Source organism: Pongo abelii, chromosome 10, assembly GCF_028885655.2.
Source record: "Pongo abelii isolate AG06213 chromosome 10, NHGRI_mPonAbe1-v2.0_pri, whole genome shotgun sequence".
Classification (NCBI taxonomy): domain Eukaryota; kingdom Metazoa; phylum Chordata; class Mammalia; order Primates; family Hominidae; genus Pongo; species Pongo abelii.
In genome coordinates this window covers 76,440,679-76,584,857 of record NC_071995.2, presented here as the reverse complement: position 1 = coordinate 76,584,857, position 144,179 = coordinate 76,440,679, and the positions used below count along the sequence as shown (strand labels likewise).

The following is a 144,179-nucleotide window of genomic DNA, read 5'->3' as shown; positions in this document are numbered from 1 at the left end:
TACTCAGTATTATAAGTAATCTAGAGGTGATTTAAAGTGTGCAAGAGGATGTGCATAGATTATATGTAAATGCTACGTCATTTTATATAAGAGGCTTGAGCATCTGTGAATTTTGGTATCCACAAGAAGTGCTGGGACCAATCCTACATGGACACTGAGGGACAATTGCATATATAATCAGTTTTTCAAGCGCTCAGATGGCAGTATCTCAGCATACAGTGGAGGACACAAAATTCTACCAATTTGGCCAGTAAAGGCTTCATAACATGCAACACATAGAGAAATGTAGAAACAACCTAAACGTATAATGCTAACAGATAAGACAGGTAGAGTAGTCAGGGAGCTAATCCAGTAGTCTAGGAGAAAGATAAAGACCTGAATGAATCAGGGACAGTAAGAATGGATAGAAAGTGGTAAAACCAAGAGATGTTAATGAGAAAACACATATAAGCTCTATCTCTGTCTGGCAAATAGAAATTGCTAGATATGTTTTGGCTATATTTATTGTTTAATTCATTGTGTACAAACAGATTACTTTGAATAAAGTAGTGAGCTCAGGAAAAGCCCTTGATTGTTTAAGGAATGAGTGAGGATTCTTCTATTTCCAGTAATATAACAGCAATAATGGCACTAGGCCTAAGCATGAGGGTCCCCATGCATGAGCCCTGCACACCGGAGGGCCTGAAATGGTCCTTCCCATCTTCCATTCATCTTCACAGGTAAAAAACATGTGTTCATGGAGACCTGATTGTCAGAGTCTCTGTCTCTCTTCTAGAGCATGTTCCTGGGACACAGGAACCAAAATTCCGTGCCCATATGACTTCAGCCTGTTCCACAGCATACTTAGGTCTCCTCCCTGCATTGGTCATCTTAAAGGCAGCCTGAGCCACTGCTGTTCACATCTCTCAGCTGGAAGGGTAGCTAAGGAATAGCTGTTTATTGGGGCGGGGATGGGGCCTACATGAATGAAAATGAATGTGGTATCTACATGCAAATGGGGAAATCCCCTATAGTATGGGATAGACACAATGGTGGTAGAGAAGGGGAAGTAGATTGCAGGCTATAATCCAGGGGCTTTGGGGATAGGGGCTGGTTTTCTTTGTGCAACTACATTCCAGCACAAATATGTGAAAAGTACAATTCTAAATTCGAGCCTTACCTTCCATGTCATTATGAAGGTTTAATAGTGAAGACTGGAATGGAGAAGATATTTAATGACTTAATTTATGATGTTTAAATATGTAGACATAAGATATCTAGGCCTCTATTTATAGACTTGTCCTGAGCCCTGCAAAGCCCTGCAAAGATTAATAAAAATTTATGGAGAATAATTTTCTTGAAAAACTTTAGCAAACAAAATTCTTACATTAGATTAAATTCAACAAATACAAAATGCAGAGCTGATTTCCCAAGAAGGTAAAGAATAATTCCAAAGTCACAGAAAAACAGATGGAAAATATGAAAAAGATTAAGAGTCATGAGGGATACAATGAGATATGCCTTCCAGTTCAAAGAGGAGAATTAAAAAGGAGAGAAGCAAAATTTTTAAATAAATAATATCTGAGAACTTCTAGAACTAATAAGAGATCTGATTCTTCAGGTTCTGGGATGCTCAACAAATCCAAAGCTGGATAAATAAAAACTAACCGCAATCTAAACTCTTAACAATAAAAATTCAGAAACAAGAATGAGGAGGGAGATTTTCAAAGCAATTATGGGAAAAGCTGTAATATGCACATAGAAACAAAGATGGGACTGACAATACTTCCCACAGCAACAAAGGAAGCCAAAAGACAGGAGAACAGTGTCTTCAAACTTCTGAAAGTAAGTAACTGTCAACCTAGACTTGAGTACATAGATAAACTATCATTGAAGAGCTAGGGCAAAATGACGACATTTTCAGATAAAGGTGGGTGGTTTATCACAAATAGAACCTCACTAAAAGAACTTGTTTTGAGAAGTAATCAAATCCAAAAAGAAATATTTCAGAATCTAACATTTTAGAGCAAAGAATATGATAAATATGGGTAAAGTAAAACAAACATCAAGAATAAAAAATATGTAATTGTCGTAATAATAATATCTAACTTTGGGAGTATTATTAGTCGAATTGTGCCTCCCCTGATTCATATGCTGAAGTCCTAACCCTTCTGTGTACCTTATTTGGAGATAAGATCATTACAGAAATAATCAAGTTAAAATGAGGTCAGCAGGGTGGGCCCCAATCCAATATGACTGGAATCTTTATTAAAAAGGGTAATTTAGACCTAGAGATACACACAAAGGGAAGAGGATGCAAAGAAACAGAGCCATCTACAAGCCAAGGAGAAAGGACTGGAACAGAGGCCGTCCTTGGAAGAAACCAATCCTGCTGACACCTTGATTCTGGACTCCAAAACTCTAAAAAGACAATACATTTCTGTTATTTAAGCCACCTAGGTGAGGTTAAAAAAAAAAAAAAAATTAGAATGACAATTTGAAATTAATGACATGTAGGACTGGGAGGTTATAACATTTTCTAAGGTCCTTTTATTGTTCCAGAATACATAAATTGATTAATATCATATTTTAACTTAAGCAGGCATGTAAAAATTCTGACCAATGAATGATGAGAATAAGGAGTGTACTTTTAAATCAATTGAGGGGAAAAATAAAATTTATACCTAAAACAAATTGAAAAACATGCAAAAAAATGAGGAGGAAACACCTAAGATAAACAGACAAAATGTACACAGTGAAATGGTAGAAATAAATGCAAATAATAACATGTTATTTATTTTAAAAAGTAAATGAACTAAATTCAACTGTTGAAATGAAAAGATACATTGAATAATAAAATCTGGCAAAAGATACATCTAAAATATAAGGGCATATTCACATAAAACTAGAGATCTACAATGCCTGACAAGCAGTTTGGAAAAATAATTATGAGAAAATTATAGAAGTAGAGCCAAGTGTTCTGGATCATCTGTGTAATCCCAGCACTTCGGGAGGCCAAGATGGGAGGACTGCTTGAGGCCAAAGCTTCAAGACCAGCCTGGGCAACACAGCAACACCCCTGTTCCCACAAAAAAATTAATAAGTTAGCCAGGCATGGTTGCCCATACTTGTAGTCCCAGCTCCTCCAGAGGCTGAGAGGCAGGAGGATCACATAAGCTCAGGGGTTCAAGGTTACAATGAGCCATGTCGTGTCACTGCACTCTAGCCTGGGCAACAGAGTCTCTTAAAAAAATTATAAGAGAAGTTATGAGTAAAATATCTTTTGGGTATGTCTTTCAAATGCCATTGCATATTTTTATAAATTATTTTTGTAAATCTTTTAAGATTTTAAAAGATTCCAGAGTCCCTGTGCCAGTAAATGGTATTTTTATAACAAGGAGAATGTTTATTCTGATATTTATAATTAGGAAAAAAATATTAGTTATTTTTTCTTTTAATATTTAAAAACACTGGATTTACTTTTCTTAATAAAAAACACTGATGTTTCACAGAGACAAAAATCTACTTTCTTAAGAGTTCATTTTCTGCTATAAGAATAAGTGAATATTATACTGTAGTTACAACAGGAGATAACTTTTCAGGCAACTTGGATATTAATCAAATTATTGTTATCATACTTGCCTAGAGACTTAAAAATAAAAAAAGTCAACTAGGAATATCTAATATACATATTTTCACATTTTTTGATAACCCCTGTTCTAGGTCAGCTGAAAATTAATATAGCAAATACCTATAACTTTGACAGATAGAAAAATTACTATTTATAACTCATTTCACTAGCAAAGAATTAGTCACTTTAAATGAGTGAAAATATATAATTTTTAAAGGAGAAAATAACATTTTTAGATTAGCTAGAAAAGCATTCACTTTGACTGATCTTTTTAGGAATATAGTGTAACTATCCCAAAAACTTAATTAAAACTGAAAAGACATAATTTTTCTATATTTTTATATATAATGTATACCATGTAAATAGAAGTGCTAAAATAAATGAAATTGTGGGAATGTTTGACTGTCTCATATTTATTTTTTCAAATTAGACTTCACTATGTTATACTAAAAAGAAAATATTAAGGTAAGGATTAATAATATCTGAATAACAGAACATCCATTTTTCTTGTTATGTGATTTAATTCAGGATTTGGCAAGATAGACACTTTAAACCACATAATTCTAGGTTGTGTTTGGGGAAGGAGGAAGGTTTGGCTGTGTCTCCACCCAAATCTTGTCTTGAATTATAGCTTTCATAACTCCCCCCATACTGTGGGAGGAATCCAGTGGGAGATAATTGAATCATGGGGATGGTTTCCCTGATACTGTTCTTGTGGTAGTGAATAAGTCTCATGAAATCTGATGGTTTTATAAGAAGAAACCCCTGTCACTTGGCTCTCATTCTCTCTTCCATGCCACTATGTAAGATGTGCCTTTTGCTTTCTGCCATGATTGTAAGGCCCCCCAAGCCACGTGGAACTGTGTCCATTAAACCTCTTTTTCTTTATAAATTACCCAGCCTCAGGTATGTCTCTATCAGCAGCATGAAAATGGACTAATACAATAAATTGGTACTGGTAGAGTGGGGTGATGCTGTGAAGATACCCAAAAACGTGGAAGCAACTTTGGAACTAAGTAACAGGCAGAGGTTGGAACAGTTTGGAGGGGTCAGAAAACGACAGGAAAATGTAGGAAAGTTTGGAACTTCCTAGAGACTTGTTAAATGGCTTTGACCAAAATGCTGATAATGATATGGACAATGAAATCCAGGCTGAGATAGTCTCAGATGGAGATAAAAAACTTATTGGGAAGTGGAGTAAAGGTGACTCTTGCTATGTTTTAGCAAAGAGACTGGCAGCATTTTGCCCCTGTCCTAGAGATTTGTGGAACTTTGAACTTATGGGTGATGATTTAGGGTTTCTGGTAAAAGAAATCTCTAAGCAGCAAAGCCTTCAAAATGTGACTTGGGTGCTGTTAAAAGCATTCAGTTTTAATGGGAGGACAGAGCATAAAAGTTTGGAAAACTTGCATCTGGACTGCATGATAGAAAAGAAAAACCCATTTCTTAATTTTTCTGAGGAGAAATTCAAGCTGGCTGTAGAAATTTGCGTAAGTAATGAGGAACCAAATGTTAATCACCAAGACAATGGGGAAAATGTCTCCAGGGCATGTCAGAGACCTTTATGGCAGCCCCTCCCATCACAGGCCTGGAGGCCTAAGAGGAAAAAATGGTTTTGTGGGCTGGGTCCAGGGCCCCCTTGCTGTGCGTAGCCTAGGGACTTGGTGCCCTGCATCCCAGCTGCTCTAGCCATGGCTAAAAGTGACCAAGGTACAGCTCAGCCTGTGGCTTCAGAGGGTGCAAGCCCCAAGCCTTGGCAGCTTCCACGTGATGTTGAGCCTGTAGGTGCATAGAAGTCAAGAACTGAGGTTTGGGAACCTCCAACTAGATTTAAGGTGATGTATGGAAATGCCTCAAAAGCAGAAGATCTCTGCAGGGGTTGTGCCCTGTTAGAACCTCAATTAAAACCTGCCTTAACAGAACCTCTGTTAGGGCAGTGCTAAAGGGAAATGTGGGGTTGAAGTCCCCACACAAAGTCCCCATTGGGGCACTGCCTAGTGGAGCTGTGAGAAGAGGGTCACCGTCCTTGAGACCCCAGAATGGTAGATCCACCAATAGCTTGCGCCGTGCACCTGGAAAAGCCACAGACATTCAATACTAGCCCATGAAAGCAGCCAGGAAAGGGGCTATACCCTGCAAAGCCACAGAGGAAGAGCTGCACACCATCATGGAAATTCGCCTCCTACATCAGTGTGACCTGGAGGTGAGACATGGAGTCAAATGAGATCATTTTGGAGTTTTAAGATTTGACTTCCCCACTGGATTTTGGACTTGCATGGTGCCTTTAGCCCCTTTGTTTTGGCCAATTTTTCCCATTTGGAATGGGGGTATTTATCCAATGCCTGTATCCCCATGGTATCTAGGAAGTAACTAACTTGCTTTTGATTTTACAGGCTCCTAGGTGGAAGGGGCTTGCCTTGTCTTAAATGAGACTTCGGACTGTGGACTTTTGAGTTAATGCTGAAATGAGTTAAGACTTTAGGGGACTGTTGGGAAGGCATGATTGGTTTTGAAATGTGAGGACATTTCAAAATGTCCTCATTTTGGGTTTTGGGATTTGGGATTTGGGAGGGGCCGGAGCACAATGATATGGTTTGGCTCTGTCCCCACCCAAATGCTATCTTGAATTGTAGCTCCCATAATTCCCACGTGTTGTGGGAGGGACCTGGTGGGAGATAATTGAATCATGGGGGTGGTTTCCTCCATACTGTTCTCCTGATAGTGAATAAGTCTCATGAGATCTGACGGTTTTATAAGGGGAAACCCCTTTCACTTGGCTCTAATTTTCTCTTCCTTGCCACCATGTAAGATGTGACTTTCACCTTCTACCATGATTGTGAGGCCTCCGCAGCCATCTGGAACTGTGAGTCTATTAAACCTCTTTTTCTTTATAAATTACCCAGTCTTGGGTATGTCTTTATCAGCAGCATGAAAATGAAGTAATATAATCTACTAGATGCCAAAAATACCTCCTCTTCCAACCCCATATCCTTCAAATTGTGATAATCGAAAATATCTATAGACATTGCCAAATGTCCCTTCTGGGGCAAAATCACACTTGGTTGAGAATCACTGACATAATTTTAGTGTTTCTTGCTAATTTTTTTTTCTTAGTGACACTTCTCCAATAGTATGTTTTATTTATTTTAGATTATACATATGTCCAGCATATAGCACAGAAAACTTGGTCTAAGACAATCATGGACATGTGAATGGAAGCAGTGATGCCTATATAAAGCATGTCTTTTACAAGATATTTTTAAAGTAGATTAAAACATTTTCAGTTCTTTAATATTTCTTCTAAAAAAGCTCATTGGCATTCTTTTTGGTTGGCTATATGTATTAATTAGAGATTTTGATTGCAAAGATAATCTTCGTGCAAGTTTAATTTAAAGAAAGAGCAGTTTGAGGATATCTCATGTAACCTAAGGGCAAGATAGCAGCTGGGCTATGTTGATAAGCTAGGATATTGTGAGGACCAGAAATAGTCTCTTATTTCTGTTTACATGTTTGCCTTATTCTCTTAAAGTTTTTATTATGAAAAATTTCAATTACACACAAAATTGAAAGCAATAGTTTACAGATAACTTAGCCTCATCAATTACAACATTCTGCCATTCTTTCTTCACCTCTTACTCTTACTTCTTTCCATATTATACTCTACTTCATGCTGTGGAGGCAGTAAAAGAAAAATCTAGACATTGTAACCATATTTTTTTTTTTTTTTTTTTTTGGAGACAGAGATTTGCTCTTGTTGCCCATGCTGGAGTGCAGTGGTGCCATCTCGGCTCACTGCAACCTCTGCTTCCTGGGTTCAAGTGATTCTCCTGCCTCAGCCTCCCAAGGAGCTAGGACTACAGGCCCGCGCCACCATGCCCAGATAATTTTTTTTGTTGGTCAGGCTGGTCTCGAACTCCTGATCTCAGGTGATCCACCTGCCTTGGCCTCCCAAAATGCTGGGATTATAACATTTTATTAGTAAATATTTCTGTAGCTACTGCTAAAAGATACATGCCCTTTTGTAACATAATCATAAAACCATTGTTAAATGTAAATTCAAAATAAAAATAATTAAGATTATCAACTACGCCATCGGTGTTCAACTATCCTTGACTGTCTCATAAACGTCTTTTAATAGTTTTATTTAGAGTACAAGCAAGTTCAACACTTAATGTTTTGTTGATGTGTCACTTGAATCTGTTTTAATCTATTAAAATTCTCTCATTTTTTTCTAGTCCCTTTGCTTTGTTAAAATAAGGTTATTCTCTAAATTTATAAATTATAGATTTGACTGACTGTATTATCTTATCATTTGATGTTCCTCTCTCCTTTGTATATCTTTTACTTTGGGATTTAGATCTAGAAGCTAATCAGACACATGTTCAAGTTTTTGGCAAGAATATGTCATCTGTTGCACTGCATAGTTCTTATTGCATCACATCAGAAGGTTTAAAAAAATGCTAGACATTCCCTCTTTTGTGAAGTTAAACTAAGTCTTCCCATCTACTCTATTCTTTATTAAATGTCCAATTGTCCCAAATTATATATTTAGCACTACATAGGTTTTATGTGTGCAAGTATACCATATTGACAACTAGTTTTCATTAAAATCACAGTATATTCAGTGAACCCTTTATCAATGTTTCTTTTTGAAAAAAATATTTTTATTTGTATTTTTAATTTGTGTGGGTGCAGAGTAGGTAGATATATTTATGGGGTAACTAAGCTGTTTTTATATAGGCAATGCAATGTAAAATAAGCACATTGTGGGGAAGGAGGTATCCATCTCCTCATGCATTTATCTATTGAGTTACAAACAATACAATTATACTCTTTATGTTAAAATATATAGTTAAGTTATTATTGACTATAGTCATCTATTGTGCTATCAAATAGTAGGTCTTATTCATTCTATTTTTTTCTTTCTCTATTTTTTGAATGGATTTGAAACCATGTTAGAGCAAATCAGAATCACTGGACTTAGTGGATAACTTCCCAAATATTATTTGAAGAAGCAAAAATGCATTCAGATGTTTAATTGCTAGTAAATTTGTTTAAAACAAAAATGTCATGGCCTTATAATCACACTGTCAATCCAGTGACAAAACTAATAATAACTAATCTCTGGATGTGACTAGAGCTTTAGACCGTACTAAGAAGTTTTACATCCATAATTTCATTCAGTTCTCAAGGCAGATGAGAAGTGATGCTGGCAACGTGGCTTGTGCATCCAGGATGGATGTGGAGCAGTGCTCCTACCTGAGAATCCATCTGTTGTTGTCCAGAGAAAAAGAGTTTATGGTTAATAACATGATTATTTCTTTCATGGATGCAGTGTTACTATCACAGATTGCTTACTCAATTTTAATACTCACTTTAAAATATAAGAATAGAAGTGGCAAAATTAGACTGAGTCTTCACAGATGATATTAAATAGGCAAAAAAATATTAGAAGGCACAGGTTGGAAATGACTGCAGGAAGCATACACATCATATCATGGAGGAGGAAACTCAGACCAAAAATAAGAAACATAACAAAGAGACCACCATCTGAGGGTGTTATTTTGATTTGTATTGATTTATAAATAAAATTCTAATTTTCTAAAATAACTCTAATTCCAATTCATAATTCTAATTTATAAATAAGATTCTTGTTATTTGTACATGAAAATTTAGCTTTACTCAATACTGTACTAAACTGAGAAATTAAAAATTCAAAATTAGATCTCTGTGAGAAAATGTTGACAGAAGGCCTGTCACTAAGATGTATGCACTAATGCCTCACCAGGCTGTTTCAAAGACAGGAAAGAAGTTAAAAAAAAAAAAAAAATCAAATATATGGATGTCATGAACAGAGGAAAGATTATTTAACTTCATCATATTAAATTTAACTATATCAACCCTGGTTTGATAAATATTTAAGGGTTTTGCTCATTCGAGGGTCTAAACTTGTACTGCAGAAGGGACAGCTATGAATTAGAAGAAATCATTGGTTAAGCATGTTCGTTAACAAGAAATGTCATAAACAGTTGTTAAAAATATTAGTTGAGAGGCAATTAGGCTGAGGCAGCCCCAGTGCCCTGGGCTCCTAGTAAGCAAACAGAAATACAACTCAGTATAAAAGGCACAACAAAACTTAACCTTAACAATCAGGAATAACCAACTAACTTCTAACTAGGGACTTTCCACTGGAATGATCTAAATAAGGCTACTTGCAACACTTTCATTAATCAAATACTTTCTTTACCTTGCTTCAGTGTTCCTCTTATAAAAACCTTCCAACTCCTTCCGTACCCTGCCTCCTTGCTAGAGCCCCAAACTGCCTGTGGTCTTTAGGCTGCCCTATTTACAAATCGATGTCTGCTCAGATCTACTCTTTACAACTTTATGGTATCTAAATTTATCTTTCAACACAATGGAAATAAACAATGGGGATAAAATAATAAATGTTGTAAGTGTTGTTAAAATGTTATAGAAAATTAATTCCAACCCCAGGTAGTTAGAAAGACTTCATGAAAGACGTAGCAATTTTAAAGGAAGAATAGGACTCAGACATTCTAGGCTGAGAAAACAGCAGGGACATAGCACAGAGATTTTTGAAAAAAGTTTAGGTCATCGAGAGAGAAAAATGAATAACCTGGTTTGAGGAAACAGTAACACAGAGGGATAATAGTACCAAGAGATAAAAGCTCAGTGGGGTGAAGTCAGGGAAGCTTTGAATTTCATGCTAGGAAATGGGGCTTTATTTGATTGAAAATGGTGCATTATCAAATAATTTTTAGCAGAGACATGCATGTTTACTACAGTGATGTAGAATGATTTTTCTAGGAGCTGTATTAAAGATACATTGAAAGGGAAAGACAGTGGAGACATTCACAGAGAGAACCAGCCAACCTCTAAATTAGGAAACAAAAGTAGTGGCATACAGACATACAGGAGAGTTGAGGAAATGAATAGCTAAGCCATGGCTCCATAATGGCTGATACTGCTAGTTACGTCAATTTGCTGTTTCCTCTTTTCAGCTAATCAATTTTTTTGCTTAAATTTCAATTTAGATTTCTAAATAATGTAATTTTAAAATGCCAAAAATTATATCAATTGAATAATAACATAGATGTATACTGTTTTTTGTTTTGTTTTGCTTCCTGCCATAAAGTGGTGGCAAGTGATGCCTGGCAAACATAAGTATTTAATTTTTTTAAAGGTCAAGTGTAGACCGCAAACACCATATAAACAAAGGGGATAGTGGCACTTACTTGCCTTTGTTTTAGGTTTTAGTGACCAGCTGAGAAACAGTGGAAGACCACAACCATCAAAAAGCCTATCTGCATATTCATCCATAGAAACACTCAGTGTTCATATGTAAAATATACGGTTAGAGATAACCTATGAAAATATATATCTTTTGAGGCCAGTATAAGTTATCAAGACCAGAAAAGATTTCTTACATGAGAAAGGAGGAGAATAATCAAATATTAAATTTTATATCTGAGTGAAACATTGACAAAATTTGCTAACATCTATAAAGAATACAAGTACAACTGTATATAAATCAATGTATAAATATTTGAAAGAAAAGATCAGTATAGTTTATGTGTCTCCATATGACAGAGAGGCAGGCACTCTTGATGAGAGAAAAGTGAAGCCCTTAATAGATCATGTAGTCTCAGAACTTCAATCAGGCTTTTGTTGTCACCATACGTAATATTTCTGTACACAATTAGAATGCTTGTTAACTGGTATTGTCTCCATGTCATCTGGGTCCCATGGGGTCCTACTGGACACTGTTGCCACTCTATCAGGCAGTGCAGGGTAGTCCCAGAGTGACTGTCTCTCTTTTGTATTATTCTTTTTTGCTATTAATTATTCCTTTATAAGGGGAATCATAGGAATCATATACTTTTATATGTAAATGGGATTCTTTCTTTCACATTTAGATATATTCAAATCCCTCCCAAATCAGATTGAAGCATGTGTCTCTATGGGCAAGGCAGGATTGTTACAATAGTAACAAATATTAACCTTTAATTTCTGATCACCTTGTGCATTGCCCCTGGACCAACATGGCAGTGGTCAAATTAATTCATTCCTTCATTCATTCACTCAATCAATAAATGTTTCTTAGATGCTGATTTTATTTCAAATACTATCCTAAGCCCTGGAGATATATTGTGAATTATTATTTTATCCTTGTAGAGCTTATGTCTTAATTATTTTTCTAGAAACGCAAATAGATAATATTTCAGGTGGTGGTAAATTCTTTTTTTTTTTTTTTTTTTTTTTTGAGACACAGTCTCGCTCTGTCATCCAGGCTGGGGTGCAATGGTGTGATCTCAGCTCACTGCAACCTCTGCCTCCCGGGTTAAAGGGATTCTCCTGCCTCAGCTTCTCGAGTAGCTAGGATTACAGGTGCCTGCCACCACGCCCAGCTATTTTTGTATTTTTACTAGAGATGGGGTTTCACCATGCTGGTCAGCTGGTCTCAAACTCCCGACCTCAGGCAATCCACCCGCCTCAGCCTCCCAAAAAGTGCTGGGATTACAGGTGTGAGCCATTCCACCTCACCCAGGTGGTAGTAAATTCTATGGGAAAACAAAGCAAACTAAGGAGACCAGAGTGTCAACAAAGGGTGAGGGGAGGTGAAGGGAAAGTGCTGTTATTAAACTGGCCCATGCAGTGACACCTCATCTCTACCAAAAAAAAAAAAAAAAAAGCTAGCTGTGGTGGCATGTGCTTGTATTTCCATTTAGTCAAGAAGCTGAGGCAGGAAGATTGCTTGAGCCCAGGAGTTGAGGCTGCAGTGAGCTATGATGGCGCCACTGCACTCTAGCCTGGGTAATAGCGTGAGACCTGTTTAATAAATAAATATTAACTACATAAATAAATAAAAATGATAGTCAGTGAATACCTTGATCAGATGGCATTTGAGCAAGTCCTGAAGAAAACAAAGGCTTGAACCACGCAAATAACCGTAGGAAAAGAATTCCAGGCAAAGAAAAAAGCTAGGCAAATGTTCTGAGATAACATGCTTGGGTCATTTGAGAAACAGTAAAGAGATCAACCAGTGAGGCTGGACAGGAAAGAGAGGAACAGGGATATTTGTGCTTGGATCTTAATTTTTCTAGGTTACCAAGTGACAAAACAGAAAGGCTAATATTTAAAAAAAAAAAATTACAGTTCCGGAGAGAAGGGAGCATAACCTGCCAGACAGGGCCACAAAGGGAAGCACCAGGTTTAATCAGGAGGCAGAAGCAGGAACAAGGGGAAGGCACTGGCCAGAGTTTTACTGGGATTTCCATGATAAAGGCAAGGCAGGGTGGGGTAAAAAGCTTAGGACCCGCTAGTTTGAATAGTTGTAGTGGGATTTCGGGCATAGAGCTGTCCTTAGTTGTGTGGTATCTGACTCTGGGTTGGTTTAGTGCAGAAGAAATACTAGCTCGATGTGTGACAGATAAGGAGGTGGTTGGGGGTACAGACTTGGGATTGGTTATAGGGTTGGTGATATGATTTTCATGCACTGTGAAAGCTGGATCACAAGAAAGATATAAACAAATTTGAGTGTTAATTTGGCCTTGTGATGAATGACCACAAAATAGACAAGACAGAATTGAAAAAAACAGTTAAAACACAGTGATAGGGCCGGGCATGGTGGCTCACGCCTGTAATCCCAGCACTTTGGGAGGCCGAGGCAGGCAGATCACGAGGTCAGGAGATCGAGGCCATCCTGGCTAACATGGTGAAACCTGGTCTGTACTAAAAATACAAAAAATTAGCCGGGCGAGGTGGTGGGTGCCTGTGGTCCCAGCTGCTCAGGAGGCTGAGGCAGGAGAATGGCGTGAACCCGGGAGGCGGAGCTTGTGGTGAGCTGAGATGGCGCCACTGCCCTCTAGCCTGGGTGACACAGTGAGACTCTGTCTCAAAAAAAAAAAGAAAAAACCACAGTGATAGGCAATAAAACCAGAAAAGGAAAAGGGAGCAGATGATTGATATGAATATCTGTAAGTCATTGTAGGTGTTTTAAATTTTACTCTAGGTGAAACAGGAAAGCAGTTGAAGACTTTTGAGCAGAGGAATGGCATAATCTGACATATTTTAAAGGGATCTCGGCTGGGCATAGGGGCTCACACCTGTAATCCCAGCACTTTGGGTGGCCAAGGCAGGTGGATCACCTGATGTCAGGAGATCAAGACCACCCTGACCAACATGGTGAAACCCCATGTTTACTAAAAACACAAAAATTAGCCAGGTGTGGTGGTAGGTGCCTGTAATCCCAGCTACCTGGGAAGCTGAGTCAGGAGAATCACTTGAACCCAGGAGGCAGAGGTTTCACTGAGTCAAGATCATGCCACTGCGCTCCAGCCTGGGCAACAGAGCGAGACTACATCTCAATCAATCTCTATGGTTCCTGGGCTGCTATGGTGGAAATAGTTTGGAGAAATAAGAATTTCAGTAGTTTGATTTTTAAGTTTGAACTGTCCAAAAAAAAAAAAAAAGGTGGAGATGTCAAAAAGTAGGTTAGTATATAACTATTCCCGAGTAGAGATTTGGAAATCTTTGTTGTATTTTAGATAGTGTTTAAAGCTGTGAGATTAGATGAGATCCCTCTAGTGTAGGCTAGCTGGAGAACTGGAATGACCAAGTTCTGTGGAACTGCAGCACTGAGAGATTAGGGTAAGGAGAAGAAACCAATAACTGACTGAGGATTAGTCAGTGTGGAGAGAATGAAACCCTAAATAGTGCTATGGAAGCTATGTGAAAAACATGTTTTGAGAAGAAGGGATTAAGTGTCAAATGCTGATGATGGTCTTTTTTTGGGTGGGGAGTGGGTAGGGATGGAGTTACGTTCTTGTTGCTCAGGTTGGAGTGCAGTGGGGCGATCCTGGCTCACCACAACCTCTGCCTCCCAGGTTCAAGCGATTCTCCTGCCTCAGCCTCCCGAGTGGCTGGGATTACAGGTATGCACCACCATGCCGGGCTAATTTTTTGTAGATTTAGTAGAGACAGGGTTTCTCCGTATTGGTCAGGCTGTTCTCGAACTCCTGACCTCAGGTGATCTGCCTTCCTCAGCCTCCCAAAGTGCTGGGATGACAGGTGTGAGCCAGGTGATGGTCTTAATAAGATGAGATCTGCTAATTGAATGGATTTAGCATTATTGAAAGCCTTTGGTGACATTGATAAGACCTGTTTTAGTGGAGTAGCATTGGTGAAAGACTCTTTGGAGAGGATTCGAGAGAAAATGGGAGGAGAGAAATTTGAGACAGGAGTATAGCCAAACTTTTTGAAGAATTTTGTTATACAGGTGAGCAGAGAATTATAGAGCATATGGAGATAAATATCGGGTCAAGAAAGTTGTTTCATTTTTAATATGGTTGATATTACAATGTGTTTTTATGTCTGTGGGGTTGACCCAGTATACTGGAAAATAATACACTGAAATTAAGAGGGGGAAATTAATGAAGAATTGTTCTAAAGTAAAAAGGGATAAAATCAAGTGACCAAATAGGAGGGTTAGTCTTAGATAAGAACAGCAGGGACTGCAGAGTATAGGAATATAAATACAGATATATAATGACGGGCATGATAGAAGTTATTTCCTGATTGTTTTCTATTTTCTTTAGTGTAATAGGAAGCTGAGACTGGAGAAGGGAAGAGATACGATTTTTTCCCTTCCCACACTGAGGCATAAACCATCCTTCCATCACTGGCAGACAATAACACACCTAGAACAGTGTCTACCTCCACTGGAACACATCTCTGGAGGAAGATGCATTAGAATTCGCAACCGTAGGGGGTAGCTACACTCCATGTAACTCAGACACGCCTCTTCGGAGAAGGGTTGCCACCCAAACTCCACTGGGAATCTATTATCTAAATGAGTTTTCTCCAAAGATACTCTACTGCTTGCAAATATGTTTTTACTGGACTTGTCTTTATTGTTTACCAGACATGCCTGGGCTTTTATGATTTTTAGAAATAGATTCAGCACTGGTTCCAGCTAATATTAAATGAATAAGTCACAAATATGTAATCACAATTCTGATAAGTGCTATGAAAAGGAGAGATGAAATTTGAGCAGAGATCTGAAGGAGACATGAGATAAGCTAAAATGAAGAGAAGAACATGTACAAAGTCATTGAAGTAGCTATTGAAGACAATGAACCCAGTGAGGCAAGAGCACAGAAAATGAAGGAGAAACAGGTGATAGAGATGGACAGTGATAAAGTTGGGGAGATAGAACAGGGCTAAATAGTTCAGAGCCTTGTAGGTAACTTTCTGAATTTTTGTTTTTATCATAAAATCAATGGAAATCTATTGAGGTCATTTAAATAAATGTGCGACATGATCAGATTTACAATGTAAGAGCAGTCCAGAACTAAGCAGCTGGAAGTTCTCACCTTGAAGCTCACTGCACAAAGAGGAGAGGAAGGAAATTCCTCTTCAAGTGTACATACGGTGGTTTAAAGGAGCCATGGAGAATCAGACATGTAGGATCAAAGTGCTATCGATATTTAAAGACCAAAAGAGTGAATATATAAAAGGAAGCTGGAGAGGTAATATACAATTAGTCCATCATTTAATTCTTCTACCTTGCAATTTTGTATTCCACAGACTCGATATCTCAAATATTTGTCTTACCAATAGTTTCCATTCCTGATTTTCCATTTGTCTTTCCTGAACCCAGTAGTGGTTTCTTCTACTTTCTCACTGAATCATAAATACTCTCTTTTCTTCAGTGTTCCCAAAGTTTTTAGAAGGTCAGAACTTAAAGTCCTTTTGCATAGCACAACCTTCCCTCCACCATACTTGCTCCTGAATTTCTACCACCATACCTACATTAAGGTAAGTAAGTCATAATATATAGCCTGTTAACTAGAGTTTTTCTCTCCTTTTATTTCCCTGTAGAAAATGCTCAAATGAGGGCAGGATTCAGGGACCAACTGAAAGCACTACCCCAAAGCCAAGCAATTATTTACTTAAAGGAAATCAGGCAGAATTATTTTGGCTGATAATTTGATCAATGTAGTACTTTTTATTAAAATAACAATGTACTGAATGATTACTATTACACTAGATAATGGTTTTCAGCTGTGAATCATCGGCAAATATTTAGCTTGAACCAAAATTTTACTGTATAGCTGAAAACCTCAGCTTTAGAGGAGGGAGAGTTAGATAGTTTTCCTTTTAATATGAGCAAAAGTTACTATGATGAGTTTTAATCAAGTTGTTAGGATGCCATAAGCAGTAATGAGAAGGAAAGAAAGTGTTAAAATTTTATTTTAAAAATGATAATCTAACTGAATAATTTTTATAGATGTCCTGCTTAGGTTAAAATTCATGTTACTATTCCAAAGCATAGCAACTTTGTGAGTTTAAAGTATTTTTCGTTTAATTTGTTCAATAATGAAAATAATGCTACCTAGACTTTGTTTGCTTTTCACATGTAAATAGGGTTATATACACTATGTCATCATGATTGTTAAATTATAGACCACCTCATAGTGATGGTGAATACTAATGGGAACCACAGAATAGCACTATCCCAAAACTTTATCCAAATCATCTCTGGGACTTACTTTCCAGCTGAGCTGAAAGATTAATTTGATTTAGGCATACCCTGAGTTAATGAATGATTTCTCGTGTGTAACTCTCAATATTCTCCAGACAATGGCATTTTATCAATGTAATTTTATCAAACATCAGTATAGGAGATTAAGTCTGGGCTAAGAAGAACTTGTGCAGAGTTGTAGAAAAGACAATAGTCTTGCTCTTTATATCTGCATTAGAAATAAAATTTATACGGTGCAGAGAATACTTTTCATTGCTTAAGCAATAGCTGCTCCATCCTCTGCCCTATTATTCTTTCCTGGTAGATTCTACTTTCCACACTACAGAGGTAGAAAACACCAGATAGTCAATCTTTCCCAAGTAGACCATGGGCATGTGACAACCTATGTCAATGGGACCCAAGATTAAGTTTGCTGATAAACTTCTGGGAAAGATTTTCATTTTCCATAAAAAGTGGATGTGATACCTGGAGCTGCAGTAAGCTTCTATTGACCATGAGAAAATAAACCTAAGCATTAAAGCCAGCACATTGAAATTGTAGAGAGGAAGGAGAGAAAGTGCTTGGGTCCATGGTGCTACAATAGAGACTCTAAACCAACCTTAGAACTAGTTTACATCTAAGCTCCATGTTATATGGTCTATCATATTTTCTCCTAATGTAAGCCATCTTTACTTGAGAAAAATGACCTAATTCTCTAAACACAGTATAGTATATAGTATATAGTGTATAGTATAGTATATGACTATAACAGTAGTCATAAGTGGAAAAATAATGGACAGTTATTATCTCTGGATGCTTTTAAAATAATTTATCTTGATTATTTATGTTGTTAATGGTAAACAAACCTGGAATTCACAGATTTATGAAGCATGGCTTGCTACAAAATGCCATGTCCACTGCATAATTAACAGAGTATAAAATGAACTTGATGACCATAACAGCTCTGTGTCAGCAATGCCACACAGGTATCACTCAGATTTCACAAATTAAATCTGAGGCAGGATGGATGCTAATGTGCAGGGCAAGATGTAGACAGCTGTGTCATCAGTCCCAGACTTTGCTGTGTTTCACCTTTGTTTCTTTTGAATTCTTAGTCAAGTTTAATATTGGCCTAGTTCTCTAGATTTTGTGAATATGATTTGATAATTCAACCCTTAATGATATCTCACTGACACTCCTTTTAACTTTCATTTTCTAATGTGAAATACAAAATGACAACTCAAGCAGGAAAATATTTTCAGAAGAAGCCTAAGGGATAAATATATTAGAAATAAATTTTGCTGTAAAGAAATACCTGAGACTGCGTAATTTATAAAGAAAAGAAGTTGAATTGGCTCACAGTTCTGTAGGCTTTACAGGAAGCATGATGCTAGCATCTGCTTGGCTTCTGGTGAAGCCTCAGGGAGCTTTCAGTCATGGAAGAAGGTGAAACAGGAGCAGGCACTTCACATGGTAAAGCAGGAGCAAACAAGAAAGAGTGTTGAGGGGGGAGGTGCCATACTTTTAAATGAGCAGATCTTGGTAGAACTCACTATCATGAAGACAGCACCGAGCCATGAGGGATCCGCCCCCATGATCCAAACACTTTTCACCAGGTCCCACCTCCAGCATTGGAGATTACAATTCAACATGAGATTTTGGGCAGAAACTAATGTCCACACTATAATCAGTACAACTTGATGTCTTCTAATTTGCTCTATATGAGTTACTTCTAACAAAAAGCCATACTTTGAGGCTGGCCACAAATAACTTTTCTAAAACTGTGGTTTGAGTTCTGAAGAAGACCATATATTTTCCATAAATCTTGGATTTTTAGCTGGTTATGGTAAATAGTCATCTGGTTTGAGGAGGAGGAGAGCACGCTTAAAGTAGATGTAAGAGTATGTGCCTGGATATTTGAGTGTCTTATTGTAGAGACTAGTATTTTCCCTCTCAAAGGCATATTTTCTCTCTTACATAGTAATAAGATTTTTGGATACACACAGAGATGCTCAACTTAAGACAACAATTCTCAACTTCTCTTCAAACTAGGTAAGAGAGTGTGATGAAGTTCTAGCCAATGAATGTGAATGGGCCTACCATGTGCAATTTCCAAATCATGGCTATAAAGAAGAGAAATGTGTCCTCTATTTTCTGTTTTTATTTTCTTTTCCTCTGACTGGCAAAACCCATATTGTGTCATTAGATGGATGCTGTTATTAAAGATAAAAGGCAACAAAATAAAGGGAATCTAGATATTTGATCATTACAGATTTAGCATGCTAGCCTCAACCAAACTCTTATGCTTTCACATAAAAGGGCAAAAGGTCCTTTTGATCAAGCCACTATAATCTCTGCTCTCTACTATTGGGCTAAACCGGGATTCCAACTAATATATTCACCCAACTCCATAATGATTTGGTATTTATCTTCTTTATATACATTATATTTGGTCCTATCAAATATTAAGTTTGCATGCATTTTCTCCCTATTCCCTCTTTAAAACTCAGTATCTTCAACTAAAAGTTCAACTTATTACTTTGCAAAAAAGGGAGAGTAGATATTGGGGAACATCTAGCAGTCTGTCATACTGAATTATTTTGATAAATGAACAAAATAAAATTTTGGTAGATACAGTGGCTTAAAATGTTCCTTTTAATGTTTATTTGAGATGGAGTCTTGCTCTGTTGCCAGGCTGGAGTGCAGGGGTATGATCTCGCTCACTGCAACCTCCACCTCCAGCATTCAAGCGATTCTCATACCCTCAGTCTCCGAACAGCTGGAATTACAGGTGTACACCACCATGCCCAGCTAAACTTTGTATTTTTAGTAGACACGGGGTTTTGCCTTGTGGGCCAGGCTGGTCTCGAACTTCTGGGCTCAAATGATCCACTTGCCTCGGCCTTCCAAAGGGCTGGGATTATAGGCGTGAGCCACCGCATCAGTCTTAAAATATTATTTAACAAATTGTATTTCTCAATTATCACCATCCACAGATTTTCCTCACCTGTCATTTTAAGAAAATGTTATAATAGCATTTGCCTGAAATTCTTAATATAAGCTATTTTTTGGACCATAAGCCTTCTTCAAATAATCAGGTAGTTTTAAATTTTTCCTAAAAAATCATTTTTGTTGGAAGGATGTCAATACAAAAGTTCCCACATTTATACACTTTTAAGTGAGGAATTATTATGCATGTAATAAAGTTGTGCTCTAGGGCAAAAGCACTTTAACTCTCATCTTTTTACCAGCATTCGGAAGAAGGGTAGTAAAAGGTCATTTTATTTTACTGCACATCATTTTCTATCTTTTTTTTTTCTACTGTTGCTGATTTTGATGTATTATATTAACTTTTGTTCACCATTACCTAAAAAAGCACAAAAGCAGTGAGAATGAGAAAAATGCCTGGAAAAGAAAATTTCTGATTTGAAATAAAAGTAACAATAAAAATTAAGCAATATGTGAGAAAATAATGTTGCATGGGAAATAATTATAGGAAGTATCATCTTAAAAGAAAGTAAATCATGCAATGTGTGGTAACAGCTATGTGCCTTTGCAATATAAAATAACAACGTGATAAGAAAAAATTAGTGACAAATGGGAAAACCGGATCTGTGACTGGATCCAGAGTTCACAAGCTTTGCTAGATGTTGGAATTACTGAGAGGACAAAAAAAAAAAAAAAAAAAAAAAATACTGATGACTGCTTGCCATTCCTTAAAGATCCTACTCTAGTTGGTCTTTAATATAGCATATAGCATGTGGCCTAGATATCTAGATTTTTAAAAAATCTTTCCACTGATTCTATTGTGCAGCCAAGGTTGAGAATCACTGGCCTAAGATAACAGCATTAATGTCAGATGTCAATTAGGTTAATATTAATGCAGAAGAAGGTTGGGAATTCATCTAAAATCTTAAATTTAAAATTAGAGAGGGGTCTGATTGTAAAAATATCTTCAGCCACACAGGGTCAGTGCCTGTTACCCCATCAGTAATGTAGTAGCTTCTACAATTCTGTAAGATAAAACTAGCCAACAGAATTTTCTTCAACGATGGAAATGTTCTAATCTGCGTTGTCCCATATAATAACCACTTGCCACATGTGACTGTGACTGACTATTGAGGATTTGAAATATGGCTAATGCAACTGAGGTACTAAATTGCTAACAGTATTTACTTAGTGAAAAATATTATTTTAAATTAAAAATATGATCAAATTTTATTTAAATGTAAATAAACATCAGTGGCAAGTGGCTATCTTATTGGATGTTGCAGTCCCAAAATAAACTCAGAGGACATTAAGTTGAAGCATTACCTGATTCTACAGATTTTCAGTGTTGAAAAGTAGGTAGCCTATTTTAGATAAAAATTCCAGATACAACATACATTTGCAAGATGAACATACATGAATCTTTTACTTACAGAAATAACTGAAGCTTTAATTACTCTTTGCAAGTCTTGGAACGCTGAAAAAATAGGTATATAAACAGACTTTCAGAAAAAAAAATCTGGTTGTAAATATGAGTTTATATTCTGTTTTTATTTTAGTGATTTTAATTAAATCAACCACTTAATTTTTTAATATAAAAGTATGGCAGTAAGCTTCATGTCTAAAATAAATTCCTATGAAGAGACACATATAGAGGTATAAATTAGGATTCTGTGCCAATAAAATAAGCACGTGTTTCTTTTTCTGTCTTTATACTAATAAACTGGACTTGTGTGCTTACATACTAGACAATGGGTTAACAGCTTTTTATGCACATTCTTATTTTATCTTCACAACCATCTTTTGAGGTAGGTACTGTTACACACATTAAACATGCAGAAACTGAAGCTCAGAGCAGTTAATTTCTTCAAATTCACCCAGCTTATGAATGTTAAAGCTGAATGCTGCATTCTACCTTTATTAGTAGTAATAACTGGCACACCTCCTTATAACTATGTAGGAATAGTTAGTAGTGTTATTTTTATTGCTAGCCGACATTTCGATACCACTGCTAAAATAAATGCTCTATCAACAGAAAACAATTGGCCACTGTCTGAACAGGTGTTACTTATTTGTGTACTTGTGAATGTATGTTTATTTCATTAATATCACTTACATTTCTATAGCTCTAGCTCTCCAACAGTAGTTTGAATAAAGCCAAATTCTAGAAGCCACAGTAAAAAAATATTTATTACTATTCAGAGATTAGAACAATTCATTGCTTTTCATTGTCTCCTGTAGTTTTGCCAAGGTAGCATGAACAAAAATAGGAACGTGATTATTACGCATGCCTTTTGTTTAAGAGCTATTTGTTAAGTACAGATAATTTAGCCAAAATGCACTTCAGAAAGAACATGCTGATTTGCACATTTCTTCACCAAATGACAATGGCATTGAAAATCTAAATTTATAGTAAAGAGTTATCACAGGAGTTTGAAGAAGCAAAGCCATTTCTAGCTGCTGAAGTGCAAGAATGAAGAGACAGAATAATAAAACCTTGGGGACATGTCTAAAAATGTGACACTATACACCGAACATCCATCTCAAGGTGTCTCTAGAAAACCTTGATGTACACTTAAAATGCAGGATACTGCCACAGCAGGGCCTTTTTCAAAATGTATCACTTGATTTGTATATTTCACCCTAGATTCCACTAGAAAGATGTAGGACTAGCCAAATTATGGTCACCAGCCATCGAGTTCTTTCAAGGTTATTTTCTGGATACGTTGAAGATGAGTATCTCCCGGGCCTCATCTCATAGACCAAAGTTGCTATTTTCAATCAGTGTAATGAGACAACACATTTGAAAATTCATATTAGCTTATGCTTCAAAGCTTCCTTTATTTCTGGTTAACATAAATGGTTATATTCCTAATCATATTTCAATCTTCAAAAAAATTATGAAATCACATGAAATAAAATCCAACTTCAATAACTGAAACGTTATTAATTGAATTTCACCATACGCCAGCCACTTTGCTTAGCACTTTATCTAATGTAATCCTTTACACTTTATGAAGAAAAAATTATTTTCCATAGTCTGCCTATAAACTGAGGCTGAAAGTTAAATGACTTCCCAAAAGTAACGTAGCCAGTAGGAAGAGGTGCCTGGTAGCAAAGCCCATGTTCTCAATTTTTCTCTTCTATGCTAAAGTGAGAAAATACCTGGATGGGGCTAATATTTTCTAGTCTTTTCCTGTCTGAAAGTAGACTATTATGCCTTTCACCAAAAAAAAAAAAAAAAAAGGCTGCCTTGAAGAAACCAAGGACACTAGTCATATAATCTACTCTTCCAAAAATTTTTGTACTTCCTCATAAATTATCCAAAAATTCAACAAGAAATTATCCTTCATTTTCATAACATGTTGAAGCCTTATTTTACCAAAGAAAAAATTGAAAATAATAAATTGATGAACTCAGATGTATATTATTTTTATTCTATACTATGTATTTACTCTTTTCTCACTGAGATCCCAAATTTAGTCAGCACAGGACTGTCACATTGTTACAGACAATAGGACAGGTGGTAATTAGGTTTGAAAGAGAAAACAAGACCATATAAATACTAGAAGAAAATAAAAGGTCATATCTTTATAATGTTGGAGGAGAGAAGGCCTTTCAAATTATGACCTCAAATCCAGAATTCATTAAAAGTTTTATAAATTCATCTTCATCAACAGATATAGACAAGACATACAAAACTTTGTATTATTAAAAACACTATAATCCAAAGCAAATTACAAAACTCTCAAATCATGTACATCACAGAGAATATATGGAAGCTCCTTAAAACTAAGTAGTAGAAAAGCGGCACCCAACAGAAAAATGGACAAATATGAACCTGATGTTTATAGGTTAAAAGAAAAAAAACAGATGTCCCTTAAATATATGAAAGCATAGTCAATGTCTCTCAGAATAAATCTGATTTGGGGATCAGAACAAAGGAATAACAAACCCAAAACTACACCAAGATATAATTTTTAACCTATAATATACATGACAAGAACCTAAAATTTAAAACTTTGTTGGCAAGTTTGTGAAAAAAAATAACTTCTCTAATATGTTGCTATTGGGTGTAAAATAGTGAGACCCTGTGGAGGCAACTTGAGAATGACTATTAAAATAAAAATGCCTTCACTGTTGATTTGTTAGTCTCTACTTCTGAGAATTTATTCTGCTAATTTACATGCATGTATACAGTATGATATATGTAAATGGTAATTCATTACAATACTTTTTTTATAATAGCAATAGACTGAGAAAACAACAACAAACATCTAGCATTAGGGGCATATTATATAATTTACTATCTTCCTATTGATAAATTTGTTTTCTGTTATCACTTTTTTCTCAACATAATATGCCCCAGCCTTGTTCTAGAAGGCAAATGACATAAACTGGCCTGTGAACACATGGAATTCTGGGAATAAGACCTAGATAGAGTCACAAATGGTTGCCTGGAAAATACCAGAACAGAACTCACATAAGCTCCCTGCTCTCAGAAGAATCTGGCACAGCACCATCACCAACTCAGAGGAAGGGAAGCAACCTGGAGTCAGCTCCCAGGCAGTAATGAGTGTTCAAGGGAGATATAACTCTAAGGAAAAGGATTGAGGTCATGGAATTAGAAGAAACAGATGGAAGAATCATTTGAACCATATCCAGGTCTTTTGAAAATGATGAGACAGAAGAGAAAGAGAAAATTGCATCAGACAGTTTTGCTGAGAAATTGGTATCAGATAAATTTTGGAGTAAGGTCAGAGACCTAAGATAAGAAAACCCCTAGGCAGAGGTGGGGAAAAAATAGAAAAAAGAAAACGAAAAGAGCAAATACATTCTTCCTTCCTATCTTCAACTTGCCAGAGTAGCTTTACTAAGATGCTGCCTGATCGTTTCTCTCCAGACACTTTTGCCAATGATATTAATACTATAAAGGAGCATTTCTGGACTTGATTCATTAATGATTAGAAAGCTCGTAACAGATTAGATGACCAGGCTACAGTCTCACCTGCCAGGCAGTGCAGCTGCAGATCTTGGCTGACCATCATGTCAGGTGAGAAAGACACTAATACAAAATAAATGCTTTTATAAATTGCAAGTTAATCTTATGCTGATTGATATTCCTGAGTAGAATTACTAATATAGATTTGGGGAAGAAAAAAAGAAGGAAAGACAAAGATAGGCATTTATTATATTTTTGTATGTGTCAGGCAAAATGTCAGCATGTTACTTGTGCTTTCTGTTAATAGTCTCATAAATATTAAAAGTTAGGCATTATCCTCCATTTTGCAGATGAGAAAATTGGGACTTAGAAAAGTTTTTAGACTTATCTATGATTACATAGAGGCAGAGATCAAATTTGAATGTGAAATGGTCTGATTCTAAAGTTTCTGTTCCTTCTAAACACATTCTATTGTCTCTATTTCAAAAACTTGGGTTTTACCCTATTGGCAACCTAACAGGTTAGTCTGCCATGGATGCTGGCAGAACCATGAGACTCCTGGGTCAGGGACAAATGACAGTTTATTACTTACAAAATAGCAATAGCTAGTATGTATCATTTTTCTTATATGAGTTCCTCAGGCCCCAAATACCATAGGTGACATGAAAAGAGGGCAGATGACACCTGCACATGCTATGGGCTGTGTTACAGGAGAAGAACACTGAATTTAAGGAATCTAATTGTTTTACAATGTGCAATGGGCATAACTGCCGTTTGCCCTGGAGAAACACATTTTTGCCCTATAAACAGTAAAAAGACCATATCTATCTTCCAAGACTGTTATAAAAATATCCTTGAAAATATTATCTAGAACAAAGACCATCATTGTTTCTGTTCACAAGGTGTACAGAAGTAAAACAGACCTGTGGAGCATCGTCTCCCAATACCAATCCAATAATCATATTATAGTATTGCTTAGCACAGACTTTATAACAATTTCTCATACTTTCTGAAGGGTATTTGTGCTCTTCCTTTCCAAAATGGTGGTGGAGAAGCAAGCTTGCTTCACTCCCCAAAACAGAAAATCAAAAACAAATAATATATCACCAAGATTATTACCAGTAATATCCCACAACTCATATGTAAGAATGAGTAAGTTCCTGGGGACGCAGAGAGGTGAACAAATTCAAAAATGTAGAAATCATACCCAGTGTCTTTATAGACCATATAAAATGAAACTACTAATCATTAATAAGAGGAACCTCATAAACTAGAAAAACAGATGGAAATTAAACAACATGCTCCTGAATAACCTATAGGTCAATGAAGAAATTAAGAAGGAAATTTTAAAATATTGAAACAAATCAAAATCAAAACACAACCTACCAAAATCTAAAAGATAAAGTAAAATCAGTACTAAGAGTGAATTCTATAGCAATAAATGCCTACATTACAAAGTTGAAATATTTCAAATAAACAACCTAATGATGCAACTCTAGGAACCAGAAAAGCAAAAACAAACCAAAACCAAGTTAGTACAAGGCAAGAAATAAAGATCAGAGCAATAATAAATGAAATCAAGATTATAAAATACAGAAGAGAGGTGACACAACAAAAGCTTTTTTTTTTTTTTGGAGGGTAAAGATAAACAAAACTGAAACTTTTTGTTATACTAAGAAAAAAAAAAAAAAAACACTCAGAAGACCCAAATAAAGAAAAGCACAAAAAAAGGAAATATAACCACAGGAATACAAAGAATCATTAGATATTATTGTGGACAACTTTATGACAACAAATTGTAATTGCTTTATTCTATGTTTATGTTTTAGGATTTTAGAACATGTATAGTTTGAGCTCTTTACATAACATTAACTACTTGTACGTGGTGTAAATGTTTTCCCATTTTATGTTATTTTTATTTAATTATGTATCATTAAAGAGCATAGAATTTTTGGAAACATAGAACACTCTATCAACAGGTTTTCATGATTTCTTCTACTGCATCAAAATAAGCAAGTTATCACATAGCTTGATAAATATTAAATTGTAATTTCAGCTGTTTTCTCATAAAATTTACATTTATGTTAAATGGCTTCTATATCAATCTGGAGTTTCTCATTCCTGTGAGAATAAAGGAATGATTCTTTTCAGCTTCCTCCTCAAATCTCCTCTCGTATAGCATTAACATACCTGGTGCCTTGAATCTTTCCTTGTATAAGTCACTGTACCATGTACTTTGCTGTAAGCTTCAACATTTGAAATAAAAACTTCAGTCATGAACTCCCAATGAAAGTAGAGTATGATCATGTTTCATCTCAGTTTGAGATATTGTACTACCATTAATTTAGAAAATGTTCATTTACATTTTAAAGTCTTTTATTGTCAATTGTTGGTTCTGAACAATATCCATATTGGAGTGATGTTGGGGAAAAGTTGAAGTCTTAGCAACTGCTTTATTGGATTCAGCATGAGGACAAATCTCTGATTTTTTTTTTTTATCTTGCCCAAATTCCTATCTAAGGGGTCTGACGAGTCATAAATTCTCACGAACCATAAATTCTCATCACAATGGGTTTTATTTAACCCTGTATATCATGACTTAGTTTCCAATCCGGCTCTGGCATAACAAGGAAAAACACATTTCTCTGCCATATCTTGAAATGGCCCTGCAAAGCTGAGCTTTGTGGGGGAACTCACATCTGTAAAGAATCTCTACTGACATAGCTAGGTCTTTTTCTTCCAGGCCCTCCCAATCCTGAAGAGATTAACTAAGAGATTAAGTCTAGCACATTTTAAAGATCTAAACAGGACCGGGCGTGGTGGCTCAGGCCTGTAATCCCAGCACTTTGGGAGGCTGAGGTGGGTGGGGCTCATAAGGTCAGAAGTTTGAGACCAGCCTGGCCAACATGGTGAAACCCCATCTTTACTAAAAATAGAAAAATTAGCCGGGTGTAGTGGTGCACTCCTGTAATCCCAGCTACTCAGGAGGCTGAGGCAAGAGAATTGACCGAGCAAGATTCTGTCTCAAAAAAAAAAAAAAAAAAAAAAAAAAATCTAAATAAGAAACATTGGTCATCTGTTGTCTCTAAGGGCAGCCACAATAAGACTTCAAAAGGACCTTGGTCTCTTGGTCTCCACAATCTTTTATCTTAACCTGAACATTTCCTTGAGATAGAGTCTCACTCTGTTACCCAGGCTGGTGTGCAGTGGTGCGATCTTGGCTCATTACAACCTCTGCGTCCTGAGTTCAAGCAATTCTCCTGTCTCAGCCTCCCAAAGTAGCTGGGGCTACAGATTCACGCCATCATGCCAGGCTAATTTTTGTATTGTTAGTAGAGATGGGGTTTCACTATGTTGGTCAGGCTGATCTCAAACTCCTGACCTCAGGTGATCCGCCTGCTTCGGCCTCCCAAATTGCTGGGATTACAGACGTGAGCCACCATGCCCGGCCTGAACATTTCCTTTCTATCGATCCCAGGTCTTCAGACAAACCCAACCAATTGTCAGCCAGAAAATGCTTAAATTTACCTACAGTCTGGAAGCCCCTGCTTTGCATTGTCCCACCTTTCTGAACCAAACCAATGTATTTCTTAAATGTATTTGATTGATGTCTCATGCCTCCTTAAAATATATAAAACCAAGCTGTACTCCAACCACCTTGGGCACATGATCTCAGAACCTCCAGAGGGCTGTGTCACGGGCCATGATCACTCACATTTGGCTCAGAATAAATCTCTAAAAATATTTTACAGAACTTGACACTTTTTGTCAACAAGCACAAAGGACGTTGAAGGTATTTTGACATCTTCGTATGAAAATATAGTGCATTTTAAAATTCACATCCTTTATCAAGAAGTTTGTTAGTATGCCTATAAAGTCTCCATAGGTAGAAACAATATTGGATAGGGTAGACCTCTCTAGTTCCTGACTAAATACTTACTTTCTTACTAGCAATGGTTATAATTATTTTTAATCATTTATAAACTTATCTTAATTTTGCTGATATTCAAAGCTTAAACTTGAGGTTTTTATGGTAAGTATTCTTAAAAGTCTTGCTATGCTTCAGATGTACTGTTTTCCATATTTCCATTTACTAAAGTATCAGAAATGTAAAAATGCAGTTACTTATAGAGTTGGCATTGAAACCTAGAGTTAATTATTCCAATCATATTGGTATTAATCTAGGCAATTGTCAATAAATCAAAAAGATGGGGAAAATGAGTGGCAGTCAGATATTCTGGATATTGTAGAGACAGACCTGAGTCAATTATTTGGAAATTTGTTATAGCTATATTAAAAATAACCAAATAAATTTGCAAAGAATCACTTAAATTGTGCATAAAGAAGCAAACTGAATTTTTCTGTATGTATAATTTTAGTTATGTATCCAGAATATTACATTTTATTTTCTGTGATTATTTAAAATAGTCTTACAAGTGTTAAGGCTGTAATTTCTGAATATATAAAGTTTCAGGATACCATATTTTAGCCACAGATATCTGACTGACTATTTTGTACTACATAATTTGAGTCTCAATATATTAAGACTGTAAAAGAAATGATTTTATTAGATGGAAGTTAGTAGAACTGGGACTCTAGGAGACATGGGCTTTAACTAACATGAAATCAATATGAATACCTTGGGTCAAATGACTAATCAATCAGTCAATCAGGACAAAAAGCAGTCAAATTAATTTTGTTTGAATTTACTAGACTATTTTTATTTAAAAAAGATTAGTCAAATTAATTGACCATTTGATGCAAAAGAGTCTATTGTGTGAATAAAATTGCTTTTGAAAATCTCTATGTTTTACAGATAGATAAAATGAAATTTAATCACTCAATATAATAGATCTAATAAGTATTTGTTCGTTTATTTAATCTAATAACAAATATTTATGATGTTTCAAAGAATTTCTATTTCCAATTGTTATGAGATACAGTCAGTTAAAGGACATGTATATTAATGTGCAAAATATAACAACACTTACAGGATGATGCAGGATGTGATCTATTATTTCAAATTATGTCTACTCATGAATAAATTACAATTTCATTAGGACTCTGGAAAGCCTGGATTTTTGGACTCATTATTATTATTTTTTGAGACGGAGTTTCACTCTCCTTGCCCAGGCTGGAGTACAAAGGCGCGATCTTGGCTCACCGCAACCTCTGCTTCCCAGGTTCAAGCGATTCACCTGCCTCAGCCTTCCCAAGTAGCTGGGATTACAGGCATGCGCCACCATGCCCGGCTAATTTTGTGTTTTTAGTAGAGACGGGGTTTCTCCATGTTGGTCAGGCTGGTCCTGAACTCCCGACCTCAGGTGATCTGCCCGCCTCAGCCTCCCAAAGTGCTGGGATTACAGGCATGAGCCACCACGCCCAGCCTGGACTGATTATTTTAATAGTCTTGCAATATACTATAAAGTTATTACAATGCTTTATGGAACTTGAACTGTAAGAACTGAACTAAATTCATCCTGAGCCAGGCAATGTTATTAAATCATGTAAGACCTTGCCAGCGCACTGCGTACAATGTCAGGATCAGACAGGATATTGTAGAAAAGATTAATTTAAACTAAATACAAAAAATATGTAGATGAAAAATAACTATTATAGGGAGATTTCGATAAAATCTTATGCTGGAGCTTAATTAGATGATAAAAATACGGTGACTCAAGTGCTTTGTCTATGAGAAGAGATGAACAGAATCACAACTTGAACTTTTCAATGGTTAGGGGAAAAGGCTTCCCCAGGACCAGAAGCCTCATAGCAAATGGGTGAAGATAGAGGCCCAAGACCAACTTCCTTCTTTGATTTTATGCTGCACTTACAAAATTTCAAAAATGTCAGATTGTCTATACATCTGCACAGACAGAAACCCTCAGGGACTAAAAGGTTTTAAAAACGAGTAGTCAGAAATGACTAAAATACAACTCCAATGCTTATATATATACCATAGTATATGCGAGATCTAGAGAGTTGACTCTTCTCGCCCTTCTGATTTTAGAAAATGTATAACTTAATTATCTAGCGGCAGTGTTAGTTGCTCTCCAGATAATTTTTAAGAATGAAAATACCGATATGCTAATATTTCATATCTGTGGAAAATTGTTAGTTGTTTCCCAACATTTTTCTTTTTTCTTTTTTTTTTTTTTTTGAGACGGAGTCTTCCTCTGTCGCCCAGGCTGGAGGGCAGTGGTGTGATCTCGGCTCACTGCAAGCTCCGCCTTCCGGGTTCACGCCATTCTCCTGCCTCAGCCTCCAGAGTAGCTGGGACTACAGACGCCCGCCACCATGCCCGGCTAATTTTTTTGTATTTTTAGTAGAGACGGGGTTTCACCATGTTAGCCAGGATGGTCTCGATCTCCTGATCTCGTGATCCGCCCGCCTCGGCCTCCCAAAGTGCTGGGATTACAGGTGTGAGCCACCGCGCCCGGCCTCATTTTTCTGTCTTCCATAATAAAATGATTGTATCTGAACATATGACTGCTCAGCTAGAGGCAATATTTCCCAACCCTCCTTGCAGCTGGGCATGCTAATATGACTAAATTCAGAACAACGGAATGTTGAGCTTAATGGTAACTTACTCTTCACTTACTTAAAATGAAATCGATGCTATCCATTTGGTGTCTTCCTCTTCTTTCATGGGTGAACAGACATGCACACTACCTTTCAAGGGTGGAGAAACGTGGAGGGAGGACTGGGCCTTCACACCTTCTACAGCAGGTCTACTTCACCAGCTCTGACTGACTGGACTATTAATTGAAAAAAAAAAAAAATCCAGTTTTATAATACTAAATTTGTAACAGCAATTTAGCCTTTATTCTAAGGAATTCAACCATCCTCACCGTGTATCAAGTCTGTGAAATTCTTAAAGGAAAGAACTATGATTTATTTACCTGGTCCAGGGCCTGGTTCATAGTAGCTTTCAAAAACTACACGTTTGTATTGAATAGGTGAGAGTCCTCTGAAAGGTTACTCGGTTGTTTTTTGTTTTTTCAGTCTACCTCAGTATCACATCAAGAAAAAAAAAAGGACTTAACATACAATTTGAGGGTAGTAATCATTTTGCTCCTTTCCAGGCTAAATGCCAATTATTTTAACCTTTTTTGTAAGACTTACTTTTCAGCCCTTTAATCATTATGTCGCTGTCACTTTCTCTGGATGCTGTCTAATTTCTCAGCATTTCTTTAAAATGTAATGATCAGATATGCACATACACTGTATAAGAAGTGTTTAAGTAATGCAAATTAGGATGGAAGAATTATGTTCCAACCCCTACATGTAATACTAAGGCATATTTAACTTAATAGCCTGGTTAATATGGTTAGCTGTTAACCCCAGAACCACAGTAATGATCATGTTTACCTAATGATTTACAAAAATGCTCTACTGTAGTTATTTCTTTGCTACTATAAATTACCAACTTTATTATTAAGACTTATTTGTTGATATTTCTACTCCTTTTGAATCCATTATGTTTTTATGGGACTGTATAATTTTTATTATTTACAAATAAAATTATTACATTTTGATTAATTTAATTAGGTCATCAATAAAAATATCAAATAAAATAGACAAGAGTTCTGTGAACTATCACCTGAATTGTCACTCAGGTTGACCTAGAATCACTGATAATGACCGATACCTGATCTTGCTGAGTATCAATATGTAAATCACTTCAGGGATTGAATGTAACTTCATATAGTAAAACTTTCTTTAATCAAATTGGGTTTATTTTTTTCACCCAATAAAATGTCTAGGAAGGGAATAAGGGAATAAATCAAGACTGGAGTATCCCCTTCACAAGGCCAGACTCCTGTCTGTTTTTGTTTTTCTTTGTCATCCTTATTGTGGGTCTGTCATCCTAATGGTTTTTAGATAGCTGCCATGAACACACAAAAGGGTAAAAGGGACATGCCAGTATGACTACCATTTTTAATTGAGATAACGGAGATTTTTCCCATAAGCCCCATCCCCCCAGTAGATGTCTGCCACTCATGCTATCCATGTCACATGGCTACCCCATCACTAAAAAGGAGTCCCAGAAGGCAAATACTTCAACTGGGCATAGGGCCACCTAGAACAAATTTGGAATAGGTTAGTAAAAAAGAGGGAGCCATTAACTGTGAGTGGACAGTTTACCATATCTGCTATGTCTTATGCTGGCAGAATCCAGATTATAATTCCTACATTATGGACACGTATTTGCTGATGGGTAGAAAAAAACGAAATCAATAATTATCTCTTCTTTCTCGTTATTTGGCATATGTTTTCACTAATCACACTATAACACTGATCTAGGTTGTAGTATGATAAATGTTTGCTGATATATTGAATATTTACATAGAGCTAAAAATTCTGAAATTTCTGGTTTTATTCCTTATGAAAAACGACAGTATTTTCCCTTAACCAACCCTCTGGGGATATGAGGAGCTTGATGCCAAGAAACATTGAGAAACACAAATGATTTTAAACTGTTAAGGTCTCCACTCCAAAAAAAGATTTTTTCAAGGTCCACATCCCTCTCCTCAAAGGGAAATTGTTGAGAAGAGGATGGATGTAGATTTGTTTTCAGCCAGTTGTGTCTATTTAGATAAGCTAGAAATGCCAATTTTGATGCCGAGCACTTTCAGCATGTGAGGCTATTAGAGATTATATATATATATATATATATATATATATATATATATATATATATGAATGAATGAATGAATGAATGAGAAAGGGGGAGAGAGACAGAACAGATAGGTACCACACAGGAATCTTTGAAGAGAGAACAATACAATTTTATGGTGAATATTTTCTATCTTTTGGTGTTGCTATTCAAACTGCTCTGTAATCTAGTGGTTTAAGAGGCAATTTCAATACCTCCTGCATAGTTTTGATTCAGGAGTCCTTTGACAATTTAATAATACCTAAGAAGCATAAGAACATTCTGGCCATATGGCAGGTATAGTGGGAAAAATCCTTGCTTTGCGATTGGACATGCCTGGAATTGAATTCTGTATTGCCTATTATTAGATGACACTCACTAAGTCATTAAATCACCCAGACTCTGCTTCCTTTTCTGGGAAGTGGAGTTTTGATATTCCTTTACAGGTTAGGAATTACAATGGTCCTTCTCCATTATTTTCAAACCTCACACTCTACCAGAATGATTTATCAGAACTATGATTTAATAGCAATTATTTCCAACTTTAGCAAAACTTTACTGCAAATAATTTAGTAAAAGACATCCTTGACATGCTTTGCACCCCTGAAAATTGACAATCTTTAGGAATGGTACATAAAAGCTATTATTTTCCATGGTGCTCATCTCTAGAATTATAGATCTGTAGGTACATAGTGGCTTTTGTCATTTTTGAAAGTGTATTGAACATTTTGCTAAATATGGTGTACTAAATGTTGAAACGCTGACAGCTGAAAAGATACAAATTGTGATTTCACCTACTCATTGTACTTTCATTGTAAACTCTTTGCCTCACTGATTTGTTTCTGTCTTCTATTTTGCTGCTTTGTTTACCATGTACTTTCAGCTCTTAACTGCCTCTGGTTTTATTATATAAGTTTGAACACTACAGTATTTGCAAAGTTTAATGATTAAGTTATTTCAAAATTCTGCAAAGTTTCTATTGTAAGGATGGCATCTTTTATTCACGTTATCTGGTGGATATTTTTTAAGGTTTTCAGTTCATATTTCACCACAAAAATGTTGATGTCATCATTAAAAATACAACTGCCCAATAGTATTCCTCAGTTTGTATGAATCATACAAACAGGTGTATATTTAATATACACCTGCACTGAAACCCTAGGATGTACCTTAGATGCCTATTTCTTTCATTTTTTATTGATATATAATTGATGTGTTTTGGGGTGCATGTGATAACTCGATACATTCAAATATGTGCAAAGATAAAATCAGGGTGATTGGGATATTCATCACCTTAAATATTTATCTTTTCTTTATGCTAGGAATATTCAAATTGTTCCCTCCTATTTTTAAAATGTAGAATAGATATTATTAACTAGAGTCACCCTACTTATCTGTCAAATACTAGGTCTTGTTTCTTTACATAGACTCATTAATCAACCTCTATTTATCCCCTCATCTACCCTTCCTGTTCTCTGGTAACCAAAATCTACTTTCTATCTTCATGAGATCCACTCTTTTAGCCAACAGATAAAATGAGAACATGCTATGTTTGGCTATGATAATTTAGCATAAATAACCTCTAGTTCTATCCATGTTGCTGTAAGTGACATAATTTTATTCTTTTTTAGTTGCCGAGTAATATTCTATTCTCATTCTGTGTGTGTGTGTGTGTGTGTGTGTGTGTGTAATATTTGCTTTGTCCATTTATCCATTGGTGGCCATCTAGGTTGATTCCCTAGCCTGGCTATTGTGAATAAGGCTGTCATAAACACAGGAGTTCAGCTATCTCTTTGATGTATTGATTTCCTTTCTTTTGGTCGCATACCCTGTAGTGGAATTGCTGGATCATGTGGTAGTCCTATTTTTCGTTTTGTAAGGAAATTCCATACTGTTTTTCATGGTGGCTGTATTTACTTACATTCCCACCAACAATGTAGTACGGGTTCTCCTTTCTCAACAACCTTGCCAGCATGTGCTATTCCCTTTTTGATAAAAGTCATTCTAAGTGGAGTGAGCTATCTCACATTGTGATTTTAATTTGTATTTCTCTGATAATTAGTAATGTTGAGCATCTTATTATATATCTATTAGCCATTTGTATGTCTTTTTTTAAAAAAACGCCTTTTTACATATTTTGCTCAGTTAAAAATCAGTTTGTTTCTTGGCTATTTAGTTGTTTGTGCTTCTTATACATCCTCATAAATTTGTATATATTGTATATATTTATCTCATAAATTATAATATATACAAATTTTTTTTCTCCCATTCTGTGGGTTGTCTCTTCTTTCTGTTAACTGTTTCCTCTTCTGTGCAGAGGGTTTTTTGCTTGATGCAATCCCTTTTTTTTTATTTTTGCATTTGTTGCCTATGCTTTTATGGTCTTACACAGAAAACATCTTTGCCCAGACCAATGTCTTGGAGCATTTCCCCAAAGTTTTCTTCAAGTAATTATATAGTTTCAGGTGTGAGATTTAAGTCTCTAATCAATTTTGATTTGATTTTTGCATTTAGTGAGAGATAAGTGTCTATTTTCATTTTTTTCTACAGATGATTAGACATGTTTCTCAGCATCATTTATTGAAGAGACTTTCTCCATTGTTTGTCTTTGCTGCCTTTGTAAAAAAATGAATTGAAAAAAATAAATGTGTGGATTTATATCTGGGTCCTGTATTTTGTTCCATTGATCTATGTGTCTGTTTTAATGTCAATACCATGCTGATTTGGTTACTATAGCTTTGTAAGTTGCTTTGAAGTCAGGTAATGTGATATTTTGTTCTTTTTGCTCAGGGTTGCTTTGACTATTTGGGATCTTTTGTGGTTCCTATAAATTTTTTTTAAAAATTTCTATTTCTGTAAAGAATATCATTGGTATTTTGGCAGGAATTGCATTGCATCTATAACTTGCTTTGGATGGTACCGTAATTTTAACAATATTAATTATTCTAATCCATGAGCATGGAACTTTCCATTTTCCTGTGTCCTCTTCAATTTTTTTCATCTATCTTTTATAGTTTTTCTTATATAGATCTTTCACATCTTTGGTCAAACTGATTTGAAGTAATTTTTACTCCTTTTAGCTACTGTAAATGAGATTGCTTTCTTGACTTCTTTTCCAGATTATAAATCTAAAAAAAGTGTAAAAATGTTACAATTTTTGTATATTAATTCTGTATCCTGCAGTTTTACTGAATTTGTTCATCAGTTTTACCAGTTTTTGATGGAGCATTTACATTTTTAAAAAATATAATATTTCATCTGCATACAAGCCTAATTTGACTTTTTCCTTTCTAATTTGTATACCTTTTCTTTCTCTTGCCTAATTACTCTAGCCAGGACTTTCAGTATCACATTGAATAAAAGTGATGAAAATGGCACCCTTGTTTTACAGGAAAGGCGTTCAATTTTACTCACTCAGTAGGATGTTGGCTGTTTCTTTTATACCAGGCTTTTCAAGGTTTTTATCATAAAGGGATGTTGAATTTTATCAGACGCCTTTTCCACATATATTGAAATGATGTTTATTTCTTTGTTCTGTTAATATGATGTATCATATTCAATGAGTTGCATGTATTGAACCATCTTTGTCTCCCTGAGATTAATTCACTTGATTATGGTGAATTATCTTTTTAATGTATTATTGAATTCATTTTGCTAGTATTTTTGTTGAGGATTTTTGCATCTATGTTCACCAGTAACATTGGCTTTCAGTTTTCATTTATTGTTGTGTCCTTGTCTGGTTTTGATATCAGGATGATGTTGGCCTCATAGAGTGAGTTTGAAAGTATTCCCTCTTCTTCAATTTTTGTGAAGAGTTTGATTAATATTGGTAAAATATTTGATAGAATTCAACAGCAAAGCTATCAGGTCCTGGGCTTGTCTTTGATGGGAGACTTTTTATTAAGGCTTAAATGTCATTACTAATTATTGGCTTGTTGAGGTTTTCTATTTCTGCATGATTCAATCTTGATAGGTTGTATGTGTCCAGGAATTTATCCATTTCTTCTAGGTTTTCCAATTCACTGATATATCCTTGTTCATAATAGTCTAATAATTTTTATTTCTTTTTGTCTGATTTTGAGTCCCTTTTTTGTTAGTCTAAAGCTTTGTCAATTTTATCTTTACAAAAAAAACTTTTTTGTGTGTTGATCTGTATTTTTGATAGTCTCAATTTTATTTATTTTTGATTTATTCTTTATTATTTGATTTCTACTAATTTTGAACAGTTTTCTTTTTGCTTTTGTAGTTTCTTGAGGTGTATAATTCAGTTATTTGAAGTATTTTTTAACTTTTGTAATGTAGGCATTTATTGTTTTCGACTTCCTTCTATTACTTTTGCTTTATCCCATAGATTTTGGTATGTTGTATTTAAATTTTCATTTGTTTCAATAAATGTTTAATATTCCTATTTTCTTCATTGATATATTGGTAATTTGGCAGTATATTGTTTAATTTTTATGTGTTTGTATAGTTTGTGAGGTTCAACTTGTTATTGCTTTTTGGTTTTATTCCATTGTGGTCACAAAAGATACTTGATATGATTTCTACTTTTAAAAAAATTGAGGCTCATTTTATGGCCTAATACTCGGTCTACTCTTGAGAATGTTCCATGTGGTGATACAAAAAAATGTGTTTTCCGCAGCAATTGGGTGAAATGTTCTGTAAATGTCAGGTAGGCCTATTTAGCCTAGTATACTGTTTAACTCTGATGTTTCTTTGCCGATTTCCTGACTGAATGACCTGTCCATTACTGAGAGTAGAGTGTTGAAGTTCCTGATTACTGTAGTACAGCCTATCCCTTCCTTAGATCTATTAATGTTTACTTTATATACATGGGAACTCTAGTATTATGTGCATAGATACTTATAATTGTATCTTCTTGCTGAATTGACCCCTTTATCACTATATAGCAATCTTTCTATTTTTTTAATAGTCTTTGACTTGTAATCAATTTTATCTTATATAAGTATAGCAACTCCCACTCTTTTCTGGTTTCCACTTGCATCAGGTATCTTTTTGCATCCCTTGAGTTTGTCTATATGTGTCTCTAAAGTGAGATAGGTTTCTTATAGGCAGCATGTAGCTGAGACTTGTTTATCCATTCAGCCACCCTATGTTGTTTAGTTGGATATTTGAGCCTGTTTACATTCAGTTTCATTACTGACAGGTAAGGACTTACTACTGCCATTTTGTTGCTTGTTTTCTGATCATTTTGTAAATTCTCTTTCTTCCTTTCTTGCCATCTTCCTTTGCGGTTAGGTAATTTTTCCTGGTAGTATGTTTTATTTTGTTGCTTTTTACATTTTTAGTCTATCAATTATTGTTTTTTCATTGTTTTAGCCAAAAAGCTTACAAAAGTCATTTTACAGTTATAAAAAGTTATTTTAAAAAGATAACTTATCTTAGATCACAAAAATGGAAACAAAGAAAAAAACAAAAATAAAATGGTACGTTTTAGTTTTATACCCCTTACATTTTTTATCAATTTACATATTTTTATATTTCCTATTTTTAATAGGCTGCTATAACTAATATTTTTATAGATTTATCTTTTAGGCTTTATACTAGAGTCATGAGTGCCTTGCCTACCACAATTACAGTATTGAAATATTCTCACATTATCTTTTACTTAATTTTACCAGTTTTATACCTTCAAATGTATTCTTTTTCCATATTAATTTTTGTTTTCTCTCAGATTGAAAAAATACCTTTATCATTTCTTGTAAGACAGGTCTGGTGGTGGTGAATTCACTCAGCATTTCTTTATCTGGAAAAGACTATCACTGCTTTATATTTTAAATAGCTTTGCTGGATACAGAATTCTTGAATGGTACCTTTTTTCTTTCAGCACTTTGAAAATATCATCCTACTTTCTCCTGGACTGTATGGTTTCCCTTGAGATGTCTGTTGCCAGATGAATTGGAGCTCATTTCTACGCTATGTAGTTCTTTTCTCTTGCTGCGTTCTTAGAATCTTCTCTTTGTTTGACCTTTGAGAGTTTGATTATTATATACCTTGTGGTAGTCTTATTTGGGTCAAATCTGTTTGGTATTCTCTGACTTTCCTGTACCTGGGTATTTATATCACACTCAAGTTTTGAAAGGTTTTTAATTATTATTTCTTTGAATAAGTTTTCTTCCTCATCTGTCTCTTAAATGCCAATAATTTTTTAGATTTTGTCTTTTGAGGTAATTTTCTCTTTTTTTAGGTGGTCTTTGTTCTTTTTCATTTTTTTTTTTTTTCTCTCTTTGACGGTATTTTCGAATAGTCTGTTTTCAAGCTCACTTTTTTTCCTCTGTTTGATTCAACTAGCTGATGAGAGACTCCAATAAATTTTTCAGTTCAGCAAATGTATTTATCAGTCTCAAAATTTCTGTTTTATTATTTCAATTTATTTGTTAAATATCTTTGGTAAATTTTTGAACTGCTTTTGTGTGTTATCGTGGATATAGCTTTGTCCCTTAAAACTGTTATTTTGAATTCTTGTACAGGAGCTAACATATCATTGTCTCATTAGAATCAGTCACTGGTTCCTAGTTTTGTCCATTTGGGGAGGCCATGGTTCCCCACTGTTGTTTCTTGTGGATATACATCTATGTATTTGTATGAAAGGATTAGTCATTTCCTCCAGTCTTCTCTCTGTGGCTTGTTTTTTTACTGTTATGTTTGCTTAGAGATTCTCTGTAATTTACCCGTTGAATTTCTCCCCCCACCCCCCACTACTAGGGAACTGCTTCTTTTTTTGGCACCAGACAGCATCCAAGCCCAGGTTTGCCTCCATTGCTGCCTGTCCTGAATGAAGGTGGTCACAAAGAGAATAGTCCATCAGTGTGGGAAGGCCGGCTAGGGGATTGTACTCATAGGACCGTAGGACATACCTCTTATATTGTTCTCCCACTGAACCAACACTCTGATCTGGTGTCTCCTTTAGCCAAGCTACATATAGTAATTTCTAGATCTTGGAATGATAGTCCTACCTCCCCTCTTTGTCTCTGATTGTTTTCAGGAATATGTCTCCCTTTGTGATGCTTCCTATGGATTGAGGCAGAGACAGGTCTTCCGCCTTGTAACCCAAGATGGTGAGCAAGCTGATTCTCCACCTCAATCTCACATTTTCCAGTGTAGAAATCATGAGTCAGGTGTCAATTATCTATTTGCTTGGTGCTGGACAGATTGGAAGAAGGTACATCGTGGCTATGAAGTCTGATTCTCTTACCATTTGTTCAGAATATTTTCACTTCTTTGCAGCTCCAGGAACTGACTAATCCTTATATGCGAGTTCTAGAATATCACTGGTGATAATCTTGGCATTGTGTATTTTTCTGTTTTCCATGTTGGGGAATGAGACCAGTTTGCTTTTACACCGCCATTTTGGAATCAAATTCTCTATAGCTATTTCATAATTAAAAGCACAGTTTAAAGAATTAACAACCCTTGCAATATTTTCTTCTTAACTCATGTAAAATAACAGAGCCCCAGAGATGAAAACCTATGATCTTTCCAGTGAGAAACAGAAGGATTTACTCAAATTTTATCTGAAAGCTAAGGAATGAGGTTGCATCCTGAATATTTCTAGCCATATTGGGAAGCCATAATGGCTCACATAATTTGGGAAATGTGGCTCTCTAGAATGTCTCTGAAGACAGCAACAATGCTATACTCCTCTAATATGCCCTCAGGTTTCCTGTATTAGTTTGCTCAGGCTGCCATAACTGAATACGACAGACTTTGTGGCCTAAATAACATACTTTTCCCCACAGTGAAAAAATTCCATAATCAAGTTGCTGGCAGATTTGGTGGTATCTTTGAAGCTTCTCTTCTTGGCTTGCATGTGACTGTCTGCTGGCCCATGACCTCTCATGGCTTTTGTTCTATGTACCCACATCTCTAGTGTCTCTTCTTCTTCTTATAGAGACAACAGTTAAATTGAATTAGGGCCTTACCGTTATAACCACACTTAACCTTAATTATCTCTTTAAAGGTCCTATCTCCAAAAATAGTTACGTTGGGGGATAGGGATTCAACATATGAATTAGGAGTGACACAATTTAGTTCATGATAATGTCTGTGCTAGCCATAGTACAGGGAAATATGTCTCCTTTGTAGTTCCCAACTCCAACACCTCAACATGAAGGATCAAAACTGTCTATCTCTACGGTGGCTATTAATGCATATTGCATGGAAGGGGATGTACAGTAACGGTGCAACTGGTCCCTCGTATGTGCTTAACTGGAAAAACCTCTTTTCCAATTAGGGTTTCCACAGATACTTTCATTCTGAATTATAAATAATTCTACTATTATACTACTTTATGTTATTATTCTATTTTATTACTTTATTTTTGGCCATAGAAAGAAAGATCAGTCGGGCACAGGACACATATTTGCATGCAGCAAATGTGTTTTGAATGCCATTGCTATGTGCTAGCTACAGCAGACACAGTCATAATTAAATGACATTCAATCCATGTATTCAAGACCCTTACATTCTAATAGCTCTTAAATATCTATTACTATTTTTAAGGAGAAGAGAAAAGGTAATTTTTTTAATTTGAAAAAAGAGACTAAAGGGAGAGAGGAGAATGGGAGTTGATAAATAATTGGTTCAAGGTTTCCTTGGAGAAGGATGAAAGTTCTGTAATTAAATAGTGGTGATGGTTTCACACTTCTGTGAAATAAAACATTGAATTGTATACTTTGAAGGAGTTAATCTTTCCGCATCTATATTCCATTTCAATAACTGTTATTGAAACAGAGAGAGACTAAAGAGATCCCCTATCTTGGTCTTCTCTTCAGGGATGGTTTAAGCACTTCCAAACCACTACTACAGGAATTTCTGTTTCCTCTGAATTTCATTACACTGATAGTTGCTGAAGTTTATGAAAATACACTTGAAATAGTGATGGTGCACTGGGGATTTATTCTATAGCTATTGGGGGCAATATTGTATAATGGTTAACTTAAATTTAAGAATTAGGATGTCATGTTCAAATTCTGGCTTTACCATTTGCTGGTTGTATAATACATGACAAGTTATTTAACCTCACACATTTATGCACAAAAATTTTAGGCTAAGTATACTTATTAGCCTCATTTCACATATGAAGAATCAGGCTTGATCAAGGTCACAAGGCAACCACCAAAAATGTTGACAACGGAAAGAAATAAAATATAGTCAGTAAGAGAGAATACTCTGCAATGAAATAAAATATGACTTCAAATCTTCAAATTTCAGTTCTATGACTTACTCTGTGACTTTTGGCAGGTTACTTAATGTCTTTAGTCCTCTGCTTTCTTAACTATAAGATGGTGTTTCAGGTACCTGTTGCTACATAATGAACCATCCCAAAACTTGAAGGCTTAAAATGGGTTGTCTTTCCTGCCTCTGCAGGATGAGTGGGCACAGCTGGGCAGTTTTCTTTTGGGGTCTCTTATGCTACTGCAAGTAGGTGCTGGCTGGGGCTGCAGTCATCTGAAGACTCACCTAGGCTGGATTTCAAAGATAGCTGGCAGCTGCTGGCTGTAGGCAGGAGAGTCAGCTAGAACTGTCAACTATGGCCACCATGTGTGGCTTAGGTTCTTGAAGCATTATGACTGGGTTCCAAGAGGGAACTTCTCAAACAGGAGTGTTCCCAGAGGCCCAGATGGAAGCAATAATGTTTCTTATAAACTAACTTTGGAAGTCCCTGAATGTTACTTCTGCTGTGTTTTATTACCCAAGCAGGTTACTCAGGGTAATCTAGATTTAATGGAAGGGTACATGGATGTGCTTTGGTCAAGGAAGAGGATGAGGCGGATATCCAGGCCTACATGACTCAGTGAATTTGGCGTGCAGATGCACACCTCCATTTGTTATATTACCTGTTTGTGTAAGTTCATACTTGGCTCTGAGCCACTATGGTCTATAAAAGGTATAACTGCCCTGTTGACGCTGTGCACAAGAGACATGGCTCTTGGGGCTCAGCTCAGCTCAACATGGCTCTTGTGCAGGTGCTGGTATCCAGAGAGAGCATCAAAGAGAGCCAAAGAGGAGGGGCCCAGGACACAGTTTAGCTTCCTCGTGCCCAGAGAAAGAGTTAAGCTGCTGACCCTGAAGGCAGGGGAGAGCCAGCCATGCAACTGCAGGCACAGGGGCAGCAGGAGCCGCAGAGCCAGAGCAAATAGCCAAGATAAATGTGGACAGTGTAAGAAAAGTTGCTCATAAGAGAGCTAGAGTAAGATAACTGTTAATGAGAGCTGCTGCTGAATACAACTATCTTTCACCTGCCTACGCCACCACCCTCACCCTCACCCCCCTGCCCCCAAGTGTTCTTTCTGATCATCCACCCACCCCACTCCCCTCAGACTTCAGCGTGGGCTGGACATGGACCCCAAGATCTGACAGGAATTAAATCCCATTTCTTCAGGTAGTAATTTGCATGCACATACAAATGGAGAAGGACTTAGTAGTTACCATTTTGCAAATTAATAACCATAGCCTGCCCTTTCACTGGCCGCTGTAATCACATTCTCCCCATGGGCAAAATATACTCACCCTCTTTCCAAGAGCCTCAAAATCTCATCACATAATGGCATTGGCTTGAAATCCAGAACCTCTCCGCTAAATCAGCCCCTCATACAGATGGGGCTCCTCAGGTGAAATTCCACAGTGCAGTTCCACAAATGCAGTTTGACTGAATCTGAAGACACACAAACCAAAAGGTTTTCTTTAGTTATCTGCCCCCTACACACCCAATATACAAAGGTGAGGTAAGCATAGAGTAATGGCAAAATAACTCACTTCCAAAAAGAGGATGAAAAGAAAGCACCGAATCGTCACTGGTCCACAGTAGTTGTTAACACCCTCCAAGGTTGACTTTGGTGACCAACTCACATGCTTACGTAGCACCATAGGCTTTTTTTTTAATCTTAAACATAATCAAATTACATACAATTGCTTCTTCTCTTATCTAACCTGTCCAACATATGGCAAGAGTTTGAAGAGCAAAGACTATTTTCTTGATCATTGTTCACCTAGTGCCTAGCACTTAACGGATGCTTAATCAGTATTAGCTGAGTTAATTAAGGCCTGAAATATGAACTTGTATTCTGTTAATGTATGATCTCATTTCTGTCATTTAATTTCTTCATTGTTACATTTCCTCATCTGAAAAGTAAAAAGTTCAGATTAGACTCAAGAGCTCTGGTTTGCTCTTGATTCTTCTGTCACTTCTGCTTTGACATCCTGTGAACTCCAACACCAAAACTACATTCTTCTCAGATGCCCCAACTAGTCAGCATTTATTCCAAAGAGCTCCGCTCCCTGATGGGTGCTGACTGAAGAAAATAGAAACATGTGAACAACATTTTCACAGTGATGGGAAATTAGGCTCGGGTGCATGCTGGATTGGGCCTAGTAGCCAAGGGCCAGCAGAAGACAATGACACCCAAGTAATCTTTGCATTGCTCCTCAAGCATCTTACAAATTCATCCTGGGGCTAGAGGAAGGGTCTGAGGAACATAATCCAGATACATCACAAGGCAGATGGCAGAAGTGCGTGCTTACACTCACCATTGTCACAATTCTCTGAAGTATCTCAGATTTCTGTACTTGGTTATCCTGTATTAGGATGGAATATGTGGGCACAGTGTCTCCTTTGAATTTCTCTGAGTTTTTATTGTTGATTTATTTATTTATTATTTTTTGTGAGCTTTGCCTCTGAGTTTCTCTGCAATGGATTGCTAAAAAGACAAGTGCCTACCTTTGGAGCCCTGATTGTATTTATAATTCATTTCCTAACTTTTTTTTTTTTTGAGACAGTTTCACTCTGGTATGCAGTGGCACAATCTCTGCTCACTGCAACCTCTGTCTCCCAGATTCAAGCAATCCTCCTGCCTCAGCCTGTGAGTAGCTAGGACTACAGGCATGCCACCATGCCAGCTAATTTTTGTGTTTTTAGTAGAGATAGGGTTTCACCATGTTGGCCAGGCTGGTCTGGAACTCCTGACCTCCAGTGATCTGCCTGCCTTGGCCTCCCAAAGTTCTGGGATTACAGGCACGAGCCACTGCAACTGGCCTCTTAACTATATATATTTTTTAATTAGCTTTCTCTATGTTTTATATCACTGTTTCACTTTCTTTCTTGGGACAATTAACTCCCACAATAGAATCTGTAGGCTGTTCCCTCTTTCATTCGTTTTATTTATTCTTTGTCTATAAACTCCAGGGACATGGTTCTCAAATTTCAACTTACATCAGAACCACTTGGAAGGTTTATTAAAGTACAGATTGCTGGGACGCATCCCCAGAGTTTCCAGTTCTAGAGGTGGGTCTGATAATTTGCATTTCTAAATATCCCCAAGTGATGCTGTTGCTGCTTGCACAGGGACCACACTTCAGGAACGCAGTGCTTTAGGGTATGCACCAAAACCCAAGTTTAAAAGTGTTATTCTTTTACTTGTGGAACTGGGTTGTCTTTTTGATTTTTGTTTTTTTGAGACAGAGTCTTGCTCTGTGGCCCAGTCTTGGCTCACTACAACCTCCATGTCCCGAGTTCACACCATTCTCCTGCCTCAGCCTCCCAAGTAGCTGGTACTACAGGTGCCCACGACCACACCCAGCTATTTTTTTTTTAATTTTATTTTTGTATTTTTAGTAGAGACAGGGTTTCACCGTGTTAGCCAGGATGGTCTTGATCTCCTGACCTCGTGATCTGCCCGTCTCTGCCTCCCAAAGTGCTGGAATTACAGGTGTGAGCCACCGCGCCCCGCCAGAACTGAGTTCTTAACCTGTGGGGTGTGCACTAACCCCAGGTAGCTAATGCTCAACTTTTGAAAAAAAAAATATTATTAGGGATATATAATAATTGCACGTGTTTGTGAGGTACATGTGGTATTTTGATACAAACATACAATGTGTACTAATAAAATCAGAGTAATTGAGGTAGCTCTATCACTTCAAGCATTTAGATTTCTTTGTGCTAAGAACATTCTAATTTCACTCTTAGTTATTTTGAAATATGCAATCAATTTTTTTAAGCTATATTCACTTCACTGTGCTTCCTAACACTAGATCTTATGCTATATAATTTTATTTTTGTACCCATTTACCACTTCCTCTTTATTTCTCCACCCCTACTACCCTCCCAGACTTGGATAACCATAATTCTACTCTCTATCTCCATTAGTTCAATTTTTGAGGGGTCCCACATATTAGTGAGAACAAGTAATATTTATCTTAATGAGCCTGGCTTATTTTACTTAACACTATATTCTCCATTTTCATCTATCTCTTTGTAAATGACAGGATTATGTTCTTTTTTATGGCTGAATAATAGTCCGTTGTGTATAAGTACATTTCCTTTATCCATTCATCCATTGGTGAGCACTTAGGTTGATTACATATTTTGGCTATTGTGAATAGTCCTGCAATAAACAATAAAAATGGGAGTGCAGATATATCTTCAATATACTGATTTCCTTTCTTTTGGATCTATCCCCAGAAGTGGGATTGCTAGATCATATGTAGCTCCATTTTCAGCGTTTTGAAGAACCTCTGTACTGTTCTCCATCGTGCCTGTACTAATTTACATTCCCACCAACAGTGTATAAGGGTTTGCTTTTCTCCATAACCTTGCCAGCATTTGCTATTGCCTGTTTTCTGGATGAAAGTCATTTTAACTGGGATGAGATGATATCTCATTGTACTTTAATTTACACTTTTCTGATGATTGCTGATGTTGAGCATTTTTTTCATATACCTGTTGACCATTTCTATGTCTTCTTTTGAGAAAAGACTATTCGGATCTTTGGCCCATTTTTAAAATTGGATTATTTGTTTTGTTTAGTTGTCTTCTGTTGAGCTGTATGTATTTCAGTTATTAATCACTTGTCTGATGGGTAGTTTGCAAGTATTTTCTCTTTTTCTGTGAGTTTTCTTTTCACTTTGTTTATTGTTTCCTTTGCTACACAGAAGATTTTAGCACTATGTGATCCTCCTTTGTCCATTTTTGCTTTGATTGTCTGTGTTTCTGAGATCTTACTCAAGAAATCCTTGCCCAGACCAGTGTCCTGGAGTATTTCCTCAATGCTTTCTTCTGGTAGTTTTATAGTTTTGGCCCATAGATTTAAGCTTTTAATCCATTTTTATGTGATTTTTGTATATAATGATATATATCTTTTTAATGGCAAACTATTTTATTGCCTCTCAAATATAATTTTTGCTAAGAGCACAGATTTTTTAAAGCCTCTTTTGATTTCTCACTCTGTGTGAAAAGTCAACCTGTTAGCCTAATTGCTGAAATTCTTGAATTATACAAAGTAACAGGATAGCTGAACTAACATCCGAGATTAGCCGTGGTGAAGTAAAGTTCCATCCACTTTGAGTTGTTTCCTAGAAACTTTACTCCAAGGGTGGGAAAACAGTTACTTCTCATTTTTTTTGCCTCCCTGTATAAGCATATACTCTGTTTTTCTTTCCCATAACACCATCTAGAACATTTATAAACACATTAAGATAACTAAATTTAGGGCACAAAAGAAAAAGAAAGGTTCATTCTACCAGCTGAAACTGTTTCCCAGCGTTTCTATTCATCGATTATCATCACTTCAATCTTAGAATTTGGTAAAGTAAACAACCATTTTTTTAACCACTTAAAATTTAAGGATATTGGACACTTTATTTAACCTCACTGAGCTTCAATTTATTCACTCATTAAGTGAGAGTATTGGTACTTACCTTCTAGTATTTTTATGAGAACTTAATCTATATATACTATCTTCATTCCCCCATTGAGACCTGAAATTCTGTTGATTGCCATTTTTTTCTTTCTTCCTCCTTTGATCTGATTTTAATATTCTATAAAAATAAAAACAAAAATATGGAAAAAGGTGGTCATGCTTTACTATATTTAATGTTTTATATTGGAGTAGAGCATAATTTTTATAAATTCGGGGCCTCTGTTGATTCAACACTTTTTCATGCTCTTAGTTTCCTGAGTTGACTTTAACTCATTCTCTAATTTTATTTATTAGCATTTAAATTAGGCGTGACTCCATGAAAAAAGAAATCCTGTTTTCCTTTGTGTCTCAATCAATTCCTTTTTCAGTGTGTGTGGCTTTTCTCGATTGTTGACAAGAACTTGAGAGCAGGGCAGATTATGCTTAACTGATACCAATTTACATGTTCCATTTTATCTTCTCTTGTCCTGTGCTAAAAAGTATAGTTCAGGATTTCCAGGGCTTTGATGTAGAGAAATAGCAATAAAACACATTTATTGAGCACTCTTAAGACAATGATACTGTGGTAGGCATCACCTCCTTCGGTTTTTCACAACTGTTTGAGGTAGGTATATATTATCATTCTAGTGATGATGTAGAAAGTGAGGCACAAATAAATAAGTCAGATGACACACAGCCATATATTCCAGAGCCAGAATTTTTAATCCTGTCTGATCCCAAAGATCATAAGCTTATTACAAAGATTGCTCTTTAAACTTAGAAAAGCTTGAGACTATTAATACAATTTCCAACTATTATGTAAGAGAGCAGTTCCAGAAGAATTGCATCATAGATAAGTGGGATTTTTACCAAGTGCTTCAAAAAATAGTATTGAAATATCTTATTAATATTTGATATTTTAACTATTTTATTCTGTCAATTTTTGTCCACTCTTAGCTAATAGGCTCCATGTTCTATATACAGTCAAAAATATTGTTAGAACAACTCCGTATTATCACCTACCACATATTAAAGTCTAACTTCTGCCACTACATTTCTACATATAAGGAGACCAAGAATGAAGCCATGAGAATTTATATCCTTATATACCTTCTTAAAGCATTGCAATTACAGATATATCTATATCCCCTGATGTGAAAGCAAACATGAGTAAGCAATCCATTTCTTCTAATTATTTCATATAATACTTGAGAAATTATATTTGTTGCTATTAAGACAAACCACAATCTCGCTCCTCTTTTCCATGGCCAGAATTTCTCTTAATTGCCTTTAATCTAAATATTCTAAAAACAAACAAACAAAACAACAACAACAACAACAACAAAAAGCCCACCCGTTACTATTCAATCAGAATGCTATGATTTTCAGGAGGATGATGGCAGGGGCTAGCCATCAAAGGCATTGACAATTACCAGGGGAAAAATACACAGATCACTAAACACAGAAGCAACAGAAGAGATTGCACTGGGCAGCCACCTCTTTCCTATATATTCTATTTGATTGGCATTCTTCTATGATAAGTAAAATCTAAATTTTTGAGAAAAGGACAAAAGTTCCAAGAGGTTTGGCTTTAAAGACTCAGATTTTAGGAAATACAAATAACGTTTTATTGGGAAAAAACTACATTTTTTTGACATAAAACCCTGGGATTGATAGTGAGATCAAAGATAGGGCAGGAGAATGTAAATGCAAAGTGGATGCCACTGATGCTGAAATTTGTGTATTCGGAGCAGGATGATGCATATGAGCCAAAGAAGAGGGTCTTCAAAAGCAAACAGAGATAACACAAAGCCACCCTGATGGCTTCATGAATGTCCAACCAGTTGCTTCTCCCCTGGGGGAGTTATGCTGGTAAAGCAGCAACCACACATTCATTTGAGTCAGGTAGTGTGACTGCTGTAACAAATTATAAACTTGGTTGCACCTAAGGCCCACTTCAAACAACAGAAATTTGCTATCTCAGCTGTGGAGGCCTGAAGCCTGAAATCAAGGTATAGGCAGCACTGTGCTCCCTCCAGAGGCTCTAGATGAGATTCTCTTCTTTGCCTTTTCCAGTTTCTGGTGGCAGTGGGCATTCCTGGACTTGTGGCTGCTTCATCCCAGTGTCCGCATATATGATCATATCTATGATCGTATCACCTTCTGCTTTTTGTCTGTCTCAAAGCTCCCTCTATCTTTTTCTTATATAGACACTTGTAATTGGATTTAGAGCTCACCTAGATAATCCAGGGTGATCTCATCTCAAAACTCATAACTTAATCACATCTGCAAAGACCCTTTTTTCCAAATAAGGTAACATTAATAGGTTCTAGAGATTTGACATGGACATGTTTTGGGGGACCACCATTCAACCAATGGTAACATGATTGCATATTCCTTACAAATAACTGTCTTTGAAGAAGTGAAACCCTCTTTTTCTGGTGATGATTCTATGTCCCTCAAATGAGTCTGAGCTCATTCTTCCCTTAATGCAAGCATGGGGAAGAAAGGGGAGGAGTAGAAAGGAATCCAGCTGTATTTTTAAGACTGGACCTTCACTGCACCCCATCTCAAAATACTGGCTCTTTGAAAACAATGGTATAAGGATATATACTTAATACAATGGTAGTATCAACAGAAATATATGAAAAAAAATTCCATCACCGAAAGCTATCTCCTTACAAGAAGCTGGATATTTAGAGAAACAGTACCCTCTTTCAGGTCATCAGTAATCTACTGAGTGTTTATAATAAATGGTCCCAAGTTTGAGCAACCTAGAAGAAAAATGTATAGTCAAGGACCTTGAGGAAATCATATCCTTGAACATCTGGCTTGATGTGCTATTGAAATGTTTTGTCTTTCTTTCTGCAACAGGCATACTGTATCATCAACAGGAATATTAGAATCTTAGTCAGTTTCCCAACAATAGAAGTGAAGAACTAATTTTTGGTGACCAAAGAGTTGCTTCTCTACTCTTATCTAACACAATACTTCTCATTTGCTTTCCTAAACCATATGGCTAATGACTTTAGGAGTTACAAATACTAATTACAATTAGACTCACAAACTGAGTTTTTAAAAATCAAATTATAAATTATGATATAAAAGTTATGTTTCTTGGTAACCTGATAGTAGATAAATGGGCATAAGTACTCCAAGATTTTAACTCTTGTAATTTACATTATACCTAGGAGGAAGTAGAAAAATATCAAATAAAAATAGTGACAAGACAAAAACACCTAAGGCCCACTTCAAAACCTTACTGAATATCTTGAACCTTATTTTTTTCATCACCCTTGTATGTTTACCCTGAGACAAGTAATCAGCAATAAAAAAAAAAAAGGCATACGGTAAAATTTTGTTCCAGTTTATTTATTTTTTTTTTTTTTTAATCTACAGTTGCCTTTCCCTTTCATTCAGGATTAATATCATCACAGAGTACCTTCTTTATTTTGTATTCACTCCATAACTTTCATCTGTATGCCTCTTTAAAGACAAAACTAACTTTCAAAAGCAATTTGCTTCACTGGATGGAATAATATAGTGCATATTGATGTGTAAGATTTCCATCTTTAACTCTAAGGAGTTAACAATTCAAAGACAACAACAAATGCTCATCTCTTTCCTCCTCCCTCCTCTCTCCCTTCTCTTGTCTCCTCTGCTCCCTCTTATCCACCCTCCTTTTCTCCTCACCCTTTGTGGTTCCTACCTTGCTGGCTCTCTGTTCTCTGCTTCCAAATGAGAACCCAGCTGTCAGCATTGTGCTGCAATGTGAGGGATGTCAAGGACGTTCTGCTAGGCAATGCACAGGACCATTGATCATTGTTTTTCTTCACTGTTTACAGAGAATCTCTTGGCAAAAGAAGTGCCTTTGCCATGCAGAAAGAATTCAGAGTGCTGCAAGGTTTTGGCTTTTTGGAACAACACATTAAGGTTATTAAGTTTTGAATATTCAGCAGGTTAAAATTCCTGTTTTTCATTATTGCCTCCATAAAATAATATCTGTATTTACATCCAAAACAAAAATCCAGAGTCTCACTATAACAAATATAGGGAAGAAAATTTTTCTCCTCACAGTTGTATATATAGAAGCGACACAGTGACAAAACAAAACACTCAGGCATAACAATCTTAGTTTGATAACTGTGTACTTTGGAGACCAAAAAAAAAAAAAAATGTAAAGAACACTCAAATTACCATTAGTGAAATAGCCATGAATTTTAGCATATGGCATGAACCACAGAAGCAATACAACTTGTTCTTTAAAAGCTCTGGATAAGCTTTTAAAGTTATAGATCTGCAACACAAACAAATTTAAACCTAGGAAGACATCCTGTTGCCATGACAATATGGTATACTAGCTCCCTGCCATGATGAGTCCCAGGCTTCAGGAATATGATCACACCCTTGCAATTCAGGGTTCTTTGATAACAATGTGCTGCTTTTAAATCTTATTAGCATGTTACTTAGATATTTGTTTTTAGCTTTAAGTAATAGATATAATATCATAGTAAATAACCTGACAAAAAAGTATTAAATATATTTATTTCAAAATGTTATTATCTGATGTTAGTAATAACTGTGAACTTGCAACCAAGATGTTTAGATTAGAGAGATAAAGGCTATTGTTCAAAATGAAAAAGTATCATTTGTAGGAATCACTCATTTTCAGTGCTTCCATGGAAAAGTAAAGCGGATACTAATTCAAAAGCTTGGAAAAACTCATCGTGATATATTATTCATTACACGATGATGCCTGCAAACGTGCTTTAAAAACAAAATAGAGAAACAGAGGACAGGCCTTAACTTGTCACAAACAACATGAGCTAAAAACAATCTCTTTTGAGGCACAAAACAAACAGGGTGAGAGGTTTCTTTCTCTCAAGGCAGATGGCAGCTTATTATCACCAGTGTCTCACTTTCTTCCCATTTCCCAAGATTGTTCTTGCTTTCTCCTTTCCTTATTATATTGCAGCTGATAAGTAATGAAAGGCTACACTGAGTTACCATTAATTCAGTCTCTCAGTAAACATTTAACAGGCCTTCTCTTAAAAAGGCATGAGAAGAATAAGCTCAGCCTAGCAAGGAGGGCAAATATGAGAAAAATAGACATAATAAAATTCTTAAAGGCCGTATTCCTGGAATATAAAGGATTCCTTAAAATCGCAGATGAGTATAGGCCCCAAAGAGTCCTGACGCACAATTTATGTTTGAGGTGAGCATTTTCCTAGGTAAGGAGGGGTGAAAAGGAGAGGAAATATTTCAAGAAAAGGACATGTACAAAGGCAGAGAATTTTGGAGTTCACTATCTATTTTGGGAAATCCCACCAGGCCTGTATGCCTAGAGTGAGGTGCATATGGGAAAGCAGCATGAAATCAGCTTGCCATAATATGAGGCTTGTACTTTGTCCTGCAAAGTACAGGAACCCATAAAAAATTACAGGCCATGGGAAAAGAAAATCCAAAAATTGTTGTAGAAATATCACCCTAACAGAATGGGAGAGGATACATTGGATTGAGGTGACATTGAACACAGAAAAGTTAAGAAGCTCCTATAATAGTTCAAGTGAGAGAGATCTGAACAAAGACAGTTTATGGAGCGATCTGGGGAATATTAGAGTGGTCCATTTAACAAACCTTAGTAATCTATTCAATGCAGAAGTTAAAGAGGGAATATTTCTGGCATGAGTGATTAGGTGAATGCTGTTATAATTTTCTACAGTGAGGAATATGATTTAGTAGATAGGCATGGTGAAAATAGATTAGTGTATTACAGGAAAATTCCAACAAGTAAAACTATGAGGGAAAAAGAAGATTGAAAATCAAATGATAGTAACAGCTACATTGAAAAGATATACATAGAAAGAGGATACAAGAAAGGAGAAACAAAATAGTTAGAAATTGGAAGGCTTTCTTTCAACAAAAGCATTTCAAGAGAGCCCTCCATATTGAAATGCATTTGAATGTTTCTAGTGTGATAAAGGCATCCATTAATATGAAAAAAACTGTATATATTTAACAGTTCATCCTTGCACCATGTAGAAGCATCATTTGATATTTACCACAAATCTGTGTGCCTAGATTAGGTATTATTATCCATCTTATTATTTATAAGAAGAGATTCTCATATCAGAGATCTCATATCTCTTCTTATAAATAAGAAGGAGGATAATATTTACCACAAATCTGTGTGCCTAGACTAGGTATTATTATCCCTCTTCTTATTTGTGGAAGAGAATGCTGAAGGTCAGAGAGGTTGGCTAACTCCCTCAAGGTTACACAGCTGGTAATCCAGGACTGCTGACTCTATTTTCTCAAGATATTTAAATATATTATCTAGTTATTCCTGAACCATATACAGGGATTTATTTTGTTGAAAGAAATACAAAATCATTCAGTCAATTAAAGCTATTTCACATCTTCTGTGGCTTAGGGATGATTTAAATATCTAAATAAATATTTTGGGATAACTGTCCTAGACATGACTAGAAGCTCATTTTTACCCTGAATTTGTGGAACTGAGATATGACAGTCATAAAGGGCAAAAGGAAGAGTAGAAAAAGTTTTCACAAACATATTGTGAACAAGATATTCTTACTCAAGTCAGAGAATCAATGTAATTTTTCCTCTCAAGTGAGTACTGCCAGACTCAAGGTGATATTACCCATTACCTGTTTCAGATACATAACCAGGATACTCAATTTTAGACTCAACAAGTAACATAGCAATCTCTTAAATGAGCCAAAGAATATGATGAAAAGAAAGGGTAAAATTATTCCAAATATTTCCTTAAAACAATAAAAATCACACGCATAAATTTCTTGCATAGATCCATAAAGGGTAAATGGTAAAACGCTTGGGAAACCTATCTGTTGCCAAAAAGCTTATATAAAAAATGATAAAAACATCAGATTAAGAACTGAAACCAAAGCCACATTTGCACAAATGTCTCTTAGAGTTGTGATAAATCCCTCCAGAGCCACATAGAAATCAGCAGGTGTCATAAGAATCACTTCCATTTCAGTGTGGTCATGGAGAATATCTCACTCTTACTAATACTTTGCAGTAACAAAAATTATTATTTTAGAGCATAACTTGCATTCCACTAATAGATTCTTTACAATTTAAAATTTTTAATTTTAGTCTATGAAACTTCTTTGTGATCGGTAAATAGATATTGTTTCCACCATTTAAAGATAAAGAATGGTGGCTCAAAAAGATCAATATTTGCTGAGTTTTATCAGAAGGAAAAGGCAGAAAGCCAGAATGTAAATTTATGTGTTTTGACTCTAAATCTTTTATGTAAGATCACTATAACACTCTATACTACATTTCATAACTTTCAACTTTAATATTCTCATGATCAGGTCCAGGAAATAATCTTTTACAGGATAGCAAAAATCAAATCACATTGAGATATTAGTTGTCTCATAGCAATTATGCTTTATTATGTGATTACTCATCTGATACATAAAAAGCTAATTTCTTTTTATTCTGTAAACATAAAGTATGTTCACAAATAGCCAAGAGTGGGTCTGAGGTTGCTTGAAGCCCACTAGCGTGTTACTACAGGACTCAGAGACTCCACATTTTAATTACATGCCACGATTTCATAACTCAGTCCCATGGCAAATCATTATAATAAACACATCAAAAGAAGCCTCATCTCTTTATGCATAATGCAAGCATCAAATACAATGACCTTTCTCATATTTGCACATAAGTAATTTTACTTTTGCAAGGATAATGAATTCCTTTGCTTCTCAATTTATTCTTTGTTTTTGTGAAATATTAATCATCTGGTATTCAGAGTCCTTCTTTAAAGTCAAATTTTGAAGTTTCTTTGCTACATCCAAAAATATAAACACAGAATTCTCAGATAATAATTATGGATTGCCTAAGCTTCTTAACAGTATCTCGAGTAGTCCAGCAAGAACATGCCCGCGAACAGCAAAGAATATTCACCATTCCCTATTCCCTATCCCTAGGACATTCTTAAGTAGTGAAGCAGTTTTTAAAAGTGTTGGGCCTTTTTGGAGAGTCAAATGAATTTGTGCATAGAGTCTTCAATATAAGACTTGCAGAATGAGGTGAATATTTACATTATTGTTTAAATTAGATTTGGAATCTGTCTGTGAGGTATGTATGTGTATGTGCTTCTGCCTTTTGTGAGATGTGTATGTAAATATGTTTCTGACAGTAAGTCTCCCAGAATTGATGAGACCTGAGTTTAAACACCATCAACAGGTATATTGAACAAATGGGTACTGATCCACATACGATGATTATAATTATACTTATATAACTATTATAATTACTGTTATTTTGTCTTTCAACAAATTTTAAGCATTTTCAACAAATTTTAAGCTACTATGTGCCAGTCACTGGGTCAGGAGTTGGAAATATGAGGAAGACCGTAACTCTCATAATGAGAATACAAGGAAGGCCATCTCTCAAGAAAGAAACATCATAAAACATGTTTACTGTCAAGTCCTTGTCATTATCAAAAATATCTTCAGATTGATGTCATTCTGAGAAAAGTGATTTCATATTGAAAAAAATTCTACAAAAATAGTAAAACTTTTCTTCTCAATTTTCAGAACTTGGATGAGGTTGGGGGCAGGTGTTTTCATCTATTTTCATCCTTGTCCTGGTAGAAATTATTTGCTTGATTAATATTTTGGTGGGGAAGGTCAGTCTCTAAGGCTACAGATGAGAAGATCAGTTACTGGATGGGTTCCTAACTTCAATGTCAGATCCAAGAGCCTGAAAATAAAGGATGGAAAGAAAGGGAAACAAAAATTATCAGACAATGTTAAGACATTTTATGGAGAGGAAGAAAGAGTGAGTGAGCACAGGAAAAATCACAAAGCAGTATATGAAGAAAAGAAAGAGATAACAGTTATTAGTAAGTAAAGAGATAATTAAGAGATAATTAAGAGATAATCTTTTCAGTGGCACGAACACCGTAGTTTGTCACATCACTGGTCATTAATGATTTGTGAGAAGCAGTGTCTCAACTATATGTTTCTGTTACATTAATTATACCCGAAATAAAATCTTTGCACACCTATTGTTCCACATAGTTATTCCTATATCATTTCATGAAAAAGTTAATAATGAATACTTATTGAATGCTTAGTAGGTTCATTCAATATGCTAAATGCTTTATTTACATTAACTATTTTTAATATGCAAACTCCACAAGATATATACTACTATTAGGCCAATTTATAGATACCAAAATTGTATACCACAGGACTTAATCACATTTCTTTTCATCTGTCCCCCTTCTCCTCCCTCGATAGAAGCTTGACATTAGTCTGAAGTTAAGGTACAGACAGTTTGCTGCATAATTTTAATAATTCTCTAAGCCTTCATTCTTCATCCACAAAATAGATAGGACAAAATAGAGTATATGACAGCATCATTGTGAGGATTAAATGAAATAATTCACATAAAATCATTATATTTATAGCTGAAACAACATAACAATAAGTGAATTAAAAGAATTGTTATTATTATTTTAGGTGGCTGATTAGAAAACAATATTAAGCATCAGAATTTTTTTTTTTTTTTTGAGACAGAGTCTCGCTTTGTTGCCCAGGCTAGAGTTCAGTGGTGTGATCTTGGCTCACTGCAACCTCCTCCTCCAGGGTTTCAAGTGATTCTCTTGCCTCAGCCTCCTGAGTAGCTGGGATTACAGGCACACACCACCATGCCTGGCTAATTTTTTTTTTTTGTATTTTTAGTAGAGATGGGGTTTCACCATGTTAGTCAGGCCTGTTTCGAACTCCTGACCTCGTGATCCGCCCACCTCAGCCTCCCAAAGTGCTGGGATTACAGGCATGAGCCACCGCACCCAGCCTAAACATCAGAATCTTAAGAGTGCCACTCATGGTTAACTGGCAAATATTTTATAAAACATCAGGGTAGATGCTGGCTTAAAAATGAAATGCTAGAGTTCCAGATCAGATTATGGATTTCTGAAAAAGCTTCTTTAAAAGCATCTCAAATATTAGCCCAGAGCAAATAGCACAGGATTTAATATAATTAAATAGACACCCATAAATACTGCAATGTTTGGCATCACTGTAAATGCCCATACGCCTCTCTGCACTGCTGCATATGCTACTCATGCCTATGGGTTCTGAGAAGAGTTATAAGTGACACAGCAGCATCACACCTTCTGCTATAGTATAAGAGACCAATATAATATTACATATATTAGATATATATATATAATAATGGTTTTCATGTATGTATAAGTAATGAATTATTTTTGATATATTAAACAATCTTCCCCTTGTAAATTCCCTCTTTTCCCTCTGCTCAGCTTCTGCTCTTTCCTGACAAACTTCCTCCCCTACTTCATGTCATTGTGGTGTTCAGTACTCAGACAGTGGAAAGGAAAGCAAAATGGAAGCCATTTAGCCTTTGATTTGTAAAAGCACAGAAGCCATTTATAGAAAGGGGGAGAATTTTAAGCGTAAAGCAAACATTTGAGAGAGGTAGGTTGAAGAGACTCAGGATGTTGCCGGATTAGGAATCACAAACAAAAAAATAGACGACTGCTGGATCAGGGCTCACCTGGCCAGGTAGATGGAATAAGGCATGTTTTTTAACAGAGACCTGTGTCGACAAAACAACTAGTCAACTTAATGATCGCCAGCACACTTAAGCAACATGGAAGATCACATGCCTTCCCTCTACAGAGGTAGTATATAAGCTCCCAGAATTTACCCAGCAATCTAGTGAAGGTCCAAATTGTTAGTACATTTCTATCATGTGAATAGAATGAATGCTCAGATTACAAATTAAATTTGCATGTGAAATACAATGTGATTTTCTCACACACCCATGTCAGGTTCATATCCACACATCCTGACTGTATTATGCGTGTGCATATTTATGTGTGTGTGTGTGTGTGTGTGTAAAACACATATAAAGACATATCATTGTGGCCATAAAGTTACGCATTTAATTTCTAGGAAATTCTACAGAGTAGATACTGCATAAAAATGTCTCCTGGGAACATATAATGTCTCAAAGGCAGGAATTCTGTTTTATTCATTTTTATATTAGCAGAGCCTGGCACAGCTCCTGAACTGAATAAGTATTTATAATATCTGTTAAACTAGTAGTCAGTGTGCATGTGTAAGAAAGCAGCATGATGAGAAAATGTACTTTGAAGGACATTAATTTGGAAACCATGAGTAAGACAGCCTGGGTGGTTGAGCTAGGAGGCTATTGAAACGTCAAGGAAAGGGTATGAGGTTCTGAACTAGGCTGGTAGCCTTGGGAACAGGAAGGAGGGCATGAATGAGATCACTAAGTGGCAATTGATGGATTGTGGCAACAGTTTTCTATTATAGAACTAGAGTTCTTTTGGGGTTGAGCCTAGAATGGTTTCTATCCCTTGGCCAAAAGCTTAAGGGTATAAAGTAAATATTAGCTATCAGTGACAATAGGAACTTGTAGAAACAGCTTTTTAGAAAGAATAGTATTCAAGAAGCTCATCCATTAAAATTGATTGCATTTAAATAGTCTATCTAGTGAAAACGCAAAATACAACCATTAAAACTTTGAAAATACCTTTTTTATGTTCAAAATCAGGTCATTAATATTGTTCTAAGTACTCATCTTTAAAACAGCAATAATAGTAAAGTCAGTTATTATCTATGTTCGGTAAACAATCATATGAGTAAACACATACATGATACAGCTTGCATTTTAAGAAAGATTATATATATATTCATTTCAAGCTGGAATTGTAACAGTTGCCAGTTCCACACTTAAAGAAATAGGTCAGTAAGTGCAGATATGCTGAAATGCCTGGGGTCCTTATTATCTTTGAGCTTCAGTGAAATAGAATCTAAAAGGAGAAATAAAGAGATTCATGTCTCCATAGACAGATCAAGATGAAAAGTAAACATTTATCATTAGCTCCCCTTTGCCTTCTGCCATGAGTGGAAGTTTCCTGAGGCCCTCACCAGAAGCAGATGCGGGTGCCATACTTCTGGTACAACCTGAAGAACCATGAGCTAAATAAACCTCTTTTCTTTACAAATAACCCAGTCTCAGGTATTCCTTCATGGCAACACAAACGGACTAAGACAAGAGAGAATGTCACCATCCCCGTAAAAAAAAATAATAATAAATAAATAAAAATTGGCAATGCCATTCTAAAAAGGTGATTATATGTATGTATAAGATTTAACAATCCTGATGAAGGCAAAAAATAATTTCTGATTCCCATTCAAAGCATATGTAATGAGTAGAGGAGTCACCCCTCAGAATAAAGATCATTTAAACTATTCAAAATACAAAAAGGGCGTAACTCCCTGTGTATCAGAAGTTGATAATGTAGATCATGCAACTGTTTTCCCCTTCACTGTTATCATGACTCAACACAAAAATTAAAGAGCTTTACTGATCAAGGTCCTGAACTTGGAAGGTCAAAGTTATTACTTTCTCCAAATTTATGCCAGCTTTTTCAATTCCTAGTATTGATATAGTAGACAATATTTGGTGATATCACATCAGTAAATTAATTTGTTCACTTATCAAGAATGGTACAGCTTTCTCACTTTTAACAATCGAAATTTCATACATGAGAATTTGCAGAAGTTTCCACTGAATAGAATCTTAGCACTTTTCCCTCAAAAGGTTTCCAAAAGGAGGAAAAAATCTTCAGGAAATATGTATTATATGAACCAGAGTATTAAATAAACAAATTATCTTTCTTTCTGAATTAATCTCAGACAAAGCAAAATGGCATTTGTGTTGTTTAAAGTAAGACCAGACTTCATAAAATGGAAGACATTCTACCCTGAGATAGAGTTTAAGGAGAATAATTGCTTGTCTGTGGAAACAAAAATTCTACCTGCAAGGAAATATAAACTATTTGAACTCTACATCAAAAGACTTCATAGAGATTTTAGTGTGGTTCTGAGAGCAGTTAAAAAGAGAAACTGTCTTTTTTATTCCTTTTAGATTTTGGTAATCAGAAACTAACTGCAAGAAGAGATTATTTCATGTGGTCCATGAAATAATCAAGTTCAAAGAAAAGAATACCAATATAGGCTTCTAACATGTAAAAATATATGCTATGATCTAACAGACTCAGATTAGTTTAAATACAAAGTAATCTGAAAAATTAAAGCATTACAAGCAAAAGGTCCTACATATTCAGATGACAAAAATATGTTCCAAAATTTTATTAACATACTTCAATAAAAGACAATTATGAGTATTCTTTATCTTTAGTGTATTTTTAAATAAATTGTATTGTTTCAGGTCATACAACATAACATGCTCCTTACAAAATATTAAAAAGCACAAAAAGCTTAAAGCAAGCAAAAGTGAGAATGAATCTAACCATTCAGTGATAACAGCTAACACTTGGCCCACAGACTTTGAGATGACACTCCATGCTTACATACTATTAGAATATTACATAAATTTGATAAAACATTAGACACATTCTCTAATGCATTTGTTAAAAATACATTATGAGCAGCTTTTAATATCCATAACTATCAAAATACTGATAATAGTTAAATAATATTGCCCTGTGAGATTGTATCATAATACATTTAATCTTACACTGATAAAAATATATTTCTATTTTTTTTACTATGAAATTCTGAGAACATCCAATGTATAACTTTTGTGTGTCTGTCTGATATTTTTTATGGTAAATTTTTCAAAGTAGAATTGTAGTTTAAATTTATCAATTTGAAATTTGAACATACAAGCTGAATAAATAATAAAACTAAGACCGAACTATATTCTGCCTACAGGAGAGTCACTTTGCCTATAAGGACTCACATAGACTGAAAGTAAAGAGATAGAAAATAATATCTCATGCAAATGGAAACCAAAAGAGAGCAGGAGTAAGCAATATTTGTGCCGGATAAAACAGACTAACTAAAAAAATGTAAAAAGAGACAAAGATAGTCATTATATAATGATGAAGGGAGGGGTCAATTCAGCAAGAAGATATATCAATTTCAAATACTTATTCATGCAATGCCAGAGCACCCAAATATATAAAGCAAATTTTATTTTATCTAAAGGAAGAGATAGCTTGCAATACAAAATAGTGGGAGACTTCAGCATCCCACGTTTTGCAATGGACAGATCATCCAAACAGAAAATAAACAAAGGAACATTGGATTTAAACCTGCCCTGTGGATCAGATGTACATATCAAACATTTACAGAACATTCTATCTAATAGATGTGGAATCTAGCTGCACATGAAACTTTGTCCAGGATAGATAATATGTTAGGTTCCAAAAGAAGTCTCAACAAATTTTAAAAATTCAAAATCATATCAAGTGTCTTTTCAGACTATAATGTCATGAAACTGGAAATCAATAACAGAAAGAACTTTGGAAACAACACAACTACCTGGAAACTAAACAACACACTCCTGACTAACAAAGGGATCAATGAATACATTAAAAAGGAAATTAAAAGTTTCTTGAGACAAGTGGAAAAGGAAATATAACAGACCAAACCTATGGGATACAATAAAAACAGATCTTAGAGGGATGTTTACAGCTATATCAAATAATTTTTAAAAATCTCATATAAACAACCTAATGTTATACGTTAATATATTAAAAATAAATAAATTCAGAAATAGTAAAAGAAAAAAATAAAAATTAGAGCAGAAATAAAATAGACACTAAAAATACAAAAGATTAACAAAGCAAAGGGCTGTTTTTTTGGCAAGTTAAGTAAAATCAACAAACCTTTAGCTAGACTTAAAAAAAAAAAAAAGGAAAAGATTTGTATTACTTCGTTTTCAAACTGCTGAAAAAGACATACCTGAGACTGGGCAATTTACAAAAGAAAGAGGTTTAATTGGACTTACAGTTCCACATGGCTGGGGAAGCCTCACAATCATGGATGAAAGCAAGGAGGAGCAAGTCCCATCTTACACGGATGGCAGCAGGCAAAGAGAGAATGAGGAAGATGCAAAAGCAGAAGCCCCTGATAAAATCATCAGATCTTTTGAGACTTAATCACTACCATGAGAACAGTATGGGAGAAACCACCCTCATGATTCAATTATCTCCCACTGGGTTCCTCCCACAACACGTGAGAATTATGAGAGTACAATTCAAGGTGAGATTTGGGTGGGGACACAGAACCAAATCATATCAAGATTCAAATAAATAAATCCAGACCTGGAAAAGAAGACATTTCAACTGATATCACAGAAATATGAAAGATCATAAGAGATTATTATTATTGTATACACTCATAAATTGAAAAACCTAGAAGAAATTAATTCCTGGACATATAAACTTACAAAATTTGATTCATAAGGAAGTTGAATATCTGAACAGAGCAATGCGTAACAAGGTTGCACTGATCTACTACATATACAATGCACCCTCTTAAAATACCAAGATTGAATCAGTAACAAAATGTTTCCCATCAAAAAAAAGCCCAGGACCTGATGGCTTCACTGATAAATTCTACCAAACATTTAAAGGACTAATACCAATTATTTACAAACTATTCCAAAAAAAGTTGATGAACAGTAAATTCTTCCAAAATCATGCTACAAGGCTAGCAGCATCCTGATACAAAAATCAAGCAAGGACACAACAAAAAAAAGGAACTACAGGCCATTATCTCTGATAAGCATATACGTAACCATCTTAAACAAAACACTAGCCAACCAAATTCAACAGCACATTCAAAAGCTCATTTACCATGACCAAGTGGGATTCATCGGAGGAATGCTAGGATAGTTCAAAATATGCAAATAAATTCATATGCTACATCATATTGACAGAATCAAGTATAAAAATCACATAATCTTTTTAGTAGATGCATAGAAAGCATTTGATAAAATTCAATACACCTTTTTGATAAAAACTCTCCATAAATTGTGTATAAAAGGAATGTATTGTACCTGAACACAATAAAGACCATGTATGACATACCCAAAGTTAAGATCATACTGACTGAGAAAAAGTTGAAAGCTTTTCCTGAGACCTGGGACAAGACAAAGATGCTCACTTTTACCATGCTTATTTAATATAGTACCAGAAGCCCTAACCAAAACAGACAAGAGAAGGAAATAAAAGGGATCCAAATTGGAAAGGACTTCACACACACACACACACAAAAATTAGAGCTAATAAATGAATTCAGTAAAGTTGTAGGATACAAAATCAACAAACCAACTCAAAAATTAGTAGTATTTCTGTGCACACAATCTGAAAAATCAATCAAGAAAATATTATTTACAATAGCTACAAAAAATTAAGTAATATACCTAGGAATAAATTTAATCTAAAATGATCTCTAACGTTAAAGATCTCTAAAACGAAAATAAAATATTTATGTAATAAATTGAAGAGAATGTAAATAAATAGAAAGATATTTTATGTTCATGGATTGGAAGAATATTGCTAAAATGTTTGTAGTATTCAAAGTGATCTACAGATGCAATCTATAGATTTAATGTAATCTCTCTTAAAATACCAATGACATTTCTCAAAGTAGAAAAAAAAATCCTAAAATTTGTATGGAATTACAAAAGATGCAAAATAGCCAAAGCAACCCTAAGCAAAAAGAACAAAGCTGGGGGCAATCATGGTATCTGACTTTAAAATACACTACAAAATATAGTAAATGAAATAGTATGGTATTGGCATAAAAATAGACCAATGAAACAGAATAGAAAACACAAAATAAATCCATCCACATGCAGAAGAGTGAAAATAGACACCTATCTCTTACCAGACATAAAAATCAAGTCAAAATCAATTAAAGACTTAAATGTAAAACCTGAAACTATAAAACTGCTGGAAGAAAACATCAAAGAAACACTTCATGACACTGGTCTGGGCCAATATTTTTTGGATAAAGAACTCAATAGAATAAGTCACCAAAAATAAAAATAAGATTATATCAAACAAAACAGCTTCTGCACAACAAAACAATCAACAGAGTAACTCTTTACTCTGACTCCCAACCCACAGAATGGGAGACAATGTTTGCAAGCTATGTATGTGACAAGGGGTTAATATCCCGAATATATAAGAAACTCAACTCGGTAGCAAAAAATTAAAAAGTCAAATTTAAAAATGGGCAAGAAACCTGAATAGACCTTTCTCAAAAGATATACAAATGGCCAAAAGGTACATGAAAAAATGTTCACTATCACTAATAATCAGGGAAATGCAAATCAAAACCACAATGAAATATCACCTCCCTCAAATTAGAATGGTAATTATCAAAAAGATAAAAAATAACAAATGCAGCCATGGATGTGGAGAAATGGGAATCCTCACACACTATTGGTGGAAATGTAAATTAGTATAGTCATTATGGAAAATAGTATGGAAATTCCTAAAAAAATTAAAAATAGAACTACCACGTGATCCAGCAATCTCACTACTGAATATTTATCCAAAGAAAATTATGTTGTAGAGACATCTGTACACCCTTGTTTAGTGCAGCAAGGTATGAAATAGCCTACATATGAATTCAACCTAATGTCCACCAATGGATGAATGGATAAAGAAAATGTGATAAATATACACAATATTTACCTACAACACAAACAACCCGGAATGCTGTTCAGCCATAGGAAAAAAAAAATGAAATACAGTCATTTGTGGCAATGTGAATGAACCTACAGGACATTATGTTAATTGAAATAAGCCAGGCACAGAAAGAGAAATAACCCATGATCTCATGCATTTGTGTAATCTAAAAAAGCTGATCTTATAGAAGCATAGAGTAGAATAGCGGTTATCAGGGGTAAGGCACAACGCAGGGCAGGGGGTATGTGGGGAATGGGGAAAAAATTGTTTAATGAGTGTAAGTTAAATAGGAGGAATACATTCTGGTGTTTTATTGCACAGGAGGGGACTCCAGTTAACAATATTGTATGTTTCAAAATAACTGGAAGAGAGAATTTGAAATGTTCTCACCACAGGGAAATGATCTATATTTGAAGTAATGGATATGCTAAATACCATGACTTGATTATCATACAATGTATACTTATATTGAAACATCACACCATACCCCATAAATATGTACAATTATTATGTCCCAATTAAAAATAAAATACAACAACAACAAAAATAAATGCATAATGCCAAAACACTCAATCGGAAGCCTGGATATAAATATTCAGGAAAAATTCTTAACCACAGACTACAAATTTCCCAAACTCAGGGATTGCTACTCTCTTGGATTTTATTCTCAGTGTCAGAAGCATGGCTAGCATGCAGTAGACACACAATAAATATTAGTTGAATAAATTAATATTGATTAAATTAGACTTAAAGAGTTTAATTTGCATCTAATTAGTTCTTTAATTGAAACTGAGTGCAAACTTTTTTAGAACCTTCCCTTTAATATAACCATTGAGAAGCTTTTGACTAGGAAATACAGACGGATTGGATTCTCTCTCCTCACACTCTACATGAATTATGCGCCCATAGTGCTCTACCACCACTCTGCATGACCTTAGGCTAATTGATTATTTTTGAGTCTCCCATTTTCCATCTGTAGGATGAGCATAGTAAAAACCCACTTTGCCTGCCTGTCAGGGTTATTCTGAGATTTAAACAATATAATGGGAGGTAAAAGCACTTTGTACACAATAATATTGTCAACAAATAAAAGAGATTAACAATTAAAGACAGGTTTAATGTTTTCGAATGCATTATACACAACTCTTATTAGCCTGAAAAGATTTCTATAAATATGCTAAAGCTCCAGGCTCGGAGGCTACTGTTTCCAATGTCCAAATGCACATGATGTATCATAATGATTTCTTTAAGATTGGAAAATTGCATTTGTTTTCACTTTTATCTGCCATATTTAGCTGAACAATGCTTCCTATTGATTTGTGGCATCAAAGTCACTTCCTTTCTTCAAGCATGACATTTGCTATTATCTCTTTGTAGGCACAGAAATCTAAAAGCAACACCATAAAAAAAAAAAAACCTCACAGCTTAAGTATTGATTTAAAACACACTCTGTTCATTAAAAACACTGCTGGGATTTGAAGCACTTAGAGGTAATCTTTTCTTTTCCTCAGCATTAAAAAATATAGTGATTTATAGATCTTATTGACTCTCAGGAGGAGTTAGTTGTTATTTAAATGTGCATTGGATTAAAAAAAGATGATGAGTTACAATCCAAATTTCCCCATACTCTATTTAGTAGCAATGTATGGCAAAGATAATTTTTCCCTTAATAACACTGACATACGTTGTTAATGTTTCTATAGACTTTTTAATAAGAGGTTTTATGTCATGTATCCTGTACCTGTGTCTCATCCTGGAATTTCTTGGTCCTCCTCCAAAAGGGACAAGGTCAGGAATGCAGGAGGGCTGAGGCAGAGCACTCACTAGCTTCTGTCTTTAGGGATCTTCACAGAGAGGGGAAATCTGTGCTCCTGTCAAAAGGAGATATGTGTCCCAGTTGCAACCAACAACGTGGTGGTGTTCCTCCCGCCAGCCAGGTGTCATGGTGGCGGGAGGGAAGAGTCAGGAGTCACAGGATGACCCAGACCCTTTCCTCTCCTAGAAGGGCATTCAGCTAACACACTACTATAAATAAAGGATAATAAAAGAGCTATCAATTGGAAAGGATTCGTTTTTTTTATTTTATTATTATTACACTTTAAGTTTTAGGGTACATGTGCACAATGTGCAGGTTAGTTACATATGTATACATGTGCCATGCTGGTGTGCTGCACCCATTAACTTGTCGTTTAGCATTAGGTATATCTCCTAATGCTATCCCTCCTGGCTCCCCCCACCCACAACAGTCCCCAGAGTGTGATGTTCCCCTTCCTGTGTCCATGTGTTCTCATTGTTCAATTCCCACCTATGAGTGAGAATATGCGATGTTTGGTTTTTTGTCCTTGCGATAATTTACTGAGAATGATGATTTCCAATTTCATCCATGTCCCTACAAAGGACATGAACTCATCATTTTTTATGGCTGCATAGTATTCCCTGGTGTATATGTGCCACATTTTCTTAATCCAGTCTATCATTGTTGGACATTTGGGTTGGTTCCAAGTCTTTGCTGTTGTGAATAGTGCCGCAATAAACATACGTGTGCATGTGTCTTTATAGCAGCATGATTTATAGTCCTTTGGGTATATACCCAGTAATGGGATGGCTGGGTCAAATGGTATTTCTAGTTCTAGATCCCTGAGGAATCACCACACTGACTTCCACAAGGGTTGAACTAGTGTACAGTCCCACCAACAGTGTAAAAGTGTTCCTATTTCTCCACATCCTCTCCAGCACCTGTTGTTTCCTGACTTTTTAATGATTGCCATTCTAACTGGTGTGAGATGGTATCTCATTGTGGTTTTGATTTGCATTTCTCTGATGGCCAGTGATGGTGAGCATTTTTTCATGTGTTTTTTGGCTGCATAAATGTCTTCTTTTGAGAAGTGTCTGTTCACGTCTTTCACCCACTTTTTGATGGGGTTATTTGTTTTTTTCTTGTAAATTTGTTTGAATTCATTGTAGATTCTGGATATTAGCCCTTTGTCAGATGAGTAGGTTGCGAAAATTTTCTCCCATTGTGTAGGTTTCCTGTTCATTCTGATGGTAGTTTCTTTTGCTGTGCAGAAGCTCTTTAGTTTAATTACATCCCATTTGTCAATTTTGGCTTTTGTTGCCATTGCTTTTGGTGTTTTAGACATGAAGTCTTTGCCCATGCCTATATCCTGAATGGTAATGCCTAGGTTTTCTTCTAGGGTTTTTATGGTTTTAGGTGTAACATTTAAGTCTTTAATCCATCTTGAATTAATTTTTGTATAAGGTGTAAGGAAGGGATCCAGTTTCAGCTTTCTACATATGGCTAGCCAGTTTTCCCAGCACCATTTATTAAACAGGGAATCCTTTCCCCATTGCTTGTTTTTCTCAGGTTTGTCAAAGATCACATAGTTGTAGATATGTGGCATTATTTCTGAGGGCTCTGTTCTACTCCATTGATCTATATCTCTGTTTTGGTACCAGTACCATGCTGTTTTGGTTACTGTAGCCTTGTAGTATAGTTTGAAGTCAGGTAGCGTGATGCCTCCAGCTTTGTTCTTTTGGCTTAGGATTGACTTGGCGATGCGGGCTCTTTTTTGGTTCCATATGAACTTTAAAGTCGTTTTTTCCAATTCTGTGAAGAAAGTCATTGGTAGCTTGATGGAGATGGCATTGAATCTATAAATTACCTTGGGCAGTTATGGCCATTTTCATGATATTGTTTCTTCCTACCCATGAGCATGGAACGTTCTTCCATTTCTTTGTATCCTCTTTTATTTCACTGAGCAGTGGTTTGTAGTTCTCCTTGAAGAAGTCCTTCACATCCCTTGTAGGTTGGATTCCTAAGTATTTTATTCTCTTTTAAGCAATTGTGAATGGGAGTTCACTCATGATTTGGCTTTCTGTCTGTTATTGGTGTATAAGAATGCTTGTGATTTTTGAATATTGATTTTGTATCCTGAGACTGCTGAAGTTGCTTATCAGCTTAAGGAGATTTTGGGCTGAGACAATGGGGTTTTCTAGATATACAATCATATCGTCTGCAAACAGGGACAATTTGACTTCCTCTTTTCCTAATTGAATACCCTTTATTTCCTTCTCCTGCCTCATTGCCTTGGCCAGAACTTCCAACACTATGTTGAATAGGAGTGGTGAGAGAGGGCATCCCTGTCTTGTGCCAGTTTTCAAAGGGAATGTTTCCAGTTTTTGCCCATTCAGCATGATATTGGCTGTGGGTTTGTCATAGAGAGCTCTTATTATTTTGAGATACATCCCATCAATACCTAATTTATTGAGAGTTTTTAGCATGAAGGGTTGTTGAATTTTGTCAAAGGCCTCTTCTGCATCTATTGAGATAATCATGTGGTTTTTGTCTTTGGTTCTGTTTATATGCTGGATTACATTTATTGATTTGCGTATATTGAACCAGCCTTGCATCCCAGGGATAAAGCCCACTTGATCACAGTGGATAAGCTTCTTGATGTGCTGCTGGATTTGGTTTGCCAGTATTTTACTGAGGATTTTTGCATCAATGTTCATCAAGGATATTGGTCTAAAATTCTCTTTTTTGGTTGTGTCTTTGCCCGGCTTTGGTATCAGGATGATGCTGGCCTCATAAAATGAGTTAGGGAGGATTCCCTCTTTTTCTATTGATTGGAATAGTTTCACAAGGAATGGTACCAGTTCCTCCTTGTACCTCTGGTAGAATTCGGCTGTGAATCCATCTGGTCCTGGACTCTTTTTGGTTGGTAAGCTATTGATTATTGCCACAATTTCAGAGCCTGTTATTGGTCTATTCAGAGAGTCAACTTCTTCCTGGTTTAGTCTTGGGAGGGTGTATGTGTCGAGGAATTTATCCATTTCTTCTAGATTTTCTAGTTTATTTGCATAGAGGTGTTCGTAGTATTCTCTGATGGTAGTTTGTTTTTCTGTGGGATCAGTGGTGATATCCCTTTTATCATTTTTTATTGCATCTATTTGATTCTTCTCTCTTTTCTTCTTTATTAGTCTTGCTAGTACTCTATCAATTTTTTTGATTCCTTCAAAATACCAGCTCCTGGATTCATTAATGTTTTGAAGGGTTTTTTTGTGTCTCTATTTCCTTCAGTTCTGCTCTGATTTTAGTTATTTCTTGCCTTCTGCTACCTTTTGAATATGTTTGCTCTTGCTTTTCTAGTTCTTTTAATTGTGATGTTAGGGTGTCAATTTTGGATCTTTCCTGCTTTCTCTTGTGAGCATTTAGTGCTACAAATTTCCCTCTATACACTGCTTTGAATGTGTCCCAGAGATTCTGGTATGTTGTGTCTTTGTTCTCATTGGTTTCAAAGAACATCTTTATTTCTGCCTTAATTTCATTATGTACCCAGTAGTCATTCAGGAGCAGGTTGTTCAGTTTCCATGTAGTTGAGCGGTTTTGAGTGAGTTTCTTAATCCTGAGTTCTAGTTTGATTGCACCGTGGTCTGAGAGACAGTTTGTTATAATTTCTGTTCTTTTACATTTGCTGAGGAGAGCTTTACTTCCAACTATGTGGTCAATTTTGGAATAGGTGTGGTGTGGTGCTGAAAAAAATGTGTATTTTGTTGATTTGGGGTGGAGAATTCTGTAGATGTCTATTAGGTCTGCTTGGTGCAGAGCTGAGTTCAATTCCTGGATATCCTTGTTAACTTTCTGTCTCGTTGATCTGTCTAATGTTGACAGTGGGGTGTTAAAGTCTCCCATTATTATTGTGTGGGAGTCTAAGTCTCTTTGTAGGTCACTCAGGACTTGCTTTAAGAATCTGGGTGCTCCTGTATTGGGTGCGTATATATTTAAGATAGTTAGTTCTTCTTGCTGAATTGATCCCTTTACCATTATGTAATGTCCTTCTTTGTCTCTTTTGATCTTTGCCGGTTTAAAGTCTGTTTCATCAGAGACTAGGATTGCAACCCCTGCCTTTTTTTGTTTTCCATTTGCTTGGTAGATCTTCCTCTATCCTTTTATTTTGAGCTAATATGTGTCTCTGCACATGATATGGGTTTCCTGAATACAGCACACTGATGGGTCTTGACTCTTTATCCAATTTGCCAGTCTGTGTCTTTTTAAAACTTTTTAAAATTCTTGCATTCATGTGTTTAGCTCTCTACGATTTGAAAAACTAATTATTGTATACATCAGTGATGTTAATCTTCAGTATTAACATCCATCCATCACAGTTTATTCTATACATCCGTGATGTTAACCTTCAGTATTAACATCCATCCATCACAGTTTATTCTATACATCCGTGATGTTAATCTTCAGTATTAACATCCATCCATCACAGTTTATTCTATACATCCGTGATGTTAATCTTCAGTATTAACATCCATCCATCACAGTTTATTCTATACATCTGTGATGTTAATCTTGAGTATTAACATCCATCCATCAAAGTTTATTCTACACATCAGTGATGTTAACCTTGAGTATTAACATCCATCCATCACAGTTTATTCTATACATCAGTGATGTTAATCTTCAGTATTAACATCCATCCATCACAGTTTATTCTATACATCAGTGATGTTAATCTTCAGTATTAACATCCATCCATCACAGTTTATTCTATACATCAGTGATGTTAATCTTCAGTATTAACATCCATCCATCACAGTTTTGGCCACATGCATGTATCAACTATACTATTATCTTCTTGATTATTTTAATTGACAAATGTATTTACTTAAAATGTATTTTAAAGGAAGTTTCAAATCTAATGTACTTTATCAGTATAAAGCAATTAGAAGTAAAAATGGAACAAAAACCAAACAAAAATTCCTACTCCTACTTTGTTATAATTGCCTGTGCTAAAGCCATTTCTCTATTTCCTTGTATAAAGTGCAATGATAGAAAAGTGTTAAGAGCAATAAACAGTATCAAAAATACTTGATCTTGCTTGATCAGAGGATTGAAAGATTATTTAAAATGGAGTTATGCTTTGTCTTTGATGTGTGACCGCTTGTCCATCTACCACCTTAAATATTTCTCTTATATCCAGTGATATTTTTCTCATCCTCTGGGAAACACAGCAGTGCTATATTTTTTGGTCATGTATCTCTTGAGCTGTATCGCCTCCAATTATGGTGCCACTACTTGAATGGATGAAGCAGAAGCATGACAAACATTTTATGGTGCAGGCAAAATATCCAAAGTGAGTTTTTAAATTTTTATCCACAATTATCGATTTACGTATTAACTGTCCATAACTGAAAAACAACATGTAACAAAGGTTTTATGAACATAAGGCAATTTAGACTTTTAACCCAGAATGAACTCCCCCCCAAAAAAAGCCGTGGGTGCAGAAGCAGTGTGCAGTACTTCTCAAATTTTTATGTGCCTATAAATCACCTGCCAGTGTTGTTAAAATTCAGATCTGAGTGAGACCTAACATGTTTGCATTTCCAGCGTGCTCTAAGATAATGCAGTCACTTATTGTTCATGGGCTGCACTTGAGTGGCAACAACTTAGAACACAGGTTCTCAATTCAGGCTCTGGACTTATCCGTTGAATCTCAGCTTTGCTGTTGTCTACTTGTATGAATAGAAACAACGTATTTCAATGCTTGCAGCCAATTTACTTATCTGTTAAATGGTATAAGAAGTGGTGGAGGCTATTTAACTGGATTGTGGTAGACAACAAATGAGTTCCTACATGTAAAGCACATTGAAGTGTATCTAATACTTATAAAACTCTTAATAAATAAATATCAGTTCTCATGATGAAGCCACAGATGAGGATAACAAATTTTCAGCAGTATTGCATGGTTCTTGGACAAAAAGCTTTGTTACATGGGACAAATTTAATTACCAACAAGTCTCAGAAAACACCTGCAGTATCTCATTGCTATACCTTGGATATTTGATCCTCTAAACCTCATGTTGAAATTTGATCCCCAGTTTTGGAGGTGAGGCCTAATGGGAAGTGTTTGGATTATGGTGATAGATCCCTCATGAATGGCTTGGTGACACCCTCACAGTAATGAATGAGTTCTCTCCCTCTTATCAGTTCCCATGAGAGTTTCCCCAAAAGTTGGCTGTTAAAAAAAAGCCTGCCACCTTCCCCCTCTCTCTCTCACCTCCTCTCTCAATATGTGATCTCTGGATAGTCTTATCATGTTGTTCTTCCCATTATGCTCTGTATCATATATTTTTGAATGAGATATTTACTCTCTTGATTCTCCAATTCTTATGTGTTATACATCTTGAGCTGTATCATCAGTACTGGGGAGAACTGTAATTTAAGTGTTTATCTCACTGCTTCACACAGTGACACTAAATACTTGAATTAATGAAACTCAGAAACTGAAAAGATATATGCATGCTTACAATGTCCTTCTTTTTCATTCCTCTTTCAGAAATATTTTCACTTATCAGTAATATAGTAACATTTAACTATCCAGCACTCAGTATATATTAAAGGACTTCTACTTTGAAGAATTGGTAAAAGGATGCAAAATTTATCCATTACTCACAATTAGTAATTCTCATACAAAATAACTTTACGTATGTCGTGTTAAAAATTTTGTGTACCCTGTTATGTGATATGTCTGTGTTCACATATTTTTAAATAAAAACATTTTATATTAATTATTATGAAATAATTTTTCAAAGTTTCTTATGTCTTCCACTAATTAATGTACTTTTTAATATGCCTGTCAACTGCAGAAATATGACTGGAGAAAAACCTGCATTGTATATCAGATTGTTAGGCAAATTTCCTCCTTTGCCAATATTTTGAGATATCAAGTTTAATCTTAAAAAACTGTTTCTTGCTATTTGAAATTTTATTTTATGTAGTTTTATATTAATATATTGCCATTTTGGAAATCAAGAAGCATTTAAACAGTCTTTGTCACCTTAAAATTATAATTGACAGTATTTTTTCTTTATATTGTGATATAGAACATAGTATTTCTTAAAATTAATGTCACTTTAGACACAGTATAATTTTAGTATATGGGAAAAAAATGGCAAGAGATTTTTACCAGTTGATGAGCAGGTTACTGTGATCACAGAAGAGAAATACTCAGAGTACTGTCAAAAAGGTGGCATAAAACAGATCATCACCAAAGGAAATTTTAGCGTGCATCTTCTTGTTAGACAATGAAGCTGCAAAAAGTTGCTAAGAGTGTCTAGGATTCATTGCTTAGTCACTTTGACTATCTCATGCAAATATTCTCTAAAGGTTTTTTTCAAATGAAGAGGGAAGAGTGCCACTTCTAATTCTGGCTATAATAAACTAGCTTATATCAGTCCAACCCCTTCACCAATAACAATATAAAAAATGTTGAATATATATTAAAAACATCAATTTGAAGGCATGGGAGAGCCATGAAGGTATCCAAACTTATAGCCAATGTCTTAAAGGAAAATGCAGAGGGACAATCTGACTCCTAGTACATCTTTCATCCTTGAAGCATTCATGAGCACATTAGTGATGTATGCGCCACTGAGTAGCTTTTAGCAATTTCAAGGGGCTTGGAAGAAAAATAAAAATAGAGACTATTAATGAGGTAAGGGCATGGGAAAATCTCCAAATTTTCAATTGAGATGCTTGAAAGATTACACCAGAGAATTAATGGAGAGCCAGGAATAGAGAGTCTTTACAATACAAACTCAACCTCAGATTTAATCTATGTTTGGCTTACATAATATCCTCCAAGTCTAACTGCTGCCAGAGGAAAGGGAAATTCCCCACTGGAGAAAGATAACATCTTCAAAATACTCAAATTATGTATATAACCTTTTATACATGATACTCAGCAATCAAACATTGCCTGACACATCAGCCGAAAATACCAAATTACCACAAACAGAAGTAAAAAAGAAAGACACCTACAGGAGATTCCAATATTGGAGATACCAAGCCTGGACTTCAAAATAGCTATGGTTAACATGTTAAAGAAAACTGAGATATATAAGTCAGCATATACCTGGGATCTATGAAGCAGAATTACTGTGAAAACCTTTGAAAGTCCAGAACTGAAGAATACAATAAATGAAATATCAAAAATAAATAACTCACATAAATTTGACAGCATATTAGACATAGCTCAAGGAAGGATTCACTGGAAGATAGGTTAGTATGCTAGATCTAAAGCATAAACCACAAAAAGAAATAAAAATACAGAAAATAAATGTACACACAAAACTATAAAACCTTATTGTGATATATAAGTAATTCATAAATAGTTTAACAGAATTTCATGAATTAGAATGCTCAATAATATTAATTTCTGCCAAAGTGGTATATAATTTCAATTAAATTTCAGTTAATAACTCAGAATATATTTTTCTTTGCATTTGAAAAACTGATTTTTTAAATGATGTGAAGATGCAGAGAGAAAATAGCCAAACAATATTGAAGAAAAATAGTGTATACAATAACCTTAATGTGGGTTACCATTCGCAGTCTTTTTTCATACAAATTTAACCTCTATTTTTCTCAACAAATGAGCCTTTTGAAGAATCAATATATTATTATATATCCCATGTTTTTCTTTACCAACTAATATATTCTATCATTCTGTAAATTTTCACGTTTTCACAGATATCATTGTTAAAATATATCAAAAGAAAACGTAATGGACAAATAATTCATATTAATATTGGTCTTAGCCTATTGATACTACTATAACAAAATGCCATAAACTGTGTAGCTTATAAGCAACTGAAACTTACTTCTCACAGTTCTGGAGACTGGGAAGTCCAAAATAAAGGTCTTGACAAAATCAGTGTTTGCTGAGGGCCCATTTCCTGGTGCATAGAGGGCACCTTCTTGCCTTATGTTCACATGATGGAAGGAGAAAAGCAGCTCTCTGGAGCCTCTTTTATATGGGCACTAATCCTACTCAAAAGGACTCTGCCCTTGTGACTTAATCACCTCCAAAAGACAACGCCTCCTAATACCATCATATTGGTAATTAGGTTTCTACTGTGACTTTTGGGTAGACACAAACCTTGAGACCACAACAATGATATAATCCAACTATAAAATACAGTCAAATTCACCATAGTTTGTCATTTATTTTTACATGAAAGTTTCCCACCACATTCAAATTGTAATTAAATAGCATTATTTTGTAAGAATGTTTTTCAGTTTTGCTGCCTCTTTCTGACCCAAAACAATCTGATCATTTCTATAATAGTTTCATTATATCTGTAGTAATAATGACCTAAGAAAATATGCTCATTTACGAGTCTAGAATGTAACCTCCTTATGCAGTTCTACAGCTAACCTTAAAATAAGGTTTAAGCAATTTTTATTTGCTATTCTGACTGTTGCTATTGTGGTATTGTGCTCTATAAACAATGCTTTTCTCTTTTTTTCTGTAAAATCTTCTGGTGAATTTCATTTAATTGTCCATAATTATCATGCACCTACTACAAAAGACACCTGAGTTCTGAGCATCCCCAGTTTGTAGCCCTGGATTATGTGAGATTTATGATTGATAAGCCCTATAAGTTAACTAAGAAAATAACCCTGACATAATCCCTTCTGGAGACACTCCTAAATTAATTGGAATAAATGAGAAGATTTGTTACTTAGGTAATTGAAGTACATAAAGAAGGAATTTATTGTTCAATTCCCACCTATGAGTGAAAACATGTGGTGTTTGGTTTTTTGTTCTTGCGATAGTTTGCTGAGAATGATGGTTTCCAGCTTCATCCATGTACCTGCACATTGTGCACATGTACCCTAAAACTTAAAGTATAATTAAAAAAAGAAGGAATTTAATGTTTTAAAGTTTATAATTACAGTTTAAAATATTTAAAGTTAACTAACGTTGTAAGTGTATGAAAATGATCAAATGTCAATCAAAATTCCCGTTAAAAGTGATTGTTCATATTTGCTAAATTTACAATCAAAATAGCAATATTTATAAGCTATGCTTAAAATCTTAAGAAAAAACTAGCTTCTTTATTAAATCAACTATAAATATTTAAGATCAAATTTGATCTCTGAATAATTTTTTTGTGTCTGTGAAAGCCACCTCTGAAGGCACCAAAAACTCTAACAATACAAAACTTAAAAGTTAATGAGGTTTTCTCCATAATCACAATTTGCATTATTGGTAATTCTCAACAAAACTTATCAATTATTGTATGGTCTTTATTGTGCCTCTTTTCGGAAAAGAGGCATGCAATTGATCACGTGCAATTGATTACTTGGTGATCTTCACTAGATATGGTATGAACTATGAAAATTATTATGCTGGTAATGATAAATGAGCACACATTCATCAATATGAATACAGTCACTCAATCTATCTCATAACTGGGAGTCAGATCTTTTCAATGGTATCTTTGTTATACTTAAATTTCAAACATTACATAACACATATTTAAACTTACGTTTCTCTTTGTTGTGATTAGACTGACTAGAACCAAATGTCTATAGACTGCCCAACCCTAGAGAATGTCTTTCATAATGCAGTTTATACAAATATTGCCACCCAAGATTAGCAGCTGGGCCACTATTAATTACTATAGTAACTTTTCCAAAAACAGTAGTTTCAAGAAAACTTTCATAAAGTTACTGAATTAAGTGTTCTTTGCTTCCTGTGGTTCATCTGAAATGTTAATTTGTCCACCTAGAACATTTTAATTTACGAGCACAATATTTTATTTTTGATCTCTCAATAGTATGCTGTTGTAACTACACATTTTTTTCACAGCAAAGTGAATTTAGTATTCTCTAACGTTGCTTGGTAATGTTGTGAAAGGAATTATAGGCATTGAGGTAATGCACAGTACTCCCACATCTTTCACCTCACTGTGCAGTCAGCCAAATTATATATTTATTAATTTTGTTAAGCTGGCCTCATGAGTCAATAGATTGAATAGAGTCTCTGTTAATTAAGTTTGCTGATGAAATGACTAGAAACTTGGAGAATAGCTTCAGAATTAAAAATGAGTTTAACCAGCTGCAGGGGATTTAGGCATTGGTTAAGGATTGGACCAGATGACCTGTGTGGTCTTTTTCACCTCTGGGATTCTGTGAAAGACTGAGAAATCAATACAGGAATAATTTATATGATAAAAAGTTAAATGTAAAATAAGGTTGGATGGAATGAATTTATTAAATATGTATTTTAAATATCAAAATCTTAAATGGTTATACAGAGGCATAATAGTTTTATATTCTAACAGAGAGACATTCTAAACTTGTGTTACCAGGGTAGGTTGATTCAATTATGACACTGAGATGCCTTGCTTTCAAAAAAAGCTTTTTCTACAAAATGTTTTTTATTGTGTGCCAGATAGCAACTAGGTGGTTCAACAAAACCTGTGTTCTCTACTTCCTGCCCAATCAACAAGATTATTTTTTTGGTAGCTAAAATTCACATAGCCAAATTGAATTTTAATCAATATAATGTGTATATAAGTTCTGTAAATCAATTTCAAGCTTGCCCTGTAAATATATCCTCATGAGGTTTTCCATTCTCTTTTTTAGCCCAGCTATCATAGACTGATATGCAAGGCAATGCAAACTTGGATTCTCTGTCTTAAAGATGACATATCTTAAAAAAACACATACTTTAAAGTAGTTTTTTCCAATTCTGTGAAGAAAGTCATTGGTAGCTTAATGGGGATGGCATTGAATCTATAAATTACCTTGGGCAGTAAGGCCATTTCCACGATATTGTGATTCTTCCTACCCATGAGCATGGAATGTTCTTCCATTTCTTTGTATCCTCTTTTATTTCATTGAACAGTGGTTTGTAGTTCTTCTTGAAGAGGTCCTTCACGTCCCTTGTAAGCTGGATTCCTAAGTATTTTATTCTCTTTGAAGCAATTGTGAATGGGAGTTCACTCATGATTTGGCTCTCTGTTTGTCTGTTATTGGTGTATAAGAATGCTTGTGATTTCTGTACATTGATTTTGTATCCTGAGACTTTGCTGAAGTTGCTTATCAGCTTAAGGAGATTTTGGGCTGAGACGATGAGGTTTTCTAGATATACAATCATGTCATCTGCAAACAGGGACAATTTGACTTCCTCTTTTCCTAATTGAATACCCTTTATTTCCTTCTCCTGCCTCATTGCCCTGGCCAGAACTTCCAACACTATGTTGAATACGAGTGGTGAGAGAGGGCATCCCTGTCTTGTGCCAGTTTTCAAAGGGAATGCTTCCAGTTTTTGCCCATTCATTATGATATTGGCTGTGGGTTTGTCATAGAGAGCTCTTATTATTTTGAGATACGTCCCATCAATACCTAACTTATTGAGAGTTATTAGCATGAAGCGTTGCTGAATTTTGTCAAAAGCCTTTTCTGCATCTATTGAGATAATCATGTGGTTTTTGTCTTTGGTTCTGTTTATATGCTGGATTACATCTCTTGATTTGCATATGTTGAACCAGCCTTGCATCCCAGGGATGAAGCCCACTAGATCATGGTGGATAAACCTTTTGATGTGCTGCTGGATTCGGTTTGCCAGTATTTTATTGAAGATTTTTGCATCAATGTTCATCAAAGATATTGGTCTAAAATTCTCTTTTTTGGTTGTGTCTCTGCCCAGCTTTGGTATCAGGATGATGCTGGCCTCATAAAATGAATTAGGGAGGATTCCCTCTTTTTCTATTGATTGGAATAGTTTCAGAAGGAATGGTATCAGTTCCTCCTTGTACCTCTGGTAGAATTCGGCTGTGAATCCATCTGGTCCCGGACTCTTTTTGGTTGGCAAGCTATTGATTATTGCATCACCAAGTCAATCCTAAGCCAAAGGAACAAAGCTGGAGGCATCATGCTACCTGACTTCAAACTATACTACAAGGCTACAGTAACCAAAACAGCATGGTACTGGTACCAAAACAGAGATATAAGATCAATGGAACAGAACAGAGCCCTCAGAAATAATGCCACATATCTACAACTATCTGATCTTTGACAAACCTGAGAAAAACAAGCAATGGGGAAAGGATTCCCTATTTACTAAATGGTGCTGGGAAAACTGGCTAGCCATATGTAGAAAGCTGAAACTGGATCCCTTCCTTACACCTTATACAAAAATTAATTCAAGATGGATTAAAGACTTAAACGTTACACCTAAAACCATAAAAACCCTAGAAGAAAACCTAGGCATTACCATTCAGGACATAGGCATGGGCAAGGACTTCATGTCTAAAACACCAAAAGCAATGGCAACAAAAGCCAAAATTGACAAATGGGATCTAATTAAACTCAAGAGGTTCTGCACAGCAAAAGAAACCACCATCAGAGTGAACAGGCAACCCACACAATGGGAGAAAATTTTCACAACCTACTCATCTGACAAAGGGCTAATATCCAGAATCTACAATGAACTCAAACAAATTTACAAGAAAAAAACAACCTCATCAAAAAGTGGGTGAAGGACATGAATAGACACTTCTCAAAAGAAGACATTTATGCAGCCAAAAAACACATGAAAAAATGCTCATCATCACTGGCCATCAGAGAAATGCAAATCAAAACCACAATGAGATACCATCTCACACCAGTTAGAATGGCAATCATTAAAAAGTCAGGAAACAACAGGTGCTGGAGAGGATGTGGAGAAATAGGAACACTTTTACACTGTTGGTGGGACTGTAAACTAGTTCAACCCTTGTGGAAGTCAGTGTGGCGATTCCTCAGGGATCTAGAACTAGAAATGCCATTTGACCCAGCCATCCCATTACTGGGTATATACCCAAAGGACTATAAATCATGCTGCTATAAAGACACATGCACACGTATGTTTATTGCAGCACTATTCACAATAGCAAAGACTTGGAACCAACCCAAATGTCCAACAACGATAGACTGGATTAAGAAAATGTGGCACATATACACCACGGAATACTATGCAGCCATAAAAAATGATGAGTTCATGTCCTTTGTAGGGACACGGATGAAATTGGAAATCATCATTCTCAGTAAACTATCGCAAGGACAAAAAACCAAACACCACATATTCTCACTCATAGGTGGGAATTGAACAATGAGAACACACGGAAACAGGAAGGGGAACATCACACTCTGGGGTCTGTTGTGGGGTGGGGGGAGGGGGGAGGGAGATATACCTAATGCTGAATGGCGAGTTAATGGGTGCAGCACACTAGCATGGCACATGTATACATATGTAACTAACCTGCACATTGTGCACATGTACCCTAATACTTAAAGTATAATAATAATAAAGTAAATAAATAAATAAACACATACACATAGGCATTATATATTTTTCTTATTGTAAAATTTAAAATGGCAGAAGTTATGAATAGGTATTTTGGAAGAAGGTATCAAAATATCCAGTAAGGATATAAAAGGCTAGTAAACTTCATTAGTCATCAAGAAAGTGCAAGTTAGAACCTCAGTGAATACCATTACACCTCTGCCAGAATGGTTACAATTAAAAAAATACCTTACAATGCCAAGTAGTGGCAAGATTGTGAAGCAATAGAAATTCTTATGCACTGAGGGTAACAAGGTAAACTGAGAGTTTGATGGCACTACTAAAGGAAATCAGACACATACTCTATAACCTAGCAATTCCACTCCTACATATTTTCCCAACCAACAGAAATTCTTAAATACATTTGCCAAATGCATTTACAGAAATCCTCAAAACAATAATATTGATAATAGACAAAGCAGAAAAGTCTGTCTACAGTAAAATAGGTAAATAGTGATATATTTACAATGGAATCTCATAATAAAAAACAAACTTTTTATTCCGAGCTGAATTATACAATATTGAGCAAAGAAAACCAGAAACAAACACCAACATACATAATTTCATTTATATGAAGTTCAAATGTAGGAAAAAATAGTTAAGTATAGTAATAAAAACAGTAGTTATGTTGAGTGTATATGTAGGGTAGATATTGACTTACAGGGAATTGTGGGAGGCATCCGGAATGCTAGAAATGGTGTATATTTTGATTTAGGTTGTAATTCCACCACTGAATTTGTAAAAAATTATAGAGTTTAAACCTAAAATTTGTATACTTTCCTGCAATCAGGAAGAAAAAAGTTTACAGCAAGAGTTATGGTCTGATGAGTCTAGGTTAAATGTCCCAAATATATATCTGAGATATTAAAACAGTAGAAATTCTGTACAGTTTCCTTTCTCAAAGGAGATTCAGTGGTTTAAATCATGCCCAGAGGCAGGCTGGGAGGTTAGATGACTTTTTGGGGTCTCTTTCAGCCCTATGATTCTATGATATTTCCTATAATATGTTGTTTTTCTGGAAACCTCCTTCAGTCTTTCTGTTTGTCTAGCATGAAGTTGTCCTGGACTGAATTTAATACTCTAGGGGCTTTCTCACAAGGGCACCATAAGTAGAAAGTCTGTCACCTCCCTAATAGGTAATATGATGAAGTTGTATCCAGTGGGAAATCTCAATGGCATTTTGTCCAGCCCTGCTATGGTTGGATGGATAATGCAAGGTCATACAGAATTTTCTCTCTGCTCTCGCCTCTGGTTATTTTAACATTATTTCTTCACAAGTTTCCCTTCGCATTGCATGCTTTGCACTAGATTATTTTTTTGCCAAGAGGTACTAAATTGACTTACCTTTTGTCAACTTTAGAAGAATTTTGTAAACATTCTCAGTGTGAATATATGGAATGAATAGTGGTGATTTCAAGAAATTTTGTGGAAAATATCCATGGATCCTTTGTCATTACATAAGCAATGGGTTACATTGATGAAGTATTTTGCTTTGAAACACATTTTAGCATTATGTGGACACAGCCAAAAAGATATAGGCTAGAAAAGAGATTGAAAAAATATTGTATAAAATGATTTTATCATAACCATAGATATTTGAGATTTTACTCCTTGAATATTTTTCATGGGAATTATAAATGTTACTGTCAATATTACTTTAAAACTCTTGACTGACTCCGTTTTGAATATTTATTAAATGAAGCAATTCACACTGCTACAATATAAATCAAATTATTTCCATTAACTTATTGCAACTTTCAAATAAATTGTAATGTTAATTTCTCTTTAGTTTTGGAAGTGTGCTACATATATTTTGCTTGGGCTTTGTTGAATATATATATATATATATATATATATATATATATATATATCCACTAATGTGTTAGCTTCCTTTCCACATAGACATTTTAGGAGCACTTTTAGTTGGAGAATCCATAGCCTATTATTTCTGGAAGTTCCTCAAGCAAAATATTTACTCTGGAGAAATAAGCTTACAGATTTGAAGACATCTACATTAATTGACACTAAAACATTTGTTCCTAGACTCTTAAGGCTCTCCAAAGGCTGTAATTTCAGGACACCCATTCAAACTTTATGCCACTAAATGCTTTGGGGCAACTACAAAAAGCAGCATTCCATTCGTACTGTGCATCTGTGTATACAGCAATCTCTAAATGCAGCTAATTGAATCTCAGCATGAAACCAGAAAAGATTTTTCCAAACTCATTATAGTTGCAGGTTACTCTAGTTGAAAAATTGATTTTGCACTGGAAAGTGAAAATCTAACTTCACAATGTCATCAGTCATTGGGAAAACATGTAATAGAATAACTATTTCTATGCATTGAGGCATGGATACAAACTTATCCATTCACAATTCAAAGAAAATTTTTTTGTTATTCAAATGCAACCAAAATGTCAATAAATTTGAAAGATAACTTATAGGAATGCAGATAGAAAAATCTGTATTTATTTTAAAGAAAAATACTTAAAAAGAAAAAAACCTCAGAGCCAATTACTAGACATTCCAGTCCCTGCAAAATTTGTAAGAGTACAGAGCAGCTAGAATTAGTTTCAATTCAATAAAAACCTCATTCTTCAGATGACTGATGCCAGAGATAAGAATTCTAAATGATATCCATCCTATTGGCATGCATAATAGGCAAATAAATTTCATTTATTCGTTCATCTAGAGATTCATTTAACAGGATTTTTTTGGATGCAACTGTCTAAAAGGCCAATAAAAGAGTAGATTTTATGAATCATAATTTTTATTACCTGGATCATATTTCAAATTTTATAATCATATGTATGATCTAATTTCCCAATTCCAGTAGACTATCTAGCCTCGTGTTTCTAAAAGCAAAGAATTTTGCTTCTAGTATTTGCTAAAAGTATTTATTTAAAGCCCAGCATTTTATGGATCCTTGATTGAAAAACACTAATTTAGTTGACTAATGATAATCATGTACTTATAGAGAGTTTTGTGACGGTAATTCCACAACCAGGCCCAGAGCACTGTTGCATCTGTCAACCATACAGTTCTTTATATAGGTCAGAGGAGAATCTTGCTTAATGCCCATTTCATGATTTTGTAAAACTGGTTTATTAGACAACATCTACTTTAACTTGATTCCTAAACTGTAGATGGCAGCCTCTGTTGACTGCCAACATCCTGCTTCTTGGTCTTTATACCTTGGTGTCTCTTCCCTTGAGTGTGAACTAGGCTTATTGAATCATTTCTAACAAATAGAATATAGGAAAAGTATTGAGAAGGTCCTTTCTAAGATTAGGTTCTAAAAAAGTCTATAGCCTCCATATTGGGCTTGTTTTCTCTTGTTCTTTTACTCCTTCTTTCTGAGGGCAGCCAGTTGCCATGTTGCAAGCTGCACTATGGAGAAAGCTAGGTGGCAAGGAAATGAGGAAGGTCTCTGGCCAGACAATGGTAAGAAACTAAGGAAATGAGAACCATTTCCTACTAACAGCCATCAAGCAATTGAGTACTCTGAGGAACGAATCCTACCAATGGACAGAGAAGGAGCATTGCATCTTGGACAAGCACCGCCATTTTAAAGTTCACCTTGATCAAAAACTGCCTAAATCCAAAGGGCATCAGCCTAATGGCTAAGGTCAGCATGACCATAAGCCACAAATGACATCTCTGACCAGAAACATTCCAACCCTAAGATAAACCCCGCCCCTAACCAGAGACATAAAACAAGAAACTTTTGCATTTTTGTAAACATACAAAAGTAAAGAACATCATACACCCAATATACCCATAACCCAACTTTAGCAAGTATCAATATTTTGAAAACATTTATAAATTCAGAGGCTAATCACAAGATGTAATAAAATGACCTCCTGTGAGATAATCTCCCCTCCTGCCAGAGAGATGTCAGCCCCAAGATAACCTCCCCTCCGACCAGAGACATTCCAACCCTGCAATAAACTTTTTCCCCATGCAGAAACATTCCAAGTCCATGATAAGCATTCTTACCCTAAAACCAGTAAACACCCTTAGTCAGTAAGAGAGAGCACTCCTGACCAAAATTGGCCAGAAGCCCCTCTCAGGTTTGTTATCCTGTCTTTAACTGTTGAGCCACTTTTTTATGTTTCTTTCCTCTTTAACTCCTACACCAATAACCATGTTAGTGAGTTTGGAAGTAAATCTTCTCCCACTTGAACCTTCAGAGGAGACCACAACTCTGTCTGGTAGGCTGACCGAAATATCCTGAGAGACCTTGAAGCAGAGGCACTCAGCAAAGTTAAACTTAGATCTTACACCCAGGGAAATTGTGAGATAATAATTTTTTTAGACCACTAAGTTTTGCAGCAATTTGCTCTATAGCAATAGATAACTTATATTTTTACAACTTGTGTAATTAACTCATTTTATTACATCTTATGATTAGCCTCTGAATTTATAAATGTTTTCAAAATATTGATAATTGCTAAAGTTGGGTTGTGGGCATATTGGGTTTATGATGCTCTTTAGTTTTGTATGTTTACAACAATACAAAATTTCTTAACTTGTTTTATATAATCAGAAAGAGAATCCACATTTTCCCTTCTGTCTATTTCTTCAAATTAAATGTTATTTCCTTTTACATCTCCTCATATGAAATTTTCATCATTCTTTAGTTTTTTCCACATATTTTAGAGCATATTGGTATAATTAGAAACATTTGTCTCAAAACAACCAGAAATTAAAAAAAAAAAACCCTAAAAGATTTTTTTTAAATGTAGGATCTGTAGGAGAAAGATATATCCAACTCACAGGTCTGCATAACAAGTATAAACCTTATTATTAAGCAAAAATGAGTCCAAAATAATACAAGAATAGTTAATATGACTAATCCTTATTTTGTAAATCTTTAAAAATGATTTAATAAAACTTGCCTTACTGGCCTGTGATAGAGTATTAAAGTAATATTTGCTACTAGTTGGTGAGTACTTATTATGTAATTGGCAAATAGTTGCCTTGTTTTATCTCATAGAAACCCTAATAAAAGCCAGTAAGATAGAGTCTATTTTTTCTATTTAATAAAGAGAAACTAGGCATTAAGATATTAAGTAACTTTTCTAAGGACATATAGATAGTAAGTGGTGAAGCTGGGAATTGAACTGAGATTTTAATTACTAAACTATACAATACATATTACATATCTAAAACGGTATCTACCACAGAGAAAGTGCTATTGTAATTTTTTCTCTTCATTTTCCTCATGTAGAGATAGATTTGAGAGGCAGTGAAATAACTATCTGCATTTGTCAGGTTTCTACTGACATAGATCACACAGCTACCCCCAAACCTCCATGGCTTAAAACAAATTTCCATGCTTTCAGGTCTTTAAGTTGGCAAGAAAAAGCCCTGCTTTAGACTGGAGATCATGTCCAAAACCTTGTGTTTCTTATCCTAGTCCACTAATACCCATAGAAAATGCTTTTCATTTCAGATGGAAGAATCTCCAAGAAACTTAAGCAAAAGTATTTAATGCTTCTTGAGGTTTCAACTCAGAACTGGCATGTTCTCACTGTACCTTTATTCTATTGTCAAAGCCCTAAGTCAATGGGGCATAGAAGTAACTGGCCCACAACGAATCATGAAAGGGAGGGGACTAAAGGAAGAATTATAGATAAACAATACAGTTTGAAACAGCATTCATAAAAATTGTTATAAAATAAACATTGAATACATGAGATATTTGATGTTTAAGTTGTATATACTCTAAAATGTTATAGCTTTAGCATAATAAAAATGTTGCTTCCTAGCAATTTTTCTGATCATTCTCACTCAATTTTACTAGTCATTCTGATTAATACATCCATTAACACAAGTCATTTTGTTTTTGTTTTTTTTTTTCCTTTTTTTAAACCATTTTTAAATAAGGAAATATAAAGATCTTTAGTCATTCTCAGGAAACTCTCTTACATAATTACTCAAGATAATGCCTAATGGCTCTAAAGTAATGCCTGTAATTATTAAATTACTTTAGAAATTATGTCCTTGGTCACCATAAATCACTGTAAATTTAAATGTATTATGTTTTCTAGGTATCTCTAGGTAAAAGCTTTCACAATTATAATCAGATTTCCACAGGTAAATACAAATGATAATTTGTTTTCACTAATGCTCTATGTCTCATCTCTTTTGCACTAGGCAACTTAAGGAACATCAAAGGAATTTGTTTTAATTGCCCTCTATTATTAATTATCCATCTTTGATGATCACAAAAACAGAATTGGCACTTTCTCTTATCTTGCAATAAGATAAAATAAGCACTTCCATGGTGCTTCCATTTTTTACTCATAGTTTTGTTTGTTGGTTTGTTTTAGAATGTTTTATGTATTTGTCTCCTTCACTACATTGTAACCTCCTTTAACGAACAAATTGGATCTTATTTATCTTGATATCATTTGTGCATGCCTATTCCATGCCTGTTCCAATCTATGCCTATTAAGTGCAACTTGGCTGAACAAATAGATGACATAATTATTCACTAGACAGCTGACACTCAAAGTTATAGAAAAAAAGTGCTATTTTAAAAATAATAGCTTTTGACTAAGAAATATTCCAATTAATTCACTTTTAAAAGAGTTGAATGTTCATGTAGTAAGATTTTAAAAGGCTATCATTTATCAGTGAATCAGACAAAACATGTTGGGATCAAAATGATAAATTTAGAGAAATCTGTACACAATTAGTGGGACCCCCCACCAGTACACCAGGAGGAGCTATAATTTCAGAGAACAAAGACTGTTACATTATGTATACTATCAAGCACTACAGCTACATCCTGAGTTCACAGTAGGTTTTCCAGCTAAATGGAAAGTGAAATCCTAAGAGGCATTACAAAAATATAATTATTATTGTAGTAAAAGAGCAGTCAGTATCAAAGGCTGTCAGGATTTATACCCTAGGTTCACCTCTAGTACATCAGAATCCAAGTCTTACTGTCAACAAATCTCAAAGAACACTCTACTTTAGCAACGAGAAAAAAGAAAATAACAGGAAAATATAGCATTATAATATACCAGAGTTTTTCTAAGAAAAGAACAGGAAAATATAGCATTATTATATACCAGATTTTTTCTAAGAATTCCATTAAATGTCTGCACATTTATTCATTCAATACATGTTTATTCAGTGTCTACTTGTGCCATGTACCATTTTATGTGCAAAGAATAAAATGAGGCAGAATAGAGGAGAGTATCAAGTCCAGTGAAAGAAAAGAAATGTCAAACTATACATAAAATAAGACTTTTTTTTTTTTTTGAGACAAAGTCTTGCTCTGTCACCTAGTCTGGAGTGCAGTGGTGCGATCTCAGCTCACTGCAACCTCTGCCTTCTGGGTTCAAGCAATTCTCCTACCTCAGCCTCTTGAGTAGCTGGGATTACAGGTGCCTGCCACCACGCCCGGCTAATTATTGCATTTTTAGTAGAGACGGGGTTTCACCCTGTTGGCCAGGCTGGTCTCGAACTCCTGACCTCAAATGATTCACCTGCCTCAGCCTCCCAAAGTGCTGGGATTACAGGCATAAGCCACCACACCCGGCTAATAAGGCATTTTAACTGCAGTTTGTTTTATGAGAACATGGAACACCCAACCTGAATACAAAGGATAGGGAAGCTTACAGTAGAGGAAGTGAATTCTAAGTTCAGAACTGGAAGATGAGTGACAGTCAGCTAGAAGAACATTCCAGAAGAAAGAAAAACATGGGTATTCAATACATTTCTTCTATAAGCCATGTCGTGGAGTTTGGACTGGAGAAAATGAGTACCTGTTAATTTTTATTTGCCATATTGACAAATAAAGGATTCTTATGTCTAACATGAACAGTAGGCAGATATTCCCTCTCCTAAACCCTGAATAGCTAGTGTCCTACAATAGGTCAAAACTCAGTCAATCCGGGAAGACTGTGCCTGTGACATAGTCCTGACTCCACCTTGTATTCCTTTTGTTCCACACATTTTCTGAGCCTTGATTGTATTAACTGTTTGATATTCTTAAAATGAATTCCATTTCTGCTTAAGTTAGCCAGAGTTGGTTTCTCTTATTTTCAACCCAATTCCCTGACAACTTGGTCTTTAAAAGATTGTAAGCAGAAAAGTAGCAGATACATATATGTACTTCAGAACAATTTGTCTAGCTGCAGCATTGATAATGGCAAGGAGGGTAGCTATCTTGGAGTCAAGGAATTTGTTTTTGTGAGTTTACAATCAACCAAACTAGAGATTTGCGATGGCCTCAGCTAGAAGGGTAAGGAGAATAGCCAGTGGCTTTGAGAGGTATTGAAGTAGAATTTACAAATATGTGGGTATTAAAGAGAGGTAGAAATAATGGTTTTCCTCATTCTCATGAAAAATATTTACTGACCAATTTCTCAGTATACATTTATTATATAGACAATGAACTATGTGGAAACACTACCAAAGAAGTCTGAGGACAAAAATATAAAGTAAACCTAAAGAACATATAAGAAAGGAAATAATACAGATACAACAGTTAGAATTTAAGCAAAAACCTACCACAAAATATCTCAAACGATAAATAACTTTTTGACCTATCTATCTTAGAGTTCAAAGGCAGATCTTTGATTTAATCTAGTAACTGAAGTTAAATCTCCCTGAATTATACCTATCTTCTAAAAATCTTTTTGGGGTGGCTTTTCTAATTAGGATGGTATGAATAAAGTTAGTGTAGGTTGGGGGCACAGATTTGTACTAAAAAATGCTCAGAGAAGAGTCCATCTCCTTTTGCGTCTATCTCTTATAGGAAAGGCCACAATTTCCAGAAGCTCCAGAAAACTTCTCTCCCTTAATCATTGCTGTACATTAGGGCATGTGTCCATTCCTAAAATAATGATTGTAATGAGAAGAATTTCACGTGTAACAATCTTAGACTTGGGTTCCTCTAGTAAGACTAAAATGGTATTAGCAACTTAAAGGATCAATGCAATGACAGTATATTAGGGATTTTTAAATCATAAAAATGTATTAAAAATAACCTTATGCCAATATAACTGAAAACATAAGAATAGGCAATTTTGTAGAATAAAAATAAGTTACCAAAACTAATTTAGAAAATAGAAAAACTGAATAAACTAGTATTCTCTGAAACACTGTATCAGTTGGAGAATAAAAAACTTTCTCTAACATAGGCCACAGACCCAGATCATTTCTTGGGTAAGTTTTACCATATCTTAAAAGGCACAAATAACCCTACATCACCAAAACAAATTTTTAACATGTTTATGGAGGTATAATTGACATACAAAAACCGCACATGCAATGCCTACTGTGTACAATTTAGTGAATTTGGACATATGCAAACTCCTGTGATACCATCACTACAGTCCAGGTCATGGATATATCCAATACTTTCTAGAGATTTCTTGTGTCCCTTTGTCTTTGTTTTCATGGTAAAAAACACTTGTGTTTTTGTAAATGTTTTGTTCTAAGAACACTTTGACATTCAAAATTAACAAACTTTGAAGTGTGCTAAAGCACTTCATTGTAAACCAAAGGCAGTATATTGTACAGCAGATTTCCAAAACTTATTCGTCTAGCACAACTAAAACTTCAGGTACATGGAACAACTCCAAGACAGTTTAGAGGCAAGAAAATTATGGAAAACTATTTTAATCTTATGAACCTAACAAAGGTGATAAAATTAGACAGCAACAGTATAAAAATTAAATCATTGTTAAATATCACCTTTAAAAATAGATGAAATAAAAATTTTAAAGACATAAAAAGCAAATTCAATACAATGTAGTATTACCAAAAAACCTCAAAAATACCAAAAAAAGTCTTTATTCTAAGATTGCAAGAATAGTACATCATTTGTTTAAATTAGCAAATCCATATAAAATGTTAATCTATTAAACTGAATCAATGTATTATTTTAAAAAATTAGGCAGAGAAAAAATCATTAGAAAAATCTGACATCCCATTATGAAAAAGTTCTTAACAAATTGGGTGTCAAAAGGAACATCTTCATTTGATAAAGTGTTACCAAAAATCCATAGCAATATTATTCTTAAAAGTAAAACATAAGAACTATTCCCACTAATGTCATAAATGAAACAAGTGTTTTATTATCATTCAATTATTGCACATTGCATTAAATGTCCTGGTCAATATCGTAATTCAAGAAAAATAAAAGTTATCCATACAAATTGTAAAAGAATTAACAAAATACTTTTTATTTACATAGAAAATCTAAAATAATTATAGACGGCCTTCAACCTAAAAGAGCTTAGTACTTTTGCTGTATAAAAAACCGAACATACTGGCTGGGAGCAGTGGCTCATGCCTGTAATCCCAGCACTTTGGAAGGCCGAGGCGGGCGGATCACGAGGTCAGGAGATCAAGACCATCCTGGCCAACACAGTGAAACCCCGTCTGTACTAAAAATACAAAAAAATTAGCCAGGCATGGTGTCAGGCGCCTGTAGTCCCAGCTACCCGGGAGGCTGAGGCAGGAGAATGGTGTGAACCTGGGAGGCAGAGCTTGCAGTGAGCCGAGATCGCGCCACTGCACTCCAGCCTGGGTGACAGAGCCAGACTCCATCTCCAAAAAAAAAAAAAAAAAAAAAAAGAAACCCAACATATTGAAAATGCTATGCAAAATGCAGACATTCACAATAGCAATGAAAATTAGATTTATCTGTAGTACCTTTAGGAATAAAGCTAACAAAAACTGTGTGACCACCAAAGAAAAAATTGTAAGATGTTATTAAAGGACACAAAATGTAAAACACTGGGGAAATACATCAGATTCAGATTCATATTTATACATAAAGCAAAACAATAGCATGTCAATATTGGCCAATTCTGTGTGGTGGGTACACCAGTATTTGTCATATTTACTGTAATCTCCTGTATTTTCTTTAACTTTTCAAAACAAAGACAAATCAATACAAAGAACTGTGTTTTTCCGCAGAGAAAAATACATCTTCCTTCATGAATCAATGAAATAAACTTCTTAATGCTTTTTCATAAGTAAAAGTTTGCCACAAGTATTAATTTTTTTGAACTAAAGCCAGTTTTTCATGTAGAGTATCTGACTAAAAACATTTGCTGTTTGACAAGGAAATACTAAAGTCTGTTTAAAAGTATACAAGGAGAATCGTACAGTGAAATTAAAATCCTTAAAAATTACCAGAATAATTTTCTGCTCCCCTTTTTATTAACATAATTATGTCAACATATACATATCAAGATAGGCATATAAAATTGGGACCAATATTTTTTCAGTCCTTTGGAAAGTAGTTAAATAGAGCCATAAGCTAACATGACTAAAAAATATTTATGAAGAAAAGTGAGGTTAATTTTGAGGAAAATAATATTTTTCAAGTATGTTAATGTATTTTCTTTAGCAGTTGCTGTTATATCCTTGAATATTGGATTCATATCTAAGACATTGAATCATATATATTTTCTATCTGAATCTAGTATTAACACCTTTCAAAGTATCCATAAGGCAGGATTCTTTTTCCATAATTAGTGAGGGATTATTTTCTCACCCTATTTCCAAATATTATTAGATATTTGACACTTCTGGATGACTTAAATTATTTTTGATTAGCTCAAGGTAACAGTTTTATCACACTGCATCCTGAATCAAGAGAAGAGAAAATTACATATTAGCTTTATGTTCTGCCAAGTCTAGACTAAACTAAAATAGAAATAATAAAGTATTTTTTTGTTTCTTTTTTTAAAAAAAAAGTCTCTTGGGTTCAAAGCTGACACATATAGGAATCTTGACTTTAGTTGTTCCCCTCATAAAATCTGGGGACTTGAGAAAGCATTGGTGGTTAAACACAAAATCCACAGACAGCATCTCAATCAACTGTAAATCCTGAATATTTTTCTGTCTAAATTCTTATCACTATTATCACAACTATTAAAATTCTACACATGATTAAAGTACAATTTAAATTTTGTTTCTAAACTGCCTGATTAAAATGAGATACGAAAAGGCCGGGCACGGTGGCTCATGCCTGTAATCCAGCACTTTGGGAGGCCGAGGAGGGTAGATCACCTGAGGTCAGGAGTTCGAGACCAGCCTCAACATGGAGAAACCCCGTCTCTACTAACAATACAAAAAATTAGCCAGGCATAGTGGTGCATGCCTGTAATCTCAGCTACTCGGGAGGCGGAGGCAGAAGAATTGCTTGAACCTGGGAGGCGGAGGTTGCGGTAAGCCGAGATCGTGCCATTGCACTCCAGCCTCGGCAACAAGAACGAAACTCAGCCTCAATAAATAAATAAATAAATAAATAAATAAAATAAATAAATAAATAAATAATAAAATAAAATAAAATAAAATAAAATGAGATATGATCTCTACCTGCAAGCCCAGTTGAGGTTTTGTGTAAACCATGCTTAGAATCACACTCTGCTAGATTTGGAGGGGAACATTCAGGTGATTTAGGTCAAGCCTCTTTCCAATGAAGAAACTACTTTCTTAGCTAATAATGCTGGCACATAGTTGGGGCAGCTTCGCCTTAAACCCTGCTAAGTGCTTACAAACTTTGAGACATTCTGTGTGGACTCTTTAATATCCAATTATGATTCCCCCTTTTCTCCTTACTCTCAAGACCAGAAATTGAAGTGACAAATAAAAGCAAACCCAAACTTAGATGAGGAAAGACTTTATTTGGAAGAAAGACTACTGCAAAATGGAGAACTCCCAGATTCCAGAAATCTGCAAGAATCTCAAAATCACAAAGAGAGTCTCTTCTTTTATAGGGAGGGCTGAGTGGTAGGTGAGGGGAAGTGAGGCAAAGGAGAGAGTAAGTACCACATGTTTGGAGGTTTGACTAGAAATACGTCTTGTTATGGTCAGTCAATTCCCAGGATACACTGATAAGGGGGCATGTTCTGCATTTTAGGGCTCATTCAGGGTTGGTGGCAAGCTGATGTACAGCGGCTTGTGGGAAAGAGAGAAGCCTGACTAAAATTTGGTCAAGACAAAGCAGGGGTTACGAAACAGAAAATTGTGAGCTGTTATTCAGAAGTTATGATGTGTGTCAGAAGCGTGGCCATGTGATATCGTCTTGGCTAACAACACGCAAGCAGATTACTTCTGTTTTATTTTCCTGATAAAAAGTGGCCCACTGAATTGGTAAGCAATTTTTATAGACATGATGCCTGGAAGTAGAGCAGCAATATTATAAATATAAAAAAGAAACCACAAATGAGGAGCCAGATCACTTTTGGCACCATACAGTCAGCAGGAAGATCTAGACTACCTCAGACTTCTTTTTTTGCATTAAAAAAATAAACTATTATTGGATTAAGTAACAATAGTTATATTTCTATTACTTATAGCCATCTTAACCTATATGAAAAGTATGTTTAACAGTCTTTCCTAAAATTCTGCCAAAAGTCAATATTAACTTACAAGTTTTTAAGTTTTAAGATACCTGAAATCAGCTGGGTGCAGTGGTTCACATCTGTCATCCTAGCACTTTGGGAGGCTTAGGCAGATGAATTGCTGGAGCACAGGAATTGGAATCCAGCCTGGCTAACATGGTGAAAACCCACTTCTACCAAAAATATTCTAATCTATCTATCTCTCTATATAAAAATATATATGTATACATATATATTTATATACAAATATATATAAATTTATATAGAGATTATATTATTTATATATAAATTTATATAGAGATTATATTATTTATATATAAATTTATATAGAGATTATATTATTTATATATAAATTTATATAGAGATTCTTTACATTATTTATATATAAATTTATATAGAGATTCTTTACATTATTTATATATAAATTTATATAGAGATTCTTTATATTATTTATATATAAATTTATATAGAGATTCTTTATATTATTTATATATAAATTTATATAGAGATTCTTTATATTATTTATATATAAATTTATATAGAGATTCTTTATATTATTTATATATAAATTTATATAGAGATTCTTTATATTATTTATATATAAATTTATATAGAGATTCTTTATATTATTTATATATAAATTTATATAGAGATTCTTTATATTATTTATATATAAATTTATATAGAGATTATATTATTTATATATAAATTTATATAGAGATTCTTTATATTATTTATATATAAATTTATATAGAGATTCTTTATATTATTTATATATAAATTTATATAGAGATTCTTTATATTATTTATATATAAATTTATATATAATTTATATAAATTTATACATAAATATATTTATATTATTTACATATAAATTTACATATAAATATATTATTTATATTATTTACATATAAATTTATATATAAATATATTATTTATATTATTTACATAGAAATTTATATGTAAATAATTTATATTATTTACATATAAATTTATATGTAAATAATTTATATTATTTACATATAAATTTATATATATAATTTATATTATTTACATATAAATTATATATAATTTATATTATTTACATATAAATTTATATATAAGTAATTTATATTATTTACATATAAATTTATATATAATTTATATTATTTACATATAAATTTATATATAAACTTATATATATTATTTATTTATAAATATATTTATATATTATTTATAAATATATTATTTATATATAAATATATTATTTATATATAAATATATTATTTATATATAAATTTATATATTTATATATAAATATATATTTCTAAGAGGTCAAGTTATTGCATGTGAAAATAATATATAAAATACTACACAAATGTTTGTTAATGTTGGCATATTGTTTTGTATTCTGTCACTGTTTTTTGGTAGATACTCATGAACAATTTTGAGTAATTGCATGAAATATCTGATTCTGACAAATTATAAACATTGAGAGGACTTGGAAAGCAGCATTGCCTAGGGTCTAGAGACCCCATTACAATCTAGTTCAGAGGTCCCTATCCTTTTTGGCACCAGGGACCAGTTTCATGGAAGACGATGTTTACATGGATGGGTGTGGTAGGGGATGGTTTCAGAATGACTCAATCACATTACATTTGTTATGCACTTTATTTCTATTATTATCTTATTATATATCACAGTGTAATAATTATGCAACTCATCATCACATAGAATCAGTAGAATTCTTGTGAGCTTGTTTTCCAGCAACTAGACAGTCCCAAAGTGGGGGTGATGGGAAACAATGACAGATTATCAGGCATTAGATTCTCATAGGAAGCATGCAACCTAGACCCCTCACATGCACAGTTCAGAATAGGGTTCACACTCCTATGAGAATCTAATGCCACCACTGATCTGACAGGAGGAAGAGCTCAGGCAGTAATGCAAGTAATGGGAAATGGCTCTAAATACAGATGAAGCTTTGCTCACTCAAGCACAGCTCACCTCCTACTGTGCAGCCCTAATTCCTAACAGGCCATGGCCCAGGGGTTGGGGACCCATGGCCTACGTAATGCTCATCCCCTACATAAATCTATATCCCTTCTGGTTGTTTATGGTCCTCCTTATATGAATGAAGTTTTGAATTTTAAGAACACAGATTCCATTTTATCAGATCCTGCCTTCATGTGGATTAGAGGGTAGTCAAAGATCTGGCAAATGGAGGATCTGATTCAAGCCTTGATACTGCCTAAATAGAGTCCACCAGAGTCTGTATGGTGTTACATAAGGACAATTAAAATGCACACCAGACAATACAAACTACCACTGTCATAGTCAAAGAAATTTTCTCAAGGGGAACAAAAACCTAAATTGACAGTTTCTTAGTTTTGGTTTTCATCTGGGCCAAGTCATCCTCACAAAACATCAAAATAAGTCTTAAATTTGGTTCTAGATAGACTAATCAGTGGGATGCTCAGTGAGGAAGATTAATCCAAATAGGAGAAATGTCAGAATTTTCACATATATCAAAAAATTATATCTTAAATAAAAGGTTAACATGGTCTATTATAGGTTTTTAGATGTATTTGTGTGAATAGGAAAATGGTTTATAATTAGGAAATAAATTATATATAAGTACTTGATGCTTCCAAAGTTCACAAGGATCTCCCAAAGCCTATTTATATTTTAATTATTTTAGAATATTTTCTTGTCAATCTACCTTGTGGCATTCATTTTGTGTACCAAACTTGTAATCACAAATTGCAAAATTAAGCTTCCTGTTAAGTGCTATATGAAAGACAATATATTCTAAATTAATAAAATCTCAACTTACATGTGTTAAAATTTAAACACCAAGTTTTCTGTAAATATATTCTATTCATCTTTATGTAAGGACAAAAAATAGAAATTGGTGGTAAATTTTAAAACATTGAAACTATCACCAAAACCATTAAATAAAACTGTCAAATATCAGAAAATTTTTTCTATTGTCTGAAAGGCATTCAATTCTGGGCACTTTTCTGGTACTTATAATTTCCATCTGAAGAGATATGTTTCTTACAAGGAAAGAAAGCACTAGATTTTTAAAGTTGTTTTTATAAGCAATACTCAACTATTATATGGATCATGTTACAGTACTCTTCTGTCCTGTATTTACAGACAGGATTTGTAACCATAAGAATTCTGAAAACCAAGTTTATATAACATTTATTATTGACGATGTCTGCATATTGAGTTCAGGGAGGAATGAGAAAAAGAGAAGAATTAGAGGGCAACCAAAAAAAGAAAAATATCTGTAGTACACGAAATGTGAATGTATGTTTAACCTGGAAAAAGTAATATTTTTTCTGTCAAATCTATAATATTTTTGTAGTATTAACTGAAAATTATTTAGGAAGAGGGAACATTATTGTACATTTTGATTTCATTGTCTTGTATTCTTCTCACCTTTTGTAACTGAAAAATCTAGAAAAATATGTCATTGGATTGAATAGTTACACCAGGGGACTTAAAAGTTTGAACACTTCTTCCCTTGAAAGCTCAGGGTATGTCAAGCTAGACCCATTATGATGACTAATGATAAGGTTCCCTGTGACTGGGTTGGCCACCCTCAGCTGAAGACCTCTGCCATGCTGTCATAATCATGGGCAGTCTTCTGGCTGGCTGACCCCAGCTTCCTACTCCACAGCCCATTAGTACTCAATGATTAATGGACTGTAAAATAAAAACCAGTCTTTGAACAAGTCAGGATTCCTTCCCATGAATCCTGAAAGGGAATACAAAGTTTCTTCCCTGAAGTTGTCAAGATTTTATGGGAAAAACTTCATCTTTTTTCTTTTCTCTCTCTCTAGCTGTATGACTGTTCTGTTACCACCAGTGTTGAAACCAGGCATCAAACTAGTTAATCAAAGACCTTTTTTTTTTTTTTTTCCTATTGCAACGCTAAAGAGCTGCTATGTGTTTTTCATCAATGTATTCCAAGTTATTCCAACCACTATGATTCATGATTAGCTCTTTCAAAACTTCCATTTCAGGGCTGTACTTTGGCATCAGGGGCCTTGTGAAAGAGAAATAATTCAGTGAAGCAAATGTAATTTTAGAGCTGAGAACAGGCTGACTCTAAAGCTTGTGTAACTGAATCAGGAGTGTGTAATGTACATAGCAATGCTTCTTCTAATAATATTGTTTCCATAAGTAAACAAAAAGTCTAAATAAAATAAGAACCATAACTAAAAAGTTCAGGAAAACAGGAAATGAAACAGAAAAATTTAAGAAAAGAGAGATGAGACCTGGTTTAATGCTAGCATATTGATTTCTAGACTTCTCATCCAAATTGCATCTCCTAGCAAATTCTTCTTGCTTAAGAATTACAATTCCAATTGATTTAAGAGGTTATCATGGATATTGAGTATGAACAACTAAAAGCTAACTTTAGCTCTCAGTAAATTTGAATTTAGCAAACATTTTGCAATTAAATTCTTCTATGAATAAAACAAATCTCTTCACTTTAGAAACCATGCCTTCTCTGTAGTCCCAGCTATTCAGGAAGCTGAGGCAGGAGAATGGCATGAACCCGGGAGGCGGAGCTTGCAGTGACGGAGATGGCACCACAGCACTCCAGCCTGGGTGACAGAGCGAGACTCTGTCTCAAAAAAAAAAAAAAAAAAAAAAAAAAAAAAAAAAACCAGAAACCATGCCTTCTCATTCTCCTTGTTATAGACAATTAGTAAATGGTGAAATTACACATAATATCCCATTATTATAAACCCTTGTAGTTCCATTACTGCTTTTTGAAATTGCATTGGTCAAAAACATATTTGTCATCTTTTCTTTTGTATTATCTTTCCTGGCTTTTGAAATATTTACACTTAGATGCATTATTCTTGTTGATTATACTTCAAAAACACATATTTCAGTGTTTTTTGATCTGAAAATCAAATTCAAATCACTGCAAGCATTCTAACATGAACATTTCTTTCTATTCCTTCAAATATATATTCTTCCTGTCAATCTAGCTTATATATGTATGAGATAATATTTTTCTGAGGCATGTGGATTCACAAGACACATCAGGATAGTTTAGGATTTTGGTAGAATTTGTGAGAATTTAGCACAAACATTAGTTATTCAATGACCAATCAAAAGACTTAAGAAATAGTGGCAAAAAGAAAAAAAAGTTTAAAAGCTGCAGGCATCAGAAAATGTTTTTGTAAAGTTGCTACTATGAATGTTTCTAAAAATATGCTTTGTTAACAGAAAATTCTTATATTTTTCACTTAGTGTGAAAAGGAATCGTTTTTTCCATGAAAGTTCAGCTTTAGATGCTTTTTACGGTAGCTGCAGTACCACAATTATTATCTTCAATTTCTCAAACAATGTAAAGAACAACATGAGACTGACAGTAACTGTGAATTGACCCACTTAGGGTCAGTGTGGGTGTTTGGACCTTTTTACACAAACGCTTTTTGTCATAGCTATTTTTCCTTGTAGATGTGTCTGGTTTCTGTTATTACCAGTGACTGAGATTATAGAAAAATATGGAATAGACCAGTGTTTATCAAAATTTGAACTCACACACAAAGAATGTGTGAGCTTTAGCAACACTTTACTAAAAGCTGTGTTAGTCCATTCTCGCACTGTTATAAAGAACTACCTGAGACTGGGTAATTTATAAAGAAAAGAGGTTTAATTGAAAAAAAAAAAAAAAAAAAGAAAGTTGCAAGCAATTGTTTTTCTCCTGGAGCATAAGAGCAAACGGAAGCACATAACTGTATACAAGACATCTGTAACAAATATTGCATCCTTAAACCCTCTTGTCCAGTCCTTTATTTCTCCTAAGCCAGCTAACGCTGTATTTTATGTAAGAAAATAAAATAATAAAAGAAAGAAAACACTGTGAAAAAAAAAAAAAAAAAAATCAAATAAGTAAAAGAAAAATAGCTGAAGATGCCAGGCATTCAGTTTTTTCAAATCTGTGTTTTCCTCACATAGGTATGGCATTAGTGTCAGGGTAGAGATGCTCAAAAATGCATAATACATGTCTAAAAGCTTCATAAGGATACCAGATTTTTAAATAATTATCTCAAGAGATAGAATACAAGAACAAAATTTTAGAAAGCTCAGCACAGTTTGCTATTGTTTTCCTTTATTTTTGCATGTTTTCTTACAGTTTTTTCAGAGGAAGATGTTCTCCAGCAAGAGCACGAAGTAGTAGCAGTACTCTAATGACCGAGGGAATGTGGCCGCTATGCGCAAAATTCTGCTCACTGGTTGTGTGGCATCATGTTGAGAAAGCAACTAATTGTTTGGCTTCTTCTCTTACTAGCCAAATACTCCCTGATATAGCCATCAACTCACCAATTCTACATGTATGATAGGAACTACCTATGCCAAGGCAAAGCAAGGCTCTGACAGACAAAAACAGAAAAATCACAAAAGAGTGACAACAATAGAAATGTTTTCGGTTTTGTTTTTTGGTTTACTTCACTATTCTTATTTGAAAACAAAATGAAGCACATAAAGTTATATACTCTAGGGATTTGTATTTTCCACTAGGTTATATCAAAGATTGGTTTATTGCTACCCTGAATTGGTCAAGGTTTGGGATATATACCTATAAATTCTTCAAAATAGACAGGATGGCCCCTTAATATGTTCATTCATTTATTCAACAAATATTGATAACATGTTGATTCTTAAGCATCCCTTCATGTGCCAAAAATATAGTGATACACAGGGATAATAACGGTTCCTAACACCAGAAAATTTCCATCGAAAGGAAGAAGATAAAAAGAAACTCTATCTAGAGGATAAAATAGAAAACACATAACTTGGTAAACATAGATGCATAGATTCCATTAGTGTTCTGAATAAAAATGAAACATGACATAATTCAGTGTCTAAGGAAGAGAAACTACTGTAGCATATACAAGGAAGGATTTTCTAAGAAAACATCATTTGAATTATGACATGAATTATGATAGAACCTGGACAAGCAAAAGTTCAGGTGAGAGCACCCATGAAGAAGTCAAGGGCTTAAAATGGAAACAAAACTGGGGTATTCAACAAACTAAACGAAGCTAATAAGGTGTTGTCTTCCTTCTTTCATGCCAAAATTGAAAACTTTGCAAAGGACAGAAGACTTAATATGCTTAGAGCCTTTGAGAGATGAAGACCCTAATGTTCTTCTGCGAGTATGTAGACTTTTTTACATTTTAAAACTGATACATAAAGACTTCTAAGAATCTTCACTTTCACATCAATCATTATTTTGGAAATGAATTCTGGACTTGGACCCTAGCTAAGTGACCTGAACCCAAGCTCACAGCCCACACAATCAATATTTAAGTAGTTTTACGTATATAAGCACATGTAAACCTCAGAATAACCTATGTGATTAACATTCTAATATTGTTCATGAAATTTTGAGAGTGGTTCTTAAATAGCTGAATTGAGGAATATTAAATTCATAAATACATAGGTTCTAAAATACCACTTTTATTTTTATCTCTTCTCCATTTCTACTGCATAATCTACCTTATTTACTTTTCCTTCAAAATGTCTTGCATTTATCTTTTTTTCTTAATCCAAGTAGTATTATTTTACGATTTTTCATCACCTCATGTTCTTCCCTATGTTTAATGCCTTTCCATCTGTGTCTTCCTGGCTAAATCTTACACATCTTTCAAAGCCCAGTTTAACTATTCTCCCAACCTTAATGTTCTTCCTATGAACTAGACCAAATAATATAGTTTACGTCTCTTTGGCACTTAGCACTTGGAGTATCAGCTCTCCTTCTACCTGTGTATATCTCACGGCATCTAGCAAATTGCCCACCCAGAACAAATACTTCTGGAAATGGTGAGGATGGAGGAAGGTGGAGATAGTACTCTATCCCATACTTTTCATATGGAGGAGAGAAAATGTGGGCATTCTAGAAGAGAAAAGCATGTAGCAACATGCAGGCCTCTCCTTCCCAAAAAGAAAGAGAGACATCAATTGATTAATTAGGGGAAAGGCCCGAAATTGTAAATTCCTGTTTCTGTATTTCTTCAAAGCAGTTGTGTCTCAAGGTGCATGCTTCCTCTGCTTTTCTGAAAGCAGGCTCTGTATCTGTCAATGCCTGCATTTCTGAGCACATACATTTTATTGTACAGGGAAAATATTAGGAAGCCTGATTATAGCTACATATCTGAAACACACTTTCTCATTTACTTATTAAGCTATAGTATTTTTATCTCCATCTTTATGATTCTCTACCTTAAAAACTTTCAATACATACTTAATGAATGAATAAATGAGTGAATGAACACCAAGTAGAGGATGATAACCCACCCACCCATCTCAGTTTTGTATTTTGGCCTTATTAAAAGGCCAATCTTCCAATTACCTTTGGAAGATTCACAAAATGAGACAATAATATAAATAAGTATTCTCTGTAGCATAATTATTTCACTTGGCCCTTGAGACAACACATCAGTGTGGCAAAGTTATATTTTGAGGTTTCTTTAAAAATTTCTCCAAAATAAAGTCCTTTTCGATTTTAAAGACTAGAAGACTGAATGCTAAATATCTTATCCACCAACATTGATGAGAAGTTGTATCAAATAGAATGCTTTAGACATACATAAACAGGCACGTTGCATGCACTACTCATCAGTCAAGCACTCTCGTTTATTTCAATACACCATTGTGAACATAGAGACTGATATTTAGACACTAGGAAATTTACATTTCCAAGAAATTGAAATAACCCCAAATACTGCATAACTAAACAATTATTACATTGAAAATAGTGTCTGTTATTCTTTCATAAAACTAGAATTGATGCATAACAAATACAGCCCCATTCCTCATGAGACTCCCGGGAGAGTCCCTGCTGTGCTATACTTTAATTCACTATTTGATCCGAGCTGCGGGTGGGCGGAGGGGCGCAGGGCGGGTGGGGAGGGGGAAGAAAAAGAAACATTTAACATTATCAAAATTAAAGTTGAAGAAAGCAGTCATAATAATTCTCAGTATCAATGCAATTGTTACCAACAGCTGTTTAAGACAATTCTCTGCATTCTATGCTTAAACAAAGTACATTACTAAAATAAAAATTGTGAGTCATACCAAAGAACTAGAATTCTGAATTCATCAGCAAAGAAAAATACAAGTAAAAATCATATTGTCTTTTTTTAAAAAAAAAATTCAAATCTTTTCCATTACTTCTCTGATTTAAATGTTTTCTAGTAGTGTTTTTTCTACAGTGGCCACAATTTCCTCTGTAAAAAACACCAGTTTCTGGGAAGCACATTGTACCAATATCATTCTGCTAGAATATAGCAATTATCTAACAGCTTAACTGTCACCAAAATATTTTTAACTAAAATTAAAAATGCACTACACATCATATTCTTGTAGGACTTTAATTTATATTTTAATTTATATATTTCACTATTTAGAACCTTTCCATTTTCCTCTCCATGAATTTGCCATTTAGATTTGAGTTCACTGGAGGAGAACTAAAACTTAAGCTGTTATGGCCAGGTGCGATAATAATATTATCCACCAGTACAGAGGTTCACCTATTAATGATTTCCAACAATGTCTGAAACAGAAATGCCACGTCAGTGGGGTTATTTCATTGAAGCTAGGCCTCATTCAGCTGTGATCTCACCATCTAATCACGTTTTTCTCAAGTTATAAAAAAGACAGTGCTTGTTAGGTGGAAGAAGCATCAAGCTTTTCCAAGTCTAATAACGTCACCATCAAAGAAGCAGCAATTTATAGTTGTTAGCCACTTGTCATTGCATGAATACCAGTCTGTTTAAAATGTTACCTCTGTTTGTGTGGAAATTGCTATCCATTTCAACCAGAGTCCTATTAGCAGCCATCTACTCTACTGCTAGAGTCCTGGCTTTAGAAGAAAGGGATAGTTAGGCAGCTTTTGATGAGAAATAAAAATTAGCCTAAAATTTATCATATTTAAAGGACTTTTACTAAGGAGAAAATTCAGACCACGGATATCTCTCCAACACTCCTACCATACTACACTCCACATGATCTAGGTTTAGCTTTACCCCCTGAAACCTCCATGTAGGAACCCAGCAGAACCCATAAGCTGGTTCACTTACGGGTTTTCACCCTCCTTCATAATGGAGACATATTAGTCCCAAGGCTATTATGTTTTGGTCCTATTTTCTTTATCTTTCCAAAGTCTACATGGCAAAAGCAATGCTTTGTCTTCTTCCAGTAACGTTATTATCCTCTTTTTTCTAAACCATTATTTTCTTTTCTTCTTACTGTCTACAAGTAAATTAGGCATGTTTTGAACATTTAAATTAAAAAATGCTTAATACTTTGTTAGACTTAATCTGTCACGCAGGTCTAAAAAAACACTATAATATTTTCTCACAATTACTGATGTCTATAGCACAAGGTAGACAATATATTTAAAAAAAAAATAACAAGACCAAAACAGTAAATAAATATGTTGTATTTTAGGGAAGAGATTGGGAGTGATACTCCAATCTCTTATTTAGGGGACTCCAGTGTGATTAACAGCCTAGGCTTTGTATGTCTCCCTTTCCCCAAAGGATAAATATTTACTAAACTAACCTATGATTTTGCAGTGAAAAGCTGGGGAGAGCAGTCACTTCTTCTTCTCTTTCATTCTGGAGACAGGGTATTTGAAGGAAAGATACATTCTGCATTATTCATCTATGCTCTTACCCTAAGCATGAAGATCTAGCCCCAAACCACAGTGGCCTGTGGTTCTGTGTTAGATATACCATTTTCCTGTAAATATAAGCCACCATCTGCAGTATGAACATCACTAATAAACAATGTTATTTATCCATCCTCATCTGTTTTAGTCTTTTGTCTCATATTTCAGTTGTTCAGAACAGTGTTAGGGAATTGATAGTTTCAGTTCATAGACTCCCTAACCCAGCACGTTTGAAGAAATTGTATCTTTTCTTAATTCGTCTACCACTTAATAGAAAGGATAATCCGAAGATCATCACTGTATGTTTGGAACCATCAAGTAACTTAATACCCATTTTTTTTCTCAGGTTCGTTTTTAACCAGTCAGCCTATCAAACAAGTGTTTTGGTATAACAGAGAAATTACATGAATAACCTGCTTAAATATATAACAGAACATTAGTATTTGCATAAGTTAATTTATCCCAGAGCAATAAGTTAACATAAGGTAATAAGAGTTAACATATTAAACAAATGATGGTTAATAGCTGATATTTAGTGAACACTATGTGATGATAATACTACTGAAAACATGTTGTCTTATTTAATTTTCAAAGCAGCCCTATGAGAGGAACTATTGTTATCTATACTTTAAAAATGTTAAAATTCTAGCTTTAAAACCCTGTGTGAGGACATAGAACTCTTCCAGGATTGAAAGACAGGTCTGTTTGACCTCAGAGTTCATGTGCTCTGGAACCACACTTTATATTGTCTTTGCAAGAATTCTCTTGTTAAACTATAACATCATATGGGAAATTAATTCCATTTTATTCAGTTTGAATTTGCTGGTCAAATCTTACCAACATGTAAAAATATACACAAATTAATCAAGGATGCAGCACTGCAAAATTCACAGATGTTATTAGGAGCCTATTGTCTTTAAACAAAAGATTTGTCTAAAAGATAAATGTAAAATGAGGATCCTTTATGTTTTGACATTTCCAGGAATAGAGATGCAGAGAGATTGTTTCAGTTATTTGGGATCCATCTTAAAGAGTTGTGGGAAAGTAAAACAAATCGGAAGCAGTTCCAACTGCCACATAATCAAATCTTATGGAGAACTGAGACGCTATGCCATGTGTAACAGCAGCTCCAAAGCCCAGTTTTCCTGTTACCCTTCTCAGCAGCACCCCAATTAATTCAAACCTCTTCTAACCTGCCATAATGGTGACTCAACAGCTTTATTTTGCTTCTCTTCATGCGCTGTTTTTTTTTCCTATTCTGCTCCTGATCGCCTTCACTCTTTTTCTATGAATTCTGCTTTCTTCAGATATCAATTGCCTTATGACTTTTGCTCTAGATGAGCTCAGCTTAAAACATCATTAGCTTTCCAACTTAGATTCAAGCTGTTATAGGCTGATGGTTTATTGTTTTCATGCTTTTGATTTTATCCTACTCCAGTGGTATATACCAAGCAGTTTTCTTCCTAAAGCAATCAGACTTTCTTTTGTTTATTTTGAAACTTCACTTTTGATGTTTCATGTTTTATTCCAATTATTTCAGAGAAAGACAATGCCTTTGAGGATATATTTACTTCATTTACAGGCATATAGTTTCCTATAAGACACAATATGCCTATATTTAATTTAAAGTTTTTTTAACTTCAGTTTCAACCCAACAATTTTTTGTTTTGTTACTACCGAGACTGAGTCTCGGTCTGTCACCCAGGCTAGAGTGCAGTGGCGTGTTCTTGGCTCACTGCAACCTCCACCTCCCAGGCTCAAGTAATCCTTGTGCCTTGGCCTCCAGAGTAGCTGGGATTAAAGGCCCCTGCCACCATGCCTGGCTAATTTTTGTATTTTTAGTAAAGATGGGTTTCACCATGTTGCCCAGGCTGGTCTCAAACTCCTGACCTCAAATTATCCACCTGCCTTGGCCTCCCAAAATTCTGGGATTACAGACATGAGCCACCATGCCTGTCCAGACTTGTTTTATTTTTAATCATCACTGATGATGTTGGCCAGTTTACTGGTGTAGCATGTATCAGTGTTAGCATGCAGCACATGCTGCATGTTTTAATCATTACTGAATATATGTTTTAATCATTACTGAATAATAAAATTGGGAGGTATAATCAAAACTGTGGTTTCTTTTCTCTATAGTCACAACGTTTCCCTCTACCATACTTCTAGTAATACATCCCACCCCCTCCTATCCATACAAGTGAATCTTAACGATAGTGACCCTTGCCTCTGACCACAGTGAGTGGTTCAGTAATAGATTCATGACCTAGACCAGACCAATCATAGCTCTAATACAGATTTTATGTAACTGAGGCTATTAGTTCCTTCTTTAGAAAACTCTTTAATAATGGGATTCCAAAGTTGTTCAGCAATCACAATTCTTAACACATGGGGAAAGTTTGCCTTTCATAGAAGAAAATACTGTAAAGCCAATTAACAATAAGCAAAGAGAGCTGGAGGGACTGAGAGAAAGAGTTCTGGCTTTGACCAAGTTCAAGTTCCTGTTCCTTAAGCCCCTAGAACTGTCCAAGTCAGAGCTACAGCGATATTCCTCCAATAAATCTTCTTTATTGCTTAAATTAATTCAAATTGGGTTCCTGTAATTTATAACTGAAAACACAGTAATATAGCATTCTTCATCTATCACACATTATTACTAATAAAGAATACCCTGATTGTGACTCTCAGTCTCTATTAATCATAGTGTCTTCATTGAACAGAATTCTTATCCAAGCTTATTTGAAAGTACCTCTACTCCACCATGGGTAACACAAACTCATCCTTTATCCCCCAATTACTTTGACTATGTAACTTTCCAAGTATATCAGTGATACAGTCTTGAATTTTGAGAAACACTGCTCAACTTCAGATAAGATAAAAAAAATCTACACTGTACAAATAAAATCCAAACTTTTTCAACTTGAAATTTGAAGCTATTTTTGTGGCCTATACCTACCATTTCTACCTAAATTCTCATTGTTTTCTATCACAAATCTTACAATTATCTGTATAATAGTCCCTAGTCACATATTTATATTTCTATCTCTGCATCATTTATTTTACCTAAAATGCCTTTCTTATTTTCATCTTATTTTCTAAGCTTTGTCTAGCTCAAACACTATCTTATCCTTGGAGAATGAATTTGCCGGGAGGCAAACTAAACTAATCAAGAGGAATTGAAACTAAATGTGATGAGGGAGGAGAAAAACATCCCGATAAATATGTAAATCAATTTACTATGGAAAACAGTAGCTATAACATTCAAAAAGGCAAATATTGTGGGTAGTACCAGTGAGTCATATAAGAAAACAATTGAACCCAAAACCAGTGATAATGCTTATAACACCAAATGCAAATATATATCCTTATACAAATTCTAAGTAATGTGAATCTTAAATTTTAGTGAAAAAGCAATTTTTAAAAATGTAGACTTGCTGGATTTTTGTAAAAGGAGATTACAATGTTAGAAGGACATATAGACCTACTAAGAAATAGAGAAGAGTGATATAGAGTGACAAATACTATGTCCACCTAGAAACCAAAGATTCTGAAAGATAAAGATTACTGGAGACTAGGGGATACTTTTTAAAAAAGAAAAGGTTAATCCGATATATTTTGCTATGAGGTTAGAGCTTGTATCATGGTTAGGGTTATTGTGAGGGTTATTCTAGGGGTGAAGTTTAGGATTAGGGAATACCAAATAGGGAATAAGATATTTGCGGAGGGAAGAGCCAAGACGGTCAATTAGATGGAGTCAGGAAGAGCTTCTCCCCTTGGGAGACTAGACCATCGTGTAGACTAGCACACTCTGAACAGATCTTCAGAAAGAAGGCATTGAGGGTGGATAGAGAAAGAACGCAGATCCCAGGACCAGAAGGAGAGGAAGCTGGAAACCCTGCATAGGATTGCCAAGTACCAGGACTCCTTCCTGGCCCTGGAGTGGCTCTCACTGAAAGGATGAGTGAGATAGGCATGGAGTGGCACACTCTAAGCACAGAACTCCAGGATCCCAGCTGCAGAAGACCTGTGACCCCCCACAGACATGTGCAGTGAGAACCACCTGGAGAGTTGGCAGAGTCAGAACTTCAGTCTGCATGGAGCCCAGAGGGTTTGGCAAATTAACAAATGCAGTGGAGCACAGCCATGGGTGCCTATCCCCTGAGGCTTGCCATACTTCTCTCTAGGTGGTTTTTGCCTTTGTTAATTGCCATACCTGAAGAGATCAGGGTTGTCTTGCTTGTAGGACAGGGCCAATCTGATCTAAATACCCCAATGTCTGCTGGACTTTCCCAGGGACCCTGCTTAGCCTCACCCACATGCAGCACAGCCTCAGCTGCCCCATCAAAACAATTCCTAGAGACTACCACCATAGCATTTTGCTGGCAGCCCCTGCCTTCCTGTTAGAGCAGTTTGCAGATGGACCCCCACTAGCATGCCCTCCTCCACTGGTGCACACTCACCTACAGACTCCCCTCATTGCTCTATTGGCATGCACGTATCCATGGCCCCTCTGCCCCACATTGGTGTACATACACATGCATGCCTGCAGCTACCCTCTAATTCCAACCTCCCCCGACCCCCTGTTTGTGCACACTCACCTGTGGCCTCCCACTGACCCACTGGTATGCACTTACCTGCCCCTGACCCTTCCACTGTAGCACATTCTCTCGCAGACCCTTGCCATGCTGCCACAGTGCTTTTGCTGAAAGCCCCCTTTAAAGGGTTGTTGCCACAGACTCGAAATACTTTGGCCCCTCCAGTGCACCAGGTGCTTAGCCTGCAGGGGCCAGAGAACAATGCCACAAGCCTGGGCTCAGCCCCCAGAGATATAGCACACAGCAAAGGAGTGCTGAGCTGAGCCTTGGCCCCATGAAAGCATCCAGAAATGAAGCCAACTGACTAAACCCAATGTATTAGTCTATTTCCATACTTCTATGAAGAAATACCCAAGACTGGGTAATTTATAAAGAAAAAGGTTTAATGGACTCACAGTTCCACATGGCTGGGGAGGCCTCACATTCATGGAAGATGAAAGAAGAGCAAATACACATCTTACATGGCAGCCAGCAAGAGGACATGGGCAGGAGAACTGCTCTTTACAAAACCATCAGACCTTGTGAGACTTATTTACCATCACAAGAACAGCATGAGAAAAACCTGCCCCCATGATTCAATCACCTCCCACCAAGTCCCTTCAAGAAGATGTGGGGATTATGGGAGCTATAATTCAAAATAAATTTTGGGTGGAGACATAGCCAAACCATATCATTCCACCCCTGGCTCTCCCAAATCTCCTGTCTTCACATTTCAAAACTTATCATGCCTTTCTGACAGCTCCAAAAAGTCTTAACTCAGTTCAGCATTAACTCAAAAGTCCATAGTTCAAAGTCTCATCTGAGACAAGGCAAGTCCCTTCCGCCTATGAGCCTGTAAAATCCAAAGCAAGTTAGTTACTTCCTAGAAACAATGGGAGTACTGACACTGGATAAATAAACCCATTCCAAAGGGGAGAAATTGGCTAAAATGAAGGAGCCATAGGCCCCATGCAAGTCCAAAATCCAATAAGGCAGTAATTAAACCTTAAAGTTCAAAATGATCTCCTTTGACTCCATGTCTCACATCTAGGTCATACTGATGCAAGAGGTGGGCTCTCACGGTCTTGGGCAGCTCCACCTCTGTGGCTTTGCAGGGTACAGCCCCCCCCCATCCCAGCTGCTTTTATGGGCTGGCATTGAGTGTCTGTGGCTTTTCCAGACACACAGTGCAAGCTGTTGGTGAAGCTATCATTCTGGGGTCTGGAGGACAGTGGACCTCTTCTCACAGCTCTACTAGGCAGTGCCCTACTAGGGGCTCTGTGTGGGGGGAGCTCCAACCCCATATTTCTCTCCTGCATTGCCCTAGCAGAGGTTCTCCATGAGGGCCCTGCCCCTGCAGCAAAGTCTGTCTGTTTCCATACATCCTCTGAAATCTAGGTCGAGGTTCCCAAACCTCAATTCTTGACTTCTATGCATCAGCAGGCTCAACACCACATGGAAGCTGCCAAGTCTTGGGACTTGCATCCCTGAAGCCGAGGTCCACGCTGTACTTTGACCCCTTTTAGCCACAGTTGGAGCATTAGAGCACCAAGTCCTAAGGCTGCACATAGCAGGGGGGCCCTGGGCCTGGCCCACAAAACCATTTTTCCCACCTAGGCCTCTGGGCCTGTGATGGGAGGGGCTGCCTTGAAGGTCTCTGACACGCTGTGGAGACATTTTTCCCATGGTCTTGGTGATTAACATTCTGCTGCTTGTTACTTATACAAATGTCTACAGCCAGCTTGGCCTGAATTTCTCCCCAGGAAATGGGTTTTTCTTTTCTACTGTATCATCAGGCTGCATTTTTTTTTTCAAGCTTTTATGCTGCTTCCTCTTGAAAACTTTGCCATTTAGAAATTTCTTTCATCAAATACTCTAAATCATCTCTCTCAAGTTCAAAGTTTCACAGATCTCTAGGGCCAAGCAAAATGCCACCAGTCTCTTTGCATACCAAGAGTGACCTTTACTCCAGTTCCCAACAAGTTCCTCATCTCCGTCTGACACTACCTCAGTCTGGACTTTATGTCCATATCACTATAAGCATTTTGGTCAAAGCCATTCAACAAGTCTCTAGGAAGTTCCAAACTTTCCCATATTTTCCTGTTTTCTTCTGAGCCCTCCCCATCTGTTCCAACCTCTGCCTGTTACCCCATTCCAAAGTCGCTTCCACATTTTCAGGTATCTTTACAGCAGTGCCCCACTCATGGTACCAATTTACTGTATTCGTCCATTTTCATACTGCTATAAAGAAATACCTGAGACTGGATAATTTATAAAGTAAAAGAGGTTTAATGGACTCACAATTCCACATGGCTGGGGAGGCATCACAATCAGGGTGGAAGGCGAGGAGGAGCAAAGGCACATCTTACATGGCAGCAGGCAAGACAGTATGTGCAGGGGAACTGCCCTTTATAAAACCATCAGATCTCGTGAGACTTATTCACTACTAGGAGAACAGCATGGGAAGAGCCCACCCCCATGATTCAATTACCTCTCACTGTGTCCCTCCTACAACATGTGGAGATTATGGGAGCTACAATTCAAGTTGAGACTTGGGTGTTGACACTGCCAAATCATATCACCCAACATATACCACTATCAAACCCTCAAGGATATTAAAGAATATAAGAGCAAAAACAGCCATCCAAAGGACAGCAACTTCAAAGAGTAAAGGAACATCAGCCCACACAGATGAGAAAGAACTAGTGCAAGAATTCTGGCAAATCTAAAAACCAAAGTGTCTTCTCACCTCCAAATGATCACATTAGCTCCCCAGCAATGGTTCTCTACCAGATTAAAATGGCTGAACTAACAGCATAGAATTCAGAATATGGATGGAAAGGAAGCTCAATGAGATTCAGGAGAAGTTTAAATACATTTCAAAGACAACAGTAAAATGATCCAAAAGTTGGAATATGACAAAGCCATTTTAAACAAGAACCAGAGTGAACTTCTAGGAATGAAAAATTTACTACAGGAATGTTGAATGCAATTGGAAGCGTTAATAACAGAATAGACCAAGCTGAAGAAAGGATCTCAGAACTCAAACAATTCCTTCAAATCAATGCACACTAACAGAAATTTTTTTAAGAAGTATTTTAAAAAATGAATAAAACCTGAGAAATATGGGATTATAGGGAGACCAAACCTATGACTTATTGGCATTCCTGAAAGGGGGGGTAGAGAGAGAAGCAACTTGTAAAATATATTTGAGGATATTTTCCACAAAAATTCCCCAATCTCCCTAGAGAGGGTGCCATGCAAATTCAGGAAATTCAAAGAACCCCTGTGAGATACTATACAAATGATCATCTCCAAGACACTTAGTCATCAGATTCACCAAAGTCAACATAAAATAAAAAGTCTTAAAGGCAACTAGAGAGAAAGAAGTAAGTCACACCAAAAGGGAACTCCATCAACCTAACAGCAGACTTTTCAGTGGAAATCTTACAAGTCAGAAAAGATTTGGGGCCTATATACAGTATTTTTAAAGAAAAAAATCCAACCAAGAATTTAATTTCCAGCCAAACTAAACTTCATAAGTGAAGGAAAAATAAAATCCTTTTCAGGCAATCAAATGCTAAGGAAACTCATTATCACCAGACTATCTTACAAGAGGTTCTTAAGGGAGTGCTAAACATGGAAACAGAAGGTTGATACATGTTACCATAAAAACACACTTAAGTACGTAACCCACTAACACAATAAAGCAATTATACAATCAAGGCTACATAAGAACCAGCTAACATCATGATGACAGGATCAAATACTCACATATCAATATTGACCTTGAATATACATGAGCTAAATGCCCCTCTTAAAAGGCACAGTGTGGAAATTTAGATAAAGTAGCAAGATGCAACTGTATGCTGTCTTCAAGAAGCCCATCTCACATGCAGTGACACCCACAAGCTCAGAATACAGGAATGGAGAAGAATCAAACAAATGGAAAGCAAAAAAGAGCAGGGGTTGCTATTGTTATTTTAGACAAAACACACTTTACACTAACAATGATCAAAAATGACAAATAAGGGCATTACATAATGATAAAGGGTTCAATTAACAAGAAGACTTAACTACCTTAAATATATACACCCAACATTGGTGTACCCAGATTCATTAAACAAGTTCTTGGAGACCTGCAAAAGAAGCTTAGATAAACACACAATAATAACAGGAGACTTCAACACCCCATTGACAGTGTTAGACAGATCATCAAGGCAGGAAACTAACAAAGGTACTCAGGACCAAATCTTGACACTTGACCAAATAGATCTAAAAGACATCTACAAAATATTCCATCCAACAATGAGAATATACATTCTTTTCATCTGTGCATGGATGATACTCTAAGATCGACCATATGCTTGGCCATAAAACAATTCTTAACAAATTTTAGAAAACTAAAATCATACTGACCACTCTCTCAGACTGCAGTGCAATAAAAATATAAATAATAAAAAGATCTCTCAAAACCATACTATTACATGGAAATTAAACAACCTGCTCCTGAATGACCTTAGGGTAAAGAATAAAATTAAGCCAGAAATCAAGAAATTCTTTGAAACTAATAAAGATACAACATATCAGAATATCTGGGACACAGCTAAAGCAGTGTTAAGTGGAAAGTTTAGAGTGCTAAATGACTGCATCAAGAAGTTGGAAATATCTTCAATTAGCAACCTAACATCACACCTACAGTAACTAGAAAAATAAGAGCAAACTAATCCCAAGGCTAGCAGCAGAAAAGAAATAACCAAAATAAGAGCTTAACTGAATGAAATAAAGTTGCAAAACTCCATACAAAAGATAACTGAAATCAAAAGTTTGTTCTTCATAAGAACAGACTACTAGCTAGATTAATAAAGAAAAAAGATTCAAATAAACAATCATAAATGACAAACGTGACATTACCACTGATCCCACAGAAATTTAAAAAAAAAACAAAACAAAACTCAGAGACTGCTACAAACTCCCCTATACACACAAACTAGAATACCTAGAAAAAAATGGGTAAATTCCTGGAAACAATGTCTCAAGATTCACCAACAAAAAAAGAAAGAAAGAATGAAATCCTGAACAGACCAATAACAAGTAACCATACTTGAATCAGTAATGAAAAACCTACCAACCAGAAAAAGCCCTGGAGGCAGATTTCACAGCCAAATTATACCAAAGGTACAAAGAAGAGCTGGTACCTATCCTACTGAAATTATTCCAAAAATCTAGGAGGAGGGATTCCTTCCTAACTCATTCTGTGAGGCCAGCATCATCCTGATACCAAAACCAGGCAGAGACACAATGAAAACCACCACCACCACCAACAACAAAAAACTTCTGGCCAATATCCCTGATGAACATAGATGCAAAAATCCTTAACAAAATACTAGCAAACCAAATCCAGCAGCACATCAAAAAGCTAATGCACCAAGATCAAGAAGGCTGCATTACTGGGATGCAAGGTTGGTTTAACAAACAAATTAATGAATGTGTCTCATCACATAAACAGAACTAAAAACAAAAGCCACATCATCATCTCAACAGCCACAGTAAAGATTGTGATAAAATTCAGCATCCCTTCATGTTAAAAACCCTCAACAAAGTAGGCATCAAAGGACCACACCTCAAAATAATGAGAGCCATCTATGACAAACCCACAGCCAACATCATAGTGAATGGGCAAAAGCTGGAAGTATTTCCTTTGAGAACCAGAACAAGACAAGGATGTCCACTCTCACCACTCCTATTCATCATAGTTCTGGAAATCCTAGCCAGAACAATCAGTCAAGATAAACAAACAAACAAAAAAGACATCCAAATAGGAAGAGAAGAAGTCAAACTATCTGAGGATATGACTGTATACCCAGAAAACCCTGTAATGTCTGCACAAAGACTCCCAGAACTGATAAACAACCTCAGTAAAATGTCAAGACACAAAATCAGTGTACAAAAATCAGTAACATTTTTATACATCAATAACATTCAATCCAAGAGCCAAATCAAGAACACAGTTTCACACACAGACCAATGGAACAAGTTAGAGAGCCCAGAATTAAAACCATACCCCTACAACCATTTAATCTGTGACAAAGTTGACAACAACAAACAATGTGGAAAGAACTCCTTATTCAATAAATGGTGCTAAAATAACTGGCTAGCTGTATGCAGAGATCATATGTAACTGGACCCCTTCCTTTCAATATATACACAAATTAACTCAGAATGGACTAAAGACTTAAATGTAAGACCTAAAACTATAAAAACCCTAGGAAAAAAAACCTAGGAAGAACAATTCTGGACATAAGCCTTGGCAAAGATTTTATGACAAAGTCTCCAAAATCAATTGATACAAAAACAAAAATAAAGTGGGACCTAATTAAACTAAAAAACTTAAACATAGCAAAAAAAAAAAAAAAACCACCACTATTAACAGATTAAATTGACAACCTACAGAATGGAAGAAAATATTTGCATGCTATGTATCCAACAAAGTTCTAATATTCAGAATCTATAAAGAAATGAAATCAACAAGCAAAAACAAACAGCCTCATCAAAAAATGGGCAAAGGATATGAATAGACACTTCTCATAAGACATACACACACCCAACAATCATATGAAAAAATGCTCAACATCTCTAATCATTAGAAAAATGCACACCAAAACCACAATGATAAGCCATCTCACACCAGTCAGCATGGCTATTAAAAAGTCAAAAAATTATAGTTGCTGTAGAGGTTGAGGAGAAAAGGGTATGCTTATACACTGCTGGTGAGAATGTAAATTAATTCAGCCAGTGTGGAAAGCAGTTGGGAGATTTCTCAACGACCTTAGAACCAACTGACCCATCAGTCACATTATTAGGTACACACTGAAAAGAATATAAATTGTCCAACCACAAAGACACATGCATGTGTATGTCCATCATGGCACCATTTACCATAGCAAAGACATGGAATCAACCTAGATTCCTATCAACAGTAGACTGGATAAGGAAAATATGGGACATATACACCATGGAATACCATGCAGCCATAAAAAAGAACAAGATCCCGTCCTTTGTAGCAACATTGATAGAGCTGAAGACTATTATCCCTAAGTGAATCAATGCAGGAACAGAAAACCAAATACCATGTTTTCACTTATAAATGGGAGCTAAACATTGAGTAACACCTGGACACAAAGATGAGATCCTGGAGCCTAATTGATGGGGGATGGTGGGAAGAGAATGAGAGTTGAAAAAGCACTAATTGACTACTAAGCTCACTACCTGGGTGATGAAATGATTTGTACACCAAACCCCAGCAACATGCAATTTATACGTTTGATAAACATGCGTGTGTACCTTTGAACCTAAAATAAGAAAAGGAAAAAAAAAATGATTTGCACACAAGCAGAGTAGAGTAGTGTAATTAGAGAATCACTTGACTCAAAACAGAGTTCATGACAAGTTCTACCATATTGTTCCTGAAAATGTGAAGTCCCAGAGAAGGGTAGGATTTACCACTGGAAATTATTTAGAACCTGATTTTAACCAATAAGGAGGAATTGGATGAAAAAAATAAATAAAATACAAAACCCGACAAATGATGTTAAAGTATCATGAAAATGTTAACCTGAAGAGAGCTGGCATGGTTGTATGAATAGCAAGCACACTGTGCTTTAAAGTAAAAAGAACAATTAGTTAAAAAAAAAAGTGGTCTGTACCTATTAATAAACATAATTCTTAGGAAAACACAACATTTTAAACCAGCATATATGCAAGAACAAATAGCCTATAATTAAAATGATTATTTGGAGAAATTAAAAATGTTACTTTCATAGTGGGAAGTTTAAAAATAGTGGCTTACATTCCTCTGAATGAATAGGCACATTCAACAAATAGTAAGAACATAAAAAATATGAACATATCAATTACCAAACTTGCTATGATACTACATATACAGAATCATGCATGCCAAAATTAAAGATTGCACAATTTTCTCAAGTGCATGTGATTCATTTACAAACAATTCATCAAGCACCAAGCACTAAAATAATTTCAAAAACCAAAAGACAGTTAACATATAAAGCATATTCTTGAATAATAAAGCACTTCATTTATGTGTAGTTAATTTTAAAAATAACAAAAGGCGGCTGGGCGCGGTGACTCAATGCCTGTAATCCCAGTACATTGGGAGGTGGAGGTGGGCGGATCACAAGGTCAGAGTTCGAGACCAGCCTGGCCAACAGGGTGAAACCCCATCTCTACTAAATATACAACAACAAAAAAAAATTAGCTGAGCATGGTGGTGGGCACCTGTAATCCCAGCTACTCAGGAGGCTGAGGCAGGAGAATCGCTTGAACCCAGGAGGTGGAAGTTGCAGAGAGCCGAGATTGTGCTACTGCACTCTAGCCTGGGGGACAGAGCAAGACTCTGTCTCAAAAAAAATAAAAATAAAATAAAATAAAATATAACAACAAAAGAAGAAACACAGTTAGTTGAAAAGGTGAGAGGGCATGGTGGCTCACATCTGTAATCCCAGCACTTTGGGAGGCCAAGGCAGGAGGATCACTTGATGTCAGCAGTTCCAGGACAGCCTGGGCAATGTGGTGAAACCCTGTCTCTACTAAAAATACAGAAATTAGCTGGATGTGATGGCAGATGCCTGCAATCCCAGCTGCTAGGGAGGCTGAGACAGGAGAATCACTTGAACCCAGGAGGTGGAGGTTGCAGTGAGCCGAGATCGCACCACTGCACTCCAGCCTGGGTGACAGTGCGAGACTTTGTCTCAAAAAAGTGAAAAGAAAAGAAAAATTTAAAAAGCATTTCTAAATAGATCATAACTGAAAAAGTAACAAATTAGAATAAACTTAAAATAATCAAATGTGAAAATGCTGCATGTTAAAACAAGTGAAACAAGTAATCATTACAAGTGTCCTTCACTACCCAACTTTCTTGATGTGAACAATCCAGCTAATTTCTGTATTGGGTGAAATTAGTATTTTTACTCTACAATTTAATTGGTTATTTACGTGATAGACAAGTTCTTTTTATGTACATTATACAAATGTCATTTATATCTGATATTGCAGCATTATTTTATAGTGAGAAATCATAGAATGGCTTTTAATGCTTTCTATATATGAAACACTGATATTAAGAAAGTTTTATTAATAAGTAGAGAAACTGGTTGAGAGCATTAGATGGCCTAAGAATGCCATTTGTACTATTTAAACAGTGAAATATAATAGGCATATAATATGCAAAAATTTGCTTTTCAACATATCTTCAGGTAAACATTAAATATAGATAACAAAGGATGCATATATTTATAATCATTATATAAAAACAATAAAACCTAATAGAAATATAGATATGAACAATTAAGGAAAGAGAAATACTGCAAGAATTATATTTGTGATCATAAAGATAATCCTAAATAAAACATAGTCAAAGAGAATATGTTACTGTACATAAAATAGCATAAAATTAAGGTCTATCTAGGTATGCAAAGACTGTTTAACATTTTCAAATGAAACTAATCATGCTAATGGATGAAAGAAAAAATTAACATCATTACAACAGATAAGGAAAAAGGACTTGAAAAAAAAATTAACTATCATCAAATGAAAACTTTAACCTGTGAGACTTTAAAAACAAACTACTAGAAAATCTACAGGAAACATTTAACCATAGAAAACAAAACTACATAAAACCATTATGCTTAAGAGTAAAGCATTAGAAGAATTACTTTTAAAGTAAATAAAGGTAAGGATCTTGCCATCATCACTGTAACAGTTACCTATTGCTGTGAAACAAACTATCTCAAAACTTCTTAGCATTTTATAAAAACAGTGATTTATTAATTCTCATGAGTCTGAATTGTTTGGGCAGGACTCAGATGGGATAACTTGTCCATTTTGTTTAAATCCTTTGGAGCTCACTCATATGGCTTCAATTTGGGCTGAGAAATTCAAGATGCCTCTCTGACATGTCTAGTTTCTAAGCTAGTGTAGTTGGGTCCTTTATCTTTCTCTTCTTTAGATGTTTATCCTCTAGGAGTTCTCTCCACTGATATTCTTTCATTTACTCAGATCTTTCTCTCCATGTGGCCTCTTCAGTAGGATAGCTCATGTTTCTTTACATCGCATCTCAGGGATCTCAGGAAGCCCAAAGTGGAAACTGCTATGTATTATAAAACTTAGGCTTTTAAACTCAGACATCATCACATCTACTTTATTCTTTTCTTTAAATCTAGCTAAATGCTAGGCCAGATTCAGTGTGGGAGATTACATAAGGGCATGAATAAAGCGATGTGTCTTTTATTGGGGGTCATTTTGTAGCAATCTATCATAGCCACTTCATTTCAAGTTTGTATTTGAGATTTTGCCTATCATATTGTGATGAGGAAGGGGATAAGAATGATGATAGTGATATTAAGAATTGAGGGGAAATCTCATTTGGGGATTATATGATTGCATATAGAGAAAATCTTACAGAATGAACAAGAAATATTAAAATAATGTATGTCAATGATCTTAATATAAGTAGCATATTAAAAATGAATTATATTGGGACAGCATGGTGAAACTTCATCTCTACAAAGAATATAAAAATGAACTGGACATGATAGGGCATGCCTATAGTACCAGCTACACAGCAGGGTGAGGTGGTAGGATCAATTTAGCCCAGGAGTTTGAGGCTGCAGTAGCTTAGATCATGCCCCCACACTCCAGAATGGGTAACAGAGCAAGACTCTGTCTCAAAACAAATAAATAAATAAATAAAAATTATACTTCCATATATCATAAACATAAAAATTAAGGATTTTTAAGATAATATGTACATCAGCAAGAAGTCGTCTGAAGTACGTTAGAAATGCCGAGCAAAAATGTTCTAGACCTTTATGAGGACACTGAATACATTATATGGAAAGACATTAAAGAAAATCTATATAAATGAGGAGAAATGGCAAACGGATAAGAACTCTCAATATCATTAAGTAAATAATTTTTCTACTAGCAATACATAAATTTAATAAAATTTTAAATCAGAATTACAATAAAATTTTTCCTGGAACCTAAAAAGTTAATTCTATAATGTTAAAGTGCAAAAAGCCAAGAATAACCAAGACAAATTTGGAAAAAAAATGAGCAAGGTTTGGGGTCTTGTCCTACCACATATCAAAACTAAACAGAGGTGTTAATTCAGCAAGAAGCACAGGAATAAAGGAAGACTGATAAACTGTACTATATTAACAATTATAAACTTCTGTACAATCAAAGAAACCAATGAAATAGAAGATACAAGCAACAGTGTAGAAGGCATATGCAATGACTCGTCTAATACATCACTATCAAAAATATATTTTAATAAAGCCTTCAAATTAATAAGAAAATGAAAATAAAATAGAGAATTGGACAATTACTATACACAGGAAATTGAAGACAAGGAATATCAAAATGATCAATAAACAAAGTAAGGGTTACTCAAATTTTCTAATGATGAATGAAAACAAATCAATAATTATTTGGTAAATTTTAAGCCATTTGAAGATTCTACATGTTTTTAAGAAGGTAAAGACTCTAATAGAGTGCTCATAGAAGTGCAAATTAGTACAATTTATTTGAAGAGTGACTTCACAATAATATCCATTTAAAAGTGCCTAGTGAAACCTTTATACACTTAAACTAGGAAAATATTTACAAGAATGTTTTTTCAGCATTATTTATAATAGCAAAGAAATGAAGTGCAACCTATGAGAGAAGCATAAATACATGTGGAATACCCACACAAAGGAATTGTATAAAGCCATAAAAATTGATAAAAGAGACCCGTGCTTATAAACACAGATGAATCTTTCAAATATATTGAGAGGGAACAAATAAAAGTAAGTTGGGGGCAGTAAAATTTTATACCGATTTTATAATTTTTTTTAATTTCAGCCAGTCATAACAATGATCACATATTTTATAGGTATTTGTGTATGTAGTAAAACTATCTTTGAATGAATGAAATTTAAAAACGTATTCAACACAGTTGTTGGCTCAGTTTCAACTAAGCTAAATAAGTTTTATTATATATTCTTGATGGTAGGCACTTGGATAGTCATATTATTTATATTTTTGTGTGCATGCCCTTGAATATTACAAATGTAAAAAAATAGAATTACAGTGATTGGGAGGGATTCTGGGGACATAAAACTTAAAGCAAATGATTTCCTGTTTTTAAAAATAAAAGAATAAATTGTTTTTCATTTTTCAACAAATACTTGTTATAATTCCAGGATATATCAAACACTGTGCTGAGTGCTGAAGAAACAGCCATGAAAAGAAAGACCCAGAAAATCCAGTTACCACTTTCATGGCATTTATAATCTGATTATCATTTAACCTACAGAAAGTGGTGGTTTGTAACAACGTAAGTCACAACAGGCTGCTTATTTGAGAGCCGACCTTATTTCTTTGAGGGGTCCTTTTTTATTTAATGGCAAAGAGAAATATCATGGAATTCAGTAAATCCATGACAATATATAGATTAACTGGTATCAATCTGAAGGGAGGTTTTTTTTTTTTGAATTATTGCACTGTGCAGTTTTCATCTATTAAGAGTTTATTTGTGCTTAGTGGCTTGAGAACAGATACAAATGATAAAGTTGAGTTTTATTTTTCTACATAAAACTTTGAGAATAGAGTATGTTAATATGCAATATAGTAGTACCTATATACATTTACCAGTAATATACCAAAATTCTATTTTTCGCTTTAACCACCCTGCCTGTCATCAATTTACAAATACTCTATGTCATGAATATTTAATTCTTATCTTAAATTGTGATTATCAACTGCAATGGCTTAATTAGGTCGTCCTAATTGATTCTGAAGTATGTTGAATGTTATATGCCTACAACAACTTAGAGGTCTGAAGTTTTCAAATCGTTTTCTCTTTCTAAAACAGCAAAGGGAGTGGACTCATGCATGGGTGTCAGCAGAGACTGTGTTAATAACTGTTGCTTTAGAATACATGATAAATTGTTGCCACCTTTCATTTTGCTTGCCTTTTGATTGCAGCTTCTTTTTAAAAACATTTCTACCAAAGAGAAAATTTACCCTTTCAGTTACTAAAATTTCATCAAAAGAAAAGATACATCAGGGGAGTAAATTTTGTCAATCTATAAAATTTTAGCACACATTGGAACACTTCAGGATTAGTAAGAGTATACCATGTAACAAGTTAGGTTTATCCCAGAAATGCAAGCTTACTTTAACATTGGGAAATCAATAAGTATAATTTACTATATTTACAGAAGAGAAGGGAAAAATTGTAAGATTATTACAATAGTGCAAAAAAATAATTTTACTAAATGTAACCAATTCATGCTGAATAGTCTCCACCAGAAACAAAAGAGAATTCCCTTAATATAATAAGGGTATCTTTAAAACATTTTAGACCTAATGTCATACTCTGTAGTGAGAAAAAAAAATTGCCCTAAAGTAAGAATACCAAGGATATCTGTTTGCCATTTCATTGATCATTATACTGAAGGTCCTAGGAAGTGCAGCAAGCCAGAAAAAAATTACATACTGGAAAGAAAACAAAGTAAAATTATCTTTTCATAGATGGTATTTTCATCCTTATAGAAAATCCTAAGGAATCTCCAAAAGGCTACCAGCACTAATAAATGAGATTAAGAAGTCAGCAGCATAAACATCTATATATTAAAAAAACTATATTTGTAAACTAGTAAAACCATCTGAAAATAAAATTTTAAAATTACTATTTTCTAGAGCCCCAAATATTAATTATGAAAAATTTAACAAAATTAGTGAAAGATATATACATTGATAAACACTATACATTGCTGAGAGACTTGCAAAGGACCTAAATAAAGATAATGGCCATATTTATGGATTAGAAGATAAAGCATTATTAAGATATCAATTCTTCCCACATTGATCTACAGGTTGAAAGTAAACCCAATCAAATCTCAGTAGGCTTTTTTAAAAATGGAATTTGGAAAGCTTATTCTAAAATTTATATAAAAAGATAAAATACATTGAGTAGCTAAAACCATGTTAAAGTAGAGCAAAGTTGGAGGAATTATACCACTGAAATTCAAGACTTAGTATAAAGCTAAAATAATAAAAGATTCAGTGACTTTCATGTAAAGTGGATATATATGTAATCAGAACAAAGAGTTCAGGGATTATGCTGTACTTTAGTCAACTGAGGGTGCAAACGTGCAAACGCAATTCAGTGGGGAAAGGATACTCTTTTCAGGAAATTATTCTAGAAAAACTACCCTTCTTAAGAAAAAAATATGAAAAATAATCTATATCTCACCCCATGTACTAAAATTAATTTAAAATGGATTATATATCTAAAAGTAAAGCTGTAACTATAAAATTATTAGAAGAAAATATCTGCAACCTAGAAGATAAACAAGTACGGACATAAAAGGCACTTCCCATAAAGGAAAAAAGGTCAATAAAGTCTTACAGCCAATAAATTACAGAACTTGGATCCAAACACACTCTGATTGCCAAGGCAAAGTCTGTAACATTATACATTATATGTTTTCTCTCATATTTGTCTTTTTCTCCCCAATCCATATGAACTTCAGAATATGCCAGAAGCAAAGCAATTCTCAATTAGAATAAGTAATGACAAAACATTATTCCTACTTCAAAATCTGGTTTCTTTGGATTTCCAGTAAAGTTTTGGTTTGACTGTGAGTCCTCTAAAATGTTTGTGAACACAAAACTGTTGCAGAGATTTTTATACAATAGAATAAGTTTCTAATAGTAGAGAATAATACATATTTGTGCTTACTATGTACCAAGTCCAATTCTAAATGTTTTATGTTTACTAACTCATTTAATCCCAAAAATAAATCTATGAGTGTGGCACTTTAATCCTATTTTTATAGATGAGAATATTTGAGGCAGAGAGAGAGAACTCACTCAAGCTCAAATAGCTTAGTAGGACTTCTAAACAGGATTTAAACTCGGGCAGTCTGACTCCAGATTTTATACTCTTAACCATGGACTGTGTGCAACTGCTTCTACTGTATAGCTCAAGGCTCTTCAAACTTCCCAGACATACAAATCACCTGGAAGACTTCAAACTTCCCAGACATACAAATCACCTGGAACACACATTCTGGCCTACAACCTGAGATTCTGTTGGTTAGAGAATTTGCATTTCTAAAAATCCCTGCTGGTCTCAGATCATGCACTGGTATAGACCATGTTTTGGGATTTTCTTTCTAATGATCTTTAATACAATAGAGACTTTACCAGACCAGTGCAGTGAACTATAATCTCACTTCAAGGCAGCAAGATGAAATAAACCCCTTCAAATCCCATGACCATGTGAAATTCTTCCCTAAGTCAATATGATTTACACCTAGAGACAATCAAAATATGTTTTATATAATACTAAAAGTATTCTTTGCCAGTCAAAAGGCTGCAAAAACAAGTGCATACTAAGTAGAGAGCTTTTTAATGCGTTTTCTTATAAATGTTCCACAATGAAAAAGGAAGGTAATAACAGTAAACTCTGAAATCTGCTGGCCTTAAGGGCTAAACTCTGTCCACCATTAGCTTGCAGGTACAAAACTCAGGATCTGATGTTTCAGCCAGGACAGACTTCAGCTCTATAAACAGGATGGGCATTTTATAGTAGAAGCTTCTCACATGCTTTTTTTTTTTTTTTTTTTTTTTTTTGAAAGAGGAGGTTTAGTTAGGAAAAACATACCAATCTTAGCTCTAGGAATAAAGTAGGGAAAGGATGCTTTGAAAAAAGCCTGGGCATGTTCTCTGGGGCCCAGGCTATCTGTGGAAAGACAGCTGCTTGAATTTAAGCAAACAAAGATTTTTGCAGGTGTCAGTCAATTTGTTTCACAAGAACAATTAACTCATTTACTCAAAAAGTTAATCAACTCCGTATTCTATTTAAGAGAGAAAAAAAGGATATACTGAGGGTCCCTAAACATAAACAGCAAATATTGGGGAAAATAATTTTTAAATAAAATGCCAGTAGAGGTTGGGTATAAAACCTCCACCAAGAGTCAGTTGGATATGTCCTAAAAGTGGCCAATTTGTCAGCTGTCCTCCAGTACATGAGAACTTAATGGATCATGACTTAAAGACATGATTTTCTGGTGTGCCTTATCTTCTTTTTTACTGCCATGTCTTGGGACATAGTGGTTTCTCAGAATGTAAAAAGTGTTTTCATAATCATTGCTGCTTCCATGTTGGCAAAAAAGAAAAATCACTGCATTTGAGACTTGCATTTCCTCTACTTGCAGATACAATGAAAAAAATATATTTCTTGACATCTCCATTGTCTAAAAATGAAACAAAAGGCGAGAGATGTGAGGGGAAAGGGAGTACAAGCATTAATGCCTGCCAGTTCACACTTCATTTCTAGCATGCTATTGTTAATATTTTGTTGTGTATAAAAAAAAATAGTTTGGACTTCTAGTCTCCAGAACCATGCAAGAATTTTTTTTTTTTCTGGAGGGAAATTTATAGCACTAAATGCCCACAGGAGAAAGCAGGAAAGATCTAAAATCAACACCCTAACATCACAATTAAAAGAACTAGAGAAGCAAGAGCAAACAAATTCAAAAGCTAGCAGAAGACAAGAAATAACTAAGATCAGAGCAGAAATGAAGGAGATAGACAAAAACCCTTCAAAAAAAAAATCAGTGAATCCAGGAGCTTGTTTTTTGAAAAGATTAACAAAATATTGATAGGCTGCTAGCCAGACTAATAAAGAAGAAAGAGAGATCAAATAGACACAATAAAAAATGATAAAGGGGATATCACCAATGATCCCACAGAAATACAAACTGCCATCAGAGAATACTATAAACACCTCTATGCAAATAAACTAGAAAATCTAGAAGAAATGGATAAATTCCTAGACACATACACCCTCCCAAGACTAAACTAGGAAGAAGTCAAATCCCTGAATCGACCAATATAAGTTCTGAAATTGAGGCAATAATTAATAGCCTACCAACCAAAAAGAGCCCAAGACGAGACGGATTCACAACCAAATTCTACCAGAGGTCCAAAGAGGAGCTGGTACCATTCCTTCTGAAACTATTCCAAACAATAGAAAAAGAGGGACTCCTCCCTAACTCATTTGATGAAGCCAGCATCATCCTGATACCAAAACCTGGCAGAGACACAACAAAGCAAGAATAAATTTCTATTGTTGCTGTTGGTCTTTAAATGTTTTTGTTAGCTCTTAAACAAGAAGAATGGTCTATTGCTTGGGAACCAAAATGTAGGCATACAAAATGCTTATAAATTATATTAATATATTTGGTTAATGTACATACATACCTCACTAAAAGCCTGCAGAAAAGTTAATGCTAATGGTTAAAGGAGTTTAATGCAGCTATGTACCTAGAAACTCAGCCAAGATCTTTTTCCATTTGATTCCTTAGATAATCCAGAATATACCCATATGATTCCTTTCACAGTCCAGAGACAAGCCCAGGAGATGCTGTAATTCTACAAGTTAAATCTGTTTTAATTTGTCCCCTGTTCCTGAGCATTGAAGCACTATCAGGAGAGGGAAAAATGCCTATTTGCAAAGTACTTGTGCTTACTACCGTATCTTAATTGTCTTCAAACTGCTATACCAGAAGACTCATTTTGAAATAAATATGACGGTTCAGGTTTGCATCTGTGACCCCACTAAATATTTGTTTTGAGGAGCCTGTGATATTCAGTGTAAACTCTTACATGGAGTCCATAAGAGCTTTATATCCAAAGTGGAATTTTTTTTTTTTTTTTTTTTTTTGAGACGGAGTCTCACTCTGTCCCCCAGGCTGGAGAGCAGTGGCGCGATCTCGGCTCACTGCAAGCTCCGCCTCCTGGGTTCACGCCATTCTCCTGCCTCAGCCTCCCGGGTAGCTGGTACCACAGGCGACCGCCACCACGCCGGGCTATTTTTTTTTTTTTTTTTTTTTTGTATTTTTAGTAGAGACGGGGTTTCACCATGTTGGCCAGGATGGTCTCTATCTCCTGACCTCATGATCCCCCCGCCTTGGCCTCCCAAAGTGCTGGGATTACAGGCGTGAGCCACGGTGCCCAGCCGGAAAAAAATTTTTAAGTGTATTATGAAGGCTTCCCTTTCCCCATGTAGCTGTTTTAGATCATGGCAAAAATGGCCACACTTCTATATCCAGTAAGTTTCAAAAAGTACTTAGATGCATATACCTGGTGTAAGTGCTAGAAAAAAAAGAGTCCTAAGAAGCCCCCAGTAGAATTGAACAGGGGCACCTGGCCTGGCAGGGAGGGAGATTTTTCTAAGGAACTGACTTTCAGTCTGAAGCTTTCTAAATAAATACAGACCAGCTAAGGCATGGGGCCGGTGGAAAGGGAAAGGAAGGCCATGATTCAGCCATAACAAACATTAGGTGTGAAGGCCCTGAGGAAAGATGTGATACAAAGAACTTGAGAAACAAAATGAAGTCGCTGTGGCCGAGGTGGAGAGAGAAAGAACAAAGAACATCTCATGGGGCTGGTACGGCCAGATCAAGCAGAGCTTTTTCAGCCACCTTGAGGATTTCAGGGTGACAGAGGGTTTTAAATAGAGAGATGCTGTTATACACTTACCTCTTTAAGACAATCTCCCTTGCCACTATAGGGAGAATTGATTGACAGGGGAGAGTTGAAGCAGAGACACTGTGAAGAGATTTTTCCTTTGCCCAGGAAGATGATGATTTCACAGTGCACCAAAGTAGTGGGAGTGGAGATGGATAAAAGTGTTTACTGATAGAAGAGAAATAGATGAATCTGAACGTTAAGGAAAGAGGAATATACATTATTCTTAATTTCTGGATTTCTAGCAGGCAAATCCAGCTAACATTTAACATGAAAAAGAAACCTTTGTGTTTAAGCTGCTGAAATGTTGGAGCTATTTTGCTACTGTAGTTAACTGATACAAAGATTTAAAAAGATTTCGGCTAAGTTTGAATATTTGTGCATTCCACTTTAAATCCTACCTTTAGAACCTAATCCCACATAAAGTGAAACTCCAGGTACTTTTAGGAATTTTCAAATACCCTTCAACTAGAGGTGGGGTCCAATCTCATAACTGCGGCAATATAATGGAATGTCTGCTGCCAGGGCATATTATAAATGTTGTTTCTTGTCCTCCAACAAAAGCTGAATGTTTTAACATGGACTGTTCCTAGACCCCCATTCTGACCACTAGCTCCAGTAACTTGTACTGCTTTCCCCCCACCCTTTTCTTTATCCCTTCTTGTAGCCTTAACAGCTTATTATAAAAGCTTCTCTGAAGAAAGGGAATAGCAGCAGTAACAAAATCTCTGTCTCTCTCTCTCACGCACACACACACACACACACACACACACAAACAATCACACAGAGACATGCATGTACATTTTTACTATACTTTTGTTTTTCCTGGTCTTGGTTCACATAATGAATATTCCATCTCCATTTTACAGACAAACAGCTGACTGCTTGTCATGTTTTTTAGAGTGGAAATGTGATTTATGCCATGAACAGATGTAATGAATGTTCTCTTCATGGAGTCTATGCTAACCATATACCTCTTCAAGGTCCTTGTATAAACTGTCCCTCATTCATATAAGAGCTTCTGAGCTTTGCTGAATTTTATTAACATCAACTAATGTCAGTGCTTTTTGTCAAATTCTCACCCACACACGTCTTTTCATATATGTGCACACACACATATGAGTGAGCCCACAGGCCATCTCTCACTCAATATTTCTGAATATTCTCTCCTGTATTTGATGTCTGGTAACTACCATCGTGGCCTACCCAGTACAGAGTGAAGAAGCTTTGCCATGGTGGATCTGGAGCACAGGCAGGGGCACTCAGATCTAGGCAAGTTGCAAAGGGATGAAGTGGCACCAGTGCAACAGACCTGCAGGCCCTGGACAACATCAGCTTAGCATGAATAGCCTGAGATATGAGAAGGACAGAGAGATGACATCATAGGATATTTCTTCTGATGATGAATAAATTATGAGAATGCTAGTAAAACAATAATCACGACCTAGATGAGGCTTGAACACCAATTATCTCCTCAGCCCTTGATTTTTCTACCACACATACAGTTACATAAAGAAATGGTCATAGACATTTACCCAAGAAAGGAGGAAATATGTGAGTAATGTTAGCAGTAATTTGAAATTAAACAGTACATCCTAGGGAAATGAGGACAAATAAAATTATTTTGACTTGAACTCTGACAAGCTGCAAATGAGATTTTGGTTCACTGCTTTCCTGGTCATTATATGGAAAGAAAATGGCTCTTTTCCTTAGCCTTATTCTCAGTCTTTCTATGACAGTCTTGCTTGTGCACTATGTTTTTCTCTTAAAATTTAAACACCCTTTTCTACCCACCCACAGGATAAGATGCCAAGTGCTATTCCCTGATCAGTTATTGATTTTGTGCCATCTGTCACCTATAAAGCATGATTTCAGGGAAAGCAATGGTGTGGCAACACTTAGCTTAAATTGTTCTAGGCAACCACCCCTTCCAAAGTGCTAGACAGAAACCTGTTTATTCCCTGTCTACCATCCTGATTTGTTTATGATCTTTATTATTTATATCTTACAACTAAATAAATTCACGAAATATAGGGCAAATGTGCATTTGAGTTGACAGGTTAAACAGTAGGTTTAAAAACCATCATTTTTCTCAATCAGGAGTTCTAATGAATATGCCAGACACCTAAATGAGCTTTTCAATAAAATGTTCCTTCCTACAAGTTTTCTTTACTTACTTCTGGCTATGCCAAATCTTATACTTCTTTCTCTTTGGATTAAAAACAAATGTCAATGAAAAAAACTATATCATTAGTCAATTTGAACTTTCACCACTTATTTAAAAAATTGTTTTATGTTAAAGAATATTCTAATTGCTGGTCAAAATAGAAAGTTGATATAAGAATCATAACTGCACTTATTTTAAGAAGATATAGCAATGAATGATTGAATATCTTTTATTATTTTACCTGATCCAATTTCTACTTTTCTAAATTTTTGGCCTTTCCCTTCTTTGTTCACCTAACCACTTACTTTCACCACATTCTCCCTAATAATCTTTTCTTCATTTTCAAGAAACAAATGTATTCAAGCAAAACCAAGAAAGAAATGGTGAGGTTATTATAATTAAAAACATGATCATTTATTGGACACTTAGATATAAAATCCAAAGTACGATCCTATCTAACTGTGGCCATGTCAGGAACTTGCCTCCAGGATTAAGGTAATTAGCCCTTCTTCTCAAGTCAGAGTTGACTACAAATATATATTGAATGCTATCTATGTGCCAGGAACTGTCTAAGCAGCATAAAATAAATCAGAAATTGTCTCTGCCCTTTTGGCATTTACAATTTAGGGAAGAGCACAGACATTAACATTAAACCAATTGTTTAAAAACTTTTGAAATAGTAAAATTGAACACAGGTGATATATTAAATGCAGAACCCAACTAATTTTTAGAGAATAGTAAAGGCTTCATAGGAGAAGGGATGGTGAGGTTGAAATCTAAAGAACAAAGAGAAAATAGTTAGACAAGTGCTGCTATGAGCATTAAATTCTTACAACTGTGTTTAAATTACTTGGTATAACTGCGTCATTCTTCCATCAGTCTCTTTTGACTACTCGTAAGTTTTTTTTTTTTTTTTTTACCGACCTAAAATATACATGACTTCAAATCTGGATATTACATAAACATACACATGTCTCTGTTGTTAAAATGGAGAATCTAATTGACTTAGTCTGGTCTTTGGAGGCTTTGGCTTCTATTAGGTGCCACTAATGGCCTAATCAACTTGAGACAAGGTTTGTTGGGGAGGTAGAGCAGGGAGTATCTTGAAGCAAATGTCTCTGGCTGTGGTCAGGAAGGATAAGCAAAAAGAAAATGTGAATTGTAGCAGGTGAACTGATTGGCATGTCTAGGATACAGGTGTTTTTGTGCACACACATATGCAGTCAATCATAGGCAGTATGCCCTGTCACTTCTCATTGGTCATGAAAAGTTGTACACACACTAATCTAGCTCCCTGTGTGGTTACTGGACCTGTAGCTGTATCCGAGAAATGGCCAGAGGCACCATTAGATTCTGGCTATAGAAATAAATATGACTCCCTTGGGAAAGATATTTATGACTTTAGTTTGACTAGCTCTGGTTTCTAACCCTCTATGACTTACTATTGCTGCATTGAAAATAATTATGTTGTTCTCGGGGTTCCAAGATGGCCAAATAGGAACAGCTCCAGTCTACAACTCCCAGCGAAACAGAAGATGCATGACTTCTGCATTTCCAACTGAGGTACTGGGTCATCTCACGTGGGTGCAGCCCATGTAGTGTGAGCCAAAGCAGGGCAGGGCACTGCCTTACCCGGGAAACACAAAGGGTCAGGGAGTTCCCTTTCCTAGGCAAGAGAAGCTGTGACAGACAGTACCTGGAAAATCGGGACACTCCTACCCTCATACTGCACTTTCCCAGTGGTCTTAGCAAACGGCACACCCGGAAATTATATCCCGTGCCTGGCTCAGAGGGGCCCGCACCCATGGAGCCTTGCTCACTGCTAGGACAGCAGTCCAAGATTGAACTGCAAGGCGGCAGTGAGGCTGGGGGAGGGGTGTCCATCATTGCTGAGGTTTGAGTGGGTAAACAAAGCGGCCGCAAAGCAAAGCTCAAACAGGGTGGAGCCCACCACAGATCAAGGAGGCCTGCCTTCCTCTGTAGACTCCACCTCTGGGGGCAGGGCATAGCTGAACGAAAGGCAGCAGAAACTTTTGCAGACTTAAACATCCCTGTCTGAGAACTCTGAAGAGAGCAGTGGTTCTCCCAGCATGGTGTTTGAGCTCTGAGAACAGACAGACTGCCTCCTCAAGTGGGTCCCTGACCCCCAAGTAGCCTAACTGAGAGAAACCTCCCAGTAAGGGCCAAATGACACCTCATAATCCAGGTGCCCCTCTGAGACGAAGCTTCCAGAGGAAGGATCAGGCAGCAATATTTGCTGTTCTGCAGCCTCCGCTGCTGATACCCAGGCAAACAGGGTCTGGACTGGACCTCCAGTAAACTCCAACAGACCTGCAGCTGACGGTCCTGACTGTTAGAAGGAAAACTAATAAACATAAAGGACATCCACACCAAAACCCCATCTCCAGGTCACCATCATCAAAGACCGAAAGGTAGATAAAACCACAAAGATGGGGAGAAACCAGAGTAGAAAAGCTGAAAATTCCAAAAATCAGAGCACCTCTTCACCTACAAAGGAATGCAGCTCCTCACCAGCAATGGAACAAAGCTGGATGGAGAATGACTTTGAGGAGTTGACAGAAGTAGGCCTCAGAAGATCAGTAATAACAAACTTCTCTGAGCTAAAGGAGGATGATTGAACCTATAGCAAAGAAGCTAAAAACCTTGAAAAAAGATTAGACGAATGGCTAACTAGAGTAAACATCATAGAGAAGATCTTAAATGACCTGATGGAGCTAAAAACTATGGCACAAGAACTATGTGGCACATGCACAAGCTTCAGTAGCCAATTTGATCAACTGGAAGAAAGGTTATCAGTGACTGAAGATCAAATGAATGAAATGAATCAAGAAGAGAAGTTTAGAGAAAAAAGAATAAAAAGTGAACAAAGCCTCCAAGAAATATGGGACTATGTGAAAATACCAAATCTATGTCTGATTGGTGCACCTGAAAGTGACGGGGAGAATGGAACCAAGTTGGAAGACACTTTGCAGGATATTATCCAGGAGAACTTCCCCAACCTAGCAAGGCAGGCCAACATTCAAATTCAGGAAATACAGAGAACACCACAAAGATATTCCTTGAGAAGAGCAGCTCCAAGACACATAATTGTCAGATTCACCAAAGTTGAAATGAAGGAAAAAATGTTAAGGGCAGCCAGAGAGAAAGGTCTGGTTACCCACAAAGGGAAGCCCATCAGACTAACAGCTGACCTCTCCTCAGAAACTCTACAAGCTAGAAGAGAGTGGGGGCCAATAGTCAATATTCTTAAAGAAAATAACTTTTTGGGAAGCTGAGGCAGAAGAATGTTGTGAACCCGGGAGGTGGAGCTGGCTGTGAGCCAAGATCACACCACTGCACCGTAGCCTGGGTGACAGAGCAAGACTCCGTCTCAAAAAAAAAAAAAAAAAAAAAAAAAAAAAAAAAAAAATTTCAACCGAGAATTTCATATCCAACCAAAGTAAGCTTCATAAGTGAAGGAGAAATAAAATCCTTTACAGACAAACAAATGCTGAGAGATTTTGTCACCAACAGGCCTGCCTTACAAGAGCTCCTGAAGGAAGCACTAAATATGGAAAGGAACAACTGGTACCAGCCACTGCAAAAACATGCCAAATTGTAAAGACCATCAAGGCTAGGAATAAACTATGCCAACTAACGAGCAAAATAACCAGCTAACATCATAATAACAGGATCAAATTCACACATAACAATATTAACCTTAAATGTAAATTGGCTAAATGCTCCAATTAAAAGACACAGACTGGCAAATTGGATAAAGACTCAAGACCCATCAGTGTGCTGTATTCAGGAAACCCATCTCACATGCACAGACACACATAGGCTCAAAATAAAGGGATGGAGGAAGATCTACCAAGCAAATGGAAAACAAAAAAAGGTAGGGGTTGCAATCCTAGTCTCTGATAAAACAGACTTGAAACCAACAAAGATCAAAAGAGACAAAGAAGACCACTACCTAATGGTAAAGGGATCAATTCAACAAGAAGAGCTAACTATCCTAAATATATATGCACCCAATACAGGAGCACCCAGATTCATAAAGCAAGTCCTTAGAGACCTACAAAGAGACTTAGACTCCCACACAATAATAATCGGAGACTTTAACACCCCACTGTCAACATTAGACAGATCAACGAGACAGAAAGTCAACAAGGATATCCGGGAATTGAACTCAGCTCTGCACCAAGCAGACCCAATAGACATCTACAGAACTCTCCACCCCAAATCAACAGAATATACATTCTTTTCAGCACCACACCTGTTCCAAAATTGACCACATACTTGGAAGTAAAGCACTCCTCAGCAAATGCAAAAGAACCGAAATTATAACAAACTGTCTCTAAGACCACAGTGCAATCAAACTAGAACTCAGGATTAAGAAACTCTCTCAAAACCACTCAACTGCATGGAAACTGAACAACCTCCTGAATGACTACTGGGGACTTAATGAAATGAAGGAAGAAATAAAGATGTTCTTTGAAACCAACAAGAACAAAGACACAACATACCAGAATCTCTGGGACACATTTAAAGCAGTGTGTAGAGGGAAATTTATAGCACTAAATGCCCACAAGAGAAAGCAGGAAAGATCTAAAATTGACACCCTAACATCACAATTAGAAGAACTAGAGAAGCAAGAACAAACACATTCAAAAGCTAGCAGAAAGTAAGAAATAACTAAGATCAGAGCAGAACTGAAGGAGACAGGGACACAAAAAACAACTCAAAAATCAATGAGTCCAGGAGCCGATTTTTTGAAAAGATCAACAAAATTGATAGACTGCTAGCAAGACTAATAAAGAAGAAAAGAGAGAAGAATCAAATAGATGCAATAAAAAATGATAAAGGGGATATCACCACCAATCCCACAGAAATACAAACCACTATCAGAGAATACTATAAACACCTCTATGCAAATAAACTAGAAAATCTAGAAGAAATGGATAAATTTCTGGACACATACACCCTCTCAAGACTAAACCAAGAAGAATTTGAATCCCTGAATACACGAATAACAGGCTCTGAAACCAAGGCAATAATTAATAGCCTATCAACCAAAAAAAGTCCAGGACCAGATGGATTCACAGCCAAATTCTACCAGAGGTCCAAAGACGAGCTGGTACCATTCCTTCTGAAACTATTCCAATCAATAGAAAGAGAGGGAATCCTCCCTAACTCATTTTATGAGGCCAGCATCATCCTGATACCAAAGCCTGGCAGAGACACAACAAAAAAGAGAATTTTACACCAATATCCCTGATGAACATCGATGCAAAAATCCTCAATAAAATACTGGCAAACCAAATCCCGCAGCACATCAAAAAGCTTATCCATCACGATCAAGTGGGCTTCATCCCTGGGATGCAAGGCTGGTTCAACATATGCAAATCAATAAACTTAATCCAGCATACAAACAGAACCAAAGACAAAAACCACATGATTATCTCAATAGATGCAGAAAAGGCCTTTGACAAAATTCAACAGCCCTTCATGCTAAAAACTCTCAATAAATTAGGTATTGATGGGACGTATCGCAAAATGTTAAGAGCTCTTTATGACAACCCCACAGCCAATATCATACTGAATGGGCAAAAACTGGAAGCATTCCCTTTGAAAACTGGCACAAAACAGGGATGCCCTCTCTCACCACTGCTATTCAACATAGTGTTGGAAGTTCTGGCCAGGGCAATTAGGCAGGAGAAAGAAATAAAGGGTATTCAATTAGGAAAAGAGGAAGTCAAATTGTCCCTGTTTGCAGATGACATGATTGTGTATTTAGAAAACCTCATTGTCTCAGCCCAAATCTCCTTAAGCTGATAAGCAACTTCAGCAAAGTCTCAGGATACAAAATCAATGTGCAAAAATCACAAGCATTCTTATACATCAATAACAGACAAACAGAGAGCCAAATCATGAGTGAACTCCCATTCACAATTGCTTCAAAGAGAATAAAATACCTAGGAATCCAACTTACAAGGGATATGAAGGATCTTTTCAAGAAGAACTACAAACCACTGCTCAATGAAATAAAAGTGGACACAAACAATTGGAAGAACATTCCATGCTCATGGGTGGGAAGAATCAATATCATGAAAATGGCCATACTGCCCAAGGTAATTTATAGATTCAATGCCATCCCCATCAAGCTACCAATGACTTTCTTCACAGAATTGGAAAAAACTTTTTTTTTTTATTTGTTTTTATTTTAAATTTACAGATGCATGTGCATGCACAGGAAGAATGTGTATTTCAGGAAATAAATGTTTATGTTAATATAATCAAATTTATCAATCATTTTTATGATTCACTTTTGGAGTTTTTATTTAGAATGCTCTTCATATCTTGTGTTATAAAGACATACTATTATATTTTCTTTAAAAACTTTTTTTTAATTTGAAAATATTTTATTGCTTAAAAATGTTGATGATCATCTGAGCCTTCAGCAAGTCATATTTTTTTTCTTTTATCATTATTATTATTATACTTTAGGTTTTATGGTACATGTGCACAATGTGCAATTAAGTTACATATGTATACATGTGCCATGCTGGTGCGCTGCACCCACCAACTCGTCATCTAGCATTAGGTATATCTCCCAATGCTATCCCTCCCCCCTCCCCCCAACCCACAACAGTCCCCGAAGTGTGATGTTCCCCTTCCTGTGTCCATGTGTTCTCATTGTTCAATTCCCACCTATGAGTGAGAATATGCAGTGTTTGGTTTTTTGTTCTTGCGATAGTTTACTGAGAATGATGATTTCCAATTTCATCCATGTCCCTACAAAGGACATGAACTCATCATTTTTTATGGCTGCATAGTATTCCATGGTGTATATGTGCCACATTTGCTTAATCCAGTCTATCATTGTTGGACATTTGGCTTGGTTCCAAGTCTTTGCTATTGTGAATAATGCTGCAATAAACATACGTGTGCATGTGTCTTTATAGCAGCATGATTTATAGTCCTTTGGGTATATACCCAGTAATGGGATGGCTGGGTCAAATGGAATTTCTAGTTCTAGATCCCTGAGGAATCGCCACACTGACTTCCACAAGGGTTGAACTAGTTTTCAGTCCCACCAACAGTGTAAAAGTGTTCCTATTTCTCCACATCCTCTCCAGCACCTGTTGTTTCCTGACTTTTTAATGATTGCCATTCTAACTGGTGTGAGATGGTATCTCATTGTGGTTTTGATTTGCATTTCTCTGATGGCCAGTGATGGTGAGCATTTTTTCATGTGTTTTTTGGCTGCATAAATGTCTTCTTTTGAGAAGTGTCTGTTCATGTCCTTCACCCACTTTTTGATGGGGTTTTTTTTTCTTGTAAATTTGTTTGAGTTCATTGTAGATTCTGGATATTAGCCCTTTGTCAGATGAGTAGGTTGCGAAAATTTTCTCCCATTTTGTAGGTTGCCTGTTCACTCTGATGGTAGTTTCCTTTGCTGTGCAGAAGCTCTTTAGTTTAATGAGATCCCATTTGTCAATTTTGGCTTTTGTTGCCATTGCTTTTGGTGTTTTAGACATGAAGTCCTTGCCCATGCCTATGTCCTGAATGGTAATGCCTAGGTTTTCTTCTAGGGTTTTTATGGTTTTAGGTCTAACATTTAAGTCTTTAATCCATCTTGAATTGATTTTTGTATAAGGTGTAAGGAAGGGATCCAGTTTCAGCTTTCTACATATGGCTAGCCAGTTTTCCCAGCATCATTTATTAAATAGGGAATCCTTTCCCCATTTCTTGTTTTTGTCAGCTTTGTCAAAGATCAGATAGTTGTAGATATGTGGCATTATTTCTGAGGGCTCTGTTCTGTTCCATTGATCTATATCTCTGTTTTGGTACCAGTACCATGATGTTTTGGTTACTGTAGCCTTGTAGTATAGTTTGAAGTCAGGTAGTGTGATGCCTCCAGCTTTGTTCTTTTGGCTTAGGATTGATTTGGCGATGCGGGCTCTTTTTTGGTTCCATATGAACTTTAAAGTCGTTTTTTCCAATTCTGTGAAGAAAGTCATTGGTAGCTTGATGGGGATGGCATTGAATCTGTAAATTACCTTGGGAAGGATGGCCATTTTCATGATATTGATTCTTCCTACCCATGAGCATGGAACGTTCTTCCATTTGTTTGTATCCTCTTTTATTTCCTTGAGCAGTGGTTTGTAGTTCTCCTTGAAGAGGTCTTTCACATCCCTTGTAAGTTGGATTCCTAGGTATTTTATTCTCTTTGAAGCAATTGTGAATGGGAGTTCACTCATGATTTGGCTCTCTGTTTGTCTGTTATTGATGTATAAGAATGCTTGTGATTTTTGCACATTGATTTTGTATCCTGAGACTTTGCTGAAGTTGCTTATCAGCTTAAGGAGATTTTGGGCTGAGACAATGGGGAAAAACTAAAGTTCATTTGAAACCATAAAAGAGCTCACCTTGCTAAGACAATCCTAAGCCAAAAGAACAAAGCTGGAGGCATCACGCTACCTGACTTCAAACTATACTACAAGGCTTCAGTAACCAAAACAGCATGGTAATGGTACCAAAACAGAGATATAGATCAATGGAACAGAACAGAGCCCTCAGAAATAATACCACACATGTACAACCATGTGATCTTTGACAAACCTGACAAAAACAAGAAATGGGGAAAGGATTGCCTATTTAATAAATGGTGCTGGGAAAACTGGCTAGCCATATGTAGAAAGCTGAAGCTGGATCCCTTCCTTACTCCTTATGTAAAAATTAATTCAAGATGGATTAAAGACTTAAATGTTAGACCTAAAACCATAAAAACCCTAGAAGAAAGAAAACCTAGGCAATACCATTCAGGACATAGGCATGGACAAGGACTTCATGTCTAAAACACCAAAAGCAATGGCAACAAAAGCCAAAATAGACCAATGGGATCTAATTAAACTAAAGAGCTTCTGCACAGCAAAAGAAAAGGGTGAACAGGCAACCTACAGAATGGGAGAAATTTTTGCAATCTACCCATCTGACAAAGGGCTAATATCCAGAATCTACAAAGAACTCAAACAAATTTACAAGAAAAAATCAAACTACCCCATCAGAAAGTGGGTGAAGGATATGAACAGAGACTTCTCAAAAGAAGACATTTATGCAGCCAACAGACACATGAAAAAATGCTCATCATCACTGGCCATCAGAGAAATTCAAATCAAAACCACAATGAGATACCATCTCACACCAGTTAGAACAGCAATCATTAAAAAGTCAGGAAACAACAGGTGCTGGAGAGGATGTGGAGAAATAGCAACACTTTGACACTGTTGGTGGGACTGAAAACTAGTTCAACCATTGTGGAAGACAGTGTGGCGATTCCTCAGGGATCTAGAACTAGAAATATCATTTGACCCAGCCATCCCATTACTTGGTATATACCCAAAGGATTATAAATCATGCTGCTATAAAGACACATGCACATGTATGTTTATTGTGGCACTATTCACAATAGCAAAGACTTGGAACCAACCCAAATGTCTATCAATGATAGAATGGATTAAGAGAATGTAGCACATATACACCATGGAATACTATGCAGCCATAAAAAAGGATGAGTTCATGTCCTTTGTAGGGACAAGGATGAAGCTGGAAACCATCATTCTAAGCAAACTATCACAAGGACAGAAAACCAAACACTACATGTTCTCACTCATAGGTGGGAATTGAACAATGAGAACACTTTGACAAAGGGTGGGGAACATCACTCACTGGGACCTGTCGTGGGGTGGGGGGAGGGGGGAGGGATAGCATTAGGAGAAATACCTAAATGATGAGTTAATGAGTGCAGCACACCAATATGACACATGTATACATATGTAACAAACCTGCACATTGTACACATGTACCCTACAACTTAAAGTACAATTAAAAAAAGAAAATAATTATGTTGCATGCCACATAATTTGGATATTCACAAAATTACTATCAGTATATTAACCTAAATCTAGTATTAAATTACTGCATTCTAGAATCAAACAGATCCCAGTTTGAATCCAAACACTGACAATTACTAGCTGTAATAAATGTTACCTAACATGGTTAAGTTGAAAGATTCTTCATTTGTAAAATCGAGAAAATAACAATACCTCTGTCACAGCTAAGGATTCTGTGGAGTAGCATAGAATAAATTATCCAAAATAACAGTGGCTTAAACACATATGGTTTGGTCTTTCTCATAAACTGAGTACAGATCTAAGAAGTCCAAGCTGGCAGTGTGGCTCCAGGAGATCATCCAGGACCCAGGCTACTTCTGTTTCTGCTTCCCCATGCTCAGCACTGGATTCCATCCTCAAGCCACCATGTTGGCAGCCAAGTCATTAGGTGTCATACCTGTGTTTCAGATTGTAAAAAGGAGAAAGTGGGGTTGCAGGGTAGGTTCAAAGGAAATAACTCCCAACAACCTAAGTTCCACACAACTGTTCTGTGCACATCTCATTGGACAGTACTCAGTCAAATGGCTGCAAGAAGCTCCAAGATACACCTGCAAATGGAGTCTTTGTCACTTTGGGTAACCTTTTGGTCGTAAGGAATAAAAGAGAAATAGATTGGTAGGCAGCCAGCTATCTCGGCCACAATATTCTTCACAGGATTATTGTGATGATTAAATTAGTTAATACCTCTTAACATCTTAGCACAGTGTCTGATACACTGTCAGCACTCGGAGGCTACAATTATTATTGTTAGACAATTGGCAGAGACATTTGTTTCTATTATTTAAAATACACAATCACATTTAAAAAGATTATCTATGATTCTGGAAAATGCAAATTTCTTTATTCCACTTGGAACTGATAAAATATTAAAGGAAATGAATCAAAAAATGTCATAAAAAAACGTAGAAAAAAGTTTAAGCCAGTAGTTAAAAATTATGGATTGGAGAGTTTATAAATGAATAAGAAATTGGTTTATTAAATCAAAGATCCAAAGCTAGGAAACTACAGAAAACTACACTGATAGGAAAGGAAAATAGTTCTCTTGAATTCTAGAATAATTCTCAATAAATATATTAGAAGAGATGGTAATAGAATGTGGGTACTTACTCAATACTTCAGATTTTTACATAGTTCAGTACAAGTGCCTATGTTGGTGGAAATTGAAGAGAGGTGTTCCTGTTCTTTAAAAGTCTTTGGTCTCTGGTTTCTGATTTGCCTTCCTCTATTTTGACCAGCATTTCCTTTTCTTTCTCTTCATCTTAGTCGCCCTTTTCTGTCTCTTTCTCTTTGCTGCTTTCTCTTTGCTATGTTTTTGAAGTCTGATGTGAATAATAATCAATGTTTTTTATTCTTTTATGGAGTGTGTGTTATCCTGAATCACTGCTTCCAGGCAGAAAATGATGCCAGATTCTCTTAATGCTAATTCTCTTTTAATGCTCTCTCAAATCTAAAATGGAAATATACTGCTGAAAATATAGGAGAGTGGGTTTCAGCAACACACAGACCTAGGTGTGTGTCATCTTAGGCAATTATTCTTGGCATCAGTTTCCTATTTCCTAAAACTAGTGAAATAATGGCATATATTACATAAAGGCTTTTCTTACGGATTCAGTCTGATGATCTATAAACTCTATAGTTTATATGAGTACGAACATGAAGCAAATAAATGTTAGCTCTGTTAATATTATGATAATAAAACTACATGCAAAAGTTCTACAGTTAAGCTTTTGGTATCTACAAAGTATTGTTGTTAAATAATATTTTTAAAATTGTTAAATAACAAGTATTTTACAATGCTGTTAGATCAGTAAGAACTTTCCACATGAAGCAAAACAAACAAAAACTCAGGAACAAATATGTTATATTTGATTCATCTGTTGTATAAAATCCACTGCTTGATAGATTACTGCAAATTGTCCAAGTCTGTCTTTGTAACTCTAGTCCAATAGCAAATACTGTCACACATTTTCGGTATGAAGGACTCTGATGCCTTCCCTCAACCTTCCATCATTTGGTCTAAGAACATATTACCTAATTAGTTCTTTTTCTTGGAGCTTGAAGTTTTATTTCCTCATGATTCATTATCCTCTAGAAGGAATAATGCAGACTTTATCAGGTATTCTATATATGTTAATTCTCACTGAAAACACTGTTAGTCTAGTTAGTCTGTGTTTACTTTTTGCCTAGCCATCTGAAATAAAAGCTCCCACTCATTCACTGCCTTCTAAAGCACATATGGTGTTTTTCTAAGTCTTTTTCCCAAGGCACTGACATATCTTGACAGACTTTTCCTACCTCCATCAACAGCAAAGATTCTTAAATGGTTTTGGCTAATGGATATTTGTGAGAATCTGATGAGAAGTGCAGTTGAAAATGACTGTACACGTGTACCTGTTCTGTCTCTGAAAAGCAAGTACACATGTACGTTCATACAAAAATTTTACAGTTTCAAGAGATTCACAGATAGACCTCCTGATACCAGTTAAATTTTAGAGTTCATTCAGAAAAAGTATTTTATCAGTTAATTTGTATATATACCACGAAAATCTAAATGTTATCATATAGATGAAAGTC

General features: G+C 35.5%; 1 long non-coding RNA gene across 1 annotated transcript; it reads left to right on the top strand.

The window, feature by feature from the left end:
• Positions 1–24,599: 24,599 nt before the first annotated feature.
• Positions 24,600–102,107, top strand: LOC134759522 (uncharacterized). Its single transcript, XR_010135803.1, has 2 exons — positions 24,600–25,197; positions 101,752–102,107. It is a non-coding gene; the product is annotated as an uncharacterized LOC134759522 (long non-coding RNA).
• The last annotated feature ends 42,072 nt before the right edge of the window (positions 102,108–144,179 follow it).